Here is a 140,654-nt window from a genome sequence, read left to right on the forward strand (position 1 = left end):
TGAGATCCTGCCTCTGTTATTGTGCTTAATTGTGGGAGGGGGGAGCCCTGTACTGGGGGATGGAAACAGCACCTGCTGATGTGTTTATCATATCCTTAAAGGTAAAGGTATCCCCTGTGCAAGCACCGGGTCATGTCTGACCCTTGGGGTGACGCCCTCCAGCGTTTTCATGACAGACTCAATACGGGGTGGTTTGCCAGTGCCTTCCCCAGTCATTACCATTTACCCCCCAGCAAGCTGGGTACTCATTTTACCGACCTTGGAAGGATGGAAGGCTGAGTCAACCTTGAGCCGGCTGCTGGGGTTGAACTCCCAGCCTCATGGGCAGAGCTTCAGACTGCATGTCTGCTGCCTTACCACTCTGCGCCACAAGAGGCTATTATCACATCCTTACTAGTGCTTTATTGCATGGCAAAAGAACCAAAGCCTTTGAAAACCAAAAGCATACCAACCACAGAATTAGGGAAGTTGGGCTGACAGCACAGTCCTATCCAGAATTGCCCCACTCTAAAGCCCATGACCGGGATAAGTGCATAGGAGTGGCACTGTCAGATGCACCAGAATTTACCTGTTGTTTTGGGATCTCCGTACAGGTGCAAGAGCACCTACCTTTCCTCCGCATATTTCACTAGGGCGAGGTAGTCTCTGCTGGTGCAATTGTTCTTCCCACGTGTTGACAACATCTTCCCCTCACCCCCACCGTCCTGCTTGAATATTCAGTCTCTTTTACCAGGCTGTTTCTTCCTTTTTAATACCCTGCAAGCTCCTTGTTTGAAAAGGAACTTGCTAGCACAGCCAACTGAACCTCAGGTCAGCCTGACTCAATCCGTGACAGATTTGGAAAACCTCCCAGGAAGATCCTGGTGTTCTCCCTGTCCTGCGTTTGAGGTCAGTGAGAAACAGACCAGCACGAGGGCAGCCAAGCAGTTTCTGGGCCACCTGGGGATTAGAACCCAAACTTCCACCATCTTGGTCCAACATTCTAGCTGCTACGCCTCACTGGTTCTCAATAAGCCTCTCGGATCAGGGGCCGCCTCCGCCATGAATTGAGCAAACAGACACCAACAAGATCTCTGCTGTGCAATCTATAAAACGGGAATAAATCTAGTCCTGCTGTCAGGGTGGTGGACAGGGCAAAACAAACGAGACCTTGTGGAGTTGAGAAGAAATGTATAAAACAGAGTTTCCAGCGGGGGTTCTACAGAGCAGCAATCTGACTCTGATGATTCCTGTAACAACCTTTTCTCCCAGTAGGATGGCAGGAGGGGGCCAGAGTCGGATGAGTTCCTTGCCAAAGGCTACCTACTCATTAGGGAGAGACAGAAGCCAGGTGTTTCCTGATCCACATTTGGTTCTCTGATCCATGTGGTGATCCCCTGTCTTGGAAACGCTACCCTAGTGAAAAGGGCAGACCCAGAGAGGGGTGTACCCTTGCAGTAACTTGTCCCCCAGAGTGCTCAGGTGCCAGGACTGTGGGAGACCACAGAGGCAAGGCCTCACAGGTGTGAAAGGGGCACTGGCTCTCCAAGCTGCACCCTGTACTTTAGCCAGGTAGTGCCAGCGGTTACCCAGAGAGTTCCTTTTGCCACCCGCCTGCAGTTGGCAACCAACCAGAATGGGGTGGGCAAGGACAGATCTGGGCCTAAAAGGCAAAAGCGGGTTGGTTCCATCACAGGGGCTTTTCTCCCATAATCAATACATGGCCCTGAATCCACAGAAGTAGGGATAAGTTGAAATTTCCTTTGTTGTGCAGCAGCTCCTCAGAGTCTTTGGTCAAGTTCTTTCGCATCGCCTGCTACTTGACCCTTTATAGTGCAGTTGCTGAGGACTGACCATGGAAGCTCCTGCATGTCCCTTTGTGGCACAAGGTCAGTATTTTCTACTCTGACCAGTAGGTGCTGCAGAGATGATCAAATGAAGATTTTTCACAATATCCGCTACCTGATTCTTGAACTGGAAATTCCAGAATTAAATGTGGGACTTTCTGCATCCAGCCCTTTTATCACTAAGCCACAGATATCAAGCTGTTGTACCTGTTTGCCACCACCTTCCCATGTGCTGTTTATTTTACTGGAAAGTTAAAGGGAGCAACAAATATACATTAAGATTAAAATATAAAATTTGACTATGATGTGCACATAAAGCAGATTAAAAACAACATAAGCCACCGTTCTGTCCAGGGCCAAGGTTCAATCACTTTTTTTTTGGCTCTACACATGAGGATGCACAGTCAGGATTGAACCTTGGCCCTGGACAGAACAGTGGCTCTTTACTTTTATTTTTTGATTGTGACCTTCATGTCTGAAATTATTAGTACATATCAGAAGGAGCTTCATGTTTTATGATTTTCATGCCTCCAACCAGGTCTTCTTATATGTGCGCATATCATTCATTTGACCACTGACAAAGACCCTCTGGGTTGAAATGCGTTTTGTCTATGGTAATGCCACATGCAACCCTTGAGACGTTACAGGCAATATTGCACAGATTTGTATGTCTTGATGTTTTTGATCTGCTTTATGTTCACTTAATAATATTTGTATCTTAATCTTATCTTAATATATATATTTGTTATTTGACACCTTGTCATGCAGCTCAGGCATGAAACTTGCCCTCAAAGTGGCTTTCAAAAAGAAACTATTGGGACCCTTAAAAGCAAGGTGAAGGCCAGCGGATAATGAATACTGTCTATGGTGGTACAAAATGCTCCTGCCCTGCAGAAACATCTCCACAGAGAGACATCTAGTCAGGAGATTTATGGAAAGTGAATAATCTGGAGGCTGCTATGACTTCAATGCTGCTGAACTAACTACTTATGTTTTCATGATGTTTTTATATTGTCACTGTTGTCCTTGTTATGTTGGCTTTTAATCGTTGTTAAATTAACCGTGTGTAAACCGCCTTGAGCCATTATGGGAGGGCGGGACAGAAATGGAATACCCCTCCCCCTTGAGAAAGAGGGGGTCCCACACAAATTCAAATCCACATCCCCCCTTTGGTGACATAGGATCGCCGATGGCCGACACGTACACACACACACCAGGCCCGGCAAGGTTTGGAAAGCTGCCCTCTGCTTATGCTCAAGGGCACTGTCGTCTTCGCCAGCCTTTTCACTTCACCCTGGGAACCAAAACCAGATGGAGGAGAGAAACCAGCCCCCTGTTGGACTCTGCGTCCGAGGGCGGGGCGGAGGGAGAGAGGGAGGGACGAATCTGTAGCCTGCCCGTCCGAGGCCGGATCACCTGTGCGAGGGCGGCCGAGGGCGTGGCAGGCCAGCTGCAGAGCCGCGCGGCGGAGCGCAGAAGGAAGCGGAGGCGAGGCATGGAGGAGTCCGCCTGGAGCAGCCGCCGGCCGAGTTGAGCGCCGCAGCAGGTGGGTGCCTCCCCGGGGGAAGGGAGCGGGTGGGCGGGGTCCTTCCCGGGGGAGGCGAAGAGACCGAGGCCCCTGGGAGGAGACACCCCCCCTCCCCGGCCCCACTTTGCCCTGGGCGCGCCTATCTCCCGCGCTGCCTGTGCGCGCCCAGGGGGGCTTTCTCCGCGGCGGCGTCCCGCCCGGTCGCCCGACTGGCAGCAGGCCCCCGGGTCCGCCGCGAGCAAGTGCAGGGCCGCCCGCTGGGCTCCCCTTGCGAGGCAGCAACGGCGCGTATTCCACAGGTGAGCAAGAGACCCTAGTCCGCTCCATGCGCGCCGCGGAATCCACTTCCCCGACGGGAGCTCCAGGCCGGTTGCGCGCCGGGTTTGCTCCCCGACAGGCGCGCAAACCCAGCTAGGGGCCCCTAGCCCTCGAAGACCTTACTGGAAAGTAAAACCGGGGTCATCCGCAGAGCCCTCCCTCGGGTTCCAGTAGGTCCCGCCTGCCTCCCCGGACCGCGGCTAGGAGTTGGTCATAAGCTTTGCTCACATGCTTTTGGTGCAAACACTCGGAACGACCCGCGGTCGTCTGGAAGGGCCTCATTCCTGCTTCCTTCCTGGGTTTGGGGGTGGCGCAGAGTTTTCTGGGCAACCTCTGCAATGTTGCACCCCTTGTGCTTTTGACGACTAAGCAATAAAGGAACGTTTTTCCTTCGGGTTTAGCTTAAGGTGACCAGATTTTAAGATTGGTAAAGCTGGACACCTGCAAACTTAAATGGACTCCGGGGAATGGTAGAGGACAGGAAGGCCTGGAGGATCATTGTCCGTGGGGTCGCGATGGGTCGGACACGACTTCGCACCTAACAACAACAAAGCGGGACACCATTGATGGGGGGGGGGGGTTGATTAAAAATTTGGTCTATATGGAGCAACACAAAGTTTCATAGAATGCATAGAACGCAAAAATAGTATTGTAATATATATATATATATATATATATATATATATATATATATATATATATATATATATATATATATATATATATTAATTTCAACATAAGTACAATTTGCCAGGTACCCCCAGATGTCCCTCCAAAAGTGGGACAATCTGATCATGTTACTTTATTTCCCTGCCAGGAAGTAAACTCTGCCCAACTGCTGGGGGGGGGGGCAGCGGTCCCAGACTTTGGGCTTTGAGAGGCCTGTTAAGGTATGCTTAGCCGCAGTTGAAGAGCACCCTCTGGCAAGAGGGAGAGCCATTTGCTGTGCAGTGCCTGGAAACCTTTACCATCTTGGCATGTTATTAGAGCAGGACTTGTGGCTCAGTGGTAGAGCAGCCACTTTAGAGGCAGGACGTTCCTGGTTGGAGCCCCAGTCTGTCCCCTTTAAAGGAAAGAGAGGTGATTCTATCTTTGCCTGAAATCCTGGAGAGCTCCTGCCGGGCAGAGTCTATGAAACCAGCCTTGATAGACCACTGGGCTTCCTCTGAGAAAGCAGGTTCCAGTGTCTAGGCAGAGTCTTGGGATATTATTTGTAAAGACCCTTTTCTTGGATGAAGATCGAAGGTGGTTTGGAAAATCTAGATCTCTGTTGGTTTTCGGGGGCCCTGAGATAGTGAGGAGGGGCATGCAGCTCGACTTGCTTCTTGGAGACACCTGAACTGTGTTCTCAGTGGGTGCACCAGCATCTGCTGCCTTCTGGGTTGTGCAACTTGATTTAGGGAGTGAGGCCAAACTGTCATCAGACCTGTCTTGGGTTCGTATGTGGATTCCTTGATACTTTCCAGCTGTTTACTGTTGGGGGGGGCAGCGGGATTGGGTGGCCCTGAAGGATCCTGTCGACATCTCTTTGGATTTCTGGCAAGTGTCATCTGAACTGAGATCTGGCTAATATGTATAATAAGGGAGTGTGACAGCTCTCTCCCCTCCCCCCCCCCGCCGCCATTGCATTAGGTATTTGATTGAGCCTATTTCCTTAGATCCCAATTTGTCAGGTGGCACATTTTTGCTATCGTTACAAGGCGAATGCCATGGCCTGACTTCATTTCTGCTGCTTACCAAAGAACAAACGGCAGCATCATTCAGTCATCTGTATTCTAACACAAAGTGGCACCATTAAGATTTCCTGCTTCTGGTGCCAAAGAGGCTGTGCCAGTGTGAAATTCAGGCTGGGCAAAAGGATATCCTCAATTCACACAAGATGGCATGTCCTTTTAATAGTAGTTTCAAGTTGCAGCTATTAGCAGGTGATCCTAAGTTAGATGCCCGGCCATGAAAAGCTCTGGCTGCTGTTTTCTGCATTTCACACCTGCCTTAAATAAACAGGAGCAAGTCACCCCCCCCCCCAAGTTGGTGAATTTCAGTAATCTAGTCTGGAGGTGACTGTTGAATGGATCACTGTCTGACTAGGTTGCATAGATAGGGCACCAGCTGTTGTGTCTGTTGAAGATGATAAAAGGTCAGGTGTGCCCCATTTTTCCTGCCCTTCGGGAGGGATAAATGGTTCCCCCCTTCTCCATTTTTACCCTCATCACAACCTACTGAGGTAGGTGAGGCTGAAAGTATGTGACTGCCCAGAGCTACCAAATTGGCATCTGCGGCAGAATGGAGGCTGAAACCTACATCTCTCACATCCTATCTGATAGAAGAGTTGGTGTTTAGACCCCGCTTTTCACCACCCAAAGGAGTCTCAAAGTGGCTTACAATCACCTTCCCCTTGCTTCCCTACAACCTACCTGTGAAAGAGCTCTGGCAGAACTGTTCGACTAGGCCAAGGTCACCCAACTGGAGGAACAGAGAGTCAAACCCCTGTACTGGATTAGCTGCTGTGCTTTTTCTAGTTTAAAATTTTGTACTTCCCCTTTAACTAGGGATGCCAACCTCCAGGTGGGACCTGGGGATCCCCTGGAATCATGCCTCATTTCCAGGCTAAAGAGCTCAGTTCCCCTTGAGAAAATGGCTGCTTGGGAGGGTGGTCTCCATAGCATTCTACTCCACTGAGGTCCCTACAAAAATCCTGCCCGTCTCACAGAGGCTCCAGGTATTCCCCAACACAGCTGGTAACCCTACCTTTATCCCAGGGTGGGGCTTTGGGGAAACATGAGCATGGATCCTCCTCTGGTAAGTGTATTAACAGGAGGCATTTCGATCGGTAAGACTGATCTAGGCAGGGTTGGGGAGGTGTTTCCATGTCTCCCCTGCCTACCGCATCCCCAAACTGAAGAGAGCATGTTGAAAGTCTTGTTTGCCATTTCAGATATTCTCCAGCACTTTTAATGTAGGACATACACTATTGGCAGGTTAATGGGTTTGCTTTTAACCCTAAGATCATCAAAGTGGTTTAAGACAATTTTAAAATGCAGCATACAAAGATATGATATTATCTTCTTGCCCTCCGTGCTCTGCTTTGGATATTAGCCTGGGAGATCATTCAGAATGGCTCTATGAAGGCTCAAGCATTCAGTAGCCCCTTCTCCCGAGCCTGGAAGCCCCTGATGCCCCAAGAATGAAAGAGGGTAAAGCCTAGTGCTGCTCTGGCTGAGTTCTTGTTCAGAAAATCAGTTGCTCTTCATGCTCTTTTTGTCTATAAAATCTACAGTGAAACAGCAATTCAATCAAGTTATCTTTCTGCCACCATTGCAGACGGTAAAACATTAAATCTGGTCAGCCTAAAAGCAAAGCAGTACCTTGGAATGGTTACTGTTGATAAATAATGTGCAAGTGATGTGGAACCTGGGGTGCTAAATTGAACGAGAGGAGAACCTGCATGGGATCTGAAATCCGTGGCTTTTAATTACAATTACTGTGTCTTCTACTGAACTTTATAATGCACAGCCTTGAGACCATGTCGTGTGAGGCAAGGAGAGAGTCTGTATTTCGAATAAACTAGGCCATTAATTCTCAGGCTTTTGGACAAGGGCTGCCTCATGGCTCACAAAGTCAGGAGCAGGGAGGAGGAACTATATGAGTTGGGAGCAGAGGGGGTTCTTGGGGGCTGGCGGTTTGCTATGGCCACCACTCTTAGCCACTACACCAAGCCTACTGGTACTTTACTCCTCTTTGCAAATTTCCAGGATGCCTTTAAAAAGACTGTTAAAGGTACCCCACTGGAGGGAAAAAAACTTTTTTTAGAGTTTGCTTCTCTCACCAACAGAACAGAACTCAATGCGGCTTTTAAGATCATCTCTGCCCCCCCCCCCCAGCATGGTGTAGTTGTTAAGAAGAAGAAGAAGAAGAGTTGGTTCTTATATGCCGCTTTTCCCTACCCGAAGGAGGCTCAAAGCGGCTTACAGTCGCCTTCCCATTCCTCTCCCCACAACAGACACCCTGTGAGGTGGGTGAGGCTGAGAGAGCCCTGATATCACTGCTCGGTCAGAACAGTTTTATCAGCGCCGTGGCGAGCCCAAGGTCACCCAGCTGGCTGCACATGGGGGAGCGCAGAATCGAACCAGGCATGCCAGATTAGAAGTCCGCACTCCTAACCACTACACCAAACTGGCTCTCTGGCTTAAGAATATGGGCTTCTAATCTGGAGAGCCGGGTTTGATTCTCCTCCACTTGCAGCCAGCTGGGTGATCTTGGACTAGTCACAGCACTGATAGTGCTGTTCTGATTGAGCAGTAATATCAGGGCTCTCTTAGCCCCATCTATATCACAGGGTGTCTGTTGTGGGGAGAGGAAAGGAAAGTGATTGTAAGTTGCTTTGAGAATCCTTTGGTCAGTGAAAAGCAGGGTATAAAAACCAGCTGTCCATCTCCTTCATTTAACCCACCCAACAAGAATCATCTGAGGTAGGCATGACTGAGAGAGAGTGACTACTCCAAAGTCTCCCAGCAAGCCTCTATGGCAATCGGGATTTGAACTCAGGGTACTCCTGGTCCTTGTCCAGCAGTCCACCTACTCCATTGTGCTAACTCTGTAGACAAGGTACGCTTTGAACATCTGTCTTTTATCCATGCAGAATAGAAGCTGTTGCAATACCAGTACCCGTTGCAATCGCTGTGCGGGCACAATTGACTTAAACAGCTCTGACACCTTAAATTTTGTATGTCAACTCCCCAAGGTCTGTGCCAAATAAGACTTGCCACCAAGTAACACGTGTGGGACCAGGCCGTGCATGTGCACAGGGGTCCCAAATTGTAGCAGGCGCTGGCGGAGGAATGGCACCTTGGCATCCATTGCTTTTCTGTTTTGACACGTTGCCGGCATTATGGCTCAAGAAAAGTCTTGATATAATGCAGTGACATCAGGAAACTCTTCAGCTAGCTGGGGGAACATCTGCAGTCCAATGCTCATGCAATTGGGAGTAAATTTTTAGGTCTTCTAAATAAGCATGAATCATACAATCATAGAGTTGGAAGGGGACATATAGGCTATCTAGTCTAACCTCCTGCTTATTGCAGGATCAGCCTAAAGCATCCAGGATAAGTATCTATCCAGCCGCTGCTTGAAGACTGCCAGTGAGGGGGAGCTCACCACCTCCTTAGGCAGCCTGTTCCACTGCTGAACTAGTCTGACTGAAAAATGTTTTCCTGAAATCCAGCTGGTACCATTCTACATGTAGTTTAAACCCAATACTGTGAATTCTATCCTCTCCTGCCAACAGGAACCACTCTTTTCCTCTTCCAAGAGACAACCTTTCAAATCCTTAAGTTGCACGGAGGGACAACTTGTGAATATTATGAATAAAATTATATTAGCGGCAATTGAGTGGGGAACTGAAGTCACTGGCATGAGGGGATTCATAACAATTATAGCATTTATATCATGCTTTGAGTGACTTTCGAAGTGCTTTGCTTTCATTCTTCCAATAACTCTTAAGCTACCCTTGGAAGGTGAGTTAATATTTATTTAATTTATTATCCAACATTCTTGTTGCGATTCAAAGTGGGTTACAGAGTTATGAACGACATTGCAGTAAAGGCAGCATAATGCATATGATGAATGATGCACTTTAAAGAGCAGTGAAATTGAAACAGTATAATACATCCAGTACACAGTGTGCTACAAAAGGAGGAGAAAGCTTTCTCCAAATATTCCAGGCAAGTAAAACTGCAACTTCGCTACCTTTATAGAAGGTGTCCTTCCTGCAGAATTCCATCTTCCCACATCTGTTTCTCTTATGCAGATATCTTCCCGAGATACTGTTTTACACTTTGTGCAAATTGGCAGATGCATGGGAGCCTTCCTCTCTTGGTATTGCAGGCGTTGAGAATGAAGTTGAAAAACAGTGGCTTGCCCAGAGTGCTGAGGCAAGGTCTGATCTTGTTGTTATGTGACTTTCAGCTTTATTTGGTGGAATCAGGAGAGGGAATTTCAACTTTATTACTGAGAACAGGGCTGAAGCTTGCTCTGTATACCCTAGTGTTGACAGCTCTGGGCTAAGAAGTGCCAGGAGACTTTAGAAGTGAGCAGGGAGTGTGATTTGGGGCGGAGAGGAGCTCCATGGAGGGTAATGTTATAGAGGTCGTCCTCCAAAGCAGCTATTTTCTCCAGAGGTGCTGATCTCCGTTGCTTGAATCTAAGCTGTAAAACCGGGGGATCCCCTGGTCCTACCTGGGGACTGGCATCCCTACCTACAAAGCTTAGCCTTCTCTTTTGTGGCAGCTCAGAACCTTCTATTGAGCAAAGTGCTCAAGAGTTTGCAGTGTTGCTGCTGTGAGGAACGAGAAAATTGTCATTTGTCTGGCATTAAAACCTCACATCAGGACTGTGTGGACCTGAAGGGAGAATCTGAGACACAGATCAAAGAAGCAAAAGGTTTAGGAGAAAGGACGGAGACCAAAAAAGCAGAGAAAAGGAACCAGGATTTCAAACAATAATTTAAGTCAGTAATTCTTTGCCTGCCAATTTGTATTTACTTAACTACTTAGCATGTGTGGTTTGACTGCCGCATCTCCTCACACACTTAAAATCAACAAGCAGGGCTTCCTGTCCCAGCAGGTAGAAGGGCTCCTGCGGAAATCTGATTCTTCAAAACTTTCATTTCATTTTTTTTCCAGCCAGCTAGGTTACACGTGAGTTTAAAAAAATCACTGCTTCTAATAAGCAACAAGAATGAATGCCACGTTCTGAACTGATCGCCAGCATGTACTTATCAGCCCCTTTCTTTTCCTTATCTTGCACAGATTGTTAAAACCACAACAGGTTCCTTCCAAACCTTGTTCCTGAAAGGGTTTTTAATCCTAATGATTTAACAAATGCAGTGGAGAGATAAACACGGTGTTTGCTATATTGCCCCCCCTCTTCTCCTCTTGATTTTAAATGCTGTGATGTTTCTTTAACCCCTTCCATTACTGCGACTTCCTTAATTTCCTTTCCCTCTCCATCTTTCCTGACACTTCATCCTCCACCTAACGCTCCTTCAAGCCCCTCTTTCCCAGTTCATTTGGTGTATTTTGGGGTGGCCAAACTGTGGTTCTCTAGCTGTCCATGGGCTACATTTCCCATGAGTCCCCACCGGAACATTCTGGCAGGGGTTCATGGGAATTGTAGTCCACGGGCATCTGGAGAGCCTCAGTTTGGCCGCCCCTTCCAGAAATGGGACAGTAAAACCTTTTGTTTCCTGAACCAACCACCACACCTGGTCAGCCAGTTGGAAGGTTTGCCTCAAGTTCATGGATGTTACTAATAAAGATTTCTTCTGCTCAAAGGGGTGGTCTCAGATGGGAAGAGGAGGGGCTTAGGAAGGAAGGGTGGTACCATGAGACCTAGTCTAACAATACTGGTGAGAGACTCACTCTAGGTGATGCCAATGGGTGTGCCTAGGTAGTAAGAAATCTTATTTGCTTGGTGTCTTATTTTCTTTTATGTCATCAAGACACAGCTGTCTTACAGTGTCCCTTTGGCGTTTTCAAGGCAATAGATGTTCACAGGCAGTTTGCCATTGCCCGCCTCTGTGTCTTCACCCTGGACTTCCTTGGTGGTCTCTTATCCAAATACTAACCAGCGCGGACCTTGGTGACCATGGGTTGGTCATTCTCTCTAAGACTTGTTGTTGTTAGTTGCGAAGTCGTGTCCGACCCATCGCGACCCCATGGACCAGAGGTAGTCAAACTGCGGCCCTCCAGATGTCCATGGACTACAATTCCCAGGAGCCCCTGCCAGTGAAAGCAGGGGCTCCTGGGAATTGTAGTCCATGGACATCTGGAGGGCCGCAGTTTGACTACCCCTGCCATGGACAATGATCCTCCAGACCTTCCTGTCCTCTAGTCTAGCGGTCCCCAACCTTTTTAGGTTTGAGGATCGCCTCTGGGAGTGGGGAAGAGCCGGTGGCCGGGCGCTGCGCATGCGCATCAGCTCTGCGCATGTGCGTTTGTGTCCGCTGGCGTGCCAGTGGCCGCACCTGCCTCTTCCCCACCCTCTTGCAGTAAAAAGCTAGCCGGGCCGCGTGCAAAGAGGCCGCTTTCGCGGTCGCTTGTCTCACGGCCTGGTGAGCTTCTCGTCACGGGGGGGGGGGGGGGAGAGGCAGGCGTGGCGGCCGTTACTGAGGCCTTCGCAGCCCGGTAGCAGGCCGCGGACCGGGGGTTGGCAACCCCCGCTCTAGTCTACCATTCCCCGGAGTTGGTTTAAGCTCTCACCAACTGCTTCAGTGACTCCATCCAGCCACCTCATTCTCTGTCGCCCCCTTCTTCTTTTGCCCTCAATCTCTCCCAGCATTAGGCTCTTCTCCAGGGAGTCCTTCCTTCTCATGTGGTGGCCAAAGCATTTGAAACTAGCCTTCTCTCAGACTAGCCTACCTCAAAGGGTTGTTGTGAGTAAAATGTAGGAGAAGGAGAGCCATGGACACTGTCCTGAGCTACTTAAGAGGATGGGCAGTGGTAAAGGTGCCCCCAAACAAGCAAATGTATACTGGTGGGTGTAAGAGGGGTATGTGAACAATAGGTGCAACTATCATATTTAAAAGTTCAGAGTGGTGCTTCAAATATGCCTTTAAGTCTAGCTTGATAATGGTCTGCAGTGCCCACTTGCAAAACAGGAATTGCATTTCATTGGCAGAGGCACGGAACCCACATTCGCGTTGTTGTGTGCTCGTGTTGGCAGCAATCCACCCTTTGGGGCAGGAAAGAAATGTGATACGGGTGTGAAACAGTCTGCTGTTTGGCAGCCGAACCAGGAGGTTATTGTATTCATCCCGCAGCATTTCTTTTAAATGAGGAAGTACTATTAGAAAGTGATTTTTAGGAAGTGACTCTGTCTTTGGAGGATGCCACTTGTCTTTGTCAATTAATAAATTATTCCAAGGAGGTTTCCTAACAAATTCCGTCATCTCTGAGGCAGCGTGGAGTCCATGGTTCTGATTTCCTCAATTTCAGCAGGGTAAAAAAAAAGCTTATGCTCTGATTCTGAGGCTGGAACATCATCACACATCGAAATGTGAGGCTACTGCAGGAAACCAGCAGCCCCCACCTCTTAGCATCTGTGCCTGATGTAATTTTCCTGCCCAGCATTCTTGTCGGCAGCCAGTCAAGGCAGGTGAGGAAATATCTACGGTGACATCACAGTAGCGTCCTGATCTCCTCAGATCTCAGAAGCTAAGCAGGGCCGATCCTGGCTAGTATTTGGGTGGGAAACCTCCAAGGAACACTAGGGTCATGATACAAAGGTTGGCAGTGGCAAACCACCTCTGAATGTCACTTGCCTGGCTGCCAGCCAGTCCTAGGATCTCCTGGCGATGCTACACTCATACGATAAGTAAATAAAATAGTATCTTCCAATGCAGAATGATGATCCCCGTTTTGTTGATAGAATATTGAGGCCAAGAGAGGGACTAGCTGGTGAGTCTGTGGCGTTGATGACATTTTAACCCCAAACAGCTGATGCTCCTACCTCTTGTGCTGAACCACCTCACACCAGAACACAGCTGGCTCCAAATCCCCATTTGGTCATGAAGCGTATTGGGTGGCCTTGAGCTGCTAGCCTCATGTGACAGAGTTGTGACCAAATGGAGGAAGGAAGAACCAGGGTTGCCCTGGAGATAGGCTGCAGTGGGCTAACATGACTGTCTGGAAGCAGACCTTTATTGCTCCCCCAGTGTGTGCTGTGCGTACTGCCAAGGAACAGAGTGTGTGTGTGTTTTTTTTCAGGGGTGGAGGGGGGGAGTATCCATGAGTGATTTCTTCTCAATGATTTCTTCTCGATAAGAAACCATAGGAGTTGCTCTGAGCTCCAGTGAGGAAAGGATTAGTACTAAAATCTAGGTTGGGTTGCGAAGTGAATATCCAATTGGTTCTTTCTTGCAAACATGGGGGGTACATGTACATGCAGCCTGTGGGTGCACTCACTGTAATGTGGGAAGAGAGCTCCAAATTCTACGAGTGCAGCGTTTTCATCACAGTGCCTCTCTAAGGCATGAATGAAACCAGGTTGGATGCTGTAGGACAGACCCCTGCCCAGAGCGTTCTAGTTTCTTCCAGAATGTTCTTGCCTTGAAAGCTGTACCATTCTCCCCCTCTTTCCAACTATATATACATTTTCGGTGTGTGCTGAACTTGTACCTCATGACAGGCCTTTCTTGACCAGGCTGAATGTTTGGCACCACACAGTTATTTGGCTTGGATCTCTGAAGCAGAAGCCTGAATTTTGCTAGTGTTTCTTTTCTTTTTTTCCCCCCCCCTCCATAGAAAGAACTGCATTTTGGGAATTCTAAAGAAAAACCCATTTCAATTGGGCAGCGAGTGACGGTTTATTTTGGAGGTGGCCATTTTCTGACATTTTGGGAATTCTAAAGAAAAACCCATTTCAATTGGGCAGCGAGTGACGGTTTATTTTGAAGGTGGCCATTTTCTGACAGGTTGTTGCTGGCTCCCATTTTAAATTCCTTTTCATTTTATCATTGATACACAAATTGGGGACCTTGGAGTGCTCCACAGCTTCCTTTTACTGGAGTGTCTTTCGAATATACGTTGGACTTGCCTTGTGTATTTTGTCAAAGCGCTTTCTGTCCACTCCCAGGGCACTTCAGCAATAGTCCACAAGTGGATTTTGCCATGGAATGAAATGTGGGTTTGCAGGCCTTGACGATGAGGCACCAGAGCGGTATGCCCATACACCACAAGGGTAGTCAGTGCTACAGTCCTGCGTTGCCCATGCTCAGCGGAGGAACCACAGTTGGCCATTTAGTTAGATTCAAGGAGGAACTTTAAAATGCAGTAAAAACAGCAATGTGCCCATGAACCACCCTGAGCCTACTTGCCGGGAGGTAAATAACGCATTAAAAACAGATTACAAAGGGCTGAGAAAGATGCTGTGAAACCAGTGTAATATGTACAGTAAACAAAACTATGAAAATTGCCGAAGTTCTTTGCAGGGGTTGAGACAATCACCCTGTTCCCTTTATAAAAAAAGTTTTCCTGAACTGACTGCATGGTATACTGTCCTCAGAAGGATCATTGTGCGGGGGACTTTCTGATTGCCTCGGGCAGGATGTCCCCCATGAGGGGTACCATAACAGTGCTCCGATGTAGGCAGCTCCTGATCTTCTCCATTGGCAGAATGGGACATTTGGAAGGCCTTTTCTTAGTTGATGCTTCATTTAGATATTGAAATCTCATGGTGGTCTCCAGTGGGGAGCTAATGCAGTTTACGATTTTGTAAATTTGGCCACACACGCTCCTTGTACACACATGAGCACACCACTGACCTTAAAGGAACATGAGGGAATGGGGTTTCACTCCCTCCTCTAGGGCTGTATGCATGTGTCTAGAAGGGTGTATATGTGGCATGCTTAAGGATATCTTGTTTGTTTTTTTTCTTTTGTTGCCATAAAGTTACAGCTAACGTATGTTGACCGAAAGTTACCAACAAGACAGTTTTAGAGAGGAACCTCTTTAGAAGGGAAGATATTATGGCTAAAACTCACTTACTTTGGACACATCATGCGATCAAACTCGCTAGAAAAATCATTAATGTTCGCCATGGTCAGTGGCAAAAGGAAACGTGGTCGCCAAAGGATCTGCTGGCTCGACACGATCAAAGCCGATACAGGGATGACCATGAACCAACTAAAAGAAGCAGTCAGAGACAGGGGTGCACGGCAGAGACTTTCCTATAAACTCGCCGAGGGTCAGACACGACTGAATGAATAACATCATCATCATGGTGACCCAGTTGGGTTATCAAAACAAGAGACTTTCAGTGGTGGTTTGCTGTCGCACATGTCTGCATAGCAACCCTGGACTGCTTTGGTCGCGTCCCATCCAAGGACTAACCAGGGCTGATGCTACCAGGTTCAGAGATCTGACGAGAGCCTGGGCCATCCAGATTGGGGCACATCTTGCCTAGGCCTCAATAAAACCTGGAATTTAATTTAGGCCAACTCATATGTTGTTGCAGGGAATGCTCGTGTTACGGACGAGGGTTCACATGATTTAATGTTCCTCCCTAGTAAAACTAAAAAACAGACCTTTTCCGCACCTCAGTGTTGCTGCTGTTTCCCGGCAAGTTGAACCCCCAGCTGATGCTCCAAATTTGTGTCACCTGCAAAAAGAAAAGCATTTAATTCGGGGAATTTTTTTTTTAATTCAGATCTGACCCTCCCCATGTGTTCTAGACTTTCTTTGAAAAAGAAGTTGTGTGATTGTCTCATCTTGTACTTCATTGGCAACACTTGCAGTGATGTTGTAACATCATAACATTGTAAAAAAATAAGATGGTTGGCTATATTGCTGCCATTCCAAAGGTCCCCTGCTCCTCTTGGCAATTGTGGAACTTGATACATAATTCAGTAATTATGAAGCATGCTGAATGTGTCCTCATATACTAGGTCAGCAATGGAACCTCTTTTCTTTGGCATATGCTGTAATGTTATTATAATATTATAACTGTTAAAACATACACGCCCAAATCCACTGGGAGCGATAGGGGAGAAGTGGGTGGGCAGGTGAAGAAACAATACAAGTGCATGGCAACAAAACCTACCCACCCAAAAAAGCAAAAGCAAAAAGGAAAGGAGCTTCATGGATGGGTAGTTGCACAGAGAAGGCTGCACAAAACCTGATTGTCCCTGTTTTGTCCTCACGTTATGAGCGTTGCTATATTATATTGGGGAAAATTGTGTTGTAATTTAATAAACATTACATTAAAATTACATTAAAAATCATATTGCTCAGGGGACAACCTGCAGGGGGGTGGTAGGTGCAGTGTAGATGTGATACTGACAATGCAAAATGGCAGTGTGGTGGGAACCCAAATTCAAATTGGGGGATTCCCACTGAAGAGCCAGAGGGGAATAACATAGTTCGTAAAGGATAATTCGGAATCTGCAGGGTCAGGGTGTGTGAAATTCAGATCTACTCCTGGGGAGGCGAAATTTTGTATGGAAAGTTTAGCATTGTTCAGTTCCTTAAGAATGCCAATGCAGGGTTGGCTCTTGTATAGAAATGGTACCATACTCAGGGTATAGAATATTACAGAGAATTCTAATCTCATATTTTTGACGCATTTCTTTACTTATGTTTGGGGATCTTTGTTGTTGCTGCTGCTGCTGTGTTGTAGCATGCAGAGCCCAGGTACAGGTTTAATACCTGGGTGAATGCTAGACTTTGCATGGAGAGTTGGATCAGACCAAATGTGTCCTTTCTGGTGTATGCTGAGGAGTCCTAACCTCATCTCTGTCATACTGTAAGGCCACAATTGCACAGAAAAACCATCTGTGGCTGTCTTTTGTCCTTGTTCCCCATGTGAGGGTTGGTACTAGAATGGATAAGTTTTCCGAGTGGGGCGCTTATCTTTGAGCTTGACAAGCCAATAAATTCTAGACCCTGACTATGCTGCATTCCTTGGACAAAGAGCAAAAGAAAAATGTGATGGGGGGGGGGAGAGGGCTGTGACTCAGAGGAGAGTTTTGCTTTGTGTGGAGACAGTCCCAAGTTCAATCCTATGCATTTCCCATTAAAAGGACCAGTCCCACCAGATGGTGATAGGAAAGATCTCTGTCTGAAGAGCCTGTGTAACTAGAAGTACTAACCTTGATGGACCATTGGTCTGTTTCTATATCTGGCAGCTACTTGTGTGTTCTCCATTCCCCAAAATGGTGTTCAGAATCTGCCACAGCAGTGCCCCAAGCACTGAACTCTTGGTCCTAGATAAGTGAAGGTCAGCCATTGACTCCAGCAGGCAAAAGGAGCATGCTGGAGGCAGAGTGGTTTGACCTGCCTGCTGGTGCTCTTTTGGTCTGGTGACTCCATCCCATTTAACTGAATGGGAGCCCCTGAGAACGCAGACTCCTCCTTCTGTGCTGCAAAGTTCCACTTTTCCATTTTACTATCTGCAGCACCCTGCGCTGGATTAAGGGGCTGTTTCACCCAAGAGGGAGCACCCAGTGACCACCTTAAAGCTGTAGGCATTACATTGCCTGTGCAGGACAATGGATTTGTGCTGAGAGCTGCCCTGGATGAGTTCTGTGAGCGTGATCTTGGGTGCCCTTCCAGTCGATTCAGACCAAAGTAGAGCCTGTCTCCCCCACCCACCCATGTGCACACACCTCCCCTCCAGCCCGTGGCTGGCTTCCACACACTCGGATGCTTGTTTTGGCAATCAGCTGTGGTGCTCTGATATGTACATCGTGTGTGTTTGTGTTAAGCCTCCCTCGGCCCTCTTTTCTTTCGCCAGTCAGGAAACTGGGCCGAAAACGGCAAGTCTGTGGAAAGAGGGGAGCCAGGTCAGCATCTCACCAAAGAAACAGCTCTTTCTTACTTCCTTGTGAGCACCTGGTGGACCCGCAGCTCCTGATGTTGGACTCTGAGGAATCAGAAGCAGCTGTGTGCTGTTTCCCTGCCCCCCCCCCACTCCCTCATAAAGATGTAAGAGTCAGGTTCCTGTTGCAGGAAAGACAAGCAGGTGCTGTGTGGATCGAGGCAGGAAAGGGGGGGGGGAGCCTCTTTATGTAAGGCATGAATAAAAAGAAAGGGGAGAGTGTTCGCTCGAGCGGATTCTTTTTTGTAAATGTTGGCCAGTAGCCAGTCTTTCAGATCAGCCCTCTGGATGGCGGAGCTAGTTCCAAGGACTGGCATGTGCTTTATGGACGCTTTATGCCAGGTCGGTGCAGTGGTTAAAAACTGTCAGGGTAGGATCTGGGAAATCCAGGGTCAAATTCCTCCTCTGCCAACAGAGGCTTGCTGGGCTGCCTTGGGCCAGTACCCCAAGAAACCTCGGCCAAATCTACCTCACAGGGTTGTTGTGAGGATGAAATGGGGGAGAGGAGAATGTTATGGGGCCCTTTAGCGGTGAGAAAGGCAGGGTAAATAAAACGGCCTGGAACAGCTTCCCCAAGGCAGCAGCAAAAATAATTCTTATCAGAACTTTGAGCTCTGATATTGGGTTGCCAGCCTGCAGGTGGGACCTGGAGATCTCCTGGCTTTACAACTGGACGATAGAGATAAATTCCCCTGGAGGAAATGGCTGCTTTGGGAGGGGGGGTGGCCTCTATAGTGTTATATCCTGCTGAAGTCCCTCCCCAAGCTCCACCCCCAAATCTCCAGGAATATCCCAATTCAGCATTGGCGACCTTAGCCATGAATGATCAGAGCGCTGTCAAGGATCCAAGGCCAGAATGAAACGTTAATCAGGCCTGGAGAAAGAACTTGGCACTCACTTTGCGCAGGTCCAGTGGCTTCCTTTGATTATGCCAGCATCCTGTTTAAACCAGGCCTCAGGAGTCCTGCCAGAGATTTCGCCAACCTAGAGGTTGCCTCAAGCTTTATGGCTATATATGGGGAGGGGGGGGAGGAGGAATGTGTCTGTCACACACCAGGGAGGCATTTTCTATGGTGAATATAGAATATAGCATAGCAGCACACAGGGTTTCGTGGTGGCCCTGGAGGAGTTTCCCGTATGGGTGGGAGTTAGTGCATTTTTAAAAAATTAGTCAAATATTTATCGGCTGATATAGCCATATGGTCATGTCACCCTGCCCCCCGCCATGGCCAATGATGGGCCTGTAGGGGGTCAGAAGTGGAGGGGCCCTGGGTGGGTGTTTACACAGCTATGCTTCCCAACCATATTCTGCATGATCACTCCACTTCCAGGGTTTCTTGAAGCCTGAAGAATGTGTCAGGGGTTTCTCAGTGGTTAAAAAAGTAGAGAAAGGCTGCTCTAAGACGTCTACAAGCAGGGCCTGAAGGCCACAGCCCTTTGCTGTTCCCCCTCCCGCAGCAGTTGATATCCTGAGGTATACTGCCTTTGAATAGGGAGGCTTACGCTGTCAGGTCCCAAGGTGCACAGGCTTTGAAATCATAGTTGACCACCCTTTTTGTGCTGATGACTCCTACCCATCCTCTGTAAAGGAGAATGTACTCCCCTTGACTGGGTTCCTTGTGTCGATTTTCTCATGAGGTGGGAATGGGGCGTTCAGCGGTGGCCTTGCTAGGATCAGAAAGGGGTGATGGTGCGGTGGTGGCAGAACTTACTTGATGGTGAAATGGGTATTTAAAAACGAGAGGTGTTGCTGACAGATGGAGTCCTGCAAATCACCAACTTGCTACAAAAACAATGAATGGTAGGTGAAGGGGGGGGGGAGCAGGAAGGGGGAGCTCTGGAGATTCGGCTCTTTTCTTTCTTTCAAGGGAGTTGGGGCGAGAAGGATCCCTGACCACAGCAGTTGATCATATTACAAAAGTAACTTAGCTTTGGCGACACAAAGAAGCCATTGACTTGGGGGAGAATAACCTAGTATGGATTCTGAAGCCAAATTATTTTCTTGTCCTTTTTGGCCAAGACCGCTTTGGCACAAAACAGCCTTGTAATTCAGAATATTGAAAACGTGGGGGCAAAAGCCAGGGCGAAGCCAGCATTCTTGCAGGCAGCCAGCCGCTGTCTGAATTTCCCATGTTAGGGTTTTATTTCAAACTCCAATGATAGAACTTCTCTGACGGGGCCAGATTCAAAGTGACTGGTCCCTTAGAACTTAGAGAAGTATTCACTCCCCCCCCCTTCTCACACATGCACCGCAAAAATCCAGGTGCCTGATGTTTTTGCCCTTGGCATCTGATGAACTGCTCATTAGCCAGGAGAAGGGTGTTTGCCTGGACCCCAGGCGGCTGCAGGTCTGCCCAGCAGGGCATTCAGTCAGAGGGCCTGGGACCCAGGGCATCTAACTCCTCTGAACACTCCACATGGTCTGTTTTATTGGTGGAAGGAGTGCCAAGCTCCCCTCTAACATAGCAAAAGGGATCTGGGAGCTTTTTCAAACTGTGGGGACATTTCCTAGAATACCATGGCTGGAGCCAGACTGCAAATGGAGCTTGAAGCTGGAGAATAGTGAAGGATCCTTCTTTTCAAAGTGCTGAAGGAAGGTTTTGCTCTGGTTTGCCATCTTAACTGGAGCATTTGGAGGGGGGGCATCCATGATGTTGTCCCCTGATCATCCTCTGCCCAGGTCTTCTCTCTCCCAAACCTAGAAAATCTGGAAGGAAGGAAGGAAGGAAGGAAGGAAGGAAGGAAGGAAGGAAGGAAGGAAGGAAGGAAGGAAGGAAGGAAGGAAGGAAGGAAGGAAGGAAGGAAGGAAGGAAGGAAGGAAGGAAGGAAGGAAGGAAGGAAGGAAGGAAGGAAGGAAGGAAGGTTGTGCAATTGCAGATTTGGTGGATGATTTTACAACAAAGCTTTATCTCCTCATTCTATCTACCCTTACCATCTATGTTAAATAAACTCTTTTGTTCTGTTGGATTATAACATGGTCTCAGTACCATTTTGAAAAGGGCTTAGTGAAGAGGGCTCTTACACCTTCCCATAAAGTTGATGGGCTGAGCTTAAGCCAACTCTACTGGCAGTGATAGGATAGGGCATCAGATGTAATATTTTATAACAAAGAAACCACACCACCTGGACTGCTCAGTCAGTGAGGTAACAGCATTTTACTTTTGGAGTAAATTTTTCCCTCAGTGTGGGGAAGTGTGTAGGGGGCCTGTCATAGCAAAGCTTTCACATGCCACAACAAAGCTGTTGCAGTAATGCTTTCATCCACCAAATCTGCAATTGCCCAATCATCCTGCAAAGGCTAGAACTTGCTGGAGACACACTTTGAAATGATCTTCATGAATTCAAGAGAGTGCCGTGTAATTGGAAAGCTTGTATAGTCCTCCGTCAACAGGCATTGGCCCAATTTAAGATCTTGTATTTTGTTTCCAGAAAGTTTGGGTCTTGCCAGAAGGGAGAACCAAAAGTAAAAACCAAAGGGATCTTCTTCCTTGGCTCTTACCCTGTATTGTGCTTTGGACAAGCTAGCCCATCCATTCCAGGACCTGACCTAGATACAGCCAGTTTGTTTTGTGATTTGAATTGTATTTCCCCCCTATTGTATTTTGGACTGTTGTATGCTGCCTTGGATCCCTTCAGGGAGAAAAGCAGGGAATAAATGTTCTATGTTCTAGCAAGATCCCCCCTCCCACTGTCCTTTTGGCTTGTTCTAAACTAGTTGTTTTGTTGTTGTTGTTTTTTTGCTGTATCCAGCTGGGATCAAGATGACGACACCAACCCCAGTGGCTGAAAATTGCCAGTCTTTGACAAACGTGACCACAAAATCTCAAGAACATGTTCTTTATCAAAGTAAGAGAAACCCAAGTCTGCCATTTTGGGGAGAGGAGGAGTGCTGACATTCTGTTTGTTTCGGTCAGATGCCCCAGGAACAGACAAAGAGCTCTGTTTTACAGCTGAGGGACTTGGCAGTGGACTTGAAGGAACCACCTTTGTCCACCTGAGCCTGCCTGTACTTTGGGCTGGGCTTTTGATGACCTGTTCTGTGCACCACAGATAACCAAAATAAAATGGGTATGTAGGATATAGGGCCTTCTCAACAGTGGTCCCCAAACTGTGAATTATGAGTCTAATCCAGGCTTTCTCAACCAGGGTTTCTTGACTGCCCTTGAAGGGTTTCCCTAATGGATGGGAGTTAATTAATTTTTATATAATTTTAAAATTGTTAAACATTTATTGGGTGATATGACCATATATGGTCATGTTGACCTGCCCTCCCCCACAATGGCCAGTGACGGGCTTGGAGGGGGTGGGAAGAGGAGGGCCCCCGGGTAGGCATGTACTCAGCTCTGCTTCCCAACCATATTCTGCAGAATCGCTTGCTTTAGAACCTAGTATTTTGTGCCCATTTTGCAATCTGTGTGTAAAGCGCCATGAGACTGAAGCTGACATGAAGACCTCATAGGTTTTTCAAGGGAAAAGACGTCCAGTGGTGGTTTGCCATTGCCTGCCTCCATGTAGCAAACCTGGATTGCCTAAGAGGTCTGTCATCTAAGTACTAACCAGAGCCAACTGCGCTTAGCTTCCGAGATCTGATGACATCAGGCAAGCTGGGGCCATCGAAGTCAAGCCAAGGGTGCTCTCTATCTGTCTTCAACATTCTTAAAGTTTGTATAGGTTTAAAACAAGATTGGAGACCCCTGCTGCAAACTTTCTCTGTGGAACTGTTGTGCTTTTTGTTACTATAGACTACCTTGGATATCCTTTATGAATGGAATGGCATGGAGGTTATAAAGTGTATGAGATATGTTAAAACCCCATGTTCTTTTTTCCAAAGCAATGGGGATTCTTTCACTGCTCTGCTTGTGAGCTAGCCCTTGGGACCAGCTGCCCCCAGCTCCATTTGGCAACAGTGGAGCTGTGTCTTCAGGAAATAACATACAGAGAATCAAAGGGGCTAGTGGTATTTCATGGCTTTTCTAAAGGTGGGAAAGGATGGACCAAAGATGTAAATCTCTGAGGAAAGTCAGGGTGTGGCAGCATGAGATGCAGTGGCAGGTTTGACTTTGGGCTGTCATTGTGTTTTTTAGCAACAGTGTCCAAAAGGGAAGATTTAGAAGGAAGGGATCTTGTTGATCCCCAGAACATAAGAGTCCTTGGCAGGGATCGAGAGACCTGCATCTCTAGCTCTATGAGACAAAGAAGGATTTGTGTTTTTCCAACTGCAGCTCCTAGTACGATAGGGCAAGCTTTTTGGGGGACTGGTGGTGGGCATATTTCAAAAGTTGTTTGTGTTGCAGAGGTAGGGGGAGGGGTTATTGTTTAGTAAATAAACAAATCCCGAAAACCTGACTTCGGATGCCCAAGGTCTTAGGTGGTAACTCATTGAATCGTGGTAGCTTGGACATCACCATTCTCATGTTTGTCTGGTGCATTTTCTCACCTTGTGTTAGGCTCTGGAGCAATTGTGGCAGCCATTGTTGTTGGTGTGATTGTGATATTCACGGTGGTTCTGCTCCTGCTGAAAATGTACAATAGGTAAGTCCAGTGAGTGGCTTTGCCTTCAGACTGCAGTTCTGCTGAACAAACAGCAGATTGTGTACGGTGCGGGTGGGCGTTCCCACGTGATTTGCTGTAAAATAATTTTAGCATGGGATGGCTTGCTTGTGCCGACACCGCTCTGCATTTTTTGTTTTTGCAAGGTCCTCCCACAGAGTTCTGTTTTCTGGGACAAAAATATGCACAAAGGGAGTCAATGAATAGGTCCCGGCACACGGTCAGCTGCTCTGGGATGTATTGCAAGCCCATTGTTATGTTCTCTCAGTGGGAGCATGGCTGCTTCCCACACCAGTTTGGTAACTCAGTATGGGCAAGCTAATACAATGACTTCCACATCCCCTGGCAGAATGAGAGGTCATAATTTCATTTCATTCATTCCTCCTCTCATACTATTCTGATATTACTGGAGTGGTGTGGAAACAAAGCCCTCTTGCTGGACTGTACCACATCAAGTGGGGTTAATCTGAAAATGGGAGGCCTCCTGCCAGCAGCCCTAGTTGCCCACCACCGAAAATGTCTATGTCAGATACATCACTACATCATTTCTTGGGAAAACTGAGGGCAGCTCATGGAATTTCTCTATGGTTTTACCATAGTTTTTGACAATTTCTAGAGACACCCCGTGTCACTTTGGGTTTTCCCTGGAAGTGATGCCAAAATGCACCAGATGTTGCATCTCCTACACTCCTACTGTTTCCCAGGGTTGGCCTGGCAATCTTGGTGGGTTATTGAGTATCTTGAAATTGTACCATTCAGTAAGGCTGGTGCTGTTGGAGACCAGGGGATCCAGCAAATCTATGCCTCATCCAGGGTCACAGCACGGGGCAAGGGGAATCAATGCAAATGTCTCACTCGCCATTCAAGGCTGATGTCTTGCCATAAAGTAATATTTGTTGTGCTCTTTTGTAGACGCATGAGGACACAGCGAGAGCTGGAACCTAAGAATACAAAAGCCTCAATCCCTTCCACGTCAGGACAGAACAGTAATAGCACAGGACGCCCTACAACAGTGACATTTGTCCCTGTGGACATCCACATGCAGAACAGGAGACCATGAGGCATTGTGGGGTCTGCTGAGAATGACGAACAAGAGGGAAGTTTGGGCCTATAGGCTCTAGAAGGACCTGGAACCATCAACGTACGCAAAGTGTCACCAGTGGCCTGTTTTCTGTGGCTGGCTTGCTATGCTTCTTTCTTTTGTTTTCTTTTAAAGAGGAGAGACTGAGCAACAGAACTGATGAGAGAACTCCAAAGTGTAGCACCCAGTCACAAAAATGACACTTTCCTGACTACAGTTGCTGTTACGAAGGGGCAGCTAAGAAAATTACCCTGGTGTTGGATTCAGAGATACTGTTCCATAGGGTTTTTCCCCCCTACTTCTGCTTTGGTTCAGTTCATACAGTCCCTCAAAATGGTGAATGTTGCCTGCTGGTTTGGAACAGAGGAGATAAAAGGAGTATGGGGCCTTACCTGACAATATTTGCAGCAGCTCATTGGTGGTGATTTTTATGGTTAAGAACTCAAAGGAGAGAGAGACCAAGGAAAACTGAGCATGTATTGCAACTGGTGGTACAAAAATACACATCCCAATAGATTATGAATATGAACACAGAACATTAAAGCATTGTAAAGAGACTTCAATAATTTTGTTACCTTGATAGGCTCAAGAAGTGGTCTAAACTGAATAAAATGAAATTCAATACGGACAAATGTAAAGTTCTGCATTTAGGCAGGAAAAACTATCTACACCAGTATAGGGTGGGGGAGACTTGACTTGGCAGTAGTACGTGTGAAAAGGATCTAGGAGTCTTAGTAGACCATACATTGAACATGAGTCAACAGTGTGACCTGGTGGCTAAAAAGGCAAATGGGATTTTGGGCTGTATCAAACGGAGTATCGTGTCCAGATCACTGGAAGTGATGTTACCACTTTACTCTGCTTTGATTTGGTCTCACTTGGAGTACTATGTTCAGTTTTGGGCACCCCAGTTGAAGAGGGATGTAGACAAACTGGAGCGTGTCCAGAGGAAGGCAACAAAGATGGTGAGTTTGGAGACCAAGACGTATGAGGAAAGGTTGGGGGAGCTTGGTCTGTTTAGCCTAGAGAGGAGACAACTGAGAGGGGATCTGATAACCATCTTCAAGTATTTAAAAGGTTGTCATATCGAGGATGGAGCAGAGTTGTTCTCTCTTGCCCCGGAGGGATGGACCAGAACCAGTGGGATGATATTAATTCAAAATAAATTCCGTCTAAACATCTGGAAGAAGTTCCTGACAGAGTGGTTTCTCAGTGGAACAGGCTTCCTTGGGAGGTGGTGGTTTCTCCATCTTTGGACATTTTTAAAGAGAGGCTAGATAGTTATATGACGGAGAGGCTGATTCTGTGAAGTCTCAAAGGGGTGGCAGGTTACAGTGGATGAATGAAAGGGTTGTGAGTGTCCTGCATAGTACAGGGGGTTGGACTAGATGACCCATGAGGTCCCTTCCAACTCTATGATTCCTTAGATGTAGGTATAATTCTTTGATGTGGGAGGTATTTTTGTATTGCCAGTTGAAACATGGCATATGAACTCCAAGTATCTTCTTTGAGAGGGAGGTTAATTGGTGTTTTATGTTATTTTGTATGCTTTAAAAATAGTATCAATTATTTTGAACAACAAGGAAAAGTATAAATATGAAAATAAATACATGTTCCTACTGCCCTTGGTCATTATCTTCTGGGGTTTCTTACTGGTGTACTGAGGACCTGTTCCCCTTATTTTTCCTAGCCGGTTTGTTATCTCATGTCCTCAGAACAGTATTGCCAAGCTGCAGCCAGCCATCCTTGGGAGGAATTGGGGTTGGGCCTAGTGCACTTATGTCCAGGGAGATGGACATTCTAACATTTCATAAAACCTCTATGTTTTTCTAATATCCCCTATGTCACTTCTGGTTTAAAAAGAAGTGACATAGGTGCAGTGAAATGATACCTGCCTACCTTCTCCCCTCTCACCCCATTTCCTCCTACAGGCACCTGAAGTACTGGTGAGCAATGAAAGCAGATGCAATCATCCCTCCCCTCCCCCATGCTTCAGCAGCTGCAGCAATCTTGGGAAAGCAGATGGGCTCCCAAGGCATGTGAACATGGCCACCATGTTAAGTAGGGTTGAAGAGTGCCTATCTGCCATCTTGAGCTCTCTCATGGAAGAGAGGCGGGATAATAAACTCATCTCCACAAGCAGTGACTGCTTTTGCCAGCCCAGGGGAGATCAGCAGCTGCAAGAACAAATGAGGAGCTCTTGCTTTCCGTGGATTGCTCATGGCTGCTTGAAAGAGTTGTGCATGAATATGACTGCTCCCATGCCTCCCTTTAACAAGAGGTGAGGATCCTAACATTGCCCTCAGTACCTCTCTCCCCCCTTGAGGGCCAATTAAGACTTTAAGTTAAATCCATTTCTCCCTCGCTTCACATGGCAAGGTAGTAGGCTAAATCCTTGACCCTGGACATGCTTGTTGTGTGTATACAGGAAGTATATATAAAATGGAGGTAGTGACAGATTTTATTTTCCTAGGTTCCAAGATCACTGCAGATGGGGACTGCAGCAAAGAAATTAAAAGACTCTTGCTCCTAGGGAGGAAAGCTATGACAACTCTAGACAGCATCCTAAAAAACAGAGACATCACCCTGCCGACAAAAGCGCGTCTAGTCAAGGCTATGGTCTTCCCAGTTGCAATGTATGGCTGTGAAAGTTGAACCATAAGGAAGGCCGAGCGTCAAAGAATTGAGGCTTTTGAACTCTGGTGCTGGAGAAGACTCTTGCGAGTCCCTTGGACTGCAAGGCAAACATACCGGTCAGTCCTAGAGGAGATCAGCCCAGACTGCTCCTTAGAAGGCCAGATCCTGAAGATGAAATGCAAATACTTTGGCCACCTCATGAGAAGGAAGGACTCCCTGGAGAAGAGCCTAATGCTGGGAGCAATTGAGGACAAAAGAAGGGGACGACGGAGAATGAGGTGGCTGGATGGAGTCACTGAAGCAGTAGGTGCAAACTTAAATGGACTCCGGGGAATGGTAGAAGACAGGAAGGCCTGGAGGATCATTGTCCATGGGGTCGCGATGGGTTGGACACAACTTCGCACCTAACAACAACAAATGGAGAGTCATAGAGTTGTATGGCTATCTAATCTGGTGGGAAAATCCACAGCAGTAGTGTTCCTGACGGATCCTTGCCCATCTATGGATGCTGCCTGAAGATCTCCAGCAAGGCAGAGCCCATCCCTGTTCTAGGTCACTGTTTCCACTGTTAAATTTCTCCTGATGGTCCACCCAAACTAGCCCTCTTGTATCTTGAGGCCATATTCACATTATTTGCTTGCCTTGGTGTCTGATGTTGTCAAATAGCATTCCCCCCCACACACACCCACCACTTCCCGACAATATTATGCATTCATGCACCTTCCAGGTTTCCCCCTCGTGTTTCCAGAACATTCTTTGCTCTGAAGCTTTGAGAAAAATCGCAGGAACATCTGAGTTGGGTCCGGTATTTACAGAAAAGTTTGGTTTTCCTGGTACCGCCCACACAGCAGCCATTTTTTGCACTGCCACTGTTTCCTGCCATCAAGTTTTCTTGCTTGCAGAAGATTAATAATGCTGCCACAAGGAACAAAGAGATGCTAATTTCTTTAATTCCAAGCCCAGAATCATAAAAATTATAAGCATGAAATAGTCTGTGGTGAGGAGGGATAGAATTGTCAACTTTTTGGGAGGCCCCCAGCCCGGCTTCTCCCACCCATCCAGCAGGACTAGTGCATTCACAGGGTGGAGTTCAGGTGGTAAAAGACTGGAATTAAAAGGCATCACCAACAGGAAATGCTAATCCATCTAAGGTGCAAAGCCTCCTTCTCCAGCGAGGGAAACAGCAAAGACAGCTGAAGTGTTTTCAGAAAGTACTTTCTTTAAAAACTTCACCTGAAAATGAAAGGTAAAATTGACTGTAAGCCTCATGCTGCAAAGACCTCAAAAGGGCAGCACAGCAAATTCCTTTGCCTTGAAAAGGCACTAGTTAACTCACCCTATTCTTTTCATTATATGTCAAAGACCTCATTTGGTAACTGACCCAAAGGGAGACAGATTATTCTAGTGAAAAACTGGCCAGCTGGCAACCCTAATGAGAACAGATCAGAGGTGTGGCCCAATATAGGGTTAAATATATATCATGTTCCTTTCATGTGGCTCAAGTCTGCATGTGGCTGAATTTTAGTGTGTTCTCTTCAGTTGGTAGATGGCATATGGTATCTCAGCACAGAAGCAACTGTATTTATTCATTTGGGCTTGGTTGGTTCTTTCATTTCTGTTTTAATAAAGAGGGGTCAGGGAAATAATATTATAGGTGCAAGGTAGCAAAGAGCAACAGGGACTGCATGGAACCTTCTGGACATTCTGCATGCTGCTGCTTTTCTATAATTTAGAATTAAAAGAAAAACACCAGTCCATAAATCTGAATCATGAGATTTGTGTCTGTCATTAATAGTGCACTACTTCTTAATGCCAGAACTCACATACGCACATTTCAGTAGACTATTTTCTAAAGTTCCTGCATTCTAAGTTTTTCATGCTAAGAACAGGGTTGCTGTTTTTCAGTATATGCAACCATGCAGCTCCCTCTACTGTTGATTTAAAAGTCTGCCTATCACCATTGCTCAGCAAAGCTAAAATAGGGTAGTCGTTTTTTTAAATACTCATACCTTGATTTGTTTGGTGCCCGCCGACCACAAATATTTGCCAAATCTGATTTTTAGTCTCTTTGCATCTTCCTGGCATACAGTGTTGAGGAAAGCTGAATTGCTTGAAATACCCTCTCCTACACAAGCACTCAATTCCTTTAAGTCTGGATGTTCTGTTATTGTTATATAAATACAGTATTACGGTGTAAATATGAAAGAAGAAAATTCTAAATTACTATTTCATAAACAGCTGCCCAATACTTCTATATAAAGCCAGTTTTATATAAAATTACTTGCGGTTTTAACGTTTGTGTTTATCTTGCCCTTCTTGTGCAAAGCTCAAGGTTCTGAGAATATTTGCAGATTTGATCCTATGTCGGTATAAGTCCAACATACACAAGTACAGAAGTCTTAAGTAGTATTCTACTTCCCCTGGTGAGCTAGCCTCCTACACCCCTACTTTTTTCTCATTCAGTTGCCCCTCTTTGTGTGCAGCCTCAAGTGCTATAGTACAGAAAAGCTTAATCCAGCCCAACAGAACCTTCCTATATCTCCTCTGCATGCTTACTCAGAATAAGTCCCAATACACTCCAGATTTTTTTCCAGGTCAATCTACCCAGGACTGAAGCCCTGGAGTTAAATCTATTATTTATCTACTTCATTTTGCCTTTCTCACTCAGAAGATGAAATACCAAATTAAAACCAAGGCAATAACAATAATACTGCAAGAAAGCCAGCTGAATTTTTTCACAGACTTTATAATGATATTTGTACACCTAGCTTTATGTTTACTAATTATGCAGAGGACCTCAGAAGCTAAGCAGGGTCAGCCCTGTTTAGTATTTGGAAGGAAGACCAAGGCAGTCACCTCGTGGAAGGTGATGCATATTGGGACAAGAAAATTCTAACTTCAAGTCTAGGCTAATGGAGATGGAGAGGGAAGATCTTGGGGCTGTAATGGGTAGCTCAATGAAAATGTCAACCCAGTGTGCTGCTGCAGTTAAAAAGGCAAAGTCTATGTTAGCCTGTTAGGGATTATTTCAAGAAAGGGGTTGCACATAAAATGGCTCATACAGGCCTGTAGCCATGGGTCGATTGGCAGGGGCAGTGCTCCTAAAATTTTGCCCTGCCAACTCAGCACCCACCCACTAGCTTGTGGTTGTGGCAGTGGTGAGCAAGCAACAGCGGTAGGAGTTGGTGGTGGGGGTGTGCAGGTAGGGTGTGGTGTTGTGGTAGTCCTAGTGTGCTCATGAGTGTGAGGCAGGCACCAATGGAAGCAAACAGTGTAGCGGGTAGTTAGCGCCTGTCATGGCTGCCACCGCCAAGCTCTGCTTTTGCACTGCTGCTGGATGCTGCAAGGAGTTGCTGCCACCACCTGTTTCGTGGGAGGAGGTGGCAGCAGTGGCTGGTAATGCTGCCCGAACTCCATGGTATTCATCATCTGAGTCCCTGCGCCCTGGCCTGGCTCATGTCTCGCACACCTGCCCCCTTTGAGAGAGCCACTTTGCTGGCTGTGGGTGGGAAATGGCAGCAAGGCTCACATGCCCCTTTGGTGGGAGGGGGAAGAGAGTGGCCCTGTTCTCTGGGGGAGGGGAAGAGAATGTGCTGGCTGAGGCATGCAGCCTCAGGCTACTGCCTCTTAACAAAATCCCACCCCCCAGCAAAAAAATTCTGGCTACAGAGCTGGATGCCTCATGTAGATCTATTTTGAGACCTCATGTGGAATACTGTGTCCAGTTCTGATCACCATATCTTTAAAAGGATATTGTAGGTAAGGGAAAAGTACAGAGGAGGGCAATCAAGATTATGAGGGGATTGGAGCCCTTCTTCTGAGAAAGGCTGACCAGTCTGGGACTTTCTGGTTAGAAAAGAAATGACGGAGCAAGGGGCATGATAGAGGTTTATAAAATTAGGTTCAGGATAAAAGCCAGAAAGGGCATTAAACAAAAATAGTACTGCAAAAAACAGGGGGGTTCATTGTAGACACTAGAGAACAACATTATAGAAATAGAAAACATGGAATTCTTGCACTTTATTAACACTTTCCAGGCCAAAATGTCTCTGGATCACCATAGAACAGGCATTAAAACAAAAAAAAAGTACCATAAAAACCAATGGAATGCATTACAGATACTCAAAAACAATATTTTAGAAATGAAAACACAGAACTCTCGCACCTCGAATAACCCTTTCCAGGCCAAACTGCCTCCAGAGCACTATGGAATAGGGCATGCAATTAATAACAGTATTGCAAAAAATAGTGGGATACGTTCAAGGCACTGCAGAACAATATTCTGGAAATCCAAACACAGAAATATCATGCACTTATTAACTCATTCTGGGCCAAAATACCTTTGGAACACCCTGGAATGGGCCAGATCGGACATTAAATGAACAGTACCACAGTTGCAAGTGATGTCAAACTGAAGGGAAAAGTGACAAGTGAAAATAAAGTGGCAGGCTCTCAGTTTTAAACAAGAACTCCCACGTTTTGAGTACCCCTCAAGTGAAGATATGTAAAAAACCCACACAAGAAGCACATATATACAAAGAATCTACATTAATGCAGAGGAAATGAAGTCTTGCTGGAATAAGAACTGGGTAGTTCATACTGTCATTCAAAACTTCCTACTTACTAGGCCTATCCTGGCAACAGTTACCACCCTGGATGTTAAAATGAGTGGATTCAGCCCACTTATCCTTTGCTTTATGGAACTGCATAGATATACAATAAACCTTGGCATAAATTCTCATGGTATAGTGAATGTTTTTGGGGAATGCTGAGGTTCTGCCGTAAACAATTGGCTGTCTGGCTCCTGCATTTCACTTCTGCACCCACTTCTCTGAAGGAGCTTGTCACCACTTATGGAGACTCTCAAAGCCTGAAATATATTTTCTCCAGGGTCAAAAGATTGAAAAAGGCTGGCCTAGAGGCATTGACTGGCTAATTTGGGAGACAGGACGGTAGACTAGATGAACTATCTGATCCAGCAAGGCTATTCTTCTGTGCGGCCCAGGAGAGGCCATCCACCTCTGTTCGTCCCTTCCCCTGAAAATCCAAAGTGCTCGCCCTCAGGCCCCTGCGACGTGGCAGCACTTTCCACCCATGCCCCCTAACGAGGCTGCTCCCTTCCTAAGCGTTCCCAGTGAAACTTACTCCCTCAACGGCCTCCCACCGGCCCTCTCGTGCAAACATTCCCCCTGTTTGAGAGCCGTCTCCCGCTTTTGTTTCAGCAGAGCCGTTCTGATTGGCTGGCGGGTCTTTCCTGCTTCCCCCTTGAAGGAGACCAACTGGCACGCCACGTGACCCCGCCGCCCCTTGGCTCTCTCAGCGGCTCCCAACTCCTCCCACTCCTGCGTCACCTCCTCCCTTTCCTCGCGTGCGGCGAGGGCGAAGACCCGAAGCGACGCGAGACGGCGGCGTCTGCGCGTGCGCTCTCGGCCTCTTCCTCTCCCTCCCCGTCGCGCGGTGCCTGCTGGGATACGGAGCAGCGCTCTCTGCGGCCAGGCAGGAGGAGTCAAGATGGACGCGGGATTCTTCCGCGTAAGTGTCGCTTCCCTGAGGGAGAGGAGAGCTGCGGGGGGTGTGAAGGGTGCTTCAGCAGGGGGGATGAGGGACCCTCTTGTGCCACGGCTCGCCTCAGCCTGGCCGGTTCTCTCCCCCTCCCCTCCTTTCTCCTCCCCCGACCCTGTGAGGAGCGGAGAAAATGGCGGCTCTTCTCCAGCGCGCGGCAGAAACTGACGGGGGGAGGGGGAGGGAATTTCCCCCCTTTTCCTCCTCCCCCTGTTTTTCTCACCTTCCTGTTCCTTGTCGGCTCTTTTTCGTTTTTCTGGTAATCCTCGGGCCTCTTTCATTAAATAGCCGCTGGAATGATAAGCGGGAAAATGAAAATTGGCCTCTTCCCCAGTGAAGCTCAGTGGGGCATTTTCCCCGCCCCCTCATAGTCATGTCTGCTAAGGGCCATAAGAAAAAGAGTGATCCCTTAGATCACATACCAGTTTGTTCCCGCATAAATTCTTTTCACTGTTTTGTTTTTAATATAAATACGCTGGCCTGGTGGCTATCTGCCGAAATGCATCAAACGAAGTGAAGTCCTACTCACGAAAACTTATGCTGCGATAAATGTTATTAATATTTAGGTTACTGCTTTTATTTTAATTAGTATGTCGCTACAGACCCACGTGGCATCATATGGACACATTTGCTCCCCCCCATGGGCATACACAGGTGTGCAGGGTGCCTCTTTCCCCCTCATCCCTCCTTAACCAGAAAGAACAAACTTGTGTGGTGAAATCCAAAAATCATGTGGTGTGTTTTGTTCAGATCAACTAAATAATACATCATGCACATTTTTGAGTTCTCCAAATTGCAAAATGTATTGTGTTTTTGGGGTTTTGCTGTGAATCAGAACAGTTGCTTACATTGTTTTATTTGGTTTTGATGATTGGTGGTGGTTCCCGTGGAAGTCCATCAATCAGCGAGGCTTGAAGGTATTTAGAAAGGAAATCACACTGAATTCAAGTAAGCTGATCTGTAGTCAGTGGATATAAAGTTACAGTGTCTGAACCGTTATTGGACTGGGGCCTGCTTCATCAGCTGGTACGTGCATGTGTGCATATACCTGTATAGGGAGGTTCCTTGGTGCATGGGTTCAAGGTTCATGAAAAAGCAGCGGGCTAAAAAGCCTGGTAGCATTTCTATGTTGAGCTCTGATGTAGACAAGAACAGTGGCTGGAAATCTGGTTGGTGAAAATGGAGGCTTCCTTGTTTTGTGGAAGATGTCTGGCACTGGGTCTGCAGGGAAAATAAGTTTTCAAGATCCATGAATATGTAATTAAGGTGTACATACATGTAAAAAGGGGAGTACACAAAAATATCCTAGTAAGCTGATGTAGTTTTTGTGTTGAGAGGGATTTATACTTTGCTCCCCCAGTTGGGAATGCAGAACAGCTTACTTTGTTCTCCTCTCCTTCATTTTATCCTCACAACAACCCTGTGAGGCAGGTAGTTAGGCTGACAGTGTGACTGGCCCAATCTTACCTGGCAAGAAGCTTCCATGCAATGATTTGAAACTGGTTTCTCAGATTTTAGTCAGACTCTCAAACTACAGCATAGGCTTATACCCCCCAAGTCAATTGTGTTTGAACTTTGTACTTTAACTGAGCACTCTTAATAGAAACTTCTCAGCAACACAGACGTAGAACATATATCCCATATGCCCATGTGGCTGAATCCTGCAGAAATGAATAGCATTTTTTCTTCTTAGAAGGACATTTGAGAAACTCATGTACTCTGTGGAACACATTTCCCATAAGTTGTAGGTGGCCAGTCACATGGCATGACTTTGTAACATGACTGACATAAGGATGCTGTAAAATTCCCTTGTCTTTTGTGTTGTGCTGTACATTATAACAGCACTTAGGCGTAGTTCCTACGTTTATCCATTGTGGCCTATAGGTATCATTTCTGGATAGTCAAGATATGTTCATGTGCAATAATAAACTATTTTGTGATATGTTTACAACTTTTAACTGCATGTTGGCACTAGTATTAGTGTTCCAATCAATAGACTGATTAAACATTATTAACTGACTGGTGAACTGTGTATGGTCAGCTATTATTTAAAGTCATAGGTACCCTTCAGTATGAGGCAGCCTACCTTTCGAATACATTATGGAGTCATATGATAGCAGTCTCAAGACTGATGACCTTTAGCTCCCTTGCCAAGCAGGATTTAGAACGCCTACAGTTACACTGTACGTTTAGAGTCATGGATGTGTTACTTTGCCATTGTGTCTAGAGAGAGTTTCTGCTTTCTCAGTTTAAACCACACAGCCTACCTTTTACTGGCCATTTGTTTATCTACTGGCAACACAGACACAGATATCCACAGGAAGCAAGAATCAAATATGCAGGAGTCATTGAAGTTTAGTAGTTCTACAGTCAGTAAACCGTAATTTTGCATGAGCTGTAATAGGATTGTGGAAGGTGATCTTGTTGTTTTTATAAGACACATTATTCTGGACAATACTTATATGTATATCAGTCTCCCAGATAGACCAGAGTCAACTTGAACATCCCCCCCCCCCCATTTGAAAGGCTGTCTAATATTTTACTGTAGTCAATTTGCCATCCTTGGCAAACAAGCAAGCTTTGTGCTTCACGGGAAACACCAAATTCCACTGTCTTTAAATCGATGAGGAAACTCTCTAAAGGGGATTTTGTAGGAGTTCTTGTAATTCAAATAATTATTTTTAAATAGTTTTTCAAATTAATGCTATTTAATACTTGTCAAATGAGCCTCTTGTGGCGCAGAGTGGTAAGGCAGCTGTCTGACAGCTTTGCCCATGAGGCTGGGAGTTCAATCCCAGCAGCCGGCTCAAGGTTGACTCAGCCTTCCATCCTTCCGAGGTCGGTAAAATGAGTACCCAGCTTGCTGGGGGGTAAACGGTAATGACTGGGGAAGGCACTGGCAAACCACCCCGTATTGAGTCTGCCAAGAAAACGCTAGAGGGCGTCACCCCAAGGGTCAGACATGACCCGGTGCTTGCACCGGGGATACCTTTACCTTTAATACTTGTCAGTATTCGCTCCCCCTTTTCTCACAGTTGTTTAAATAGCCATTGTGCTTTTACCCTGCTCAATGATTTTGTTAATAGTACATAGTTTGCATGAAATGTAACAAATGTTTTACAGTATGATTTTGGCAATGAAATTTATAATTTCAGTTGTGATAATCAATGCAGTGTATATTTTGAATTGATAATATACTAAAAGGGCTAGGGACAGGATACTGTATCTGATGGTGCCATGGAATTACAGCCTAATAACGACTCCACAAAAAGGTTTGAACAGTGGCTTTTGAGGTTTTGCATGGCACTCAGATAGACTCTGAGGTTAATAACTCTGCCAGAGCAGCACCCTAGAGGTGTCCTGCTGGTTTTGGATTTAGCAACATGTCTATAAAGGCAAGGTGGCACAATCATAATTTTGAGCTATTTATCTGTAGTGTGTTTTGAAGACAGAGTTGGAGATGAATACATTAAAGCTTATTTTTAAGTTAGCTCCTCCAGTGCATAGATTGGATTAGGTCTTGTTCATGAATTATTTTTATACTAGTACAAAGGTCAGTTTTAAAATGAGCTGAGGAGCCACCCCACCATACCCCAGTGGCTAGGAAAAATGCCACGGAGGTTGCTCAGGCCTCCTTTCCCCAGCCAGGAGGGCAGGAAGAGCTGTGAGGGTGCTGCAGAGTGTGTGAGGTGGGCCTTCCCCCGGCAGCTAGGAGGCTGGGGAAAGGGGGTGGCCACGGAGTTTGGGCAGAGGGGATTCCCTGCATTTACCCTGCACAGCTAGTGTAGAGGGGGCAGAGGAGGGGTTGGACAGCCAGCCAAAGCTGGGCACTGACTTCCTGCTGGCTCCCCCTCCTGGCAAGTGCTGGAAGCAGCACAGAGGGGGTAGAGTTGGGAAGAGCTTCTGATTGGCCCTCAGTGGGGGAGGGCCATCTTACTGAGGGCCAGTCAGAGGACTGGCACATTATCAGGTAGTGCCTGACACTTTTTATTATGTATGATTCTGTTTGCATGCCTGGCAGAATAATATAGAATAATGGCTTTTGAGTAAATGGCCCAGTTGTTTAAAATGTACAAATTCTTTCTGCCTATTTATTTGGAAATATAATAAAGGACATCAGAAGAGTTATGCTAGATCAGAACAAGGGCCTATCATGTCCAGCATTCTGTTCATACAGTGGCCAACATGAAATGTTTAGATTCTTTGATTGCATATTTCTTTTGATTTGGAGCAAGAACACGCCAAAATTACCAACCATAATAATAGTGTATGTATAACCTTGATACCTTTAAGAAAGCCCACATGTGCAATAGGCCTGGTATCAAGGTGCCCTGTGGTAATGATATTTGCCTTAATGGAATGCTTTCAAGTCTGATTACATCTACATATTTCTGACTTTAATCTTTGTTCTTTTATAAGACAACAGCAGTGGTCTCCCTGTCCTTTCTGGTGCCATTTGTTGCTGTTATTTTCTTATATTTGGTAGTTCAGTGTCCTGTGTGGCATGATATCTACCATTTGTAATTAAATGCCAGCATTGCCACACTTTCAAAATGGTATTGGAAGAAACAGAATTTCTTTCAGTGGTTTATCTTAACTGAAAATTAGGAGATCAGGTTTGTGCACAGTATTAAAAGTAATTTGTTTTCACTGTTGAAATGACAACCTGATTTTGTTTATGTCGTACAGTCGTACAGACAATCAGACAATCAGTCGTACAGTACAATAAGTCGTACAGACAATCAGCATCAGTATTGCTAGACATGCTTTTAAGCTTTCATGTGAAAAACTTACAACAGGGGTGGATGGGGCATTCTGAAATTTGTTTCTCATGAACTCTTATTCAGGATTGCACGCTGACGAATAATAAACCTTAAAAGACCATCAAGACCCTTTCAACAAAGTAAAATAACAGTTCAGTTTGTTAGAGGTGTGTGTAGAGACATTTCCTAAATTAAAGCCCAGGTGGCAAGATAGCATTGTGAAGAAAACCTGTGATAACTTTTAAGTATGATCAGAGTCCAGTGGCACCTTTAAGAACAACAAAGATTTATTCAAGGGCGTGAGCTTTTGAGTGCAAGCATTTTTCTTTAGACTATGAACTGACCATCATGATCATCAATTATTCGCACTGTCATGATGGTCAGTTCATAGTCTGAGGAAGAGTGCTTGCACTCGAAAGCTCACACCTTGAATAAATCTTTGTTGGTCTTAAAGGTGCCACTGGACTCTGATTTTGTTGTGCTACTTCAGACCAACACAGCTACCCACTCGAATCTATCTTTTAAGTATGGTTCATGTATTTAAACACTGTTGTTCTTTTAGGGTACAAGCGCAGAACAGGACAACCGTTTCAGCAACAAACAGAAGAAGCTCCTGAAGCAACTCAAGTTTGCAGAATGCCTAGAGAAGAAAGTAAGTTCATTGTGGACTTTGCCACTATATATTCAAGCAACTTCAGTGCTTGCCCCCTTTCATTGTCTAAGTATTCTAGAACATATTGCACACTGTTTATTGGCCCCAATAAAAGAATAATGCACAAGTCTTGTTTTGGGAAATTATCTGGGGCCTAGTGCGGTTGCCCACTGCAACCTTTATCTAAACCCAGTTTGTTACCTTCAGAGATTCATATTGAATTTTTCTAAAAGCTGCAGAATATAATTGAATTCAAATGTGTTTACCTTATTCTAGCTGCCCATGTTTGTAGCAGCCTAACGTATCTCATGGAACTACAATTAGGAAAACCTAATTTGCTGCCAGATTTTATTGTAACTACACAGCATAATTACTTGGATCACAAATTGATATGAGTGGTGATTGCAGTATGGAAATAAAATGTCAGATTGATCTGGGTCGCTCAGCAATGATAAACTTGAACTGAACATAGAAAAGCAAGGACATAAGCCTAACTACCAAGTGTAGATTAGTTAATCTATCATATTTCCAGTTAGCCACTTATGGCTGCGAGAGTTGGATGATGTAAAAATTGGACAAGAGAAGAATAGATTCATTTGAACTCTGGTGTTGGAGAAGACTTCTATGGGTTCCATAGACAGCAAAAGTCACAAAATAGGAAATACTACAGCAATGTTAGGATTGGTTAGTGAAAAAAGGAAACCAGGCTAACAAAGGACATATTGGTTGGACACAATCGAGATCCACTCTGGCCAGAATATTGCATGGCTGAGGGGACAGTGCAGGATTGGGGATCGTGGCAGCAGCTGTGCCATGAGATCGCCAAGAGTCTGACACAACTGAATGACTGACAACAACAACACAATTAAGCAGTACAGTTTCCTATAGCAAATGCCAGAAGGATGACAGAAAAATCTACTGGAGTTAATTGCTCTTTGAAAGAAACCATTTTTAATTTTGGAGTTCAGTCATACATTCTCAGAAAAATTCTAGTTGTCATTCTAGATAGGTTGGGCATTTTAATTCCACTGAGGAAAGAATTTAAACGTTTAGAAAATGCTAAACTTTTGTGATCAATTGTAAACTACTGGCTTCTAGTGACAGGTAAAAAATTGGAAACTATTTTTCATGCTTCATGAATTCAAACTGGCATTGCAGCATTACTTGCAGTAACCTACTGTTTTGACAGCTGATGGGAAATGTTATGCCAATAAGCATAAATATAATAATAATTTTGTATTATGGATTCAGGTGGACATGAGCAAAGTAAACCTGGAAGTAATCAAGCCTTGGATAACAAAAAGAGTAACAGAAATCCTTGGATTTGAAGATGATGTAGTAATTGAATTTATATTCAACCAGTTGGAAGTGAAGGTAATGATTTTGCTGTGTGACTTATCTACATGTTTGTAAATGTATTGCATAATGTTTTGGAAACTGACTTCTCTATGGAAAACTTTTGATGAAATTAGGTGGGGATGTTGTTACAATGTATATTTGTGAATAAATCACTTTGTAAAACGTTTTGCTAAGGTTGACAGTTTTAGTGAAAGGTGCTTTAGTTTGCAAAACTGCTCAGGTGGAAAGAAATCAGACTGTGTTGATTTTGCTGTTTCATGTTAAGTTACTTTGACAGCAATTTTCTAATGATGATGTGATTTATGATTTAAAAGGCCTGAACCAAAATGGAAGTTATTCCTTGCGTCTGAAGTATAGCACCATCACCTTATTAGGTCACAGCAGAGTGAGTGTCCAATGTCGCTCTGACCAACTCCCTTGATGATGCAGTGTGTGTTTGGAGGTGAGTTGTGTAAAGTGGCCGAAACAAAGACAGACAAAGCATCCAGCAGAGAGCAATTGGGCAAAGCTTTACACTGCTCTTGAAGTTGTGAAGTAGATCAGGTTTAAATGCAAAATCATTGAGGTGCAGTTCTAAATTGGTAAGAGACTTCTCAGGGGAGACGTTGTGGCATTAAAATCAACTTGGTAGGAAAATGGCTATCTTCAGTGGGGAGGGGGCTGATATATATACTTCAGAAGATGTAGAACTATTCTTCAGATTGATGTAGAAGGAAAACTTAATTAAAGGAGTGAAATTTCTCCCACTGAAATCAATGACCAAAAGAAAAGAAATTGGTAGTGGTAGAGCTGGATTGCACCATTGTAATCAAATTAATCATTCACCAATCTTACAGCATGAACTGCATAAATAAAGCTGAGTTCATGATAGTAGACTCATTCATTTATTTTACAAAGTCTGCCACTGCATCCCAAGACACAGTGAAATCTTTTCTTTGAACTATTGGCAAAAAATGCTTTTGTGCTAATATACTTTATGCTCAATCTTCCTTCCAAAGAGTTCATCTTTATGATTTTGACTGAACAGTTGACCTTTCAACTGAGAAAGGTGTTGCTGTTTAAATGGGAAAAAAAGCCTATGCTGTATTTGAACGTAAGATTTTATAATTTTTTAAGAGCCTTATTTGGAAACGTATATGTTTGTATAGAAATCAAGCTGGGGAAATGAGTTTTTAAGGGAACAACTGAATAAAGTTTGTACTAGGAAATACCTTGCTAACATGTAGTAGTATAATAAAACTGAAATAAGCATTTTTTTAGTTCCCCTTCATAGAAAGCATGATTTTAAAAGTAAGAACTTTTTAAAACAATCTTTTTTCCTTTTTGTGGTTGTGTACTCATTATTGCTTGTTCGTCTTTTGCAATTTAGATAAATGATATAACATTAAACTCAAGGTGGTTGAGTTGCAGTAGGGAGTCGGAAGCAAGCCAAGGGAACATCTTTCTCTACAGGGGACTTGGCGATTCCAAAACCCCCCCAAAGTTCCAAGAAGAAACTGAAGACACCTGGAATCTGTACTTGCTTTGTGCTGTTGAGCTGTGCTTGTTATATGGACCTTGTTGCTTTGAACAACAATTTTAGAACTGAAGCGTCCACATGTACTGTGAGCCACTCGACCTCTTAATCCTTTGTGGGCATTACATAACTGTAAAAAAAAAAATCCCCAATATGGCAGCTTTTGTTCCATAAGCTAGATAGTGGAGGCTTAGTCTAGTTTGCTGATGAAAGTAAGCAAATGCATGCATAAATTCTTGTTCAGTTTTCACAGCAGGACTTTCAGGTACATTGTAGTTTAATAAATTCTGTAATGTTAAGTAAATGTGCATCTTCTGTCCATTGTATGGATCACAGTAGGAGCGGAGCCAAAAAATGTTGGGGGAAGAGTAGTTAGATAACTACAAAACATTATAGAAGCATCGTAACAGTCGGTATGCTAAATTTTTTGCCCTCCATTGTAGCAGCTGCACAAACCAAAATACTTATGAAATCCACAAAGGATTAACAGGCCACTCTGAATGTAAAGGCAAGGTGAGAGAATTGGTAATCTGCCAAGCCTTTTATTACTGAACAGCCTTTTAGACAGAGTTGTTAAAAACTAGCAGTGAGCATAACATACTGTAGTCTCATGGTAGGTGATAAAGTCAAAATTAAAATGAATTTGTCTGGGTTTGTTTTTTCAAGTAACCTGTTTTTCTTCCTGTCATGTATCTCTTTGCAGAATCCAGATTCCAAAATGATGCAAATCAACCTGACTGGATTCTTGAATGGGAAAAATGCTAGAGAGTTCATGGGGGAACTGTGGCCATTACTGCTGAGTGCTCAAGAAAACATTGCTGGTATTCCATCTGCTTTCCTGGAGCTGAAGAAAGAAGAAATAAAACAGAGACAGGTTAGGCTTTTATAGGGCTGGCTGGTGGCAGATGGAAAAGTGATGTTTTTTTATAGCTTTGTGCTGTTTGCTGGAGTCCTGTTTTCATGAGAGGAGGAAATCTGTTAAGTAGCTGTGATGCATTAGACGTAGACCTGGTTTCAAATCCCAGTTCAGCTGTGAGCTTGCTGGGCCACTGATTCAGATAACTGACTTGAGAACTAATTGGGCAAATTCCAGGTTAACTCTGAAAATCTACTATTTCATTAGAACATATACTAATTAATAAATATGTATACATCACCGGTTCTGGTTATACAGTGGGATGCTGTTTCCTTACTACAAGGGTGAATAACTTTTTGTGTGTGGTTATTGGTTTAGCTCATGTTTGTAATACAGTGTCCAAAATTGATGTACCTTGTGAAATCAACGTGTGGGAGAAGCTAATCAGCTGTTCACTGATTTTATTTGTTTATTTATTACTTTTGTGTGCGTCCCTCCCCTAGAGCTCAGGGCAGTTCACATAAAACTAAACAAAACAATACACCAGACTCAGTGATTATAATGAATGAAAGGTAACAGTAATAACAACAATAAACAGAGAAATAATATTCTAACGTACAGTTTCTTGGGCATACCCTTATTAACGTAAAGTTTCTGGCTGATTAACATCTCAGTATTTGAGCTAGTACATTGCCATATAAATCAGGCTGCTAAATCTTGTTTCTTCCAGGTGTTCATTGCAGTTGGTCTTTAAAGGCAGATGCTGCCCCATCTTGTAACATCTGGATTAGAATAATGAAATGGCATATCCAAGTTGAAACTTTTTGAACTGTGCTGAAGCACTAAATGATTATGGTGGTGATGAAGGGAGAAATTCCTTGCATGGGTTCAACATTTATGGCAGTCTTGTGTTTTTGATTTAAGAATGATCTTGTTTCAGATTGAACAGGAAAAATTGGCTTCCATGAAGAAACAAGATGAAGACAAAGATAAGAGAGACAAGGAAGATAAAGAAAACAGAGAAAAAAGGGATCGGTCTAGAAGCCCTAGACGGTAGATACCTACTTGTTTGCAGTTGGAATTGTAATGCGTGAGCCCTGCCTATAATTGAAGTCATTGAAACTAAGATAATGAAGGGGTTGGAGATGCTTTTCTATGAGGGAAGGCTGAAGAGTGTGAGGCTTTTTAGTTTTGGAAAAGAAACAAAATTAACAGGTGACCCAAGAAAGGTTAGTAAAATTGTGCATGGAGTGCAGAAAGCAGACAGGGAGAAATCTTTTAAGAATTTTCTCCCTCTGCCATAGTATTAGGACAAGTAGTTAATGGGCAGTAGGTAGATTCAGGAAGGTAAAAAAGGAAGTATCATGAAAGCTTTGTTAACCAGCATTCATGGGGAAGGTAAACAAAGGTTTACCTGGCTGGTGGCCAAGTAACTTGGCCTCTATTTAACTGAACTTATCATTTAACTTTTACTATACCACTTAACAATTTAATTATTTATAGAGTAATCAGTGGATGTAGTAATCTCTGGAAGCATTGATGGCTTTAAAGGGATATGCATGTGGAAGGGATAGTCAGATTGATGGGAAAACCCCATCAATGGTTATTAGCTGTGAAGACTAAAAGAAATCTCCAGAGGCAGTCAACCTCTGATTACCAGTTCTCTAGGGCAGTGGTCCGCAACCTTTTTTAGGCTGTGGACCGTTGGGGGGGATGGTGATCTGGCCGCTGTGCATGTGCGACAGCCCATGTGCAAACGTGCATGCGCAGCAGGTCCGTGCATACGTGTTTGCACCATGCGCAGACGCAAACGCTAATGCGTGGTAATTTTGTGCAGGTGTGGTAGGTCCATGCATGTGCTTTTTGCGCCATGCGTGGCCGCAAATGTGCATGTGCGGACCTGCCGCGCATGCACGTTTGCGCCCACGGCCGCACTTCCCTCCCCCCCCCTGCAAAAAGAAGCTTGCCAGGCTGCAAGCTAATCGGCTGCTTTGGCGGCCGATTTGCTTGGGGTCTGGGAAGTTTCTCACTGCAGGGGAGTGGGAGAGGGAGCCGTGGCCCGGTGGTTGGGGACCACTGCTCTAGAGGATGTCATTAGGGTAAGGTCCAGGCATTTTTGCCCTATTTATTGGCTGAATGGAGTTTGAGTCCAGTGACACCTTTAAAACCAACAACGTTTTATTTAAGGTGTAAGCGTTTGTGTGCATGTACACTTAGACACAATTGAAATGGGAATTTACCAGTCCATACACATAGGCAAAGGGTGAGCAGTAAATTAATACTCAGCATAATGAAGATGTTTAACAGATTTAAGAATAACAAGCTAAGTTTATAAGGTTATAATTTGTTTTGGTTCAGCTCTGTGGGGAAAACATAATTAAGGAAATAAATGCCTCAAGATTGGAGACTAATGGACAGATGTAATGACTGAGACCGTCACTGTGCTGCATCTGTCTCTCCTCAAGCATAGAGACTTCTGCACAGCATCCTCTTCCCTGGAGTGGGGTAATTGGCTGTGCAGAATTGTATTCTCTGTCCTCAGACAAAAGGAAATACATTCCAATCTCCCATCCCAAATTACCTTACCTTCTACTATGCATTACATTACATTGCAGTCTACTATTCAGATCTATTCATTCCAAATGAATAAAATTAAATGAAGAAAACTATGTAATGACCCTGGGTCAAATAGATGCTCCCCTGGGCTGATCCAGCAGGACTGCTGTTAAATTTCTGTAGATATTTGTACCTGTTCGGTAATGTGATTTATTGTAGACTTGAACAGCTTTTGGCAAATGTGTCCTGCAGTACTTGGCAAAGGTCTAATATTGTAATCATTAAAATTTATCTTCACTTAGTTTTATCTTGAAAATGAGTTGTAGACATCAATTTTACCTTTCTGAGGCAACAGAAACGTTGGGAAAGAATAAAGGAAATGCATGTCTGTTTGGAGTCTTACAAAAATTGCTACTAAATACATGAAATCAAAATTGATTCTGCATAGGCGTAAATCCAGATCTCCTTCTCCTCGAAGGCGCTCCTCCCCTGTGAGGAAAGAGAGGAAACGCAGCCATTCCCGTTCCCCCCACCATAAAACGAAGAGTCGTAGTGTTACTCCTGCACCAGAAAAGAAAGAAGAGACTCCTGAACCAGAACCTTCAATCAAAGTAAAAGAAACATTGATCCAGGAAGCAACATCTACTAGGTATTCTTATTTACTCTTGCTTTTTCATCTCTGGCTTCCATACTATGTTTTTCTGGAACTCATTTTCTTTAGTAATTTTATCGTGGTATGATTTACCTCTTATTTTTGGAGCTTTACTAAAGTTATTGGAAGTGGTAGGCTTAATGCATGGAGCTATACTACTGGGAAGGGCTGTTGCTTGCTGGTAGAGGAGCTTCTTGGCATGCAGAAGTTCCCATTTCAATCCCTGGCACCTTCTGTTTAAGAGATTGGGCTGTAGGCGAGGTGAAAGACTTCTGTTTGGGATCCTAGACAGTAATGACTTAAATGGACCAGTGGCCTGACTTGGTGTAAGGCTATTTCATTGAATGGATCCAGCCAGCCATGTCACACAGTTTTCCCCGGTTTCCACTTTATAGCACTCTCTGTCCTATGATTCCCATTTGAGCCTTCGTGGTGGTTCTATATACAGCAGTGGAAAAGCTTGTTGGATCCAATGCCCTGTGTTCTTGTTTGTGTATTTGCACTGTTTTTGTTGTGTTTGAGTCTTCTGTTAATAGTTTTGGCTCCCAAACAAAATAGACTGGTGTGAAGATGGAGCTATTCTTTGAGAAATCTTAGGTTGTATTTTTTCTAATATCTTGGCCTAGATATCCTATCTCAATCTCAATAGATGTTGGAAGCTAAGGAGGGTTGACCATGTCTAGTATTTGGATGGGAGACCTCTTAAGAAATCCCAGGGTCATGATGCAGGGGTTGGAAATGGCAAACCATCTCTGAGTATCTCTTGCCTTGTAAAGCATAAGGGGTCACGATAAGTCAGCTGTGATTTTCCAACAAAATACACCCCCCTTCTTGTTATAGCATCCGTCCAACTTGCTTAATTTAATATTACTATTAATAATACACATTGAAGATCGTCAGGCATGTTTTCTTGTGACATGGGAAAACTTTGAAAATATTGGGTTGAAAATGGAAGCCGAGTAGTGTCAGAGGATTTCTTCAGCTGTAATCATCCAGTAGGCGGCTGATCTGAAGGGCACATGCATGCAGAGATTGCTAGTTCTTGGCTCAGATTCAGGATGGAATTGAAGAACCCTTGAAAGTTTATCCGTCATTGTGCTTATCTCAACCTTATGGGTAGGAATTATTTTGGTGGTTAACCCAGTTGTAACCCGTAGCTTTAAACTTTAAAATTTCCATTTCCACAGTGATATCTTGAAAGTACCTAAAATTGAGCCTGTGCCGGATACTAAGGAAATATCTCCAGAAAGAGTTTCAAAGAAGGAGAAAGAGAAAGAAAAGGAGAAGAATCGGCAAAGGTCTCCATCCCGATCTAAGTCAAGGTCAAAATCTCGCTCACGCTCTCAGTCTCATTCAAGACCAAGAAGGCGTCACAGATCACGATCCAGGTTAGAGAATCTCAAATATTTTTCTTTCATTTGAACGTATGCCATCTTTTCTGGTCATTTAGTTCTGATACAAAAACTTTAATTGCATGGAAAATGATATTCCTTTAGATATATTTTTCTCTTGTTTTTTTCTCTATTGTTGTTAGGATCTATTAGTAAAATCTTTTTTCCTCCAGAGATCCCATTGTAATGACTGAGAATGGTAAGAAGCTGTATCTTGGTTTCTGTCCATGGGGTTTTGGGTTGAGAAGCATCACACCAAGCTCAAACTCTGCTGCACACACTTGTGCATTGGATCTTAGTTACTTCTATGGCAGTGATTTTTTTTGCAGCAGTAATACATTGTTTTTTATATTTATTTATTATACTTAGGGGCCACTGCTTCCCAGCCTGCCATCTCGCAGCAGCTAACAACAAATAAGATACAATACAGATAAAATACACAAAAACCACACAATTCCCCAACCTCAACAAGCTATCTGTAACCCAAACCACTACCCTACCTCCCCCAATATGCCAAGTTTACAGGAATGATGTTACGAGTAAGGAGCACTTGTGGGAGAGTCAGCATCTTCTGTCAGCCCTGCCTCAGTCAAATGCCTGGTGGAAGAGCTCTATCATACATAAAACTGAGTCCGGCTAGTCTGGGACCTCTTTCCACCCGGCAAGGCTTCACAGGGTTGCCTATGATTATGGGATCCTTTCTTTTGAAGACTTCCGAGTCTCAGCCTGAGTAACTTTTAAGTCAGGAAATTACCTTAGTATTCACTGATTGTATTGGCAGGTCTTACTCACCAAGGAGACGGCCCAGCCCAAGACGGCGCCCCTCTCCTCGGAGAAGATCCCCGCCAAGGCGTATTCCACCCCCACCCAGGCACAGAAGGAGCAGATCTCCTGTGAGGCGGTAAGAATTGCTCATTTGGGAACAAGAGTCACTAATATTTAAGGGGTGCTGGAGTATTTGAAGGTGCTAATATCGTGATTGTTTGCACTCATAAGATGACTGGGAGGAAAGGAGAGGGAAGAGAAAAATGGGGAGCCCATTGCTGGGGATAGATGGCTCATTAGAAGTGGTTCCAGGCAGGAAGGTCCCACCACATCAACTGGATGGAACTTCGGGCAGTGTAGTGAACTCTCCAATACTTTCAGCTGATACTTTGCTACACACACGTTCTGGTACACACCAACAATATGACTTTAAAGGTGTACGTCAAAAGACAGGGTGGGACGAAGTCCTGTACCCTCTTCCTCGAGGCGTGCCTACTTCTGCGATGAGCAGAGAAGTACCTGGCTAGCCTTGGGGCCGAACATCTGAAGTGTCTCACAAACCAACAGGCAGGCAAGCAGGCAAGACCTGCTGGAGCAGGCAAGACCTGGAGCCCATAGAATGGAGCTTAAATCGGGAAATCTTCAAACAGATAACAACCAGGTTCAGATCCCCAATAATGGACCTCCTAGCAACGCCGCGCAATGCTCAGACATCGAGGTACCTGACACACTTCTACCATGATACATTAGAAGGAGAGGATGCTCTCACCTGGCTTTGGTCCTGAGGTCTCCTATACGCCTTCCCACCTCTCCCTCTAGTGGTTAAGGTGCTGCACAGGATCCGGAAAGAAAGCATTCATTATTGTCCTGGCTCCTCATTGGCCCCATCAATCATGGTTCTCGGATTTTGTACAAATGTTGCCCATGGCCCCTGCCAGCCTGGAAAGGGCTTCTACTTCAAGGACCAGTTCAGCACGCAGACCTGGAATGGCTGCAACTGACAGCTTGGACGTTCAGCTTAGGTTTCCCCGCAGAGATCATTGACATGATTCAGGCCAGGAGGCCATCAACCAGTCAGATCTACAATCATACTTGATAGGCCTTTACCAGCTGGGCCGCTAAGAATAACCTTTTGCTATGAAGGCAGGAAGTAAGGACTTTGGGTGAACATGCTGAGAAGGCACATCGTGGCCTTAAACACAGTGTTGGGACTAGACAGTGCCAACTCTCACAGCAAACGCGTATGTTCAACATTTTCTCAAAGGAGTTAAACAGCTGGACCCGCCTGTTCAACATAAGTTCCCCACCTGGAGGCTGCCCATCATTCTTAGGGCCTTAACCAGGCTCCCTTTGAAGCCATCCGGCAGGCAGAGCTCAAGTTTCTCACTTGGAAGGTGGTGTTCGTGATAGCCATCACTTCAGCCAGACGGGTTCTCCAAATTAGCCACCCTCCCTTCCAGAAAAGGACGTGCCCTCAGGAAGAATACTGCCATCCTTCAAATGGATCCCAGCTTTATCCTCAAGGTTTCTCCATGGTTCTACTTGGAACAACCCGTGACTCTCCATGTATGTGGAACACTGCATGTCTACTTGAACAAAATGGCAGGCTTCTGACATTAGGACACACTCTTCATTTCTTATGGTACCATCAACAGGGGTAGGAAGGCATCCACCGCTACCATTGCATGCTGGGTCAAAGAGTGCTTCATCAAGGCCTACGAACCGTGAGGCAAGATCCCTCTGGGGAAGATCATCTTCCGCTGCTTTTTCTACCAGAGCATCAGTGGCGAAAATACGCAGAGCAGCAACATGGTCATCCTTCTCCACCTTTGTCAGATATTACCATATTTACTAGGCAAACTTTCTGGAGGCCGATTTCAGGTGCCGCTTGCTCCAACACAAGACTAAACCAGATCCATGTTCCCATCCCATTGACAGCTTTGGCATAGCTAACCACTCTAGATTACTTTGGCCCCAATGAAGGGGAACAAAACAGTGGAGTCACCTGGAGATTTCTTCTCTTCAGTGGAGATCCAAATCCCGCCTAAGGGATACAGCCCGCTATGTGAGATGCAAAAAACAACAAAAAAAATATTCCAAAACCTGACACAAGTACTAGACGCAGCAGGGCTTGGGAAGAACTGGAGGGTCAGGCTCCTGGTCACCAGATGGGCAGTGGCAATAAATTTGCATTACAATTGCCCTACCTGAGCGAGCAGAGGCATGACCTAGTCAGCTTGGATGACTTCGCTCCACTGAAGAGAAGAAACCTTCAGGTGGGTCTAGTGTTTCGTTCTAGGCCATTCTGCTCCTCTAACTCCTGAAAACCTCTTCTATCACAGACAGTAGCTGAAGAAATACAAAATTGCTTGTATTCTGTAGGTTGAAAAGGAAGGTGGACAAAAATAATCTAGTCAACTTTTTGGGAGGATGATCTTAAAATAGTCCGTAAAGAAATGTGGTTAGAAGTCAGTTGTGTTTGTGATGATACAGGGCTATGTAAGCTATCTAACTGTGCCTACTTAATAACAACTTGAATTTTGCAGGAGGAGACGGTCATCAGCATCCTTGTCTGGAAGCAGTTCCTCCTCTTCTTCCTCACGTTCCCGATCTCCACCAAAAAAGCCACCGAAGAGGGTTGTCTCCAGCCCTCCTCGTAAAACGCGTAGACTATCTCCTTCTGCAAGTCCTCCTAGGCGAAGGCACCGGCCATCCCCGCCTCCAAGCCCACCCCCAAAGCCACGCAGATCTCCAACACCTCAGCAGTCGAATCGTGTGAGGAAGGCCCGAGGCTCAGTTTCTCCCAGCAGACCCTCAGGTGAAGTCTAATAAACTTTGTTTCTTTGGCAGCTGAATGCTTATTCTGTGTAGCTAACTGTGTAGCTCTTTCTGTCTTGCGGTTGGAGAACTCTGAAGTCTTGCCTGTCCAGAGTGGAGAGGCCAAATACATCTTTGCAGTACATACTAAGTTTCAAAGTGATCATTCTACAATTACAAGCTTTTTCATGTTGCAGATGATCAGAGCACGAAGAGCATCCATTAGAAATAACTCAAGGCCTTTCTGTTTATTTAAAGTATTTTTTGCCTTGCTTTATGCTAACATTCAGAGCTGCTGGCGGCATAGTGAAACAATCACTAAAAATGTTTAAAGTATAATCAAGCATCAAGTGTTTAAATTCATGGATCTCAAACAGTTGAAATTCTACAGGCCAAGAATAACAACAGGAAGGATTTATTAATGTGCTAACCCAAAGAAGTATTTTCCAAGTATTAGCAGCAGGCTATACTTGGCCTGACAGAGTCCATATAACTGAAGCATAATAAACAGCTCAGCCAAAAGCAGATAACCAGGGGTCGGATCCTATGGATCTGTTCTGCTAGCGTAAATACTTCTGCTAGCACAAGGAGCCTTCCACCAAAAAGAAGTGTTCTCCTTAGCAGAATGGATCCATGGGATGTTAAGGACAGATAGAGATGGTGATGTGTGTATGTGTGAATCTTAACAAGGAGAGAAGGTCCTAAGCTGTCATCTACTGCAGCGGTCCCCAACCTTCATCTGGTCGGGGACCTCCTCCGGGGGTGGGGGAGAGCCAGCGGCCCGGCTGCCACAGTTGCTTAAAATCGCGCACGCGTGGAACTGCCGTGCATGCGCGTTTTGGCCACCAGGTGGCGCTAACATGCATGCACAGAGCTGCTGCGCACGCGCGTTTTGGCCACCAGGGGGTGCAACCGCGCATGCGCGGCAGTTCCGCGCATGCGCGTTAGCGTCGCTGGTGCTCCGGCTGCCGTGCCGGCCTCTTCCCCCCCCTCGCTGCAGGGGGGGAGGCAGGCGTGGCCGCTGGCGGCCCGATACTGGGCCGCGGACCGGGGGTTTGGGGACCCCTGATCTACTGCACTTCAGAGCACTGAGGGGTTCCACTTTAGGGCAAGGTCTCTCAAGAACAGGCTTCTGCAGGATATGCTTTTCTTCCTAATGCTCTGGGCATACTTGCTGTACACCTCAAAGACTACCTAAGTGATGAGATACGCAGTCATTTTCCTTGGCTCTTTCTTACAGTTCTGTTGTCACATTTTTCCTCCCAGCACCCAAACATAAAAGTATTGAAAAAAGGGAATCTCCCTCACCAGCACCGAAGACCAGAAAAGTAGAATTGTCGGAATCCGGTAAGAATGTCATTGAACTTATTAAAAGAAAAGAAACTTGCCTGCTTCTATGAATGCAATTGGGTTAGCATAGTTTCAGTGTGTAGATTAGGGACCTTGTTCACATCCTTTTTAGGGACTTGTAACATAAGAAGTAAACAGTGGTTATGTAAGGATGCATTGTTGACTTGCTCCATTAACGTGGGTTGCTTTCTGAATTACTGATGTAAAGAATTGGGTCTGAATATCGTCTTCCAATGTTCTTTCAATTGTGTGCGTTTCAGAAGATGACAAGGGTGGCAAAATGGCAGCTGCAGATTCTGTGCAACAAAGGCGACAGTACAGAAGACAGAACCAGCAGTCTTCATCAGGTACAGTATTTTGTGCCTTTGCAGCCAGATCCTATAAGTGCAGGCCTCATTGGGGAAGTTCAGTTTCATTCAGTGGGGCTTAGTTCCAAGTAAGCATGCTGAAAACAGTGGTCTTGAGGATATTTTAAAGAAAAATAGATCTCCGTTTTGCTAATATGAGTTGGTTTCAAATAACGACAGTTGGGATCAGAAGTTGTCAGGTTTCTGCCTGGTGTTAGATACCAAAACATGGTTTTGGGGAATTGTAGACTCAGTAGAACTTAAACAGCTTGACTTTTAGGTTTTCTGCTCTGGAAGAAGGGATGAATACCACAGCTGTTAGAGGTGGAGAATGCTGTTGTTGAAAGAAAAACTAAAGACCGCTTGCCTAAGAAAGATTGGTCCATTCTGCAAATGCAAACTAAGAGACTACATGTGAGAGGAGCTCTGTGTGTGCGCATGCAGATACTCAGGCTGGATAAAACCCCCTGAGAATTGAGTTGCTGGTAGCAGCGGAAGAAGTAAAGAAAGAGCCTGGTTAGAGTCCTGTGGCTGGTGACCTGGGTTGACTGAGTAACTTCCTCACTTTTCCATAATGCACAAACATGTGCTGGGAGGCCCACCTAACTACATTTGGGCACAACTCACTTTTCCACATAGCTTTAGGATGAACTACCTTACAATGATATACACTATCATTACTACTTATGATTTGCAGACATACGTCAGGTCTTACATGACTGACTCTTTAATTATAAGGTGTATTGCTCTAGAGACCACCGGATGGTTTGTTGAAGGTGGGGCACTCTTTGTTGTACAGTGGTATTGGCATTTTGGAAGTGGTGCAGCCTATTCCATCTGTGATTTGATAATGTTGGGTCTTAGGGTGATGTTTTTTTTTTTTGCAAGAATTTTATTGCTGTGTAGATCCTTTTTTGGGCCCAGATAGCTCTTATCCATTCCTCGTTCTTCCCAATTTGCTTATTCATGACCAGAAGCCGAAACTGAGTGCTCCTGTTTGCCATATGATCTTGCTAAGTGTTGTTCAGTGCTGCACCATGGAACCACCTTATCATAGTTTCAGAACCCAATTACCTGATCTAATACAGTCCAAACCTGGTTTGGTTTCTTGGTGAAGATGATAGTTTTATTGTTATTGTTATGTGCGAAGTCGTGTCCAACCCATCGCGACCCCATGGACAATGATCCTCCAGGCCTTCCTGTCCTCTACCATGATAGTTTAGGATGCTGCTAAAAGAGCAACAGTTGACAGGATGGCTTTTTCTTGATCTCAGGAAATAATGGGTTCTGGTTAATGGAAGGAAGTTCCTGTGTGAATTGAATTTAGATGGTTACTTGAAAGCCATTTAATGTTGTGTGGTGCAGTATCTCCCAGATGATGCAGTACCATAAAAACTCTCCCCTACATGCATGTTAAAACGTTAGGGGGATGAAAGGAAGCATGCCTGAAAATAGTCCATGCAAGGAACTAAGTCAATCAAGCTGACTTAACTTCTGCTTCAGGTCTTCTTTGCTTGAAAATGACCCACAGCTATCTGTTTATCAGCCTCAGGAAGATAGTTATGTGCACTTCCCTTCAATTATTCCTTAAAGCAAGTTGATATGTTTCTGGAAGCTCATGGCAGAGTTTGAGAAACTCCCTATTCCCCTCCCACCCCTCACCCAGTGGCTTGCAGAACGATAAGCCCAACTTAACATAAAAATTGCTGCTTCATAAAGATCTCTTAAAGAGAGATTACTAATACGACTGTATTGTCAAGCATCGCGTTCTTGTTGCATTTTAACAGCTGCCTTTCATTTTGTTTCAGATTCTGGCTCATCATCTTCCTCTGAAGAGGAACGGCCAAAAAAGTCAAATGTAAAGAATGGCGAAGTGGGGAGGCGCAGGCGGCACTCTCACTCCCGCAGCCCTTCTCCCTCTCCACGAAAATGGCAGAAAGATTCTTCCCCTCGGTAACTTCCTTTCTGTTTTGTATTCATAGGTTGTCACTTACTGCTGTAACTGTGCCATTCTTGCTGAAGTCCATTACTGTGCCATTACTGAACTGTTTGGAAGTACTGCATTTGCTGGCGTATAAGACTACTTTTCCCCCCTGAAAAACATGCCTCCAAGTGGGGGGGTCATCCTATACGCCGGGTGCACTTCAGTTGGGATAGACATAGCTGCCCATAGTGGCTTCCTGGTGGCCACTCGGTGCCCATAGTGACCTCCCGATGCCCGCCCACCTCATTCTATATACCATGCAGTATCACGCGGTATCCAGCATGGCCGCAGTGGGTCATCAGCATGTCTGCGGCGAGCATCAGCAGCGAGACAGGGGTGCCAGCCTTTTCGGTGTGACTGGCCCGTTCTACTCGGCGGGAAGCAGCAGCACTCCGACCTGCCCCGCCCCTTGTCTATGCAGAGCTTGCACATGTGCACTTGCACACTAGTGCCGGTCATAGGGAGATGCAGGGGCGGGCCGGGTATATAACAAACTCTATATTTTGAGTGGAAATGTTGGGGGGTCATCTTATACACCCAGTCTTATACGCTGGCAAATACAGTAAATGTATTAATCTTTATTGGCATTTCAGGCTACTACAAAATATAAAGAAATTAAGAGTAGGAGAAAATAGACAGCAGCAAAACAGTTAAAACAAAAATACACTAAAAGAGCTTACTTCTGACTCTGAAGTACTTCAACTAAAAAGTTAGTGACTGTGGCTGTAATCTCATGTGAATGATAATTTAATAGATACTGAAATGCACTTTCTTTATTTGCAAGTCCTTTGGAGTGTAATAGGGAGATAAGAAGTTCTTTACAAGAGGTCTCATGAAGCTGGCAATCTAGAATGATACATTGGGTTGAATTGTGAGTTTACAAAACATAAATAGAACCTTTCCTGAAGTGGAACCCACTGATATCTCCCAGCTAACACTTTTGAGGGAGAGCATCCTAGCCATCTAGATTATCAAAATAGTGAGCCAGCCTTCCAAAGTTAATTTGTAAACCAGATTTAGCAGGCGAACATACTTGACGCTGAGAGGAAAACAGTTTTGGATATTCAAGGTCCAGTAGTCTCTGTTTTATTAGACAGATTATGGATGATTCATTAGACAAGAATCTACTGATAGTCCAATTTGAGAATTTTTTTATTCAAAAAAGGATAGCCAAGAAGCACAATGAGAGTTATTTTTAAATGAAAAATTAAACAGCTCAGCTCTAAAGTGTATTTTAAAACGGTATTTTAAAGATTATAATCCAGGCTTTAGTTTCCAAAAAATATTGGCCCAGTTCTGTGCAAGTTGCAGAATAAGGCACACACCTATGGGCACCTAAGAGATAGCCAAAGTAATTTGCCTGGATACCTTCAGTGTTGCTTTTATCCATGTAGGTATGCCTTACATACCTTATTTGCCATGAAATGTTATCATTAATATTTCTTACGGCAGCAGGAACAGATTGGTTACCTTTAAGAAAATAAAAGTATATGCTGTTTACTGTTACTGTCAACTCTCTTCATTGTTACCTGCTGATTTCAGTCATTAAGTCTTGTAGGGGGAATTTTTTCTTGAGCCAGCATGAAGGGAATGAGTTAACGAGTTTGCTGAGAATTCTAACTTGGTGACTTTCAGCCTGCTTCGTTCATCCTGCCAAGTAACCGTTTGGGATGTTTTGACTTCTTGTTTTCTTTTTCTTCAACTGCTATCAGGATGCAGATGGGAAAGAGGTGGCAGTCGCCAATTGTAAAAAGGTTAGTTAGCAGATTAATCTGCTAATTAGGACAAGTTTCTGAGAAGTTATAGAAAGTGTGCACTGATCACTGATTTAACCACAACCATCCCTTTGTTTGGAAAAAGAGAGCTGTACTAGGAGGCTGATGAAAAGGGTGTGTTTGTCTTAACCCCTTTCCCAAATCAGTGTCTGTCCAAGGTGCATCTGCCGAGAGAGAGAAATTGGATAACTGAATTAACAGATACAACCCATTATAGTACATCTGTTTTCCAAATATACATGGAACTAAAGTTGGAAAGGGATTCTGGTTCCAGAAGCTAAGCTAGTTACCTTGAGATCTTAAAAGGGACTGCCAATTTTAGGCACTACGTGTTCAGCCCTTAAGGCTTATCTAGGCAATCTGTAAAACAAGGGAAACTCTTTGTTAAAAGGCAAATGCTACATTTTTGCAAAATTAGTTGTGGATCTTTTTTACAAAGTTATGACACTGTGGTGTAATGTTATCACTAATACATGCTGTTTCCGTCATCTTACCTTTTTTTTCCTCTCTGAATCACCTAAGTTCTTTACAACACTGCAAAATCTGTTTAGGGTGTTGGGCTCTTTTCCCAGCATGCACAGTTTAGGTAAATGCTGATCAAAAGATCTCGGCTGGGTAGCTATACAAAGTTCATCATGGGCTAAAATGCATGCTAAAATCACACAAGAAGCTATAAAAGGGTCAGCTCTTAACTAGATGATAGCAGTAGCAATCCATATTGAGGTGGTCATGGAACAAGTAGATTCACTTAGGGTAAGGTTGTCTTAAAAGGTATCCAGGGCCCAGCCTGATTAGGCCTTCAAAGATCAGAACCAACATTTCAGATGGGTCCTGGAAATCTGATTGGGAGGTGTTGAGCATGAGATTCCAAATGGTCACTTTTCTAGTTTTCACGTTCAAGACCAGATGTAATTTTCCAAGCACTTTTTAGAGGGTGGGCACTCTTCAAAGGCACCTCTTGTAGAGTTTGTTGTAGTAGTCCAGTCTTGATCTCACTAAATTGGTGTGATTTACTCTTCCATGTAAAATACTTGACTCCAATTACTTGAAAATGAAGAGGATGACTATGTGGGTGACCACAAACTTGATCCGAGCAATTAAGGCTCAACTGAGGTGGGCCAGGAGCCTAGTTACTGTTGTTGCTCCCCCAAACTCCCTCTACTGGTGTGTCCTTAGGAGCCCATGGCTTCAGGTTGTTGGGCCTTATTGTTTTTCCCTTGAGGAATTGTTCTGGAAACATGATTACTCTCTGGTCTGAGCTAGGTTAGTCAGTGTTGTTGCCTTTGCTATATTTTTGAATAGGCAATGTGAGATGTATTTGACACAAAAACTGAAGTTGTGTGTCATTAAAAAATGCCAGGAAACAGGGGTATGGTGGTTGGATGGGTGATTCTTGCAGCAGGAGACTAGCAGAGAGTACAGACACTCATGCACTGTTACTAGCCTCTTTGTCTGCACACACCTGTGCTTTTGCCACATGATGTTAGCTAACAGAAGCTGATTGCTTTGTTTTAAATCCTCCTTTCCTGAGAGCATTCTTCCTTGACTAAGCAGCCAGGCAAATAGCAATTTACCAGCCTGTTCTAGAGGCTTGTTGGGAGTCATGCAGAACCATAAAAATGGCAGAACCACACTAACCTCATGGTTAGACCCTGGAATAATGGGGTTGGAGCTTGTGGGTGCTATGAGATTGCCTTGCTTAGCAGCACACCATTCTGGGCAGTCATACTTGGAGAGCCTGAAATATGTGCAAATCTGCTGAACTTGTTTTCATCTGTTTAGTAGAAGGAGGAGAAGCCCCTCACCACCTCCAGCCAGAAGGCGGCGGTCTCCTTCTCCAGCCCCACCTCCACGACGTCGCAGGTCACCTTCTTTACCACGCCGAAGGTAAGACTGCTGCTGCATTGCAGCCATGAGAATTCACTTTATTTAAACATATTTTAACAAAAGCACAGCTAACAGTTGAAAGTTCTCTGGTACTTAGAACAATAGAGATGGATCCATATGTACAAAATTAACAAATTCGACTGTTTTGATGTATTAACATACACACTCCTCTATTCTTCAGAATCTCCTTTTTCCATGGAGCAATAATCACTGGAACAGGTGGGGTAGGAAGGTTTCATTTAGCTGATGGAAAATTTAGTCTGGATCCAACCCATTGTGACCAAAAGCACTGCATAGCCTTCCTAATCCATTTACATCTGGTGGTTGAAGTGAAATAAAATTAACTTTCCTTTCTCTCTCCACCCCCAAATAATTGTTTTGTGTGTTGCAGTGTTTGGGAATGTCACAGTTTCAAAATTTCCTCCCTGCATTGCTTAGGTCTCCATCACCACCTCCTCGCCGGCATTCTCCCACACCTAGAAGATATTCTCCTCCAATACAAAGAAGATACTCCCCTTCACCACCACCAAAGCGCAGAACAGCTTCTCCCCCACCCAAACGAAGGGCATCTCCTTCTCCACAGCCGAAGCTCAGAGTCTCTCGCTCTCCGCCACCAAAACAAAGAAGCTCACCGCCTCCCAAGAGACGGTCACCATCCATATCTTCCAAGCATAGGAAAGGATCCCCACCCAGCAGGTCTAACCGCGAAGCCCGCTCCCCACTGCAGAACAAACGGCATTCACCATCTCCACGACCCAGGCCTTCCCGTACCTCTGCAAGCCCCCCAGCGCTACGCAGGGGACCTTCCTCTTCGCCTCCACGGCGGTTGTCTCCATCTCCAAGCACCAGGCCTATCAGGAGAGTGTCAAGGACCCCAGAGCCCAAGAAGTCAAAAAAGTGAGATTCCCTGACTAGTAGAACTCGCTTTGGTGTTGAGGAGCTAAGTGGGGTTGGTCCACTGAGGGAAATTTGAGATGAGTGCATATCTCGAGACGGACTGCAATCATTTTTGCATGAAAATAGCACCTGATATTTGTGATGAGATTTAATTTATAGTCTTACTTATTTGTTTAGAAAATGTATGTGCTGCCTCTGCAGAGATCTGCTCAAAGAGCCTTACAACTAATGAAAGAAAAACTCTTAATACCACAAGGATTAATAGAAATAGAAATGAAAGCCGGCACAATTAAAACAAGCCCAGATACAACAGCAGGGTAAAATATGCCCAGAGCAGCCTAAAATGATAGTGCCAAGCTTATTGCCAACAAATCTTTAGCAGTAGTAGTGCGTATATTATTTTGTAACTTAAAATCCTCCTTTGGGCAGACATCATGCAAACCATTTCCTCATGTTTCATACTTGAGGCCCCTGAAAGCATCTAAAGCAGGGGTAGCCAAACTGCAGTTCTCCAGATGCCCATGGACTACAATTCCCATGAGCCCCTGCCAGCAAATGGCAAATGCTGACAAGGGTCTCATGGGAATTGTAGTCCATGAACATCTGGAGGGCCACAGGTTGACTTACCCCTGTCTCAAATTACAGGGGCTCTTGGGAATTGTAGTCCATGGATATCTGGAGAGCTACAGTTTGGCTACCAGTCTAAAGCAACTGCATTGAAAATGAGAAACTGTTGCCTTAATTGTCCCAGAGGCCACAATAATATAATGAATTTCAATTTGCAGTGGGCAGTCCAAGTAGCATGGTAGTGTAAGAAGAACAGAAAGCAACCTAGTTTTTGAGGCTTTGATTTTAGCATAAAACTTCCAAGAACTTTACTCACATCCTGTTAAGTAGAAGGAGAAACTAATGCAAGGCTATAATGTCTTGACTATGAACATGAGGCCTGGGTGGGAATCCCCCCACCCAGGCACAAAGGTTTCCCCGGAGAGGCAATTTCATTTATTTTAGCCTAACCCATGTCACATGTTTTTGAGAATAAAAGGGAGAGGTGAGCAAACATAATCTCCCTTGTGCCTTTTGGAGGAAGGGAGAGATAAAAGTTTGGTAGACAAAGATATATATTTGCGTACTTAATTTGTACAATTCAGAGATTGAATGGAGGGTTTCTTGGGCAGTTCTCAACTTGAGTGGGGACAGGTGTGATAGAGGAATGCAGAGGAAGCAGCTTAGAGTTGCACATCAGTGAGTGGCATTGCTTCTTTATGTAAGGGCGAAAAGTGTTTGATCTTATACCAGCCTTTTATACCTAGAACCAGTAAACCATGTGGAGTATTATAGCCAGTTAATTATTGTTCAGAGGTTGTACCTTCTGCAAAGCTGTCTATGTTTCCACAAAATGTCTCGCTGTCTTTCTAAGGCCTTCTACACCAAGTCCGCATTCTGCAAGGAGGGGATCTTCATCCAGGTCTGCATCAGGATCACCCGAGCCACCCCCCAAGAAGCATCAAGCCCCTCCATCTCCTGCTCGGTCTCGATCACCCTCTGCTCACTGGACTCCCCCAGCCCCTGCAAAGAAGGCCAAGAGTCCTACACCAAGTCCATCCCCAGGCAGGGTGTGTATCCTCTAATGCAGGCGTAGAGTCTACCTCTCCAATGTGTTCAGTCAAAAGCACACAAACACTGACTAACAGTGTGTCTGCTTGAGGCTGAGTTTGGCAGTCAGCCACCTTCTGTTTTAAACCGAAAGCTACTTTATCATAACTGGCTTTCTATTTTAACGTGGGCCAGCCATCTCAATTGGGAGCACTTTTTGTTTGACTTCTTCGGGGAGGTCAGGGGGGCAAGAGCACTTTGAGCAGGGAGCTTGCTGCTCAGCTTGCTAAGTGCAGAACCTTCTTCTGAAGGAGGGCCCTCTTGGGGAACCTGCTTGTTTCTCTTGACTTGTGGGTGTTCCCTTGGCTCGCTGTTGTTAGTTATTGTATGTGAACCAAGAGCTAAATGAACTGCTTGACTTTGCAGAATTCCGATCAAGAAGGGAGTGGCAAGAAGAAGAAGAAAAAGAAGGATAAGAAGCATAAAAAAGATAAAAAGCACAAGAAACACAAAAAGCATAAGAAGGAGAAAGCTGCGGCTGCAGCTGCAATGGCTGTGTTTACCACATCGGCACCAGAAGACCAAGAGAAAAATACAGAGCCCAAAAAGGTGAGAAGTTGGGAGACAGGTGGGGCTGTTGATGTGACAAGCCACTAAGGTGGCAAACATCAGAATACGAAAGCTGCAGGGTGAAGCTTGCAGTGTTCCAGTAGAGCTTAGGAACACCTTGTTTGAATATCTCGATGGCTTTGAACTCTTAAACATATGTAGGTTATTTGAAGTCGTTTCCATTTTATCCACAAACCCTTGTGATCATGGTTAGTGAGTGACTGGCCCAAGATCACACAGACAGAGTAGAGGATTTGAACCTGGTTCTCCCACATCCATGTCTGGCACTCTTAATTACTACACTGCACTGGATACCAAGCTCCTTCTGATTGCTTATTTTTGAATTCCTGGCTAGTGCTGTTTGTCTAAACTGTAGGAGTTTTGCTGTTTGTATTAGGCAAACACTGATGGATGACTGTCGGGTTCACATTCTGTGATGACGGAAGTAATTGCTGGCTTTCTGTTGTCTTCAGGAGACTGAGAGTGAACCAGAAGATAACCTTGATGATTTGGAAAAACATCTGCGTGAGAAAGCACTGAGGTCAATGAGAAAGGCGCAAGCATCTCCGCCCTCTTAGGCTGAAGCAGGAGTTTGATTTAATGTACATTTTATTTGGTTTGTACTGAGACTTCAATTTCAAAATTGCTAAAAATGTGTTTGAGCTTTAGACTTTAACATTGATTGTAAGAATTGCTTAGGTTGAAGTTCACCATGTTTAAAACAAAAAAGGGCATGGATCGTCATTACAGAAGGCTTTCACAGTGTACTAATGACATCTTCGACAGTTGGCATTTGTTTCACTGTAATTTTTTTATGCAGTGTTTCTCCCTCCTCCCCGAGATAGACATCTCAGTTTCTTGGTTTTGCCACCTTGGAAACGTCCTAAGCATTTGCAATTTGACTTCCTGCCACAAGTCCGTTTTGGTCTTGTATACAGAGGCAAGCCACTATTCATGCATATATATTTTTTAAGCCCTAGCAAGAACACTTGTAAATCCCCAGGTTTTTCTGCGGTTGCTTGCATTGTCTCTGCTGAAGACCAAGGTTAGAGCTTGGAGAATGGTACCTACTTAAGCCTGAACACAGCGTGTTCACACTAGTGCAACAGGTTTATTTAGAACACTGGAATTTCATTTGTACCTAACTTCCCCTCTCCCCTGCCCCTTCTTAAAGGCAGTTCCCATGATCAGTAGTCTCAGCAAAGTTTTGCATACAGTTTTGTTCTGTGAAATGTTGTTGTTGCCCCAATCATAGTTTTCTTTCCCCCTCTCCTTGTCTTGTTGTGGTCCTTCAGAATAGTATGTAACTTTCAGAGCTGTGGTCTCTCAAAGTCAGAAGGACCTGGACTTTGGATATTGTCATGTTCTCACTGGGGTTTTTTTGTTTTTTTTTAAACTTAAAGCTATTATAAAGCTTGTGGATTAAACAAAATAAATTTCTAAATTTAACGGATGTCAGTGACTTATTAACGTAACAGTGGTTTTCTGCCGTCCCCTTAATCTTTAACAAGCTTGCAGAAATTTGTGTCATTTCAGTCTTATACAGGATGCAAGTTTGGTTTAGATTGCACACGTTACATCCTCAGCTCTTGCAGAGGCAGGACTCCACTGCAGAGTACGTGCTCCTGTTGTTGTTCTGGCTCACTGAAAGAGTTCTTGCATGCTCAGAGGAACCTGCTGGCACCTTACAGCAATGGACCCCCTCCTTGGTGAAGAACAGCGTCTCACAAATGGAAGCAAAGCAGCAGGACCCATGGGCTGTAGCCAAAGGTTCTGTTTTGCAAATGGTAGTTACTTTCTCTTTTGGAGCATGCCTCTTCTGCCACAGGAAGGCTCCATGGTTAGAAGAACAGGCCCCTTTGCAATCAGTCCTGTGTCTGAAAGTCATAGCAGGTAGCCATGGAGAGTACAGGTGTGTTATGCCTTGCCACTTGGGAGTCTTAAAAGGGCCACTTTCAAGAGTGCCGGATAGCTGTTAATGCTCAAATATAGCTTGCTGAACAGTCTAAATGCTTGTAGCTAAGCCCTAGCCTCAAGGGAAGATTGGCTCAGTTCTTAACTCAAATCCACACCAGCCCTGCCATGAAGGATGTTTAATAATCTTCTCAAGAAATATAAAAGAAAATGGTCAATATTCTCATTAATTGAAATAATCCTAAGGGCTACTCCAGAGAATAATTGGGAGAACTGTTAAGTTAAAAACTTGAATAGCACCTGGAACAAGTTTCCCACCATCATTTTGGGGAAAAAATTAATATGCTGCTGACTAGAGGTGTACATCTGTGTCTATTTGAATGGCAGATATACCAGAAAATCACCTTATTGGTATTTTAAAAGTATATTTTGGGAATTCCAGAACTCTCCACACAGGGTAGACTCCTGGCTGAGCTCTGTCGAGCAGTCTGGTTTAAACTGGTCTGCCTAGCAGAGCCCCCCAGCCAAAGCCTGCAGGGAGATTCCCCCCCCCCTACAGGACCAGCTCCTGGGCAGGCTGCCCAGTGGAGCCTGTGAGAAGAGTTCTCCCTGCAGGATCAACTGCTTGGCAAGCTCTTTTAAGCAGTTCGGTTTAAAGGGGCCGCCCAAAAGAGCCCCATGCGAGCCACCAGTCAGCTGCGTTTTGTTTTGTTTTGGTTTTTTTGCAGCTTTGCCACTGCCCTTTTTGCCTCGGGGGGGGGGGGGGGGGTTTCAGTTGACGTCTGTTGGACCCGATAAAAATTGGGCTTTCGGAAAAATCCTAAAATATTTCACTGTTATTGGGGGGTTTGGGGAACCCTGAAACATTTTTTGACCAATAGACCTGAACTGAAAAATGCCGAGAGATTTAAAAAAATGCACACTCCTATAACCAACACAGGTTTTATTTTTTTCCTTTATCAGTAACTGATATGAACTTCCTTTTAGATTAGATGGGGGGGGGACGGACCCTATATATGAAAACTCCTTCACTTGCTAGTTTTCTTCAGAGTTTACCTGAACATTGTAGGATTTCATTTGTGGGGGAGAATGCAAACCACTTTAGTTATCTAGCAGTTTCTTTTCAAGCCAAAGTTGAGTCTGCCATTGGTTTGGGGGGCTTCCTATGTATACAGTGCTCCAATCTCTTATTGAACAATCACCCACTCGGGGCATCCACACCACTAGTGAAATTGCTGTATAAACTATTATTATCCGACTTTTCAAATCTTAACAGCTATTTGAGGCCAGTGCTTTCTTTGCTCAGGGGTTTTGAGCCTGGGGAATGACTTTGGCTATGCTGCACTGGTGATGAATCACATTGACTGATTTCCGTTGTGGTCTTTGCAAGCTTTCTGTTATAGTACTGGAGAGTTTTAAGTTTGGAGTATGTCTCCTTTTGGCATCAGGCACTTGGAACTGTGGCCACGCCTCTGGATGTTGAACAGATTTTCAGCAAATTTATCTTGCAACAGTAGCAGCTAGTCACTAGAGGGCATGATGAGATCAAATTGGGAGCCCTGGGAAGATGGCCTTTACATAACTCTTTCACAGTCTCCAAAATATAGATATTCCAACTTTGTGAGCAAAGCCAACAAACTCAACACACACAGTTGCAAGGAGGAAACAACTCATTGGAACATTGTGAAAAGTATATTGTTAAAGGTAAAGGTATCCCCTGTGCAAGCACTGGGTCATGTCTGACCCTTGGGGTGACGCCCTCCGTTCCCTTCCCCAGTCATTACTGTTTTACCCCTCAGGAAGCTGGGTGCTCATTTTACCGACCTTGGAAGGATGGAAGGCTGACTCAAAGGTAGTTTATGATAATTCAGAAACTTTTATAACCCTGTAAGTTGGAATCTATTGTTGCATATCAGGGACTAAGAATGTGCAGCAAACCTAAAGTCACCTGTTGAATGAATGGTGATAGGGGAATTACATACTTTGTCCCAGCTGTTACTCTGCATTGGTCCTTCAGAGCCTGTCTAAATCAGAATTGTTACTGCACTTCCTAAACAGAGAGTTTTATAGAGAGAGAAGCAAGTTTCACAAAGCCAACTGCCTTGGCTAGCAGCAACATCAGGAGGGCCCTCTCCTTGTCCTCCACCCCCAGGCCTGTTCTTGCAGATGTTTGGAACTGAAGCAGGGAATATAGAGGTAAAACCCCATGCTCTTCTCTTCCCACTTTCTTTGTGATGGTGGGGGAGGGGAGGCTTTCTTAGGGAAGAAATTACATAATAGAGGGAGCTGTTAACAGTAAATCTCACTTCATGAGATAACTCAACTATGCAAATCTTGCCATGACCTAGAGATGGTTTGCTTCCTTAGTTCAAGTTCTGGAGGGCATGAGAGCTTGGAACCTCAGACCTCCCTAATTAACCCTCACGTGCCAGAACAAAGTCTGTTCCAGTCCCTCTACACGGAATCACACCAGAGAAAGATTTATGCCAAAATACCAAGCATTCCCACTCCCAATTTCTTTCTCCACTCTCCTTAGATTTATTTATAGACAACTCCCTTATATGCATCCAGAGAAGCATATGCTTCACAAAAGCACATGTTGGAGCCAATGTTAGTCTTTAAGATACCACTGGTACCTACAGCAGACAAACATGGTTTCCCCTCTGGGTTCATAGATAAGGGCCTCCCTTGAATGGTGTAGCAGGACTCAGCCTTTTCTGCTTTGAGGAGCCACCAGCTGTTGCATGTTTTAGCTTTTGCTGAATTTAAAAAGCTGGGGCTGTGTGATTACATCTAAAGGCAGATAGTACAGAGCCTTGGAATTAATGCAGGGTGGTGGGGAGGAGCTGAAGAAAATGTAATTACCAGGAGGACCTAGTGAGCTCCCCGTCACTGGCGATCTTTAAGCAGTGGCTGGATAAGTTCATATGGACGCTTTAAGGTGATCCTGCATTGAGCAGGGGGTTGGACTAGATGGCCTGTATGCCCCCTTCCATGATTCTATGATTGGTGCATTGCTGATTATTTCAAAAACAGCTTAATTTTTAGCCAGGTGAAGGAATGAATTCACAGCCGCTTCCTGATTCATTCTGGTTGGTTTCCAGGAAGTCCCACTTCACCTAGCTTTCCAGGTATCTCAGAAACAAACTGGCACCCTAAACATCTATCAGAAAGTTCCCTGCTTAACCTGAGTTGTATGTCTAGCACTCTGTACCTGTGTTGCTGTTCAAATGGTCTGCCTAGTTACAGCACTTCCTACTAGGTTCCTACAATCAAGTGCAAGGGCAATCTACTGCAACACTGTTCAAACTACTGCACTCCAAGAATGGCAAATTGAACTGCAAAGAGATGTCCATTGATTCAGTATCGCTGTGTCATGTCTCAGGTATGCCTTAAAGTCAGCTGGAGATACTTGACAATAAACTCGATAGGTTCTTCCCCACGGCCCCTGTTCGTTTTCTACCTTTACAACTATTTTTCTCTCTTAATGCCTTTACAATGTTGACTTGGCATTAGGCACTTATCTAATGATGAGAGGGGCAGAGTTTCATGCTCCGGGTTCCTGAACGCACACAATTGCCCAAATGCTTAGCCTCTTACTCTTTCTCACATGCTTTCTTGTTGTGATGGTCATCCACTGGACGCCCCCCCCCCCCTTGGTTGTGGAGCTAGCTGGAAGGATACCATTGTAAAGTTCACAACATTGGCACCTGCCTCCCTGACAGTCATTCACTGCTAGGAAATGGGATTCAGACTCCCATTAAAGATTCATGGGGCTGCCTGATGAATTTTTCATTCATTGAGCTGTTTGCCTACTCATGTGAATGGAATCACCTTTTCTCAATAGGATAAAAGCGCTCTCACTCTCATTTTGAAACAAGGCAAGTGAATTTTTAAGTAGTCATCCTCACCCGTTTTTTGCATACCGACACAGGAAAATGCAATTATACTTTCACGTAAAAACAGAAAATACACCAGGATAGATTTTTTAAATTCTCTATGGAGCTAGCCTTCGAATGAGTCCTATATTGAATGTCTTAGGGCAATTGATCATGGCACAGGTAAAAATACTATTTTGCAGCTTCAGACAGCTGCACAGTCGACTAAAGAAGTGAAGTCAAGTGCGGGAGCATTTAATCTGCTTCCCCTTGACTCAAACTGGTTCCCTAATGCAGCAATTAGCTTGGGGGCACAGAAGAGAACGAGAGACATACGTAAAATTAAATCACCCTTCCTCCCCATCCAGTTTTAGTCAACTATTATTATCATTTGGGGTGCTCAAGGCAAATAAGGCCATCCCCTCAAGGATTAGGTCTGACACCCAATTTCTGTTCTGGATCGTCCCCAAACCTCAACTTGTAAGAGGAGTGGAGTTTACAACAGCTACAGTTCCTTGTCCTTCCAAGGCCAGTTGAGTGTCCTCTTCCACTATGCTCTCAACCCTTCTGAAGAATGTCCAGTGTTTTGCTTAGAAATCAAGATAGCAAAGTAGAAATAAACACAGGAGGGAATGCGCTGATGAGACAAAACTGTGTTGCTCAATAAATCCTGTATATTGAAGACAAGATACTTCCCTTCTTGTTCAGCTTAATATAGACCCTGAGTTAAAACTTGAGGCTACATTACTGAAGTAGAAATTATTTATCTATTGGTTTAGATTTTTATATTTATGATTTTTATTATTTCAATTTATTACCTGCCACTCCCAATTGGCTCGTGGCGGGTTACAGTAATCTGAATAAAATCCCAATAAAACCCCCTCAAAACCCCCAGGCACAAAACAAACATACAGCCAGTTTGGTGTAGTGGTTAGGAGTGCAGATTTCTAATCTGGCATGCCGGGTTCGATTCTGCGCTCCCCCACATGCAACCAGCTGGGTGACCTTGGGCTCGCCACAGCCCTGATAGAACTGTTCTGACTGAGCAGTAATATCAGGGCTCTCTCAGCCTCACCCACCTCACAGGGTGTCTGTTGTGGGGAGAGGAAAGGGAAGGCGACTGTAAGCCGCTTTGAGCCTGCTTCAGGTAGAGAAAAGCAGCATATAAGAACCTTCTTCTAATCACAGGAGATACGGCGGGGGGGATACCACCCTTTCCATACGGCCCAAGGCAGTTTACATGGAATGTTTTAGGAAATATATAAATAAATTCTTCGGAAACATGTAGGATTTATTGCACCATATGATTTTGCCTTGTTTGCACGTGTTTTGCTCAGGGGGCATAGGTCCATTGCAAGAGTTCCTTCCCTCAGAAGAGGAAGGACTCTCCTGGATGTGGCTGCCACCAGTGGACAAGTCAAATCTCTATCGCCTCACCGGGTGTCCTCCAACTGCCTGAAGCAGCTGCCCAACAGGACTGGGAAAGACCCATTTGTCCTGACCTGGATGGCTAGCATGATGTGGTCATATCTCAGATGCCGCTCAGGGTCAGCCCTGGCTACTACTTGAATGGGAGACTATAAAGGAAATTCAGGGTTGCTACAAAGAGGCAGGCAATGAGAAACCATCGCCATTCATCAGTTGATGATAAAAAAGGAGAGACCAAAACAAAAAGGAGAAAATATCCTGATCCAAACCAAAGTCAAGAACCTAGAAGGGTCAAAATAAGGGAAATGAACTTAAGCCTCTGTAGGGTAGAACACAATTTTAAAACTTAGTACCAATATTTATGTTATAAACCCAAAGCTTATAGCATAGCCTCAATAAAATCAATGCATACCAAGGCCTTCACTGACCAGACACATTTTGGCATTGCTGCCTTCATCAATGATCAGACATCAAATAAAACCAGCATACATATAATACAATAAATACAAGAATTGTTATATACAGTTGGCTCCTTTACACAAAACAATATTGTATACTTAGGCCACTATGGACCTTAGTCAGTTCTGTGGACCAGAATCATAAAGTTGGAAGGGACCTTCAGAGTCATCTTGTCCAACCCCCTGCACAATGCAGGAACTCAGAACTACCAGAAGGACAGGTAAAACTACTTGAGGCCTCTAATGTTTCAAAAGCAGGACCCGGTCAAGGTAAGCACTTTCAGTGTCCAGTAAGTGACATGTAGGAGCCAACCATCATCCAAAGTATGCTCTAGACCCCATCCCTGGGTGACACAAAGAACCTAATTTAATGATAAAAACAAATATAAAAGTGCGAAGTTCAAAGGATTGTTAAAAGCCAAAAGAGTATTGCATGGAAAACAGCCCTCCTTGCTCTCCACCCAATATGAGGAATGAGGTGAGACGACTTGAGTAGCAAATAAAATTTTATTTTGCCGACAAAGATAAGCACTCTCATTTACACATTTCATTCTCTGTTCTCTCTGTGCCTCTTTGTGATTGGTTACAAAACTGTATGGCAAAAGAGCTCACTACACATGTATGAGCAAGCTTGGTGCAGTGGTTAAGAGTGGCAGCTTCTAATCTGGTGAGAAAACAGAGCTCTATCCTGACCCAGCAGCCCTGAGAGCCGGTGTATTGGTTAACAGCTGTGGCTTCTAATATGGAGAGCTGGGTTTGATTTCCCACTCCTCCACAGCAACAAGCTTGGTGAGCTTGGGCCAGTCACAGTTCTGTTTCACAGGCTATTTGTGGGGAGAGGAAGAGAAAGGTATTTGTAAGCTGCTTTCAGACTCCTCCAGGTAGTGAAAAGTGTGGTATAAAAAAAAAAAAAAAACAGCGCTTCTTCAGCCTCTGGTGGTGGCCAAGAAGGACCTGACAAACCTACATCTCTGTGTTCGTGGCTGTGGTAAGGTTTGAGCTGCAGACTTCCTGGCTGGCTGTTCGTTCTCTGAAGCACTGGGTTAACCCAAAAGGAACTATTGAGGAAGCAAAATAAATAAAAGACCCTCACCCAGATCACCTGTTTGTTCAGCAGCCCTTAAATTACAAATATGAGTCTTGATGTTTTCAGTTAAATTGTGCTATGTTGTAAGCCCAAGTTGCCAGGAGATGCCATGAATAATTGAGCTGGCCATAGGGCACAAGTATCCTTATGCAGGTGGCAGAGGAGGGGGGGAACGAATTTCAATCATTCTCCTTGTTTTAAAAGTCAAGAACTGTTTTGCATAGGCCTTATTTGGAAACATGGCACAGCATTTTAACAAAAGAACAAGAACAATAAAATTGGTCCAAATCTGTAATAGTACTCATTGACCAAAATAAATGGGTCCCATTACAAATTGCAATATTTATAAAGTTATAAATGTCTGATGTCAGTGTGATTGATGAATCTTGCTCACATTGAGTCTCCTGTAATAGGATCAGTAGGCAATTGTTAAATTTTGCACTTTGTTACCAAGATTCATGTTTGTTAAGTATTTATAATATTTTAAGGTTTTTAATGGCTATTTTATTGGTTTTAATGTCTATTGTAACTGTTTTTTCTGTGTTGCATTGTTCTTCTTAATGTTGTTCGTTCCTGCCATTTTAAATCATAAAATAGTTGATTTAAAAATGTCCCACTTTCTCTGCAAATTTGCTACAGCAACAACCAAGTCTGAACTGGCCGTGTTATGTGAGCCTTGATCTACTGCCGGCCTTTGATGCAGGGGCCTGACCTCAACAACGGAGTCTCTGAACAATGCTTTCTTTGTTTCTGCATCTTTCTGGGATCCTTGGCCACAATTGGTTGCCTAGCCTTAAAAGCACAAGTTTTGTCCTGATCGGTTTCCAAAGAAAACTGCTGCATCAAAGTCTACATCAAAGTCTCTAAGGAAACTGGAAAGCCATGTGGCTTCAGGCAAATAGCACAGATTGTTAGATGACTCTTCACCTTCCATTTATTCTTGCTTCTTCCTTGGCATATTGTCCCTGGAGTGCAGGAAATTAAATGAAATTTGTTTCATGATTGCTTTCAGATCAATAGTACAGCGATACTCTGAAGCAGGGTTGCCGATTCCCTCCCCCATCTCTGCTCCTGTGTCTGTATTAACACCGTGAGCTGCACATATTAACAGGAAAGCAGGTATATCACTATTTCATGAAATTATTCACCTGCTTTCTGCAGACCAAAGCAGATGTTAAAAGCACAGCATCTTTTGTTCAAGGTCAGTTGGCAACCCTCGTAGCAAGCAAGTGAATTTATCGATTGATGTAGATCTTGGACCACGTGTCCTGGAGAGATTTCTTGATTTATCATATGTCATGTGTGTCATATGGCCCACAGATCCTAAGAGAGTCTGGCTGCCAGGCAAGAGGTGTTTGGAGGTGGTTTGCATTGCCTGCCTCTGCTCCCAACCCTGGTATTCCTCGGAGTTTCCCTTCCAAGAGCTAGTCAGGGCCAACCCTTCTTACCTTCCAACATCTGACTGGATCAGGCTTGCCTGGGCTATCCAAGCAAGAGAGATCCTTGCATACCACACAGTGGGAAATGGGGTTGTAGTGGATACACTAGTTCTGGGGTTGTCATCTTTATTTGTGATCGGAACATAGTAGGGAGTCCAGATTCTATGAAAAGGAATAGTGTCTAGGGGTTAAGCCCCCTTCTCACTTCAGTACATGACCCCAAGGCAAACTGAGGCCACCAGAGCCACAACTATGCTTTCTCCTGGATGGGAGACCTTCCACATTATTTTCATCGGGTCCAGTGGTCTCCAATCTTATTGAGCCACTGGGTACTTTTAAACTGTTGAGAGCATTGAGTGGGTGCTGGTCTGTGAATGAATGAGTGGATGCCACTTGTTCCAGTGAGATGGAGGAAAGCCAGGATTTGCTTTGAGAAAGAGCCGGCTTGGTGTAGCGATTAACCGGGTTTTGGGAGACTCACTTTCAAGTTCCCGCTCTGCCATGGAAACTCACAGGGTTACCTTCAACCGGTCTCACACACACACACACAACCTAAATAAATAGGTGGCAAGAAAACATGCCTGTGGGTGCTGTGCTATCCTTGGGGGCCATGGATGAGGATGTCCAGTCTTTGTCTAGTGCAGGGGTAGTCAAACTGCGGCCCTCCAGATGTCCATGGACTACAATTCCCATGAGCCCCTGCCAGCCAACACTGGGAGGGGCTCCTGGGAATTGTAGTCCATGGACATCTGGAGGGCCGCAGTTTGACTACCCCTGGTCTAGTGGTCCTGAAGAAATGCATCTGCTGTGTGAAGCTATCCTTCACCCACCCTGCTCTTGAGAAACTTCCTGGGTTCCAGATCTTGCAAGTTTCATGCAGGCAGGGTTTTTTTTTTTTTTTTTTTAATCTGCCCTCTTCCTCTGCTGCCATTGAGCCACAAGAACTGGAGAAAGAATCTATTGAAACCAAAGAAAAGGTCAGCCCAGCAACAAGTAAAAGAGCTTAACAAATGTCGGAGGAAAGCAGAGGAGGCTTATGCAGCTGCCCAGAAAGAACCTGGCAGGTAGCCATTCGGCATGCCAACACAGCACAGAGCTGTTTTTTTAACCGAGGACAGAAAGCTCACAAGTTATAGGGCTCAAGAAGAGGACCCAGGAAGACTTGCAGAGGAGGGGAAATTGCACCCATAGAATCGTAGAATTGGAAGGGATCTCCAGGATCATCTAATCCAGCGGCCCCCAACCTTTTGAAGGCAGGGGACCGGCCTGCGGCGGTGGGGGGAGAGCGAGGCCCAGGTGCTGCGCATGCACGGCAGCTCCTCACAAACGTACATGCACAGCAGCTCCGCGCATGCGTGTTTGTGCCCCACCAGCGTGCTGGCAGCCGCACCTCCCTCTTCACCCCCCACAGCATGGCATTCACCAGGCCGCAAGCAAATCAGCCACTGAAGCCATGGGGGGGAGCTTCTCGCTGTGTGGGGGGGAGAGTGAGGCGCGGCCGCGACAGCCCGGTGCCAAGGCTTTCACGGCCCGGATGATGACCCCCGATCTAATCCAACCCACTGCACAATGCGGAACTCACAACTACCTGTCCACGCACAGTGACCCCAATTTCATGCCCAAGTGATCTCCCCCCCACAATCTCCAGAATCCAGCCTGGCCTAGAGGAAATTCACCTACCAGATGTTAAAAGCACAGCGTCTTTTGTTCAAGGTCAGTTGGCAACCCTCGTAGCAAGCAAGTGAATTTATCGATTGATGTAGATCTTGGACCACGTGTCCTGGAGAGATTTCTTGATTTATCATATGTCATGTGTGTCATATGGCCCACAGATCCTAAGAGAGTCTGGCTGCCAGGCAAGAGGTGTTTGGAGGTGGTTTGCATTGCCTGCCTCTGCGCCCAACCCTGGTATTCCTCGGAGTTTCCCTTCCAAGAACTAGTCAGGGCCAACCCTTCTTACCTTCCAACATCTGACTGGATCAGGCTTGCCTGGGCTATCCAAGCAAGAGAGATCCTTGCATACCACACAGTGGGAAATGGGTTTGTAGTGGATACACTATTTCTGGGGTTGCCATCTTTATTTGTGATCAGAACATAGTAGGGAGTCCAGGTGATCAGCAATTCCCTGGGAATGCAAGGAAGGGCCACCCCTCCCACTGTTACTCACCTGCCTCTGCTTGTTGACCCCCTTCAAGCTGTTCTGATTTTTCTCCCCCCCCCTTCCAACCTTTCTGGGTAGTTGGTTACACTGAGAGAGTGAATAACTGCCCAAGACCACCCAGTAAGCTGCCATGGCAGAGTAGGAATTTGAATCCAGGTCTCCCAGAGACTAATCCCGAACTCCAACAAGAAAAGACAACAGGCACAGATAAAAACAGCATTTTCCTTTAACTAGGATGTAATTTACGGAAATAGGCAGCTGAAGTTTTGCTGGAGGTTAATCACAATCATCCAGCAAATAAAAACTCATTCAGCCTCTGTTAGACATTACAGTTTTCTCTAGGCCTGCTGGCAACATTTTTTTTGCAGCTCTCATTTGGAGTCTCTTCCCTTCCTTTTCTGTCTTCTATCTCCTTGAGGCAGGGACCTGTCTCCTTCGTACACATTGTACTGAACACTGATGGTGTTATGTGCATCAACCTAATTTTTGAAATGTACTACAGCCAATCGCTGGAGTTGCTTTTCAAGGCAAGCATTCACCAATGAAACTCTTTGGTAAAACCTTGAAAGCACTATTCTGAAGACATGCCCACAATTCAACGCAATAAAATCAGCAAAAGCGGATAATCTGCCTAGTTGGTGAAAGCCACACCAGCCTGAGTAAACTGTAAACTGGTTTACAGACGGTTAAGTTCAGTTAAAAGGCAGATGACTGATTTTGTTAAATTTTATTAGCTAAGTTTTAGGTGCTTCTTGAAATTGCTAAACAGAAAACAATCTGGGTCGCAAGCTTATGCATTTTGACTTGGTAGGAATATCTGTTGTCTTCAGTATTATTGCTGTATGTAGTAGTAGCATGAATGTAGGATAGCCAGGAGATCTTAGGATTGTCTGGCAGCCAGGCAGGAGACATTCAGAGGTGGTTTGCCACTGTCTGCCTTTGCATCATGACCCTAGTGTTCCTTGGAGGTCTCCCATCCAAATACTAGCCAGGATCCACCCTGCTTAGCTTCTGAGATCTGAGGAGACAGTGAGACTTAGTAAAGCTACAGTGGTTCAGATATGGCAGATAATTTTCTATGAATACGTCCCACTGAATAGAATGGATCATACTTCTGAGTATACCTATTTAGGGTGCCTCCCTATACCCTTGACTTGTTCACATTTACTCAGAAGAACTAGATTCAAATAGGTAGCTGTGTTGGTATGAAGTAGCACAATAAAATCAGAGTCCAGTAGTACCTTTAAGACCAACAAAGATTTATTCAGGGTGTGAGCTTTCGAGTGCAAGCACTCTTCGAGCTAGTCATTAAAGTGTCAGGCTAGGATCTGGAAAACGCTGGTTTGAAACCCCACTCTGCCCTGGAAGTCTGCTGGGTGGCTGTGAGTCAATTGCTCTCAGTCTAACCTCCCTCACAAAGTTGTTCTGAAGATAAAGTGGAGCAAAGGAGAATGACCTAAACGGCACTGGAATTCCCACTGGGGTATAAATGAAGCAAGTAAATAACCACTGCATTTAGTAGAGCTTCCTTCTAAATAATGGCCTACAAGATTGCAGACCAACAACAGTCCTAAAATGAGTACCCAGCTTGCTGGGGGGTAAATGGTAATGACTGGGGAAGGCACTGGCAAACCACCCTGTATTGAGTCTGCCATGAAAATGCTAGAGGGCGTCACCTCAAGGGTCAGACATGACTCTGTGCTTGCACAGGGGATACCTTTACCTTTACCTTAATAGAATAATACATCAGAATCCCAGAAAAATCACCTGGAACTTGAGTGTAAACTTGTTAACTGATGGAAGGAGACTATTCTGTCCCATTAAAGGCAGCTTCTTAGGAACTTTGCGGTCTGACAGTATAGCTTTTTCTTTTTTTCATTTTCATGCTTTTTATTGTAGGACTGCAAGCCATCTGGAATGTTCTTATACGGAAAGTATAATGAGCCACGTACAAAAGCAAATGGAATGGGTCCTTTTGCCATGGAAAGTAAATTAGCTTGTGTTGGGAAAAGTTAATCTGGCTTGTAGGTTTCAGGAGCATATCAGAGAAATGTTTGTGGCGTCAGGTGCCGCGGCAGAAGCAGGAGGAAATTGCGAGGTTTGGCCCTACGTGCAGACTGATCCCAGACATTAAGTCACTGGGCCTCTGTTGACCCTTCTGCATCCCTCCCCTCACAGGGGAAATTTGGAAGCTTTCTACAGAGAAAACCTGGACTCTGCACAATCCCAACTTAGTACAGGGTGTGGTCTAAGTTTAACGTTACTTTCTTGGAAGTTTAGTACCAAATTAATAGCTGATGCAATGACGGAAGCAGAGGACTGAACACCAAAAACAGCAAAAGGACTTCACCGCCGGAGGCCGATTGTTTTGTCTCACTGGAATGTGATCCGATCCTTCTGGCGTTGCCTAAAATTGGCATTTCTGAGAAATCAGGAGTTACAGCAGGGCCCATGGATTCATTCAGAATCCCACCCTGCATTGAAAAAGCTATTTCAGAATGAAGGCTGCAATAGTTATTAACGAGTCATCTTAAGTTACCCTTGCAGAAGTCTAGCTCATGGTACCCCGAAAAAAGTGACTGCAACAGCAACAACTTCTCCCTAGTGAAAGTTGGAATTCAGGAAGGGAAATGTCGAGATTTAAGAGGGAATTTGTCCTTGGGCAGTTGAGGTCAAGGGTGGGCAAGCAGAATCCCACAGGAATTCAATATGGCTGTGGAAGTAATTTTATTCAAAATTTAGTCACACTTTTCTTAAGATATTTAGCCACTGTTCGGGAGGGGAGATCCCTCCCCCCATGGTATGCGTGTGAGAACTTCTTTCAGAATGCTTCTGCACAAGGTATTTGACTTGGCTCAGCACTTGTCTGGTAGTGGGGCTAATTCTCGCTGCCTGACAATGTTGGCACTGGTCCAGGGTAGTCACAGGCTTGGCTCCACTCAGGCCCTCAGTTCCCCTGCAGCAATCCGTGTTACCTTTTTTGCCACGGGACTCAAAATCTGGGCCGTCCCCAGTCGGGGCATTGCTCCTACCCCCCCCCCCCCCCATGCCATTTCCGTCTTCTATCCTCACAACCTTAAAAAAGAAAAAAAAGCCAATTGCCTTGCAATACAATTCCAACATAATGAAATAGTACCCTCTCCCCATTTGGTTTTCTTGGTTATAGTGAGATTGGGCTTGGACTGTGCATGTGTGTGTGGGAATGCTGCAATTAAACAGCCCATTTTTAAATTTCCCGTGTGTGTTGTGATGGCTTTGCATTACAACACAATCCTGGCAATCTTTAAAAAAAATTATTTTGGACTTGGGAGGGGGGCGCTCAAATGGTGCTGGAGAGTGATTGGGGAGTTCAGCTCAGGCTGGAAAGTTCCCAGCACAAATCCGAGGAAGACTGGGTGAAGTGGGCCAAAGGATCAATGTGCGGGAGCGGGAAGGACTGGGGCGACTAGCCCTGAGCCTAAAACCAGGCAGCAGTGTGGCTTTGCGTCATCCATGCGGTAAACATCTTAGTGTTAACAGATCTGTCTTGGGGCTTTGTACCTATGTTTTGTAGAAATGCTGTCAATCAGCCAGATCCTGTCTGTTACTACAGGCCTGAGGTTGGAAAAGGGCAGCTGAAGAGTTTCGTGGCATGGATGTAGTTAACATTCCATTAGGTAAATATTCCATTAAGTCTGTACTAAAGGGAAAGGACAGTTTCCCCCAGGGCCTGCTGCAAACTTTGCTTGTAGAGATAGTTACTGTCATGATCTAAGTTTGTGAACAGGATAACAGGCAGAGGTATTTAGGGTTTAGGTAACCCAGATCAAACTGCAATGATATGGACCATCTATGAAATTTTATAAATAATCTAATTATTCTTCCATTCCCTGCTCTGCCACCAAACTAGCCTCACGGCCATGTGCCAGTCACAATCACTCACTCTCTCTGCCTGACCTACCTTGCAGGGCTGTTGTACAGATAAAGCAGGAAAAGCATTCCTTGCTGCCCTGAGTTGCTCAGCAAGGGTTGTAAACGTATCAAGTACAGGAGACTGTACGTATTTGATCTGGACCATGTATTTGAAAGGGGCCATTATTACAAGCAAGATCTGGGCTCAGAGCAATGAGGGTTGGGTTCTGCTTCTTTAATCACCAGCAGTGAATCAAAATTGCAACCGGGAGAGCCAGCAATCTGGTACGTATGGCCTAGGCACAGAGGTGGCCAAACTGTGGTTCTCCAGATGTTAATGGATGACAATTGCCATGAGCCCCTTCCACGGTACTAGCAGGGGCTCAAGGGAATTGTAGTCCACGGACATTGGAGAACCACAGTTTGGCCACCCTGGGACTAGGGTTTCTTGTTCAGATCAGTAAAATCTCTTCTGGGCCAGGAATCAGGGCAGCCTTACTCCAGGCCTCCTCCCCTCTTTCCAGCTCCACTTGCCCAGAGAGAGCCTTTCTTGCATCAGACTCTCCCGCCAGCCCACCAAGGCGTGCCAGGCGCTGCAGCTGCCCAGACAAAAATCCCTCTAACCACAGCTGCCCGCCCATCAGGAGCCCAGCCACGCCCCCTTCTCCCTCTGTAGGGACTTCGCTCGGCCCTCAGCCCCGCCTTCTTTCCCTTACCACGCCCTGGTTTTATTCAAGCGACGCCCCTGGCAATACAAAAGGCCGTCCGCTTGCCCGGGAGAGGCGGCGCTTTCTCGGCGTTAGCTCCGCCCCTTCGGATAAGCAGCCCTTTTCGGAGAGGAGGCGCGCCGCGCGCCCTAAGCCCCGCCTCTCTTCGCGACTAGCCCCGCCCCCTTATATTAATAGCCCGTGCCGCTTCCTTTTCGCGGCCTCTTTCTTGGAGGGGCGGCTGGTCAATGACTTAGGCCCGGCCTCCTTCTCGCGACTCGCCCCGCCTCCTGGTATAAAGAGCGGGCGTCTCCCGCTTTCGCGTCTCAGTTGCGGTCCCGCCTCTTTCGGCGGCGGTGAGGGTGCGCGCGTGCACGAGGGGGCCGGGAGGGCGACTCGGTTGTAGGGGCGGCGGCTTTTCCCTCCACAGAGACGCGCACCGCCGAGGGAAGAAGGCAGAGCCCAGCATGGCACTCTCGATGCCGGTGAATGGGGTGAAGGAGGAGGGCGACAAGGAGCCGCTCATCGAGCTCTTCGTCAAGGTAAAAGTGAACCAGCCTAATAAGGACCCCTCGGAATTCGGCTGGCTAAATCGCCTTTTATCTGTAGTCCAATCCGCAGAGTCCATCTCGGGTTTTGCTCTGTGCGCCTCAATGAGGGAATCGACTTTAGACGTCCTCTTTAGCTAATGCGGCAGGGAGGGCTGTGCTCCCTGCCGGCGACTCTCCCACTCATCCTGAACAGATGTTGCTCCTTTCCTTTTGCTTTCGCTGCTTTTCCTTCTTAGAGGTTTCCTTCTCCAGAGGGAATCGGCTTGACTTGATTGCCTCTGCCAGTCCCGAGACGGGTTAGGAATTGTGTGAATGTTTTAAAAACACTCTTTTTCTTCCCCCTGTTCCTTTCACCCCTTCCGACACAGCTGCAATAAAGTTTAAAAAAATTGCAAGCCCTCCCCTTTCAAATGCTCCAAGCAAATTGCATCTCAGTCTTTGTGATAGCCCCCCCTCCTGTAATTTATCTAGTTAACCCAGCCTACAGGGAAATGCTTTTCAGCCTTTTGAGATTGTCTCCTTCCCGGTAGCAATAAAGCTGCTGGGTCCCCGTTTCTTTTTTGCAGATTCTGTTCTTGTTTTGTATTAGCGGTCCAGTCAGGTGCCGTCCCCCCTAAATAGTTGGCTTTGGGGGCAAGCTGCAGCATTGTATCCCACTTTTTGAAAAGCTCTTAACAATTTGTTACTCATAAAAGCAATGCATGTATTGCAACAGTACTGTCATAAAAGAAACGCATCGAGGGTGTCATCATCATGTGTATTAAAATACCTGATTGCTTAGAAGAAAGGTTTACCAAGGAGCTTTTCTAGTGAAAAGAGATTGCAAAGGCAGCACGTTTCACAACTAATATATTGAGATGGGAGATTGTTACTTGCCCTGAGTCATATGGAAGGGTGGGATAGTCATTTTTAAGAAGTATATATTATTATAAAACTTTGACTTTATGACAGACACAACAATCATTTTTATATACTCGAAGCAGGATTTGTTTGGAAGTAATAGTCTCAGTGTATACTTTTACTCTGACCTGTGGAGCAACATAAGTTGAATTGTGGTGTAATAGGAATTTGCAAACTTAAATGGACTCCGGGGAATGGTAGAGGACAGGAAGGCCTGGAGGATCATTGTCCATGGGGTCGCGATGGGTCGGACACGACTTCGCACATAACAACAACAACAAAAGGAAGTTCAGGTCCTGTAGGTGAAAACCTGGATGGTAATATTTTAAAATAAAACCATGTGGCTCTTTTTCTTGCTTATACAGTCTTCTGCTTTTCTGTATGTCATCCCTTATCATTTCCTGGTCTTTGATATGACAACTTGATAGTTTTATTGTAGAAGTAGGAATTCAGAAATGTTATTAAACCTGATCAAGTTCTATTTCTGCAGCATAGTTTCTAGTATTTGCTTGTGTAAAGGAAAACAAGCAGTTTTGTCCATCCTCTATAGCAGGGGTAGTCAAACTGCAGGCCTCCAGATGTCCATGGACTACAATTCCCATGAGCCCCTGCCAGCCAACACTGGGAGGGGCTCATGGGAATTGTAGTCCATGGACATCTGGAGGCCCGCAGTTTGACTACCCCTGCTCTAGAGGCCTACTGGATTCCCCTCCATGTTTTGGGTATATGCAGCTCTAAACTGTCTCTTCTCTCCTCCACAGTGCCAGTCAATATATTGCTCCACAGATGAAGGCTAATAGTCTTCACCCCTGGCTATTGTGTGGGTTGTGAATATTCCCCTTTAAGGATTTCCCTACAACTCCTTTCCACAGGGACCCCTAGTGTCCTCTTACACCTAGTAAGGCGCTGTTAGTTTGACAGCCACCTCAAACTGTTATCACTAATCTGTCCCACAACTAGCTTGTAAACTATATTTGGTTCTTAATTGGTCACAACGTTTGGTAGTGTGGCCGTCTTAGAGAGCATTGCCCATCCCTAAGTGTATAGTTGCCTTGACTTGGATTTCCATAGTCAGTTGCAAATCTCCTGGAGGTGTCTTCTTGTGGAACAGTGGAAAAACATTTGAACAAGGCGTCTTGGATTCTTTTGCCTGGCCTTCCTTGCCTCCCGTCCCTCCTTTGGATTCTGGGAGAGAGCATAGAGGGAACATTCAAGCAGATGCTGCTGCTGAGTTGGTGATAGGTCAGGATGGGATTAAAGATTTACACTATTTGTTGGAATGTTGACGGTGCCGCTTCAGCCCACTCGGTTTGAACATGCAGGATGGCTGGAGTTGCCCTGTTGCTTTCATTTGAACCCCAAGATGGGCTTTCTTCCAGTTGCTGGAATAATGCAGACTTCCCTTGGGTGCTGCCTCTCAGGCCAGCTGTGATTTCCTTCTTCCATCTCTAAAGTTTTGATCCTTCGCTGTCTCTCCGTGCCCAGCAGAGATTAACTTTTATTTCAGTGATGTTTGGGGGAGAAGCCTTCCTCCTTACCATTCTTTTTGTTGTCTTTCTAGCTCTTGCAGTTACCTACATGGAATTTGTTCGTGTCGGACGTGGTTTTCAGAAGGGTTAAAGAGGGCTTTGCGAAAGCTTTTTCTGAAAACAGCTCCATGCCTCACTTCTTGCTGATTGAAAAAGGACATCATATGCTTCAGAAAAATGCCCTTTTTAGGAGTCATTTCTCTCTGTGTTGACTCTAGCCCAGGCTTGGGTGATGTTTGAAGTCCTACCAGATGCTCTAGTTTTAACACTCATTCAGGACAATCTTTCTTTGGAAAAAAAAGACTTCCCAAAATAAGCTCTGATCTCTAGTTTGCTAATGTTAATCTTTCCATTCCATTCTTCCGTGCTTCTGTGACAGTATACCACCCCCACCCCTCTGGCATTCAAGGAGCACAGTTAAGAACAGAAACTTTGGGCTTGAATCAAGGGGTGGGGCCTTGAGGACTCTCGATGAAGTAATGTTCTCCCACTGCCATTACTTCATGCAGGCTATGAATAATCCATTACTCACATACTCTTGGAGATAGTGTGAATAAGGCTGAAGGGTGTTCTTCTTTGCCCTTCTATGACGTTTGGTTTTAAGGACTATAAAGGGCCACTTGGATATTCAGAAATCTAGCATATCTTTGAGGTGTTCACATGTGACCTATCCCACCTCCTGCATCCTTGCCTAATATGCTGGCATCTTTGCACTATACCTGCAGGACATGTCAAAGTAGCACAGGCTTTCTCAACCAGGGTTTTGTGATAATCTTTGGTTTTCTGGACAGCCCTGGATGAGTTTTCCAAATGGGTGGGAGTTAATTAATTTTTATATATATTTTAAATTTGTTAAACATTTATCAGGTAAAAAAAAGGCAAAAGATTTATGCGATCTGAAGAGAAGCCAGAGTATTTCTCCGCTCCCAAAATGGCCAATGATTGATTATTTATTTATTTATTTTTCAATTTTTATACCGAAGGTCTTGTGGTGGTTCACAAGATAATAAGATACAATAAATTCCATAAAACCCATAACCCCCTTATCACAATTAAACAGACAGTGATCACTTCCTGACGAGAATTCTAATCTCCCAAACCCCTCCCCATTCAGCCCGAGGGTCAAGTTCTGGAGGGGTGGGAAGGGGAGGGGCCCTGCATGGGCGTCTACACACCTGTGTTTCCTGACCATATTCTGCATGATCATGCCACTTCTGGGATTTGTTGACGCCTGAAAAATATTTCAAGGATTTCTCAATGGTAAAAAAATTGTGAAAGGCTGGAATAACATATAGTCTCTGTTGCTGTGAAGAAATGACGTCTTAGAAATAGGCTTTTTGTTTTGTATATCTATGTTTGTCTCAGGACTTTAGCGTGACTGAACAGATTTATTTTAGAACAGTTGAGAAAGATGATTCAGGGACTGCTTTGAACATGGGTTACTTTCAATAGAAGATGCATCTTGAAGCATCATTGTGTTCTTCCAACATGCTAGAGCACGCTTTCTCAACCTGGGGTTTCTGGACAACCCTGGAAGAGTTTCCTGAATGGGTGGGAGTTAATTAATTTTTTATATATTTTTAAAATTTGTTAAACATTTATTGGGTGATATCAAGGCTATGGTATTTCCAGTTGTAATGTATGGCTGTGAAAGTTGGACTATAAGTAAGGCCGAGCGTCAAAGAATTGAGGCTTTGAACTCTGGTGCTGGAGAAGACTCTTGCGAGTCCCTTGGACTGCAAGGCAAACAAACCAGTCAGTCCTAGAGGAGATCAGCCCTGACTGCTCCTTAGAAGGCCAGATCCTGAAGATGAAACTCAAATACTTTGGCCACCTCATGAGAAGGAAGGACTCCCTGGAGAAGAGCCTAATGCTGGGAGTGATTGAGGGCAAAAGAAAAAGGGGATGACAGAGAATGAAGTGGCTGGATGGAGTCACTGAAGCAGTCGGTGGGAGCTTAAATGGACTCTGGGGAATGGTAGAAGACAGGAAGGCCTGGAGGATCATTGTCCACGGAGTCGCAATAGGTCGGACTTGACTTCGCAACTAACAACAACAACAATGACCCTATATGGTCATGTCAACTTGCCTCCCCCCACCAAGGTGGCCACTGATGGGCCTGGAGGGGGTGGGAAGGGGAGGGGACCTGGGTGGGTGTTTACACAGCTATACTTCCCAACCATATTGTGCATGATCACACCACTTCTGCAGCCTCTTGAAGCCTTAAGAACATTTCAGGGGTTTTTCACCGGTAAAAGACAAGGTCTGTGCTAGAGATTGCTTGAATCTTGTGTCACACATGTTGTGGAGTACTAATAGTTTATGGAAAGTTTTGGTGTTGATTAGTTGAAGGGAAATGCCTACAAGTACCTTACAGTGGGAGCCAGTTGACACGGAGGCTGAGAAATTTTGTATTTGTACCACCTGGGCAGTTGTGCTTTAGCACATGGAAAGAAAGAGGATCTAGGCTAGGATTACAGGTCATGTGAACTGTTTGTGCAAATGAAATCTATTCTAAACAATCAGATTCATTCAGTGTATGCCAACACCTGTGGCTAACACCTGTAGCTATGTGGCTTGCAAACACTAGAGCAGTGGTTCTCAACCTGGGGGTTGGGACCCCTTTGGGGGTCAAGCAACCCTTTCACGGGGGTCACGGCAGGGCAAGCAGCTTGGCCGGTGGGGGGGGGAGGTGTGGCACTGCCACTGTTGCCACTCCTTCTGCAGGCGCCACAGAGCAGGCTTGTGGGGTAGATCGAGATGGATCGTTGGTCTGTCTGGAGCAGTGGAAAAGAGCAAGATCAGCATGGTGGAACAAGAGGCAGAGCTGAACTGAGAAACCCTGGAAAAAAACCCAATTGATATACAATCATGAACAATGGATCACGCCATTGGTCAGTTTCACTTTGATTTCTGTGAAAGAACACTTGCATAATTTTATGGTTGGGGGGTCACCACAACATGAGGAACTGTATTAAAGGGTTGCGGCATTTGGAAGGCTGAGAACCACTGCACTAGAGACATTGGGAGCTAAAATGAGTGGGCATTGGGAACTAGGACTGGGAATTACTGCGAAGCCCTTAAAAAGCTGGCCTAAAAATATATTGTTTGCACCGGGGAAGAAAAAACAGTTGGATGTTGCTAGTTCCCACTGTGGAAGGATGAAGCATACTCATGGCGGGGGGTTGTTGAGGAAATTTCTACACTCAGATCTGCTATAATTCATGTCCAAACAAAGAAAACATATTTGCCAAGCAAGCCCAAGATATATAAATGAAATACAGCATTGCTTTGTAGCACTTGTGCTGGTGGTCTGTGGTAATGAGTCTTTGTGCCTTGCCTCTGGTACTCTGCCTGTGGCCCATGTTAATTTCAGTGCAAATATTTGCTGGATGCTGATAAAGCAGAACTGGCCTAATAGATCTCATTCCCTGAGAGCTTCCTAGCAGTTTTACATGTATAATTGATAAAGGAGGATTCATTCCAGCCGTTATATGCAGTACTTAAAACACCCAGTGGAATGTAATGAATGTGTGGTATTTGTAGCCTGGCTAGGTTATATGCTGGAGCAAGGAAAGCCAAATTTTGAGATGGTATTACGTGTTATCCTTAATACGTACAGCTATTGTCCTGACCCACAGCCCTGTTAGGTAGGTCACTGTTGCTGTCTGGTTTGAAAGCTTTTATTAACTGGATAGAAGAGTTTCCTACTGCTCTAAGATTATAAAGTGGGTAACTTTTGTACACTAACTTTAAAGTTTGCATTAACTGAAGGGGTAAGGGTGGTACCTCCTGTACTCCTGACTGCACAACTGTTAGCAGCCATCTCCTATCTACTCTTGTGTAGGTACAAAGGGAGGAGTAGCAATCCCTTCTGGCACTGACAAATATGAGGCATTCTCTCACTGGGTGGTGGAAATATCCCCAAATCAAATAGAAACTCCAGGCCAGAAGGAGCGCAATGAAACTGTAAGTCTGGTATGCAAAAACCGAAGTCTGCTTCCAGCTGCCCACAATCTGGAAACTGGCTGGTACCAAGCCAATGTTTCTGGCATTTTAAAAACACCCTGGTAGCCAAGTTTGACTCATCTCTACAAACAGAACAATGTATGTATGTGTTTCGAGGTACTTTGAGAAAAGCTGGCCTTTAACAAAGGCAGTTATAAATTCTCTTTGGCTCTAGGAGCCAACCCCAGAATTGAAATGCTAGATCTGTTTTTTCTGGTATCTGTCTTTTAAATACCACATTGCCGCCTTTTGAGTGCTGTAAGATGAATATATAGACAAGCAATGGTAAGAAAGTGCCTATACATGTCATATAACAAAATATATCCTAATGTGAAATGATAAATCTTTTACATCTGAGCATCCCTGAGACGCACTATATTAAAATAATTGCTTGAAAATGTTGGGCGTCACAACCCCAAGCAGGGCCTCTTAAAATGATTGTAGTGGTTGGCTAGGTTCATATGACAGTAGGTGCTCCTTAAGGTATGCTGGCCACAAGCTGTGTTGTGGTTTAAAGATCCGTACCAACGCCTTGAATTGAACCTGAAAGGAAATTGGGAAGCCAGCACAGGTGGAACAAGACTGCAGTGATACAGTTGTCACCTGCCCCACATCCATCCACTTAAAATTCTGGCCACAGCATTCTGTACCAACTATAACCTCTGGACACTCTTCAAGGGTGGCTCCACCTTAATCTAATCAAAATGTTCCCAGGGGATGCATCACAGTGGCAAGAGGGGTTTTTTGCTCAGGAGAAGCGGCATCTGACTCAGCACAGAAGCTGGTAAAAAGTGCTCTTGGCTACTCTTCCTATCTGCTTTTTCCAGCAGGACGTTCTGTAAATTTCTATGTGCCCTGGTGCCTGGGACTTGTCTAGCCCTGCTTTAGCAGAGTCACATGATGGCAAGAAATCCACAGGCAGAAGAACCTTCTAGCTGTGCCTGATAGCATCCTCCATGCCAGGGGCTCCTGGGAATTGTAGTCCATGGACATCTGGAGGGCCGCAGTTTGACTACCCCTGCTCCATGCACTCAACTGTGTGTGCTGACTTTTCACCAATTTCAGACTTCTATGCTGTACAGTGGATGCAGCAAGAAAACAGTGGCTGTATGCAGGGGTAGTCAACCTGTGGTCCTCCAGATGTCCAAGGACTACAATTCCCATGAGCCCCTGCCAGCATTTGCTGGCAGGGGCTCATGGGAATTGTAGTCCATGGACATCTGGAGGACCACAGGTTGACTACCCCTGTGCTAGAGGCAGTGTTGTAAGATTCCTAGTCATATGTCTCCTGCAAGTGGGTCACTCTGGATCAGTGGGTAGTCTTAATCAGCAGGGGGCTGCTCAGTTCCAGTAGCCTTAAGCAACTTCTGTTGATTTTTCACTTTTCATACCTCACATTGAATGTTTTAACAGAAGGCTAAATCAGGGTTTTAGTTTTGTGAATTCAGAATATGTGGGGACTGGTTCAGTGTAAGAGAACCTATCTTGAATGGGTCTTCTCTTGAACTGCAGTGTAATAGTAACACATTCACCAAGGAATGTTGACGGGGCGTACAGAGTACCTCCGAGACATGAAATAAGCAATGTTCGTTCAACTCTAGTGCTGCTGTCACGAGGTAATCTTATTGGAGGTTTGGCTTGCCTTCAAAATAATCCCATTAGGGATACTCCGCATGCTAGGTGCAGCTTTTCTTGCTGAAGGGATAATCCAGTAAAAACACCTTCACCTGAATCTGAAACGCAACTGGGCTGCTGCGTTTTCAGAAGGCAGTGATTTCAGACCCAGGGGCATGAGAGATGGTGTCCAGACCTGGAGGACAAGTTCTTCAGCCTATACCCACAATGTCTCTTATGGAAACGGAAGCCCAAGGTGCAGCTTTCAGAAATCGTTCTGTTGACACTAAGTGTTTAGAATTTATTCCAGGTTTGGGCAATCCCAACACTTTGTATTTTCTCATTATATTCTGCCTTTATACAGGGATTCCATATGGCTAACAAAATGACAACAGGCAAAATAAAAATAATATAAAGTGTTTAAAAGCCTTACATATTGCTCCGAAAAATGACCCTGTCCTGGCTTCCTGCACAGCTCCAACAAGTCACATTGCCATCAGTTGCAAGTAAAGGTCTGTTCAAAGGCAGCTTGTGTGTGCAGGGCCCTCACCAAAAAAGAAGTGAGAATGCCTTTTGAACCTCCTCTGGCGAGCTATAAAATTAGTCCAGTGCCCCAAAATGCCCTGGAATGGGCAGAGGAGGAGCGTGCCATTCTGCAAGACAGGTGTAGTGTAAAGAGTTGGGTTTTTTTACCCTGCTTTTCACTACCTGAAGGAGCCACAAAGCAGCTTACAAATGCCTACCCTTCCCCTCCCCACAACAGACACTCTGTAAGGTAGGTGAGGCTGAGAGAGCTCTGAGAAAACTGTGACTGGCTCCTGCATGTGGAGGATTCAAACCTTTCTTCAAATTAGAAACCTCCTTTCTTAACCACTACATCAAGCTGGTTCCCCATAAATGACCAGGGGAGTATAAAGAGCAAGTAGTTAGGCTTATTACTGAATGGTGCTCTTCATCCATCCAAGTAGGCACTACGTTGGGCGGTGTGATTCATTCGCAGAAGAAGTGGTACTCAACGGAGGAAATAAGTATTGTCATCAAATAAGCTGCCTGAGTTCATGGCAGGAGAGGTGGCCCTTCAGATACGTGGGTCCTGAATTGTGAAAGGCTTTTGACGTAAGAGTCAACAGCTTAAATTGAACTTGGGAGCAAATGGGTGTTCATATGTTCAATGTAGCTAGCTTCAGATGAAAGAAAGACGGGCTGTTGTAGTTTGCTCTGGTTGACACTTTCCAGGTTGCTTATGGGCAGTCCTCATTTGGAACAAGTAACAGTTGTCTAGCCTAGAAACTACATTAGCATGGATCAGTGTAGTCTGGCTGGATGACTTGCAACAGGATGAATGTTTAAGAACCAAGTGTAGTAAAAGAAAGGCATTTTTTGGGAATGCCACCACCCTTCTTTAGTGTTAGCAAGGAAAACTTCCAAAGCTATTTACGTGACTATCTCCCCCCCGCCCCCGTTATAGTGGGCGCAATAGTTTGGTGAAGTCAGAGGAGGTGGGGGGCCTCTGGAAAAGGAGCTGATTGCCCTTCCATGTCTGAGATACTTGAGAAAGGGGCTGGAAAGCAAACGGCTCTTCACAATGGCTGGCAGGCTTCCCAAGTATTGGGGACCTAGATTGCGACATGCACATTTCCTTACTGCCTTGAAAATGCTTGCTTGTACATTTCAATGCAGCTGTATGTGTTAGTGTATAGTAAACCACCCCTCACTGTGATATCTCGAGGTGGTATACATGGGGAAAGGTACATAGAGCATATGGAACAATATAAACAAAAAAAAGATATAAACAGTCATAACAGCACAACATATAAGCAGTTGAAAGGGAAAACAGCAACAGTCAGGGACATACAGGATATCAAGGTTGCCTGGCAAGGGGACAGGGTTGTAGGGAGGCCCTCATCACTGGCCTCATCTGAAAGCCTGGCGGAAGAGCTCTGTTTTGCAAGCCCTATGTTGTCTGATACACAACCTTCAGTTGCAGGATCTTTAGCAATCCCATGGTTTAAAAAAAAATTTAAATCAAGACTGCTCAGCATTTTGGTTTAGGTGGCTCAGGAACAGGTAAACTTTCTCAGTGATATAAGAGGTGGCATAAAAACTGATTGGAATTGTGCTTAGCAGTCATTTTTATGTGGCTGGTGAAAATGGAGCACTTATGTAAACTCACTAGATCACTTCAAAAATTTGGCTTCCCAAGTCATTTTTCAGTAGGCTGGTCCAGGAGACACTATTAGTATGTTAACATCAGAGCTGAGAAGTGGCTCAAGTTAAGGGGACTTTGAATGTGATTTCTGGAGGAGGTGAGTCAGGCTTTTAAGGCATCCCTTGAAATTTCTTCACCTTTGACAATCATCCCTGAGGTGGTTAGTGCGGATAAGCTCATTAAATGACCCTGACTCCCAAGATCTTTGTTGGTCACAGTCAGGCCTAATCATTGTCTGAAACTTTTTGCTCCAGAAATGATGTTGAGATTTACAAGTCTAGTTTTTTAAAATGTAAATTCACTATTAAGCCACTGCTTCATGGCTTACCTGTCCTTTACTTCTGGCTAGTCTTCATGTCCCCCATTGCTCTGTTTCTGACATGATACCATTGCTTAGAGAAATTTTTGATGAGAAAAATTCAAATACTGGCTTTGGTGAAAACTGTGCCAATTCGAGTTTTAGAACAACAGTTCGTAGGGCTGTTCAACACGTCGACTCTTAACAAAAAAAAAAAAAAATGGGGGGTGTCCCCCAAGATGTCCATACTTAAATACTGGATAATAGTAACCCTTAAGTAGGGAAAATATGTGAGCCAGATCTATATATTTTGACGTCATTGTAGTTGTAATCTTTTTTCAGCTTCTGCATACATGGTCTAAGGACAGAGCAAGAGAACTGAGGGTATAATTTTCACTAAGTTCCCTGTTCTACTGCAGGCCTCTGACCTGCCCATCATGTTGTCCTTGAGGGTCAACCCTCCCACCCTCCAGTTGGTGGAAGGTAATGAGGTAGGAAAGCTTTCCATTGGGAGAAAACGTAGTCTGGATCTATCCCTGGCACTCTGTCACTGATGAAATTGCTCGGACTGTTTCCTTGAAAACCAACTGGCACACAAATGCACCAATATGTGTGGCCTTGGTGAGCTTTTACTGCAACAGACTGGGCCACAATTGCATTTCTATAGAAGACACTGGGGATGCACAACATCACAACTTGTGGTGCTCTGTCATTGCCAGGTTGCTTTTGATCAGTTGTTGGATATGGCTTCTGTCGTAGCCTAGAGCCCTGCTTTCATGCTTTGTATGTTATCAAGCTTAAAATTCTTTTTGTTAACTTTATGCAATTAATGACTACGGGTTCCCTTTAGAAGTCATTGTTCTGCGGGTCTGGATCTGTTCAATTTGAGCTTGCAGTAGCACTTTGGAGTGTTTCAAAAGAGCTTGGGAGGCTGAGAGGGCGGCGCTTTGCTCTCTGTAGATCCTGCTTTAGTGTTCCTATTTATAGAGGCATGGCTTTGTTAGTGCACCTGATGACTCTGCCGCATTCTATTTCTTTTCAAAATGCCTTGAAGAGGGAAAGAACATCATAGGGTTTGTGTTTACTTCTGTGTGCAATTGTCCTGGGCACATAAACCGACATAACTGTGTATGAAGGTGACTTAACATGATGGGGATGTGTACTTAAAAGGGCCCTGTGTTTGTGCGTTGCGTGCAGAATGTCCCAAGTTCTACCTCGCACATTTCCAGATAAAGACCTTCTCTGACTGAGAGCTTAGAGAGCTGCTGCCAGTTAGAATAGATAATGCTGAGCTTGATAGACCGGAGCTCTGATTTGATAATAAGACCAGTGCAGCAGCAACTTGTTCAGTGCTGAGGGCATGTATTTGAAATTTGTAATGAGCCATAGGACAGCCGTGAACTTTGCGTAATAGAGTTGTATTATACAGCGGTGGGATGTCTCTGCTTGTGTTCTGTTTCCCTGCCAAAACATGTGGCCGCCTGAATCAGATTGCAATTAAAAAAACATAAGCAAAAAGGATAGAAAAACCAGAGGGAGTCAAGTTAAACTGAATTAAGCAGCAACTTACAGCTAATGCTCCAGGAGCTGGTTAGGGTGGTGTCTGTTTAATTTACTAAGTTACTAAGGGGAAGAAGCCGTTCTAAAGGGCACACCTCTGAATGTGCAGGTGTCAAGGCCTTACAGAGGAAGGTTGAAGCTCCCTTCCTGTATGTGGGGCAGGAGATGTTCAGGTGGTGCTCCCTAAGCGAGGTTTTCCACGGGGAGGCTGCCGTTGCTGAGAAGGCCATTGATTTGGCAGCCCTATACAGATGATGCCACAGCCTTTTCACCCAACTGTACTTGCAGTATGTTCTTCAAAGACCAGTCCCGTAGAATGACTTGTATCCAATGATACAGTTGAGGAATGTATGTACCTTTAAGTTTTTTTAAGTGGCCATGCTGACTCTGATCCTGGGGATAGAGTGGGGTCAGTTGCCCCTTAGGACCAGCATAGGGGGGTGTGCAGTAGAAACTGGAAATGACCACTAGAGAAGGGCTGTTTTTTTTTTTACCCCGCTTTTTACTACACGGAATCTTAAAGCAGCGTACAGTCGCCCTCCCTTCCCCTTCCCACAAGAGACACCCTGTGAGAGCTCTGTGCATGGGCCAAGTTCACCCAGCTGGCTACGTGTGGAGGAGTGGGGAGTCAAACCTGGTTCCCCAGATTAGTGGTTGCTGCTGTTAACTGCTACACCAAACTGGGTCTCACACCAAATTGGCTCTTGCCAATAGGACAATATATATGACAATATGAATACCATGAAACCTTCAAAATATGGCTTCTGCGGTAGAGGGGACTAATGAGATGTATTACAATGGCCAGATATTTTGTTCAAGAGAGCTTGCACCTGGCATGTTGAGCGGGGCAGGGAAAAGGTGATCCTGTTAAATACTGTGCACGTTGATCATGATCAAGTCCAAGGGTACACTTGGTTTCAGATTTAAGCACTTGAATGGAGTCTAAAAGTATTTCTCTTTGGATCACTCTTTTACCGTATTAGTTAGCGTATTAATTTCCTGAGAAACAGCATCAGTTTTTATGTAAATGGAATCTATGGCTCCTCTTGACCTGTTTCTCAGTCTTGGGTGTGGTTGCCTTCATGTTCTCACACTTTTTAATGAATGGCACTCTGAGGATGCCAGCTTTGGTGATATGCCAGTGCTATGTGGTCTGGAATGCAGCTACTGCTATATTTGTCCACTGTCATTTGAAGATCTCTCCTCCTTGGTGGGCTGCTTCAAGTAGAAATGGATTGGCCTTTGTTAGCCTCAAAGGTAGCATTGGACTCAAAATTTGTTTAACCCTAAAGATAGTAATAGCTATGATAAAAATAGTATTTTAAAATACTGGCGTGTATCCAATAAGACCCTCTACTTCTCCCTGCTGTTGCTCAATCTTTGGAGTGGGGGGAGGGTCAGAACATCCTCAGGATCAGCATAAGGGACCAAGTGATATCTGAATGTGGGGGGGCATCCATGGAAATTGCTTCCCTTCCTTCCTTGTGAAGTTGTTGTTATTATTATTTATTAAGCTTATATACTGTCCTTTCTGACACAAGCTCAGGGTGGTTTAAAGATCATCGATTAAAACATAGTTGTTTTTTTTAAGACAGGACAAAAAATAAATCACACATGCCACGTTACAAACAACAAAAGCCGAAATTCAACACTAGGGAGGAGAGGAAGGAGGAGGAACCCCCCCCCCCCACAAACATACAAACCCATCATAGAGCTGCATATTTGCATCACCATTTCCCATATATTGCTATCAGAGAATTTTTTCTAGTTGAATACAGGTTTCCAAGTAAAATAAAAGTCTTGTTTCCTCTAATAGTTTTGATATTACTAGTTATTTTCTCTAATATTATAAATTGTTTCAGTTTGTTCTACCAATTTCCTATAGTCAAATTTTTGCTATTTTCCCGATTACATGCAATTATCATTCTAGCTGCTACCAACATAAAATTTGTCAAAGTTTTGTAATTATAGCATGTATTCTGTTTTTCATACAGAAATATACATAATAATACTATTTATAATTTAAAACACCCACAGTTCAGCAATAGTTAAAATGAATAAAACAACTAAAATCTTAATTCTATCATTCTTCCTCAGATGGCCTCAAATCCATAGAGCAGCCTTTTTCAACTCTTTTATCATTGAGAAACTCCTGAAACATTCTTCAGGCTTCGAGAAAATCCAGAAGTGGCATGATTCTGCATAATATGGTTGGGAAGCATAGCTGTGTACATGCCCACCCGGGGGCCTTCCCTTTCCCACCCCCTCCAGACCCATCACTGGCCATTTTGGGAGTGGGATGGTCAACATGGCCATATATGGTCACATCACCTGATAAATATTTAACAATTTTTCAATATATATATAAAAATTAACTCTCACCCATTCAAGAAACCTTTCCAGGGCCATCAAGAAACCCCGGGATTTCCCAAAACCATGGTGAAGAAAGCCTGCCATAGAGCTACTGACTCAATTAAAGGAAAGGAAGGGAGTTGGGTCAGTAACAGAATTTCTATCCCCATCATCAACCAAAAGCCTGGTGGAAGTTTGAAGTGCCCTTAAGTCTTTGGAACTGGATACCAACAGTGAATTTAGTAGATTAATGGTTATTTCTGCAAGCTAAAAATAATATATCACCTAATATACAGCAGTAGCAATCTAAAACAGTAAAAAATCACTGCAGTTCAGATGTTAAAAGGAGGGAGGTGTCCCAACAAAGCCCTTAATAGTTGCTCTTTGATCCTTCTACTTTGCTGAATTTCATTGGTGTTTTCAACTTGCTTTGTTTTCACGTTTTGTGGGTTATTTTTACAATATTTGTGTTTGATTATTTGCTTTAAGGCCGGGGTAGTCAACCCAAGGTCCTCCAGATGTCTATGGACTACAATTCCCATGAGCCCCTGCCAGCATTTACTGACAGGGGCTCATGGGAATTGTAGTACATGGACATCTGGAGGACCGCAGGTTGACTACCTCTGCTTTAAGGTATCTGAGGTTCCTGAGGGACATTCTAAAATCCAAAAGGTAGGATGCATATATATATTTTAAATAAAACAGTGTACACTTTTATGTTATTAGTCTAATCTTATGGTTGTCTGCCTGATGAATGATAACAAATGACTAGTGTTTGTTTTGTTTTCAAATGATGGTTTTTCTTGGCTCCCACAAACGTAATGACAGCTGACTTCCTAAGTCAATGACTTTTAAATTTAATAAGGTAACCTGTCAGTTCTGTTTTCATTGAGGATCTCCATCTGCTTCCAAACTCTGACGAGGAAACTAATCTTCCTTAACCACTTTCAGATAACCTGTAATGCTTCTGAGTCCTGACCACTACTTCAGAAGAGTGGAATTAATCTACCATTCTTAACATATCTGGAACAGCTTCCAGTTTCATCGCTTTCAAAGTTACTTGTTTATACTAAGAATAAAACTCCCTGTTAATGACACATTTCTGCAGTGCTCTTCCCTAAAAGTATCATTTAACCCAAGGGCCAAGAGGTTTTGTTACATGGAGAAGGGAAATAACTGCCTGATCTGGGCTTGACAGCCATATTAGGCATAAACTAAATATAGGACCGTAAGTGACTAGGACTGAATTAACATCTGTGGATTTTCATGAAAGCAATGAGGTCAGTCATTGCTTCTGGATGGCCTTCAAGTTCTTTTCTCTGCTCCTGTATTTTTTTTTTTCTTGCCGACTTTTGTTCTGTACTTTGTGGTGTATTTTTAAAAAGTGAAGTAGCTTTTACAGGGAATGGATTTTGCTAAAAGGTTTGAGGGAAAGCAACTGATCTATTCTAGACTTAGCAAATGTCTGCAATTTTTACCTTGTAGGTTTTTGTTGTGAAGTAAAAGATGTGAAATTTAAGCTGGCTTCCTGAAGGCTATCTGATGAACTTTATGCCAGTACACAGGGCTAATTCTGGGCTGAGTACTTTTAAAAAGACATATTAATAATTTATGCTGCACATTTCAACAGGGAACCCAATTGTCTTACATCATTCTTCTCTTCAATTTATCTTCACAACAACCCTGTTGGTAGGTGAGACTATGAACGTGTGACTGGCCCAAGATCACCCAGCAAGCTTCCATGGCAGAGTTGGGGAATTGAATGTGGAGTCCACCAGAAACAAGTTCTGACCACCATACCACGCTGGTACAACAGGAACAAATAGCTTCACCATTTAGCCAGTGTGAAAGTGCTTACTATTCATCCAGCTTTGTTAACTTGGTAACTTTACAAATATGATAGGTTTGGGATGGGATGGTGGACTGAGCCTTGCTGGAAGGAGAAGAACCTGCTCACTCGTTTTCCTGGCTGTAGCTGCTTATAAGTTCCTTGTAAGCTGAGAGTAGTGAAATGGATTCGACCAGATAGCAATCACTGGCTGGATCAACTCTGCTCCTAAGCAAAACATTTCTTTTGATTTGACCTGTGACTGGTGCAAGACACACAAAATGAACATTCTGCTGGTAGTCTTAAGACATTTTGGAAAAGCAGTTCTCTGTATAGAACCTGGATCCCCAAATGCTGTCCATTGAGAGCCAGTTTGGTGTAGTGGTTAGGAGTGTGGACTTCTAATCTGGCTCACCGGGTTTGATTCCCCACTCCTCCCCCACATGCAGCCGGCTGGATGACCTTGGGCTCACCACGGAACTGATAAAGCTGTTCTGACTGAGCAGCGATATCAGGGCTCTCTCAGCCTCGCCCACCTCATAGGGTGTCTGTTGTGGGGAGAGGAAGGGAAGGCAAATGTAAACCGCTTTGATACTCCTTTGGGTAGAGAAAAGCGACATATAAGAACCAACTCTTCTTCTCTTCATACTGTGGGTGTATAAAGTAATTTTACTTCTGAGTTGGTTTCTGAGCAGCTATAGTCTTGCAATTGTGATCAAGGTTAGCAAATATATACAATGCCTATAATGTTTGAGAGTCTGTATTGCAGTTCAGTTTTGTGCCTATATTTTGTAAGTTGCTTTTAAGTAGCTTTTTCATTTTTTTTCTTTGTCTGCTTCTTTAATTCAGAGCTTCGAATAACATGACTAAGTCAGCCCATGTGTAATAGCTTTTCCTAAGAGCTGTAAATCAACTTGATGCTTTTCATGTGAAATCTGGAATGTGTGTTTCTTTGCTTAAACGAAATTGTTAGATGTTTACAATAGAAAAGTCTCTTTGGAAGTACTCTGTGGTGCCATATGGATAAAGCCAAGTGCCAGGAGTATAATTTGCTTTGTATTTCAAAGTTTGAAGACGTAGAAAGCAATATTCTCCATTGTTTTAATATGGATTTGAAAGCTGGTGTTGTCTTTTTGCAATGAGGCCAGGTGAAAGGGGGGGGGCGCTTCTTGTGCGGCAGCCAAAGCACATACTGTACTGCGGTCACTAACAAAGACAAGCAAAGCATTTGGGCAATAGCCCTTCAGTGCTGCTCTCTCCCCACATGTAGCACTGAATCCCAAGTGTGCTTTTAAAATATAAAACAAACAGGTCCACTGGCAGCCGTTTGTGTAACCTTCTCACTTCAAATACCGCAACACTTTATCTTGAGCTTGGCGACACAGAGGGGTTGTCAACAACAATTGTACCGGAAGACAAGAACCTAGATTTTGATAGCAAAATGAATACCACCTCCTAAACACTAAAGGCTCAGATTGACTCCAGAGGGACTGTGGCATTTCTGGTATGGTGGTAAATTCTTTCGCTGCTTATTTAGGTTGTGATATGTTGATTCTTGCTGCAACCTTGAGAGACAGTGGCTAAACCAAAGCGACGTGGTGAGCTTCAAGTCTTTGTGGATTTTCATTGGGGTCACCCAGATCAGAAACTGTGAATGGTGTCCTATCAGAACATACAGTCTGGGTGTACCCTAAATACAGTCTGGGTACCTGGTCTACCCTTCGTGGATGAGCCAGCCCACGTGATGTGCAGGAGGATAACTGGTGGTTCCATGTGTCTGTTCTACGACCAAATAAATTGCTTTGTGCTTACTTCTAGTGTTTCAATTGTTTACTGAATCAGAGTTGGCAGGCATGACCTATGGAGTTTAGATAGTAAGAATGCCCACAGGGCCAATTTTATATTTTTTTCTTTATTGTACAGTGCTTTGTTTTGAACGCACTTTAGAAATATTGCAGTAATCCAGCCTTTCCCCCTGAGACATGACGCTGTATCCTCAAGAGATTCTCAACAATGATTTTAATTGTGCATCTATTGTCAATCATGTGAGTTCTTCCCTTGGGCTAGTGCTGCCTTTGCAGGTAAATGACTCCTTTCTGCTTTGTAACGAATAGGGAGGATATTTAGACTCCCCACCCCATGGACTGCATCCTAATCTGTGTGTTTTCCTTCCTCACTTATTTCTTTTTTGTATCTTAGAAAGGAAGCTCTTTCACACTTGTGGCAGACCATAGTTTGTGGTGTCACCTGAGTAGAGATGGACAAAACCCGGAAAAATGTGGTTTGTGTTGGTTCATGGCCAAACCACAAACTGAATTGAAATGGGAGGTTCATTCGCAAATCACACTAGTTCTCGATTCATGGCCCTGCAGTCCTTTTCAATGGGGTTTTCAGGAAGCTGAGCTCAGCTGTTTTGGGCCTTTTTTAAAGTTTAAAGAAAACCCGAAAAACTGCCGAGTAACCAGGAGCCAGCTGCTCCCCACCACTCAGCTGTTCTTGTAGCTTTGTTAGTTGGAATCCCTTTAAACCCCTGCTTTCTGTTCTTTCCACAAACCAGCATAGTCTTGGGAGTTCATGATAGTAGACCCACCATAAACCTTGGTCCACAAACAGGGCAAATTATGCTTTATGATTTGGTTCATGTCCATCCCTACACCTGCATCTCAGACTGTGGTTTGCTTCCATGCCTCCAAAGCATGGCTTAATCCTGATTTAGGGGGCAGGGAAGGAAGTGTGCTACCCCAAAGACTTCCAGGGCTCACTTTCCTATGTGAATGCAGCTGCTGAATCCATATTTTGTCACAAAAATGTAATCTCTACCCCATCCACCCAAGCTATTCTATTGCTATCAAGGATTGCTATGTAGGACCATGTTACACAGATGAACATGGGCTGGCACTATGACATCACAGTGTCCCCCTTCCCCCAGGTTGTGTTGTACTGTTGTTTTTATTTCAAGTAATTTTAAAATTATTTCCTGGAAACTGTTAGATTTTCACTACTGTGTTGCTGAACTATAGGAGCCCCTTGAACAAAACAGCCAACAAAAAAAACTCTCAGTGTGTGTGTACATCAGGGATTCCCAACCAGAGTTCTGGGGATCCCTGGGCTTATGCAGCCTTGCCGAGAAGTTCAGATGACGGCTGACGTAACCAAATGTCATTGGAGCTCACTTCCCCTGTTGCTCTACAGCAGTGGTCCGCAACCTTTGCCAGGCTGTGGACCGCTGCGCCGGGGTGCGGGGAGAGGGCGACCCGGGCCCCCCCGCGTGCGCAGCAGCCCCGGCGCAAACGCGCATGTGCGGACTTGCCATGCGTGCGTGTTTGCGCCCCCGCCGGATGCAAACGCGCATGTGCGGCAAGTCTGTGCGTGCGCGTTTGCGCCGCCGGCATGCTGGCGGCCGCGGCTCCCTCTCCCCGCCCCTCCAGGCCGCAAGGAAATTGGCGGCAGAAGTGGCCGATTAGCTTGCAGCCCGGCAAGCTTCTCTTCCCGCCCCCTCCCAAAGCAAGAAGCTTGCCGGGCCGCAAGCTGATCGGCTGCTTCGGCGGCTGATTTGCTCACAGCATGGCGAGCTTCTCGCTGTGGGGGGGGCGGGAAGAGGGATCCGCGGCCCAGTGCCGAGGCCGGGCCGCGGCCCCGGGGGTTGGGGACCACTGCTCTACAGGCCTAGTCACTTTCTTCACAATGGTAAATGATCAACCGAATGATTGACTGGCTCCCACATCTTACTTCTGTGCCCACTTTAAGGGCATGTCACCACTTCTGGGCATCACTGAAGTTTGAAAAATGTTTCAAGGGTTCCTCCATAGTCAAAAGATTGGGAAAAGGCTGGTGTACACATTTGGTTGTTCTTTTGGTTGCTTACCTCTCCAAGCTTTTAAGATTTGCAGTGAAAAAAATTGAAACAGCTCTCAAGGTGTGCAATAAATCAGTGGGGTATTCCTGGTCATGGACATGCTATACATTCTGGAATAGAAGCAGCTATTCATAGGACGCATCTGTGATAAAAGATAAACAGCAGTGAATTCTGTATGTGCTTGCATAGATTTAGACTCTTTTTGTTTTGTGTTGCACAAAGTCCCTTTGTTCATGGTAACTGTATGCACTGGCATTTTCTGCTGCCTGGCCCAGCAAAATGCTGTCATTCCTGTATTGCTGTGGCTCATCTTGAGGTTATATTTTTGTATTAAATCTTCCCTTAGTTTGCAGGTGGTCAAAATATTTAGACTAGTTTGCCAGATAACAATGAAACTGGGGAAGGAGAAGATCAGAAGAGTTGAATTGTATCAGTGGAACTGGTTCTATATTTCTAATTAGCTAGCAATGCCCTTTTCTTTGTTTTGAACTTCTCACTAGGATGATTGTGTTCTACAAAACACTGATTTACTGGTTGCAATGTTTATTTAAATATAAAGATGCATGTTGGTTCCTGCAGAAATGCACATTACCTTCTGCTCTCAATTAGACAAGTGTCTAGATCAGCCTTTCTCTACTTTTCTACCACTGAGAAACCCCAGAAACATTCTTCAGGCTTCGAGAAACCCTAGAAGTGGCACGATCATGCATTATATGGTTGGGAAGCATAGTTGTGTACTTGCCTATCTGGGGCTCCTCCCCTCCTCACCCCCTCCAGGCCCATCATTGGCCATTTTGGGAGGCGGGGCACAGGTCAACATGACCATATATGATCTTCTCATTTGACCCATTTTTAAAATATATAAAAGATTAACTGCCACCCAATTGGGTAACCTTTCCCAAGCTGTCAAGAACCCCCAAGGTTTTACGAAATTTGAGTTGTATTGTTGTTTTTATTTCAAGTAGTTTTAAAATTATCTCCTGGAAATGGTTAGATTTTCACTACTGTGTTGCTGAACTATAGGAGCCCCTTAAACAAAACAGCCAACAACAACAGCAGCCTGGTCTAGATCAAGGGATCCCAGCCTTTTCAAGCATCTTTGGAATTCTGACACAAAGTAGGTGGAAGCACAAAATAGCCACCCCAGGAGATGGAGCCAGTTGCAAAATGACTGTCATAGTAGGTGGGGCCAACCACAGCATGTTGGTGAATAAACTTATTCATAGCTCTTTTAGTAATGCTACAACATTTCTGGCAGATAGGATACCTTTAAAAATGTACACAGGAATACAGTGGACCCTGTGAACATCCTTGTTCTGTGGTAGTGACTGTCACTGAAGCAACTTTTAAAAATCATCACAGACAATCAAAAGCCCTGCAAGAGGAAAGCCCCACCTGGTCCTGCCCACTTCAGAAATATGCTTGGTGTGTGGCTTGGTGCCTGTTGGTACAATAGGATGGTCATTAATTCTCCTAGGTTTGCCACAAATGCCGTAACTTGTTGGCATTTACACTTGCATGTGTATGCATCACACAACGACAAAATGTTGGTGAAATAATAGGTCTGCGTTTGAGGTCGTGTGGGTCTAAGGCCAAACTGGGCTTAAATAAAACATGATATATCACTCTAGGCTGTTTAGACAGGAAAAGGCATTTCTTGGGGGGACATTTAGGATGCGAGAAGCAGAAAGGGATCCGAGGTCTTTTTCTTGACCTGCTGTTTAATTGGTCCATACTAGCAAAGATCCAAAAAGTCACAGGGAGGGGCAGATGATTTTTCTGGGGCAAGGAAGTAGGTGAGGAAAGGGTCTCCTTCCCTTTGGCATCTCTTGGATCTTATTCATCCCTGCAGAGAAAAAAATGGCAATGGTGCACAAATCTGCATGTGAAAAGTCTAATTTTATCCTGATAATGCTCATTGTTTTTGCCAAGCAATACGTTTGACCTAAGCTTCAGAATATGACTGAATTAGCTGCTGCTTTTGGTACTGGGAGTTCTCATTTTAGATTTGGAACCCAGGGAAGACAAGGGAATAACTCAGGAATAAGATGGATCTGTAGAAGCTAAAACTTGGCATGCGATTTCTCCAGCATTCAAGTTGACTCTGCTGTTCTTCTGCAAAGGCTGGGCCTTGTGACCTTCAGCCTTGTGTATTTCTGCAGAGAAGGGTTTTTAAAGAGCATTTTAGCAATAGTGACCTCATCCGTCATGAACTCTTCACTCTTGCCCTTTTAAATGTTTTGTGGATGGATTCCTTAACTACTTGCGCACAGGGAAGAAGTGAGATGGAAACAGTTTCTCTTGGATGCTTGGTGTAACGTGCTGGCCTAAGGTCCTGGTGATCCCTCTTTAACTAACAGCCTTACCAGTCAGGCTTGTTGGGGTCAATTGAGTCCAAAGAGTATGCAGGGTATGAGTGAACTGGAAGCAGTGATCAGTTCTGAGCAGAAAAGCTTTAGGGTAAAATTTAGTAGCAGTTTCTGGTCAAGTTGGATCCCTTCTGTATAAGAACACTTAGGGACAAAGCCCGTTGCATTCAGGAATACAACGGGGGCCAGATTGGGTGGTGGTGGAAGAGCTCCGTGGATGGCCTCTCCCTCCCCCCAGAACCTGGAAAGGCTGCAGGATGGAGGCCCCCAGGCAGGGAACTCACTGGCAGGGGCAGTTCTCATGCAGCAGGGATCTGCAGCCTCTGAGCCTCAGAGGGAAGTGAAAGGAGGAGGGGGTGGTCATGGGTGGGGGATGGAAAGCGATTGGCTGGCCACTGGACAGACAGGCAAGCCAGTTGTAGGAGGAGGCACTCAGGGGCGGGACAGCCGCCCTGAGTGGGTGTTAAGGGCACTTAAGCAGATAAGAGCATCCCTGCTAGATTGCAGTCCAGTATCTTGTTTTACACAGTTGCTGACCAGTTACTCTGGAAGGCCAATAGGACATAGAGGCCAAGGCTTTTCCCTGATGTTGCCTCTTGTTGCTGGAATTCAGAGGCTGACTGATTTATGTTGGACTAGAGGATGCAGTGGCAATTAGATTGATAGGTTGTTTCCTTTGCAGCAAGGCTCTTCCACCATTGCAGCAGCATCCTGCAGAAATAATTGTTTGTAATCAGAGGTAAGTGACTTCTGTTAACAGGAGTCAAACAATGCTTGCAGTTTTGTTTCAGGCCTAAATGAAGCTGCCTTATACTGAATCATATCATTGTTTTATCAGGGTCAGTCAGAGTGGCATCAGCTCTAAAGAGTCTCAGGTCAAGGTCTTTCACATTGCTCTAGTAAACTAGAGCTGCTGAGGATTGAACCTGGAACTTTCTGTATGCCAATCGGGTGCCCTGCCACTGAGCCATGACCCTTCCCCCTTAGGCACTAGATGTGTAGTGTGTCTGCCATATTGTTGCATTTCTAATTAAACAGTTTTAAAACTGGGCTGCAATCTGTAGCCAGAAACTCCCACAGGAGAAGAGTTTTCCTACTCTTTTGAGGAAACCATAGAGAAGAAATAAAATTAAGGCCTTTTCATTGAATTATAAGGATAAAAACAAGCCAAAAAAGCAATTTGTGGTGTTGACTGTTTTATGCAGAGTCTTTCAAAAATATACCTGTGGCTCTGGGCAGGATCAGCAGAAGGGTCACAGGGGTAGTCAAACTGCGGCCCTCCAGATGTCCATGGACTACAATTCCCATGAGCCCCTGCCATCAAATGACTAATGCTGGCAGGGGCTCATGGGAATTGTAGTCCATGGACATCTGGAGGGCTGTAGTTTGACTACCCCTACTTTAGCAGATACAATGGAAAACTTTCAAGAATTGCTTGAAGAATGCTGTCCTAATGAAAAGATGGTGAGGTTTTGATTTGATGGACTGAATTAGCATAGATGCCCTAAACATGGAAGTTATGCCTCTTTATGCAGGAATTTATTATCTGTGACTAGCTTGACTGGTCTGTGTTTTGATCAGCCAGCTGTTTAATGTTAATTCTTTATCTGTGCAAGTCTGCTATCTGCTTTAACATGCGAGTGAGACTATCAGCACTTCAGAAATATTTTCCTACACCCTTTTGTCAGATGTCTTGGCACTCCCTCCCTGGCTTATTGAAAATGCTAAATATTTTGACCCTATAAACTCTGATCATTAAGGAGAACCTAATAAGGAAAATGTGTTCAACTTCCTGAATTTCCTAAAGACTTTTGTTTTGTTTCTTCTCACTGAAGAAGCCAGGAATTCAAGAGACTTCGTAGATTCTTGTGCCTTGCAGCTTCACACAGGATTACAACTTCCCATAGCTTATCTTACATTTCTGTTTTATGTTGAACTGTGGTTGGTCTGTAAGTGAACCCCATATTTCTGTTGTTGGGCTATCCTATACCTCCCTTTGGCTATATTGCTTAATATCCTAATCATACTGGCTGGGATCCTGCTTTCTCCAGCTTTCCATTCTTAAGCGTTATATTTTCCAGCAATTATATTGCTTTCTTGTACCAACTGGGAGCAGTCTAAATAGCCCAAGCTATCCTGATATTATCAGAACTCTGAAATGAAGTAGGATTGTGGTACCTGGATCAAGAAAGACCCGGGAAACTACAGACCAGTGAGTCTGACCTCTGTTGTGGGGAAGATAATGGAGCAGATATTAAAGGGAGTGATCTGCAAACATCTGGAGGACAATTTGGTGATCCAAGGAAGTCAGCATGGATTTGTCTCCAACAGGTCCTGTCAGACCATCCTGGTTTCCTTTTTGACCAAGTAACAGGTTTGCTGGATCGTGGAAATTCGGTTGATGTCGTTTACTTGGATTTTAGTAAAGCTTTTGACAAGGCTCCCCATGATGTTCTGATGGATAAATTGAAGGACTGCAATCTGGATTTTCAGATAGTTAGGTGGATAGGGAATTGGTTAGAGAACCGCACTCAAAGTGTTGTTGTCAATGGTGTTTCATCAGACTTAAAGGTAAAGGTAAAGGTATCCCCTGTGCAAACACCGAGTCATGTCTGACCCTTGGGGTGACGCACTCCAGCGTTTTCTTGGCAGACTCAATACGGGATGGTTTGCCAGTGCCTTCCCCAGTCATTACCGTTCACCCCCCAGCAAGCTGGGTACTCATTTTACCGACCTCGGAAGGATGGAAGGCTGAGTCAACCTTGAGCCGGCTGCTGGGATTGAACTCCCAGCCTCATGGGCAAAGCTTTCAGACGGCTGCCTTACCACTCTGCGCCACAAGAGGCTCTTTTCATCAGACTGGAGGGAGGTAATTAGTGGGGTACCTCAGGGCTCAGGGCTCGGTCCTGTACTTTTTAACATATTTGTTAATGATCTAGATGAGGGGGTGGAGGGACTACTCATCAAGTTTGCGGATGACACCAAATTGGGAGGACTGGCAAATACTCCAAAAGATAGAAACAGAGTTCAACGAGATCTGAACACCATGGAAAAATGGGCAAAGGAGAACAAGATGCAATTTAATAAAGATAAGTGTAAAGTTCTGCATCTGGGTCAGAAAAATGAAAAGCATGCCTACTGGATGGGGGATACGCTTCTAGATAACACTGTGTGTGAACGAGACCTTGGGGTACTTGTGGATTGTAAATTAAACATGAGCAGGCAGTGTGATGCAACGGTAAAAAAGGCAAATGCTATTTTGGGCTGTATCAACAGGGGCATCACATCAAAATCACAAGATTTCATAGTCCCATTGTATATGGCACTGGTCAGACCATACCTGGAGTACTGTGTACAATTCTGGAGGCCTCACTTCAAGAAGAATGTAGATAAAATTGAAAGGGTACAGAGGAGAGCAACGAGGATGATCTGGGGCCAAGGGACCAAGCCCTATGAAGATAAGTTGAGGGACTTGGAAATGTTCAGCTTGGAGAAAATGAGGTTGAGAGGGGACATGATAGCCCTCTTTAAGTATTTGAAAGGTTGTCACTTGGAGGAGGGCAGGATGCTGTTTCCGTTGGCTGCAAAGGACATGGAGTAATGGGTTTAAACTACAAGTACAACGATATAGGCTAGATATCAGGGGGGAAAAATTCACAGTCAGAGTAGTTCAGCAGTGGAATAGGCTGCCTAAGGAGGTGGTGAGCTCCCCCTCACTGGCAGTCTTCAAGCAAAGTTTGGATACACACTTTTCTTGGATGCTTTAGGATGCTTTGGGATGATCCTGCGTTGAGCAGGGGGTTGGACTAGATGGCCTATATGGCCCCTTCCAACTCTATGATTCTGTGATTCTGTGAAACCACGAAGAAGACTTGGGGGCCTGTTATGCCGAGGAAGGCAACGGCAAATCAGCTCTGCTCATCTTGCTTCTTGAAAATTCTATGAGGTTGAATTACATGGGGTCATCATAAGTTGGTTTTGACTTGATGGCACACTTTTATAATACCGAGTCAAACCATTGGCCCACCTAACTCATATTGTCTGCTTTGACTCAGAGCAGTTCTCTGAGTCCTTAGGAACAGAAAGATCTTTCCAATAATCAATCAATCAGTTCAGTGGTTAAAATTAAATATTAATGAATACAGCCCTAATATTATGAACAGTCCCAAAGCTTATCAGCGTAGTTGTACTTTATCAGTCTGGATTCCCATTGTTTGAATACCATCACCAAAAAAATTGCCACCTTTTCTGTGACCTTGAAGTCTTGATCAACTAGTAGTTTGTAAATTAGTTTCTGGTTATTTAAACAGAATGTTGAGACTATCGTTTTTATAAGGTTTTCTTGGAAATTATTATAAAGATGGTGATCCAAAAGTATATGCAACAGGGAGTCAGTGCAGCCCACGCCTCATCTGCATAATCTTTCTGAGTAAGTACTTCCTGGAATCTGCCGCATAAAATTGCTGAGGGCAAAGAATTAGTTCTTGCTTGCATGCAAGCTTTCCTAAGTTTAGGATTGTCTAAATGACTCCATCAAAAGTTTGGTGGAATTCCAAAATATTGAGGTAAGCAAGAAGGTGAAATTAGTGGGAGTTTACATTGGAAGAGCCTCTTGTGGCGCAGAGTGGTAAGGCAGCCGCCTGAAAGCTTTGCTCATGAGGTTGGGAGTTCGATCCCAGCAGCCGGCTCAAGGTTGACTCAGCCTTCCATCCTTCCGAGGTCGGTAAAATGAGTACCCAGCTTGCTGCTGGGGGGTAAACGGTCATGACTGGGGAAGGCACTGGCAAACCACCCCGTATTGAGTCTGCCATGAAAACGCTAGAGGGCGTCACCCCAAGGGTCAGACATGACTCGGTGCTTGCACAGGGGATACCTTTACCTTTACCTTTTACATTGGAACGCATGATAGTTTAGCCCTTAATTGTTTTTAGAATGTAGATCTCACTCGAGGGAAGCAGTGAGTCTTAATTAATACCTATCTGGGCAGTTTTCTCCCTGATGTTAATTGTCCATTCAGATTGAAGTGCCCAGTAAGGATCTTCATGTAGATCTTTTAAAAGGGCTGGTTTCTCTACTTAACAAGTGAATCTGTAGCCAGAATTTGATGTTGATAGATCAAGCTCTGGCTTCCAGTAACTTTTTATTTCTGAGCATATGGTAAAATATAGGAAACATAATTCGGTAATCCTACAAGTCAGCGAAGGAACCAGCCTTGAATACATTCTGTATCAGGAGAATAAACATGTATTCATATAAGTACTGCATATAGAGGTTGTAATATCACCTTTGCATTAAAGATTTGTATTGCTGCAGGGATTTGTTGGTTTTCCTGGGGGGGAATTTTATGATGACCTGAGCAGAGCATCTGGCTAGATTTAGGACTCATAATTTGTGCTGGGTGAAAGAACCTTTCTTATCAACTGCTACTATGAACCCCTGGTGGCTTCTCTATTAAGGAGATTGTTCCTGGGACCTTATGCACAGAAAGCAAGTATTCTGCCACCCCCATCTTGGACTTCATGAGTAGGCAAGAACAGGAACTTTAGTTCCATATCCAAACCCAGGATGCTTTAGGATGCTTTGGGCTGATCCTGCGTTGAGCAGGGGGTTGGACTAGATGGCCTGTAAGGCCCCTTCCAATTCTATGATTTTGTGATTCTGTGATTCAGTCTGCTATCCACCATATGTTAATTCCTCTAAAAAATACCTACAGCTCTTGGTTTTCCCTGTTAGTAGTTCAGTTTTAAATGTCATTAAGGTGCTTCTTACATGGTAATAATTTTACGTAGCTTCTGGGTTGCTAGAAGAACATCCACATAGCTCAGTCTGGTGGATGAAGTCAAGCAATGTATGGGAATGGCAGGAATCCCACATTTGAGATGTTCACTTCAGGAAGTCTGTCTTGGTCTTTTGTTTTGTATTTCTGCCTGGTCTTATTGCCATATTGAGATACAAAATAAGGAAATCACTGTTAAAATGCACTGCTAGCAGCACAAATGTTACTTTTTAGACATAGAGCACTTTAGAAAATTGGGTTATTAGTCTGTAAAACAAAAAGTTCTCTTGGGCGTTTGACTTAATTTTTTCCCCATAGAATTGCTCATGAAAGTCTTTGTAAACCCGTGAAGATCCTGTTTTTATTGTAACCAAATTTACGTGACATGCAGTTCAACTATTTAGAGGACTTTGAAGTCTGGCAGAACTTACTCAACGGGTTGTCCCCTGAGTTGCCAAATCCCCACACTTTATATTAACACTTTATTCCTACTCTAAAGTCTGTCTTCCCTCCCTCTCTTATTCCTAGCACTGCTGCCATCCTGACAGTGTAGTTTGTGGTATTTGCCCAGATTTTGGTATTCCAGCATCAAATTTTAAAAATGGCTCTTGAATGCATTCAGTTGCTTAACAAAACCCTTTTGAGGAATGAATCTTCTTGACATTCCTATGATGTTCTTTTTGCTGCATGTGATCAGAATATTTTGGGACACTGAGGAATAATAATGGAAAAGACAGCATAGACATGCAATGATTTTTCTTTTTGAAGGGAAGCCTTCTATCTAGAACTGGGTCTGGATTATGTTTTTATCCAAGATACAGTTTTGATGAGAGATTGAATTTTTATATCAGCCTTTATCAACTTTTTTTTACCATTGAGAAACCCCCGAAACATTCTTCAGGCTTTGAGAAACCCCAGAAGTGGCATGATGGTGCAGAATATAGTTAGGAAGCCTAGCTGTGTGCATGCTCACTCAAGGCCCCTCCTCTTCCCATGCCCTCCAGGGCCATCATAAAAAATCCTAGTTGAGAAAGCCTATTCTACATATTTAGACAGTGCCTTGTCTGTTAAACTGACAACTGATTATCTGGGTTTGTATTCTGTAAAGCTGCCATTTGTTTAGGACAAAACTGCCTTGGAAGTTTGCTACTCAAAACTAGCCTGCTTAACTAATGTTGAATTCCAGAAATGTTCTTGAATGGTTTACATCTGCAAACAATTAGGGGTAAAATAGTTTTTTTCACCATTCTTTCCTAGAACAGTCAAACTCTCTCTCTTTGAATCTGGGTCTGCAGTAAATGTTTATTTAGGGATCTCAACCAGCTATACCTCGTGTTTGAGATTCATGGAGCTATTAGGGAGCAGGATCAGAATCACAAAGTTTTAATGGAGCCTTATCTGTAAACTACTCCGGGAGCGGTATAAATAAAAGCAGTAAGGGGGGTTGGGGTGGGCCCAGTCCAGGATGAGGAAAAGAGCCCATTGGATCTTGGCCCAGGACTAACAATCAGGGGGGGCAATAGGGAGGCACGAAGCCCTCTGAGCCCCAGACTGCCCGCCCAGGCCACTAACTCATCTGCCTGCTGCCGCCTGCCAACATTACAAGAATCTACTTCCAAGGTAGGGGCGGCAGGGTGCCGCCGAGCGAGCCTTCCCAGTGGGGAAAGGAGCAGGGAAGCTGCATCAGATGCGGTGGCCCTGCTCGTTTCCCAGCCGGGAAGCCGGGGCCTGGGGTGGGAGGGGGCGGAAAACGGGGTTTGCCAGCTGGGAAGGGAGTAGGGATGATGTGGCAGCCCTGCTCCTTTCCCAGCCGGGAAGCCGGGGCCTGGACTGGGAGGAGGGCAGCAAATGAGGATTCCCGGGTGGGAAAGGAGCAGGGATCCTGCTCCTTTCCCCGTGCCACACCTGGGGTCCCAGAGGGGAGGGGGCTGGGGCGTCGCCATACCGGGGGGGGGCGCCCAGTAACGATGCTTGTGCCCACTGTATTTAGCATTCAGCAGGCTTGATTTCTAGTTGTTACATAATTGTGATAAGAGATTTTCATACCCAAGCATCCATAGTGAGTAGACCTTCAATTTGCCAGACAGATGAGTGGTCATTGATTACCAGTTCATCGGTGACTGGAGGAAGTAGTTTAGTAAATAACATCAAAGGTGATCTTTTTGACATGAAACACATCTTCTGGTGCACCCCCTGAAATGGAAATGGCTATGGATGCGATGTCCATAGCCCCGTCACAGGGGTTGTGCCAGAAGAGGCAGGGAGGCAGGCAGTGGAGGAGGCCAAGGCATCAGCTGCACCAACCCAAGAGGCCCAGGCAGTGGCTGTGCCACTACCACCCATCTTCCAAGGCTAGTCCCATCTCAGGAGAGCAGGACTGGCATCAGAATATGGCCAGTGGAGGCGGCGGCAGAGCATTGAGGTCCAGTGCAGGGCCCCGCTTGGTGCTTTGTCGCTGCTGCTCATCTTCCGAGGCCGGTGCCACCGTCAGGAAAGTGGGGACGGCCTCGGAAGACGGATGGTGGTGACAGTGCAGAGGGTGGGGCTCAGTGCTGGCCCTAACCGGTCGCCACCTCAGCTATTATGTGGAATGTGCTTTTTCCCCAACAAGCATCTTCCAAATAATGGCCGAGAAGCTGCTTGTCGGGAAAAAAATTATGTAAGTTTCACATCTCCTTAGGATGCCATATATAGCTTGTATTCTACATGTTAAATTTCAACATTTAGGCTTCTTGGTTTTAATAATTTTACTTATGGCTTCAGCTCTTAACATCATCTAGATAAAGATGTTCTTCGTTTGCACAAATTTGCTCCTGATAATTAAACATTTGTCAACATGTTGCAAATTCAGGCTATTTACTGTGGCTCAAGTTGTATTTTCCCTTTGGGAGTGGGTGTAGCCTCTTTTTTCTGTCCTGAATCAGGAAGGGCAAGGTACTTCCTGAGAAACTTAGTGTCTTTGGATAACCACATGGCTTTCTAGACCTTCTAAACAGATAAGCATAAAATGCAGTGACAAGTGACTCAAATGATATAGAACATCATCTTGCTTGTGTTGGAAGAGCTGCATATTGACTTCTGGCCAATTTCAGAATCCTAGTCCTTACTTCTGGAGCTCTAGATGGCCAAGGGATCCTGAGCATTTAAGACTTCCTGCTCTCATATGAATCATTGTGCCAGTTGATTACTTTTAGGAACCTGGTCCTGTCAGTGTCTCTTCATCTTTTCTTATGTCCAGATTCTGGAAAACCCTTTCTAGATCTGGTTGGATGAGCCTGCAGAATTTAGCATCAGGCTAAAACTTCTTTTTTTCAGATTTAAAAACACATTAAAACAATTTATGTACCTTGCTCTTACCCTCTGTGTCTGAATGTGAGATAGATTGCGGTTGGACAGGCAAAATGGAGGAGTGAGATGGGGGGGGTCTGTCTAGGGGCCCAACATTGATGATGATGGTGGTCCTTGGCCATAACCAAATGCTTGGTGGAAGAGTGCCTTCTTGAAAGCCCTTGAGAACTTGGGAAGCTCCATAAAGGCTTGCACTTCAACCAGTAGCCAGGCTGGGGCCAGGGCCAAAAAGGCCCTGGCCAAAGCCAAGCATATCTCTTTGTGGCCGTGGACTGTCAGCAAGTTGGTATTCACTGAACAAAGCTCTCTGGGGAATATATTCAGAGATGCTCTCCCTCTGGTACATAGGTCCCAGACTGTGTAAGGCCTTGAAGATCCAAACCAGTGCTTTAAACCTGAGCCAGAATTCAATTGGCAGCCAGTGCAGCTGTTGGAGAACTGGTGGTATGTGCGCTCTCCAAGGGCTCCTTGATAGGACCTATGCAACTGCATTCTGGACCAAGTATAGCTTTCGGGTCAGGAATAAGGGAAGGCCTGCGTAGAGTGAGTTACAGTAGTCTAGCCTGGAGGTAACTGTTGCATGGTCACTGTGGCTAGGTGTTCCGGGGCCTGGTAGGATGATAGTAGCTTCACCTGGCATAATATTTTGGCATAATAAGAAAGCCTGGCATAATATTTTGGTGACCTACAGTAATACTGATATTTTGGCATGAACATAATTATTTCAAAGGGAAAATGTTAAAATGGCAATTGCAGGAAGGATGCTCTTGAGAAAGGTGTTCGCAGTGTGGCACAGGTGTGTTTGATGTGGTTGGTCATTTTACTAAAGTGTTTCTGCTTGAGTTGGGATTCAGTCTCAGTGGCCAATGTTGCCTAGAAGTTACTAATGTGTGTCTGTCCAAAAATACCAAAAAGAGGGCTTTATAGAAAGTTTTAAAACTTTTTGCCCTGTTAGGCTTGACTCAGTTCTTCAGGAAAGTCAGGTCAGCATTATTGATGTGTTCTATTGAATTGTTGTGTTTTTTGCACAAATGTGCCAGGTGTGAAACAGCTGGTTTATGCTTGCTTTGTGATTTGAAAGCTGCAATGATGTGTTTTCAGTTTTACCTCACCTCCCATCCAAGAAAAGGACAGATTTTAAGGTGCTTCCCCACCCAAGCAGAAGTATCATTGGAAAAGCTTCTCAGGTTGGTTAGTCTGAGAACATAGCTAGCCAAAGATCAGGTAATCAGTGCTTTGTGAAATAGGAATTTGAATTGGTCCAAAACTACTCGCTACACAATGCTGAGTAGTCTTGACGGGGGGCTGTTTTACAGTTGGTAGTTTATTGAGGAGTGTTCATCTGTCTGAAATGCATGAAGGGTTTGGATTAAATTTTTCCATTTCTTCTAACCGTATGCTCTTGTAACTTGGGTATTGTTGGGAATTCCTGGCTATAGCCATAGGAAAATTTTCCAGTCCCTAACCATTTCTGCTGAATTTGTTACTAGAACAGCTTTTATGTTTCTTTTGAATTTCTCAACTGGTAGCAACTGGCTGGTTTAAACAATATAGCTCCTTGTATGCAGTTCAGCAGAATGCATACAAAATGTCATCATTTGTCCATGGGTCAAGTAAATGCATGGTTGAAGCTCCCCTGCCCCACTATGTCACTGTATTGCATGATGAAGCTGTACCTTGCTTCCAGGATTAGAACTAGCCATATGAGGGAGTACAGTGACTACTACACAGTTTAAACCAGTGGTCCCCAACCTTTTTGTATCACCAGGGACCACTCAACGCTTGACAATTTTACTGAGGCCCGGTGGGGGGGGGTAGTTTACTCCTCTACTCTCAACCACTGCCCTAACGCTCTCTGATCGCTATGGTAATGTTTAAACATCCCTTCAAAATAAGATACAGACACGCTACAACAATGAACATAAGGAACATTTTATTTTCATGGAAATTTTAACTCATGACAATGACAAATCAATGGGAACCCTGAGCTTGTTTCTCTGCAACAAGATAGTCCCATCTGGGAGTGATGGGAGACAGTGACACCCGAAATGTGTTGTAAAGGGCCGGGGGGGGGGAGAAGGTGTCCTTTGCGGCCCACCTCCAATTAGTCGACGGACCACATGTGATCCGCAGCCCACAGGTTGGGGATCGCTAGTCTAAACAACTTTCATTTGAAAGGTGAATGGCTTCCCATGGCCAAAATGTAGGTATGTATGTCTCTTGGTTTCATGTTGAATGCAGTTCAATAGTTATTTGCAGAATTTTTATTACTAAGAGCTGGAAGGAGATTGATTCGCATCACATGCTGTACAAGCTTGGCTCAAATTTGTGTGGATAACTTCTTTTGGTATTGTTAAACGGTCATCTTGGGCTGTCTTCACTGAACCAGTAGTGGTTCATTTATTCTGGATATTAACTTGCATATTTTGGAAAATTGGGGAGTTTTACCATCTTGCTTACAGAGGTGGCAGTACTCAGAATAATTTTAGTGGAGTGTTAGTTTTTAGGTTCTTCTCTTGTAGAACTTAGAGTCATGATTCTTCACGATCCTTTGTTTATACTTATGGCAGAATGGTTTAAGAGAATTCATTTGGGAAGATGGCTTAAAAGACAGATCTACACATATGGTCCACTCTTACTAATGGCGCCCCCTTTTTTTTTCTACAGGCTGGCAGTGATGGAGAAAGCATAGGAAACTGCCCCTTTTCTCAGCGGCTCTTCATGATCCTTTGGCTCAAAGGTGTGGTGTTCAGTGTTACAACAGTGGACTTGAAAAGGTAGGAAAAGCACAATTTTGTCACTCTTCCTCTGAATCTGGCTGTGCAAGGGGCTGATTTCTTTTCCCATAGAAAAGAGTTTTGATGTTTGATTCCAGTAGTTCTCAGTGTTACTGGCAGGAGATCCATCTCACTTTATGAATGAGACTTGGTTCATTTAATCACACATAATATTAATGCATCATGAGTGGGTTGCTTCTGAAATCCTGTTTTGTCTAGCTGTAATTTTTGTGAGGATGATCCCATATTTGACCATCAAAATAGGATGTATTATTAGGACCACACTACAACAGCATACAGTAGTGAGTGCACACATTCTCTTTCCCAGATCTCTATTGGACTGTAAGTTTACCCAAAAAAAGGGCAAGAAAAAAGAGGAAAGGATGCTTTAAGGCATGATGGAAGGCCCAGATTGTGCTGCTATTATTTTGTCATTGTCACAGCAGATTTATGGGGGATCCCATAAGGTTTCCAAGGCAAGGGATGTTCAAAGTTGCTTTGCTATTTCCTATTTCACAGTACTAGCCATGGACTTCCTTGGTGGTCTCCCATCTAAGTACTAACCAGGATTCACCCTGCTTAGCTTCTGAAATCTGATGAGATCAAGCTAGCCTGGGCTGTGCAGGTCAGGGCATGCAATTAGTAGCTCCTTTAAAATGGAGAGTGGAGTATTGTAGACTTAAATTATGCAGTGCTATAAAACAGATGTCAAGATGTGCAACAATTCTGGGATGGAGAAGCAAAAAGTAGCAGTTCTCTCCTGGAAAATATAATTAATCAACCCCCTCCCTAATGCTCGGGGATAAAGGATATCTGATGTGTTCCTTTTTCAGTTGTTCCCCATTAATTAAAATCTTTACTTGTTGGTTCAAGTATATTCCATGCATCCAGTTCTAGAATGTAGAGCCACAGCCCCATTTTTTGTAAAAGATTCAGTGAGAAAGACCATGTTAAATTGTCAAATGCTTTCTTTGCATTTAGAAATAGAAACACTGCTTTCTTTCCTTATTCACAAATTTGATGGCATCTGTTATGAATCATATAATATCTTTCATGTACCTTTTCTGGTACAAAACCTGTTTGATCAGGGTGTATTAAATTAGGTGTGCATTTCCTTAATCCTTCTGCCATTATCGTGGCAAAAAAAAATTGTAGTCTACATTGAGCAGAGAAATAAGTCTGTAACACTGGGGTAGCAATGCATCACAGCCTTCTTTATGTATTAGCATAATACATCTTGCCATATCAGCGATATTATCTTTTTTCTCTTAATCTTGTTCATAACTTTTTGTAATGGTATTTTTAATACTGCTTCAAGATATTTGTAATACTGTGCTTGTCAACATATCCAATCCTGGTGCTTTATCGTTCTTCATGTTTTCATCTGAGCCTTCGGGGAGGGTGGTATATAAATCTAAATAAATAAATACATTTTTTATTGCTTGAGAGATTTTTTTAAATGATTCATACTAGCCATATTTACCGATAAAGATTAGTCAAATGACAGAATTAAGGGAATAAAGGTGGATGATGTAGAGTTCAAATGCAAAGTTCTGTAGATGATGTTTGGAAGTGGTTCGCTATTGCCTGCCTATGCATCATAACCTCTAGTTTTCCTTGGAGGAACGCCATCCAGGTCCTTGGAGGTCTCCCATCCAAATACTAGCCAGTGTCAACCTAGCTTAGCTGCCTGAGATCTGATGAAATCAGGCTTGCCTGAGCTATCAGAGCATTTTATTCTTAAACTATTTTGTTGTTCCTAATAAAGGTATTAATCAGTTGATGTGTCTGGGCCATCTTCAGTCAGACGTTAATCACAATGTACAGTGGAATTGTCCCAGCTTGATACATTCAAGAAGAAGAGTAGGTTCTTATATGCTGCTCTTCTCTACCAGAAGGAGTCTCAAAGCAGCTTCCAATCTCCTTCCCTTTCCTCTCCCCACAACAGACACCCTGTGAGGTAGGCGATGCTGAGAGAGCACTGATATTACTGCTTGGTCAGAACAGCTTTATCAGTTGTTGTGGCAAGCCCAAGGTCACCCAGCTGGCTGCATGTGAGGGAGCGGGGAATTAAACCTGGCTTGCCAGATTAGAAGTCCGCACTCTTAACCACTACACCAAGCTGGCTCTCAAGGCAGAAAGGACTCAGCACTCTCTGCAGCATGATTGGGAGAAATGGTAGCATTGTACCAGAAAGATACTTCTGCACAAAATTGTAATATAAAGTGTGTTAAACATTTATTATATGACCAAATATGGTCATGTCAACCCATCCATCATCTTCTCAAAATGCCCAGTGGTGGCCTAGAGGGGGTGGGAAGGGGATCGGCCCCGGGTAGGTGTGTACACAGCTATGCTTCTCAACCATATTCTGCACGATCACACTACTTCTGGGGGATTCTTGAAGCCTAAAGAATATTTTCAGGGATTTCTCAATGGTAAAAAAGTTGAGAAAGGGTGATATAAAGACAAATATCCAATTATATAAACACAGGTTTAAAAAGTAGAAATTATATCCAAGAACCATACCAAACACATTTTGGCTAAAACCTTTCCTCAGAGGGTATAATTTAAAGTGAGCACCCCACAAATTTATCAGAAATATGCTTAAAACTCACCACACACAGAATGGACCTAAAATGAAAGCAACAAAATCTGCCAGGCTCCTACCAGAACCATAAGCAAGTGTTTGTGGAGCACAGCGGAAAGTTAATCTTATAGGCCTTCCGTTCTGTGACGGGAGCTTTCCTTTGCAAAGTCTTATTAAATATACTGCTTTGTGAACAAGAGGGCATTTCCAGTCCAGTTTCTGCCAATGGCCAGGGACACAAACAAAAATATGCATGGCTTTAATGGGGGCATGCCAGGCTCCCCCCACCATGCTGAGTGCTCGTATGTGTTGTGCTTCTCTGCAGTCACTAAAGACAGAGGCTTCATTCTTTCCCCTCTTCAGGAATGCAACTTGTGTGCAGGAATTAAACTTCTTTTGTTGACAGGAGCCAGGGCTGCAGAGTTGAGTTTGAGAATTGAGGACAAGTTTGTTTTGATTTTTTTTTAAATCCTCTTTAGGAAAAGACTAATCCAAGTGATCTTGGGTATCTCAGGAACTTATTGGGGGGGGGGGGGTCCTCCGGGAGTGATGTCTGAGGAGGTTCCTTGAAAGACAGCTTGTTGACTGCTGCCAGCCTTCCCTTGCAATGTGCAGCTGCTGTGTGCTTGGTGCATTGAAAGGCATCCTCGGTTCACACAGGGTAACAGCAAAGCCCAGTGTGCCCATGTGCCAAGAGCACACTTGGTTTCCCACATCCTTTTTAATGTACAATGTCAAATCAATGCAGAAGGAATCCCCTAAGGGTAGAAGAAGAAAGAAGAGTTGGTATTTATATCCTGCTTTTCATTACTTGGAGTCTCAGTGGCTTACAATTGCCTTCCCTTCCTCTCCCAGTAATAGACACCCTGTGAGGTAGGTGAGGCTGAGAGAGCCCTGAGAACTGTGACTAGCAAGGTCACCCAGCTGGCTGCATGGGGAATCAGACCCGGTTCTCCAGATTAGAGGCCACCCTGTTAACCACTATACCACACTGGCTCTGAAAGCCTCGGGTCGAACCTGCTGCCTTAGTAATGCTGCCAAAATGCAGAATTGGAGGGGTTTGAAAATTGAATTCTCCAGTCCCAGGACCCCTGAGTTGAAACCTCTTGGAAAGATGAGCATGGCTTGGCCTTTTGCAATGCCTTTCTTTTACTGCTGTGCCTTTCCCATGCAAGCGTATGTGACTGCAGTCTCTGTTAAGCCAGTTAGGCACCATGGGGTGTCTGTTTTCCATTTCCCAGGGGTACTGGATGCTGCATGCCTGCCTAATAGAAGCCATCTTGGATTAGGACATTAGGGGACCACAGGTGAAGCTGAAGGCAAACAAGCTCTCCAGGGCTTAAAGTGGGTCCAGCTTCAGTTAACTCATGCCCATTTAAATTGAGCCTGTTGGAGTTTCATTGTATGTCCCACAGACAGCTTAAAAAAGAAAAAAGGAAATGCCTATGGTTAGTTCTCTGGGCATATGTCCAGGAAGCCTTACAAAATCCAAGTGACACACTCCATAATGACACACAGTTAGTGCTGCTGCCCCCTTGCCAGCCTCAGAAAGATGGGTGTTCTTTTTGCTGGCGTATTTATAGCAATGTTCCATGATTCACTGCTATAGCTGGTCTCCTTCAGGCAAAATGGCCTCCGCCCCAGACACATAGTCTTTGCTGCTCTCCTCTTTTGGCCATGCCTCCGTCAGGCAGACTTGACTCAGAGTTGGGGGGGGGGAGGAATCCCAGGGGCTTGATTGCCCCTGCAGCTATTTCTTATATGTGCCTGAAAACTCCCTGCCAGAGTTATCAACTTTCCGCAGGGCCTGCAAGACGGAGCTCTTCCGCCAGGCATATGATTGAGGCCAGGGCGGGGTCCCGATATTCTATTCAAGCTGAGATTCCCCCCATGTCCAACAATTCTGTTATTGTTTATTGATTGATCTGGCTCCACGCTGCCACTAGTAAGACAACAAGGAAATTGGTCCCCTGGCTGGATGAGGAGTTGAGCAGCTAGCGTTTTTTCGGCTGCCACCTTTTACCAGTAATAGTATGCAATTGAGTGAATTTATTATGTTTTTACCTTTTATTGTAAACTGCTGTGAGCCCAACTGGGAATGGTGGTACAGAAATCTAAGTATAAATAAATAAAAATAAAAGTCCTACCCTGGAAATTGGAAATAATTCTCCTAGTTTGAATTACTCACCTTGAATTTCACCAGTGGGTACAAGATAGGCACTAGACACAGCAATCCAGGTTCAGATCACTGTGGCGTATTGGGTGGGTGTCTTTGAATAAATCTGTACGTCTCAGCTGGATCTGCCTTGCAGGGCTATTGTCAGTATACCGCAGGATAACATTTTGTATGGTTTCCTGAGCTGTTTGGAGGAAGAGAAGGCCAGAAACGTAAAGAACCATTGTTCGCTTTTTTTATACAAGGAGAGGGGGATGTAAATTTCCTCCCATTCTTGGCAGGGAAACTCTGGGAGTTCCCTGGTTGCAGTGTGGAAGGGTGGCTTTAGCCCTGCTCCTGTTTCTGAGATGCAGCTGGGCTACTTGCTATGTGGGTGGAAGTCCTGATGAAATGGGGTGTGTGTGTTTGTGTAGGGGGATTTACAACTATGTGGTGCAACACAAGCTTCTGAGTAATTATAGTTTGCCGTGCGTAAGGCTGTTCTCTAGACAAGGAAATCTTTTATTTTAAAGAAATGGTGTTTTAAAGAACACCATGTGTCTCAAAGAAGCCATTCCTCAGTAATCGTGCTCCTGCTTTCCAGGCCGAAGTCCCCATAGTCAGGGCCTGGCGGTTGTGTGTGGTAAGAATTGTTTTTTACAGAATTGCTTTAAACAACACATAATTAACTTGAAGAATTCTCTGCTACTGCCTTAAAAACGGGGCTTGACTTATGGAAAGTCAGAGCTATCAACCGTTGTTGGAAGTGACAAATGAATGATGCCTCCAGGTTTATGAGCAGTATAGTGCCTGGATGCTCATTGCTGGAGTAAGCGGCAAGGAGACCCTTCGGCTTGTGTGCTCCTGCTATGGACCTTCTGGGGCAACTGGTCAGCCCCTTTGGGAGACGGATACTTGGCTAAGTGAACCACTGGCTTTGATCCAGGAGAGCTGCTCTATGTGCTTCAGGCAGGCTAGTATAGGTTTTTCCCCCTGCTCCTTCACGCTAGTTTACACTGCTTCCTTCGTTTGGCTGCAGCCACTTGTATTCCTCAATGACTGTCCCATGCTGACATGATGGAAGATCTAGTCACCTTCTGAGTTCTGCTGTTGTTCTTCCTTGATTTTCCAGGTGCATGTTCTCTCCAACAGCACGGAAGTTACCTTAGAAGGGTGGCTGGGTGTGGCTTTGCTTTGGTGATGTGTAGTGGCAAACGAAGCCTGAGCTTAAGCAGTAAATCTGAAGTCATGGTTGTGGCATGATTCTCTACGGAAGCAGAAAGGTGCTGTTTATTGCTCTGCATCTCTGCGATGAATGTCATATATGCTTGATTTTGGAAAACTTTGTTGGAAGGGTATCCTACCTGGGACTGCATCTTCCTTCTCTCAAATTGCACAATCCTTCAATAATCAAGTCTGATCTAAAATGAGTATCGTTTGCATCTGTTACGTTTTGTAGGAGCTTATCTTTTGCGGTTGCTTGTATGGTTGCACCAGAGTTTCTATCCAGTCCAAAATAGACACACCCCACAAGGTATGAATGGGGAACAGGGAAGCAGGGAAGAAGAAGCAAAATTTAAGTGACCTTGAGTGTGAGTGCCGTGTCGTGGGGGAGTGTGTTTGCCTTGCCAGCATCTGTCTTTTGGCATGTGAGAGAACAGAATGCAACCTGGTAAACATAGTTTGCTACATTTGTCTTAAGCTATTTTCTTCTTTCAAAAGGAACCTTTTCCCTTCAGTGGGAGAAATTGGAACAAAGCCATGCTAGTAATTTCCTGTAATTATGGTGGGTGTACACAGCGGTATGTAATTGAAGCTTAAGCTACTTAAGATATGCAACTGGCTCTAAACTCAGCAGTTTTTGTAGGAGAACAAATTAGGGATGCCTAATGTTTGTGTACACCGTTGGGTTCACAACCGTCTCATATTCTGTCTGCATCTTCTGCTTTTCGACAAAGCCACAAGAGATGTTCAAGTATTGTGCAGTAAGCTTAGTGTAATATTTTGCATATCTCATCTGCCAAGAGGATGTATTGGCGCAGTGTGACATGCAAGCGAAACGTAATGCAGTGTCACCTCCAAATGGATATTACTCTGTCTGGTTTAGGAACTCTTTGATTATACTTTCTCCAGTTGGAAGTGTTTCTTTGGCTTAATGCTTTTTCACATGCTTCCTGCCAGAAGACAGGATGTGAAGTCAGGCAGTTGCCTGAACTATTTATTTATTTTAGCATGTTTGTTTTCTGGTTTTCTTCCCAATAGGGATCCAAAGCAGCTAACAATACACACTGGGAGAGAACAAACCAGATAAGAAAACAAAGGGAGACTTCTAATTGGAGGAGGAGATCTCTCTTGGTGGGCTGGTTTTCTGCTCCGTTCCAAGCCCAAACTTCAGGCTTAAAGGGCAAAGGAGAAGATTGTTCTGGCTCCTGCCCATCAAGTCCTGCTTCTAGGCATGCCCAGGCCGTGTAGCTTACAGGCAGAGAGGAGATCAAACCATGAGATGGTATTCAGATGCTGCTAACCAACACAATCTTCCCCCAATTCGTCCCCTGACAGATTAATGGTAATAATGGATTTCCGGGTGCCGTTAAAGGAAGTGAAACAGGAGAGCTAACTTTTCAGGAACAATACCTTGTGATTTCAGTGGGTCTTCCAGAAGACAAGTCTATGAACTGTTCGAGAGTACTCTTGTAAAAAGTACTGAGGGGAGGAGGGGGTGCCTGTTTACCTGCAAAAATCCTCCTCTCATTCTGTTGGCATCATTTTATTAAACCTACGCAGCATTTGCTCAATATTGCAAGTACCCACTGAGACCGCAGCTAAATGTCTTTCCCCCTTCTTACTTACAGGGCTTGGTGTCATCACCTGGATAGCCCAGGTTAGCCTGATTTTGTCAGGTCTTGGATGCTAAGCAGGATTGGCCCTCACAAGTGTTTGGGTGGGAAACTTCCAAAGAAACCCAGGGTCGTGATGTGGTGGCAGGTAATAGCAAACCACCTCAATCTCCCTTGCCTTGAACATACTATGGGATCTCCATAAGTCACCTGTGACTCAGTGGAACTTTCTAACACCACAGGGTGTAGTGTGGTTTTCTGCATTGGAAACCATGCTAAGAGAAGCTTCCTCCCCTTTCACTAAGGTTCCGGTTGAAATTTTGGGAGTCTGTGTGTAGCTGCTGTTTTTCAATGAAATTAAAGATGTAGAGAGTTCTGATCAGCTCCCCTGAGTTCCTTGCTGCTCCTCACTAAAAGAGTGGCAGCTTTCTGTGATGCCTTTAAGCTGCTAAAGTGAACTAAGGTGAACGCTTGTGTGAAGGCAGGGGATGGAGGTACAGCTTACTCCAGAGGAAATGATGCTGGACAGAAGGTAAGTCTCTCCTCTGCGACCAGCACGAGATGATGCAAAACATCCGTTAAAGCCAGGAATTAAAACATCTTAAAACATAGTAATACAAAATAGAATACATAATAAGAAGGTACATAACCACAGCTGTTCAGTTCACTTGAAACAGACTATTCTATTACGAATTTTCATCGCTGGTGCACAGAACTTGGCAACACAATAGGTTGTTTCATTATCTATATCTGTAAGCAGCAGAGAAATGTAAAATTCTCCTGAACACCCTGGGAATTCTCCTAACAGTGGAAGAATTAGACTAATTCGAGTGGCATTATAATATCGACATTGAAGGAGAATATGTTCCATGTTTTCTATATGTCCAGCGCCACAGGTACATTTTCCTTCGATATAGGGCATTTTTCTATATCTTCCCTCTAATACAGCCAAAGAGAAGGCATCACAGCGTGCCAAAGTGAAGGCCCTCCTATAACTAGGTACTTCAAGTCTGGCCAAATATGTCATAGGGAAAGATGAGTATCTATTGGGTTCACTGATCATGAAAGATGGGTTATTAGCTAGATCCTGTTGGTGTTCAGTGTCAGAACACAATAATGGAATTTCCCCCCAGGAGGCCGTTGGAGGGGGAAATTATATTTTAATATCTGGCTTTGTTACGTAACTTTGATGCTGTGACAGTTTAACAGTGTAGTTCTCCATATTTGGGTTTCTAGATGTCAGCCTATTTACATTCTGTTTATTTCCTGAGAGACAGGGACAAGATCACTGAGTCTTGTGCATGCAGGGAGTGCCGGTGTGATCTGGACACTCTAAAGCCGTTTTGACACACCACACTCAAATGAGGACAGACTGTCTCAGAGGCTAGTCAGCCAAAGAACAGGTGAGATGCATAATGTTGTGTATCTCACAAGGATTATATGTTTGCCTCTGAAGATACAGTCTGTAGATGCACATCTGTGAAGTGGTGTACAAAGTAGCTGCTTTGGAATGAGCTCACAGGTAATCATGCAGTTTTCCTTAGAAGTGCAAGATAATCTGCATCTTCCACCTTAATTGCAAGATTATTTGCAGTCCTTTGAAGAAATAATACGGTGAAGCATCTTACTGATTAGCAGCGTCATTATCTCTCAGATCATTTAGCAGCATGCTTGCAGTTCTGGGTTCTTCATAAGCTGTCCTCCATCTTGGGCATTTTGCTTTGGGAATCCTCAAGTTGGGGAGTAGGTCTGCTCATCTCATAACGATAGCATTAAGTGTAGTTTGCTAAAAAATAAAGATGTGGAATGTTTAAATGTGGGCAATTTTGTTTGTGTTTACACCCCTAGGAAGCCTGCGGATCTCCAGAACCTGGCCCCAGGGACTCACCCACCCTTTATCACATTTAACAGTGAAGTCAAAACAGATGTGAACAAGATTGAAGAGTTTCTTGAAGAAGTCCTCTGCCCACCCAAGTGAGTGGCAGTGAAGGGGGTGTTGGTGGAAGGGAAGTGTGATGAAGGAAGTTGTCATTGGTCATTCTTGGGGGGGCGGGGGGGCGTGTGTTTCTTCTTCCTGTTGGCACCCAGAAGAATTGAGAGCTGGGTGAATAGAAGCAGAAGCTATACTTAACTGCAGCCTAAAACAAATGGGGAGCGGCTGTACATTATCCAGGATATATTTGCTAAGGCTTTATGTTGACATATGCCTTTTGTCAATTAAAGTTCAATGTAGTAGGTCCTCATTGGGCAGGTATTTCCATATGAAGTATGAAAAATAGCAACTTTTGATTGTTTTCTCATTCAGTGTTAATTATCTTAGCAAATCCTGTTATGTAGAATAGCAAAACTGGAAAAATGCCCAGTTACTGCAGTTCTGAATTATTTCCTTATTACATTTTGAATATTAAACGATTAAGTTTCACCCTGTACCTCTGCAAATTTTATGAGCCCTTGGTCTTACTGTTTATTTTTTCTATACGTAAGTGTCTGTCTATTGAGGACCTACTACATTATCTGACAAAGGCGGCTCTAATCAATGAAAGAAGAATTAAAAAATATTTTAAAGTACTACCAGACACCTGTTTAGTTCAAGTAAAATGTTGGGGTGTGCAACGCTTCCTGTGAAATTTACCTTTCCCTAAACAGTGAGGAGTCTTACTGCAATTTAAGTGGCTCTTTCTTCAAAAGAAGGCTCCTTAGATTGGAAGGTTTCAGATTTGAGCCAGAAGGAAAGGTTGAGTATAAATAGTTCATTAAATAAACTCTGCTCAGTGGAGTGGAAGGATAGGTGTAGATCTATCTACCGCAGTCTTTCTGGAAAAGGCACTTTTGGCCATTTCTTTAGAGAGCCACCTTGGTATAGTATTTAAGAGCAGCAGCCTCTGATCCGGAGAACTGGGTTTGATTCCCCACTCCACCACATGCTGGTTGATCTTGGGCCACTCACAGTTCTCAGAGCTCTCTCAGCCTTACTTACGTCATGGTACCTATTGTGAGGAAAAGGTTGGCAACTGTAAGCCACTTTAAGACTACTTCGCGTAGTAAGAAGTGGGGTACCAAACCTCAGCTCTTCTCCTTTACATGAGAGAACAGCATGTTACTGTCACACAGGACCTGACATTTCGAAACCAAAGTAACACAAACATTCCTGCCATCTCAGCTGGTGGCCCATCCCTGATTATCCACATCCATTTTTTTTCCTGTCATATTTTATGCTCTGTCCTGGGCCTTTGACACTCTTGGCCTGCCTTTCTCTCACTGTTGTGAGTGGGGTGGAGATCAGAAGATTAGCATTGGGAGAAGCTTTTCGGTGAACTGCAAATGGCTTCATTAAACGCATCCCCATCATGGCAAGTGAACACAAGCAGCTTTCTCTGCAGAAAGGAGCCTTTGTTGTCTCCTCATTTTACCTGTAACAGGAGAGCACAAAAGGGATTGATGATGGATCCAGGGACTTGCTGCTTAAAACTCTGCATGAGGTCAGGTCTAGCGAATGATGAAGCCAAGTGTATTTCTTGGGGATGAAGCCAAGTGTATTTCTGAGATCTGAAATTTCATTTTCCAGAACAAAGTTTTCTAAGCTACTTGAGACTTGTTTTTTTTTTGTAAATGGGGTAGGAGGTAAAAGACAGGAAAAAGTCCTTTCTCTTTAAAACCAGCTTGCTCCCTCAATGAACTGTTTGATATAAGCCCCTCAGTTTTCAAAATTCTGACACCATGCTAGCCAGTGATGCGCTAACGTGAAAGAGCATCTTTAAAGAGATGGGTTTTCAGGGGGAAGCTAGGAGACCTGAATAGCCATGTTTGGCCTGAGTTTGTCAAGGCATGGGACCTAAGCAGGGTCAGCAGCAGTCAGTGCGTGAAGAGGGGAGACCACCAAGGAAGACTGAGGTCCCGTGGAGAAAGGCAGTGGCAAGCTACCTTTTCTTCTCTCTTGCCTGAAAACACCCCATGCTGCTTCTGTTGGCCTACCTTCTGTTGATTAGAGCCCCCTTGGTCAGATAATGCAGTGGTTCCTCACCGTGACTCAGTAGCACATTCCCCTTCATTAGGAGTCCTGATTGATTCCTCAAATCTCCATTTCATAATTTGAAATAGCGTTAGTTAGTGCTCCTATCTCAGCTAAGGCAGCGGAGGGGTTGTTACATTTTTGTTGTGGAAGAAGCATTGTAGGTACAGGAATCGAAGGTCTCACTGGAAGATGACATGAGTGGGAAGAATCAAGTGAGTAGCCATGCTGGTCAGAAGTAGCACAATAAAATCAGAGTCCAGTAGCACCTTTAAGACCAACAAAGATTGAATAAATCTTTGTTGGTCTTAAAGGTGCTACTGGACTCTGATCTTATGGGTGGGAAGGTTAATGTTACTATTCAACCGTGATAGGGCCTGTGGCTTTAACCTGTTTTCCAAATAGAAATCCCCATCACCCATGGTACTACTGTTAGACCTGGCAGGGGGGAAAGACAGATACAGTACTAGTGTGTGTGTCCCCCAAACCTGGGTAGTAACAGTATTTTCCTTCATGCTGCATCCCCTATCAAAATTACTCCCCTCCCAGGCAGTTGTTTTTTGGCATTAAGGAAATACTTTGGGCTATCTGATCATGGGTCTCTCATGGATGTAGTCATGATCTAGAGCAATTGTTAATTGCGGCGACCTGAAATGTAATTCCAATAGTATACATAGCTTAGTGGATTTATGGAACAGAGAGTTCTCTGCTCCAAAATCTTCAAAGCCTTGTTGGCCAAGTTGCATTGTGTTTAAATGGCATCCTGTTAACTGTTGCCTGAGGAGAGCTGACTGTGTAAATGTTGAATGCACAAGAGACCTGCCAGCGCATAAGGAAAGCTGTAACACTCGTCCTTCTAATGTGATCCCTCACGGCTTGCTTTGGCAAAGATTTCAGGCGAGTGTTGCTGACACAGTTAATGAATGATCTTCCTCAATGCAGGCAGAGAGAACCTCCTCTTCCCATGAGGTTTTGCTCTTTGCATTTTAACAGAACAACGTTGAAAGCTAATTGAACATGCTGTAGTCTAGATCTGGAGAAGTCTGTACTTGGAGAAGCAAACGGCACTCAGGATTGCTGTAGTGAGCCACAGGAGCATGAGAGAATAAACTGAACACAAGTGTGGTTCAGAAGCACTGGGGGGCAGGAGTGGGAAGAAGTACAGCAAACTCCCAAGACAAATCACACTGTACACTTTGGGGGGCGGGGGGGGGGTCAGGAGTGGCTTCTCTTAAACTTGACATCGTTTAAGGCAGCGGTTCTCAACTTGGGGGTCGGGATCCCTTTGGGGGACGAACAACCCTTTCATTGGGGTTGTGGCAGGGCAAGCAGCTTGGCCGGGGGAGGGGAGGCGCCATCCTCATAACAGCCTTGCAGGGTAGATTAAGATCGAGCTTTTGTCTGTCCGGAGCAGCGGAAAAGAGCGAGATCGGCATGGTGGGACAAGAGGCAGAACTGAACTGAGAAACCCTGGAAAAAAACAATTTATGAACAATGGATCTTAATGCCATTGGTCAGTTTCCATTTAATTTCTGTGAACGAACACTTGAATAATTTTATGGCTGGGGGTCACCACAGCATGAGGAACTGAATTAAAAGGTCGCAACATTAGGAAGGTTGAGACCCACTAGTTTAAGGCCTCAGAATGTCTCAGTCCAGACCCTAATTCCAGAAGGTTTCTATCAGTAACAAAACATTGCACGCTCTGTATTATGAAATTGGTTTTCTCCTGTATTGGAATTAAACTTGTACAGTTTGAAAGAATCACTGCTAAGCTGTAGTATCAATTACATTGTGAATTAAGAAATATATCTTCCTCTTCAGGTATTCAAAGCTTTCCCCAAAACACCCAGAATCGAATACTGCTGGAATGGACATATTTGCCAAATTTTCAGCATTTATCAAGAATTCCAGGCCAGAAGCTAATGAAGGTAGGGAATCTGTTCTTGACTTTTATGCCTTACATGGAGTGGATAAGCGTACTTGCTCTCTGGTTCTCTCCAGTTGTATTAATGCTGCTGTGCAGGTTTGCTTCTTTCGTTGAAGAAGTAGCAGTTACCTCCAAGCAAGCAGTGTCCTTTAAGGCTTTTTATTGTGCTCACCTGACAGATGTAACAGGATCCAGTCCACTCCACCTTTTTCTGCCAGAGGGAGACAGATGCTGTTTCAGGAGGAGATGACCTAGAATGGGAAAGTGAGGGAGTGGTATCCTTGCCTGCTCTGTTGCAGTTTTCCCCATCACATGTTGGCAGTGTTCCAGGAGGGAAAGTGGTGGGGTAGGGATAGGGAGCAGAAAAGCAGTTGGCACAGAAAGCATTAAGTGTCTGCCAAGGATGCATGGGGCTCTTAGCATCAGAGCCAGCTTGAGGATTCTCAGGGCCTTAGCAGAGCACAACTGGTGCTGTTACTTCTGCTGCATAAGTAACTGTGAGGCTCCCTCCCAGGAATAATTGGAACTTTGGAAGCAACTGACACCTTCACTTTGCTGAAAACATTTCTCGAACCCTGCTGGGACTCACAAGTGCAATGCCACAATATCTAAAGGGACCATCACACTTGTGGCCTGCACAGACAGCTTGTGGCCTGCACAGACATAAAGTCAGTGGGAGCACCAGTTGCAGACAGGGGTCATGTGGGCTGGACTACATGCAGTTCAGGAGTGGGGAGTCATGGCTGTGAGGGGTCACAACTTACAGCTTTGGTTACAGCACCTGGCCGCACTCATCCATGGAGGAAAGGCGCTGTACAGAGCCCCTGGAACAGTGGGGCCCGTGTTACATGGATGAACCCTACCGGGACTTACACAGTCACTTTTTCAAAATCATAAATTCCCCCCTCCCTTTTTTCTCCCCCAGTCCCCATTATGATTTTGTTGTGCATTAATTCTTCTTGACTTTGACCATTGCTGTGACGGGCAATTCTGTTCTGGCCATGTGATCACAGAGTAGCCAAACACCTCTTTTTGCCAAGACCATGCCCAGCAGTGTTGTCTATGGCTTCCTCTGTGAAACTCAGATGAGTTCCAGAAGAGAAAGCCCCAAATCTTTCTGCCTGGTAGCTGGATTCTTGCTGGGGTGAGGACACAGGATGTAGCTGCTGCAGCATATCTTGGCTGCCTCCAGCAGAATGGTAAATGCATCTGACACTGGGTGTGTGCCTTCTTGCCAAAGATGCCTTCCTGAAGCCCCTTTTGTCCAAATGGAAACTGGCCCAAGAATGGTCTCTTCTTGTGCTTCCGTGTGTTCTGCATACTTTTGGGGTGGCATCCTTTCCCTGGCTGTAGATAGGGCTTGTTCTGTTTTTAAAAGCTTACATGACACCCTTCTGTACAAATAGCAAGCAGAGGCTTCCTTCATCTTTGCTCTTTAAGAATAGTCCCTTCCTGAAGTGAGACTTGGCTTCCATCCGTCACCCGAAAAATATATTGTGGTACGCAAGAACAGAAGACCACCTTCTGGTGCAGCTGTTTCCTCTGCATCCTTTGCATTGTGCCTCCGGGCGTTTAACATACATGAAAGATGCAGGCTTGTGGGGCTCGATCGCAGGCATGTGTGCATTGGTAGGGGAGCTTGGAGACAATGGACAGAACAATGGCCCATTGTTCAAATGCCAAAGCTACTGAAAAGGACAAAGCCCTTACATTGGCTCAAATGCCCTGCCTGTCCTTAACAGCCCTTATGCAGATACATTCTCGGAGCGCTTGCATGCAGAGACAGCCATATGTTCATCACTGTGCTTTTATATTTCCATAAAATGGGAGCTGCCATAAGGACCCTATCCGGATCTGACGCAAACAATTGTGACAGTTACAAACTAGACCCCTGCTGGCTCTTTGTATTGAGATCACTATCCCAGAATGACCATTTGGTTTCAGCGGGAAACTGCAGAATAGATGCAGTTTGGCATGGAAAAGGTTCAAAGTGAGTATTAGAGAAGTAGTTTTGCAGAATCACATGCAACATAAGCAAGGCTGGTATATAGAACCCCTAGATCATGCTTTGTGTGGCATGAGAGAGTCTAAAGGGGTAGAGCAGACCCATCCCTATGAGTATAAAAAGAGTGGTTAGTGTAATTGATGTTAATGTCGCTTGAGTCCTAAAAATCAAACTGAATCCTTTTCTCATAAAGGCGTTACGTTTGGATTAAATATATTTATATTTTTTCACTACCAAAATAAGACCCTGAGACTTAAATTCCCAAGAAAAGGGGTTATAGGGATTGAAAGTTGGGTGATCCCACCCGATACTGGTGAAGGTACTTTTCCACATTCTCCTCCATTTGAGATTCCCAGGCTGTGAAGCTCTGTCTCACACACACACACATATACACACACAGAGAACTGGTGCCCTTATGCTGGGTTTGACCAGCTGCATGTGATCACCATAACCCTGGTGTGGCATCTCCTTATCTCCTTTCAACAGCATTCAGTGATGGCGTTTGGACACTCCCTAACACTCGTCATGTGAACTGCTTTATATCCAAAGCCAATCTGTGCTAAACCTTTCTCCAAAAGTTGACTTTTGTCAAGGGAAACAATTCAGCTATTTCTTCTCCATTCTTCTTGCCAACTTAAACTTGATTGCCTTATCGTCAAGGACTTTGAGCATGTGTACTGATGTGTAGCTTTAGCACCCCTCTACCCCATCCCCTGGACAAAACTCCGCTGCACAAAGTCCGCCTGATCCTTTCAGATTGTTGCTAAGGTCACTCACAGATTTCATAGTTTGCCTTGTCAAACTGGAGCAATTCACCTATAATTAGGTGGCTCAGTAAAAACAGGTTTCGTCCTAAGCTATAACAGTTTGGTCTACCTGCTGTTTGTCAGTTCTGTTACAAGCCCTGCGTCACTGACCTCCTGAACTGAGAGACCCCTTGCAATCTCAAAATGACTCTTAACATCTCAACTGGATGCACAGACTTACAGATCTTGGGCTCTGTTTCATCTAGGTAAATAAAGGCATACCTGGTTGCCAAGCAACCTTCTGCACAGGACCTGATACAGCAGCTCTGTGTACAGCTACAATATCCTTTCCAGGGTGCATTTCCCTGGCTGTCTTTGTTGCTCTGGATCACAGCTAGGGTTACCCTCAGGCCTAGAGAAAAATGTCCTGCCTCTTTAACAGAGGCTTAATGGGATGTTATTTACTAGATGTCCCTCACCTTCCTGCCTTGAGAAGCTTCACCTGCCCATTTACACACATTAAAACTCTGTTAAAGGAACAGGATATTTTCACCTGGTCCTGTTGGCAACCGTGTTCACAGAGCAAAGGAAGAAAATCATTTTCTGGCGATGGGCTGGTGATGGATTGGTACTGCTGTATGTATTATTTAAACATTTTTTACTTTATAGTGTATTTTTCTTACTGAGACTTAAGGCAGATGATACAGTATAAGCCTCAGGGGAGGGTGGTATATAAATGTAATAAAAATAAATAAAATAAAGTCATCAAAAGGACAAGACAGCTAATAAGCAATGTAATCGGGCTAGCATTATTCTTAACTCTGCAAAGAAGTCTGAGCTGCTGAGGGCTTCGTTTAGCCTTCCCTAAATCCCTGCCCGACTTCACATATATTTAAGAAAGTAAAGCATCAAGTTTCAACATCTTTGTGAATATGTACATCTGTCTAACCTTATTCACCAGGTGTTACCAAAATATGTCATTTCTGTCTTTGCAGCTTTATGGACTAGAATCTTGCCTTTTTCCTTCAAACAAAACCTAGATTTTATATTGAAAAGGAAGCTCAATCCTGCACACTGGTGTCAGGTTTTCAGTACGTCCTCAGAATCCAGGTTAGAGAGCAGGTTAAATAGAAGTGAATGCACAATTCTGGATTCAGAACTGATGGATTCTTGGAGTATGCACAGTTTTGTGATGTCACTTGTGTAATAGTTGACTTCATTCAGGCTTCTGCAGCACAGTGCGCACTTTCCCACTGTCCTGCAGCAGAGCCTGCAAGCGTTCTGCGCAAAGTATGCAAGTGTGAAGGGCCCCCTGTTCTCTTGTGAGCTGGAGGAAGCTTTACTCAGAGAGATACTGCATTGCATATGATAGGCATTCCTGAAAGATGTGAGAATACCTGCACATGTGGCTGCAGCCACAGGCTTGAAGCCTAGCTCCAGTCTGTTATGACAAAAGCTGGGGATTGCATCGCTGTAACTAATTCAGAATGCAGACCAGAGATGAGAGCCTGTTTGTTCACATGTTCCCACAGAATCATTCATTGTTCCCAGCCCAGGTTACAGGGAGCTGGTGCTCTCCCACTTGGCGTGCAGCATCAGATATAATAGTATGTGGAAAGCTTTAGTCAGAGTCCAGGTTTACTCAGCTGCATGTGATTTGCCTCCTGATCTCTGTACAACACAGCCCTTTGCCTGCTTTTGTACATTGGGCCAATGGGAACGAAGGCTGGTTGTGCGTATCAGTTGCTGATGTGGACAGGAAGCAGAGTTCCGTTTGTAGAGTGCTTAGAAGTTTGCAGGTACCAAGAAGCTGGAGTTGTGACTGTAAGACATTGAGCTAGCTTTGCAGACAAACACTTCTCCAGGTGGGGCCTTGAGCCCTCCCAGAATTCAGCTGGTCTCCAGACTACAGAAATTTCTTTTTCTGAGGAAAATGGCTGACATATATGGTGGACTATATGACGTTATACTCGCTGAGGACCTTCTTCCCGGTCTCCACTCCAGATCTCCAGGAGCTTTCTAACCCAGAGCTGGCAGTTCTGTTTGTTTAGCCTACCAAAGCCATAATCCCTAGTGCTGTTCTTTTGAAAAATTAAATTCCCTCTGAACATGTTGCCTCTGGGCTCCTTATCCCACTTCAGAGTCTTAGAAGTGGCTTGTTGAAATATCACAGGAGCATTGCTGGTATTTTCTTATTTACACAAGTCTGCAAACGTTAAATTCTTCAGCATTCGGGATTGCAAGAGCAAAGGTCTCCCTCCCTCCCTGCTGCTCTGGAAGGAAACCTATACAATACTGCCCTCTGTTGTTACAAGGTGGCCACCTTCAAGTGTCGATAGACAATAATATAGTTTTAAGGCAGAATTTTGTGCTTTGGCTCTTGATCTCTAAGACAGAAGAGGCAGCTGTCTAGATTTCATGCAGAAGGATATATTCTTGTCATCTTTTCTGATTGTTGTCTTCTATAATGCAAGGGCTTTAGGATGCTTTGGGCTGATCCTGCATTGAGCAGGGGGTTGGACTAGATGGCCTGTATGGCCCCTTCCAACTCTATGATTCTGTGATTCTGTGGCTCATGGCAAATCTAGTGCAATACAAAGGAATTGGGTGTGGGTAACTGCGCCACAAGAGCCTCTCGTGGCGCACAGTGGTAAGGCAGCCGCCTGAAAGCTTTGCCCATGAGATTGGGAGTTTGATCCCAGCAGCCGGCTCAAGGTTGACTCAGCCTTCCATCCTTCCGAGGTCGGTAAAATGAGTACCCAGCTTGCTGCTGGGGGGTAAACGGTCATGACTGGGGAAGGGAATGGCAAACCACCCCGTATTGAGTCTGCCATGAAAATGCTAGAGGGCGTCACCCCAAGGGTCAGACATGACTTGGTGCCTGCACAGGGGATACCTTTACCTTTACTTAACTGAGAGAATCCTTCGTAGCTTGACTCAGGCAGAAGGACCAGACTGTTGTTTGTGTGAATCAGCATCTGGGTGGAAGGGAACCCAGTTTGTGCGCTTCTTTCTGTTTCCTCTCACATGTGACAAGTTTCTGCTTTTGTCGCAAACTATAATTTGCTAATTAACACGAACCCAAATCCTGCAAATCAGGTTTCAAAATCATGATTAAAGTAAGAGTTGGGAATCCTGACTTGTAGGGAAGAGAGTAAACCTTGGATGCAGATGACGATGGCTTGTTGAGAAAGTACACTCTTATAAATAGAAAGATACGTATTGATGTGTGTCACTAAGGCACTTCTCACTTATGGTGAATCTGTGAATGGCCTCCAAAACATCATATCAGTAACAGCCTTGCTAACTAAAGCCGGTGCCTTCCTCTGTTGAGTCCCCAGAAATATGGGCAGCTAGAACCCCGTCTTTCTGCTCAAAGGTCACCTAAGGCAGCTTACCATAACATAAATATTCAGTGCAGTAAAATAGGACAAATCACTGACTAAATGAAGAACAAGCTCTCACCAACACTGCTAAAAAGAAAGGTCTTTAAGATCTTTCTAAAAGGTTATTCTGGCAGACCTCCTTTGGGAGTCTACCCTGTAATTCCCAGGCCACTTCTACCTCCCACCCCCAGCTCTGTTGCTCTCTTCTTCTGCAAAGCTGTCTTCATGCGCTGCCTTTAAAAAAGGGAGGGGAGAAGACCTGATAGAGGTGATCCTTCAGCAACGTGAGGCTATGACAAAAAGGCTTTTTGCAGCTTTGCAGAATTTCGTCCGCTTTCCGTTTCTTATACGACTGTGTTTCCTTTGCCCAAGCCTTGGAGCGAGGCCTCCTGAAAACTTTGCAGAAGCTGGATGAGTACCTGAACACTCCGCTCCCCGATGAGATTGACGAGAACAGCATGGAGGATGTCTTGGCTTCCAACCGCAAGTTTCTTGACGGCGATGAGATGACACTGGCGGATTGCAACTTGTTACCCAAGCTGCATATTGTCAAAGTAAGTACAACCTGGAGCACGAGAATTGGCTCCTGAAAACCTGTTTGGAATTTGATTGGCAGCTACATGCGTGAACCCTCCGGTGAAATGTATTGTGAGCAGGGTGTTAGGGAACTTGGATCAGGCTGTGGAAACACACCATTGGATCTTGACTCATTTAGGTTATGTGGCAGTTTTTCTCCAGTCAATAAGAAACAAATCTGGCAGGTATATTGACTGCAAGCCATTGGAATTTGAGTCTCCATGGGTAAGGGACCAATTACATATTTACTTATTACACTTTTATACCGCCTTCCCTTATGGCTCAGGGCAGTTTACAATGAAGAGTCATAGTAATGATACAGAGAAAGTATCATGATTATAAACTTATAACACAAAAGGCCCTGGCCCTAGTCAAGGCCAGATGAGCCTCTCTGGGATTTAGAGACTATGGGAAGGAATTGTTGCTAAGGAGGGGGTTTTTTTTACATCATGCTCTTATTGCCAGCCCCCCCCCCCCAGCAAACTATGGACAAGTCTTTGCCCCTCAGCAAATCCCCTGTATGCTGGCATGAGCAGGTTTTAACACCACGAAGTGAAAAATCTGCTGTAGATCTGCTCCCTTCTCCCTGTTTTTTTTACATCTGACCTGATGAAGGGTTCTGGGAACCCCAAAGCTTGCAGACTATTTTGTGTAATTGGGTTGGTCCTAATAAAAGGTCCTACATGGCTTCCTTGGCTTTTTGGACTTCATTTTCGGATTAGCGAGGCTGCAAACAACTTGTCCACTTGAGAAGTAGCTTATGGTTGCCTTCAGGAAAGGAAGTTCTAGGCTAGTTCAGAGAAGAACTGGTGTTTTTTTTAATGGCTTACAAAAACACCTTTCCCTTCCTCTCCCCACAACAGATGCCCTGTGAGGTAGGTGAGGCTGAGAGAACTCTCTAGCCCAAGGTCACCTAGCTGGTTGCGTGTGGAGGAGTAGGGAATCAAACCCAGTTCTCCAGATTAGAGTCTTAACCACTACACCATGCTGTCTCTGAAGCAAGAACATGGAGCCAGAGGGTCACACCACTTCCTGTATTGCATATGTTTTGTGTTTGTATAAATGAGTAAAAGAGAAGTTGGGGTCTGTGCTGATTCTTGGCTTCTGTGCTGCCCAGGCCATCTCCCCAAGTGCCTCTGCCCTTTCTCTTGAAAGAAGCCAGTCTTCTGCTTGAACAAGACAAGGATGTGTGTCTTCTAGAAGTGGCGTGGCCATTAGGCGGCCATTCTTTGATGTCAGAATTTGAGCTTTATTAAAGATGGGAGGAAATTTGCCTCTGGAATAAGTGGGAAAAGTCAGATCCCCCCCCCTTTGAGCAAGAATTTGAGCAAAAAAACTAATCATTGATTTTTCTTACCTTTTCCAAAGTAATGGGTTGGTGTGGTGGCACAGTAACCCTTTCACTTGAATGCCATTTGTGCCGGGTGGCTTCCTCATGAATTATGTCTTATGTTTGAATGTTAGAGTGTCTGGGGTGCTCTTTGGACTTTCCATTCCAGGTGCCCAAACTCGTTGGGCCAGCCCTGAACAACTCAAAGAGATTCTTCCCTTTTTGTGCTTCCAGGTTGTGGCCAAAAAGTATCGCAACTTCGATATTCCCAAATCCATGACGGGGATCTGGAGGTACCTGACCAACGCCTACAGCCGTGATGAATTCACCAACACTTGTCCTGGAGACAAAGAGATTGAAATTGCTTACAGTGATGTGGCTAAGAGACTTACTAAATAAGCAGCGCTTCACCTACGTTCATATCGAAATGCTTCTTTTAACAGACTGCTTTTTGGTTTTTTTGTCTTTTTAAGATAGCAATCTACTTTGCATGAATTTGCAGTTATTCAGTGTTACGTTTCATAGGACCGGGGTGGGGTTGGGGTTGGTGGGAGTACAGTGATCTGTTGAAAACTTGCAAATGAAAGTTTTGACATTCTGTCTCCTGTAGCAGTTTGATTCTGTGGCATACCAGTCCTGGAATCTTGCCCAGGAGTGCTAAATGGCTCATGGCTTTTGCTAGCATGAGCTAATATAAACTTGCAGATACTGGGCCCGTATTAGATGAAGGCCAGTTTGTTTAAACAGCAGATTTGAGAAGTAAAGCTTTTCTGGTCTGAACTACTTCAGTCTGTGAGGGTGTGAGCTTCGGGTTAGAATATCTCCTTGGTATGTGTACAGAGACTAGTGTATTGGGAACTATGGTTCAGCCAACCTTTTCTGACTGTTTAAAAGATGATCAAGAAAGCCCCCCCCCTTTGGAGAGCATATTAAATACAAAGCATCTCCCCCCACCCCCAGCCTTAGATGGTTCACTTCATGAAAAGCTTTGATCCTATAAATTGTATATTACTAGCCCTTTGATCTCAAACCTCAGTCTCAAATCAGTCTAAGAGGTATGTCTTGATGTGGCTCAAGGATTATTTATGTGTTGTTGGGATGTCTTTAGATGGCTTTCTGTACTGGAGCTTTTTGAAACACTGTACCTGTTGGTCTGTCTGCACTGTGTCCCTAAGCTGCCTGCTCTGAAAAAGTCACTTGCAGAATTACTGGAGAGAAATTGGGAGGCTGCCTTTTCTCCCAAGTAGAAGTCAGTGAGCAAGTTTAGAACCAGGAGGCTGTACTCTTGGGAAGGGGGAGTTAGTTGTAATCTGCACATGTTTGCATGGATCTCTCTCTCTTTCTCTCTCTCTTTCTCTCTCATATATGTATGGTTGGGTTGAGATACTCAGAAATCTTCGTTGGATGATGACTTTAAGCAGACTCCAAGTTTACGAAGAATAGGAATAGTCTTCTTTTTAAGGCACTAAGAGCTTTGTCAAAAGGCAGGAGTTTCTTCTGAACAAATCTCCAAAACCCATGCTGTTAAACACCTTAGATAAGTGCTAAGTTTCTACTTGACGTAGAATTGCTAGAAGTGTAGCAATTGTTGTTGATGTTTCCTGTTTATTGTTGCTAACATCAGAATTTTGCTGAGAACAGTTTTTTAAACAGTTTTTTTAATATATGCAAGTGACCTTCAAAGCCAACGTGGTTGCCTTAAATGGACCATAATTCCCAAAAGATTATTTTCTCTTCTGAAGCCACGGAACACGATGTTATTATGTTAATTTTTCCTACCCTTCATTATAGCATCAGTTGACTTTTGCATAAATATCCCTGACCTCTAGTTTTTCATGCCACAGTTGTTATAGGTCAGGGTTGTTGTTTTTTCCCCCCTAGAATAATATCAAGGAATAGCACTGTAACTTTAAAAACAAAATGTTTTGTATTCTTTAATAAAAACAGTCAAGTGTTGGAGGCATGGAGTAACCTTTCCATTTTTAAAAAGCCATCAAAGGCTACTCCAAGGAATGCCTCACCAGCATCCTTTTTTGAAACTTTTACAACAAGATGTAATTTTAAAAAGATGATATCCAATTTTTAGTTGCCTAGGAGTGCTATTTCTTTACAGCCTGGAGTTATTCAGTGCAAATCAATAGCACAGAAGAGGAATGTGAAATCTTTTACGACAGTAACTTTGTTGGTGAGTGGGGTTAAAAGCCTTGCTTTTTATTGTAAGCTTCATACTTTTACTGTGTGATCTATTATGAAAATTAGTAGCAGCAGGTGTTTTGGAAACAGGCTTGCATTTTGTTACCCATGGCTTTTGTGGTGCTTTCTTGCTGTTCCCTAGATTTAAAATAGTCCAGGGTTACTGCAAAATCAGTTCTATGGCTGCCATCTTCTTAAGGGAAGCATGTGCCTAAAGCTTCCTATGGTTTTGACATGCCCTGAAAAGGAGAGGGTGGAAAATGCTTTTGCAGCATTTTTTGCTGGTATATCTTCATTTTTATTTTCCCGTGCCTGAAATCTGCCCCCAGTTCTTGCTGATCTTGTCCATGCTGCCTCTCAATTGCTATCTTCCCTGGTTAGATGCACACATTCAATCACAATGGTGGCAAAATGCATCATGGTGAACTCTGGATGGCTGCTGATTATAATTCCAAACTTAGGCATAACTTTTTTTTTTTTTTGCCATTCTGGTTGTCTTTCTCCTCAAACCAACTGAAAGTATGTTGGCAGAAAACTAGCCCTTTTGGTAATTTGGTAGGAAGATAGGTGGGTAAACCTGGGAAGACAAAGATCCAGTGTGGACTGTCTTTTCCAGTTGGAGCTGAGCTATTGCTCCCATCTTTTTACTTGGCTGACATGTTTTGGGCTACTAAAGCTGCTTAGGTATAGTTTGTTTTGTGGGCTTTGGACTAAGTAGCCCTATCTGGAAAATCCTTTGGCATTTCCCAGCTACACGAGTCAAAAGAGAAGGAAATTGCTTGCCAGCTTGTTTTAAACGATGCTGTAAAATAAGGTAATCCTTCATCCATCCCTTGGTGCTGCTATTATGCCTTAGCACAGCTGAAGGAATGTTTTAATACAGGATGTGGTTAAATCTTATGTTCTGTCTTATTGAGCTGGAACCAGGAAATCCTTCATGAATATAATTTAAGAAGGAAAAAACCTCCTTAGTATTGATGTATATAATTATGATCCCACTTATCCCTTTTATATTGATGCAGTCATTCCCTCAAATTATATATATGCCTTCATGGCCTGCGTGGATGAAATAATTCTGTTCTCTTCTCTATTAGGTGAAGCATTGGTGATGTCTGGCTTCACCCAGGGAACAAAATCTCTTATCGGCTTCTTTTTTCAATGGCTGTTTTGAAAGCAGTGACCTTCAGACTGCTGTCTAGCCTCTGACCAATTTGTCACCTTCCTTGCTTTTCTAGTCCTTGCAATTTGACTGACTTCCTAGAATTCTTCAGTGGTCACCAACTCTGATGAAATCTTGATTGTGCCTCTGTTGTACAGCCTGGGAAGGAAGGAATATGTCTATTCCAAGTAAGGTCCAATTGAGAGGTTTTGAGTTGCAAGTATTTTGCTTTCAGCCCTGCATATTCTAAAAAGGCACTCTTGGCTAGTGGGTCTGTTCACACTTTACTTCCACAAGATCACCACCAGGTTTCAGAGCAGGAGGTGGTGGTCCCACATAAACTAGAAGAACGAGCAAGGGTGATAACTTTGGGACAGAGCAATTTCTTTATTGGGATGAGACGGGGATTGCCACAGTCCTGTGGGATCTTTGCATGTGTACTTCTGAACGGAGCAAGGTGAGAGACAATGCCATATTCGGAACCTAACCATCTTGCCACATATGTGAAGTGGCCAGTAGTATACAGTCAGTTCCCCAGTGCCATATTGGGCTTGCTAATCTCCGTGTGGTGGGGTTCCTTCTCCATCTGCCAGAGATGCTTTCAGTTCCTTCAGGCTGAGAACGTAGGATACGGTCATTGTTCAGAACTGAGCACTCTTGGAATCTCTGCTTTGTTTAAGCATAAACGGGAACACATTTTTCTGAGTGATAATCATGGGACTGGCTACATGGGCCTGCAGGCAGGAGTCTGAAGTCTGTGTCATAGTCAAAGGTGACCTTCTTGTAAGGCAAAATTTGGCTCATCAATTGTCTCTCGCTCAATGCCCAGCCTGTTCCATGGGGGACAGTCACCTGAGAAGTTCTCCTGCATAATTGCCATTGAAGTCAACAGGTAGCTCTGTTGGTTAGTTCCTGTTCTTTTCTGCGGAGCTTCCTAGAAGAGCTTCCCAGAATTTGATCTGTGTGTGTGTCCTGAGGCATTAGTTGGATTGTCTGCCTGAAGTATCAGAAAGCCTTGCAAATACTCTGTTCTGATGCTTTGAAAACAGGATTCCGAAAGGAAGGCTTGGCAGCCTTTCCTATCACCCACCTCAATTGTGGTTGTCTTTTTGACCTCCAAGTGTGTATTCTTGTCAAGTGATGTGGTTTTAAGATAACCTGCTAACCACTTGTATCAAAGTGTGGAGGGTCTTAAAGGTGCTGGAATAATGGATGATTCCCCCGCGATCCTTCATGTATGTTCTGTAGGGCAGGGGTAGTCAACCTGTGGTCCTCCAGATGTCAATAGACTACAATTCCCATGAGCCCCTGCCAGCAAATGCTGGCAGGGGCTCATGGGAATTGTAGTCCACGAACATCTGGAGGACCACAGGTTGACTACCCCTGCTGTAGGGGATGGAAGCGAACCTCCAACTTGTTCTCTTCCTATTCTCGTAGAAGAGCTGTGTGAACCAGTGCCTACATGTATCGGAACACCAACCAATGGGTCCGCTGCCTCATCCTAAAGTGATTTTATGAGCGGAGCTTGACTGGTTTTAGCCGGCCCTAAGCTGACTCCTGTATCTTTAAATCAGCTTGATCTGCAAATGATAAAGGCCTCGGGACGTAATAGCAGCTTGAAAACTTGGCTGCTGAAAGACCTGCTCATGTGCTAAACTGTATGATGTGCGTAAGTGTCCGTGTGACCCTGGAAAGCCATACATAGGAGCCCAGAACTACCTCCCATGCTTTGATGTATGTGGACTGGGGACACATGGATCAATTAACATGACAGCTTTTGGAGGCTGATGCAAGGCCATGCTTGGCCGTTCTTTTCCCATGAAAATTTATCTTGGAAATGAGATAAGAACTGAGTTTATCCTTAAGTATTGACAATTTTCTTTTGCCTGTGACGAATGGGAGATGTCATGCACAAAACCACAGTTGGGTAAAATTCAAATTCTTCTTTCTTCTTCAGCACATGTGACAATGTTCCAAGTTTTATTTTAAAACAGCATTTTTTAAGCCTATCTTGGTCAACTGCTGCATGTGAGGAAAGGGTGTGTGTGAGAGAGTGGGTAGGAACTGGGGCTTAGTCCCAGTATGGGCAGGAATTAATATGGTTTCAGGACAGAGGGATACTTGGAGTCTCCATACAACCTGTTGTAATATTGCTTATCTTTCACTTTTCTGGAATATCTTTTACAGATATACCGGCAAACTGCTGGCAGCTATTGTTTAAAAAATAAAATTATATTTTCACTTATCAATGTGGCTGTGTTGGATTTGTGACATATGTCAGGTTTGTGTGCTTAACCCCCTCCCCTTAACTAGCCATCTGTGCAGGAGGCTGTATTGGGTGGGGGCAAATACAAAGTGATCTTTAAAACAGTCAGGTGATTTCCCAACTGGATCTTTTATTTGGGTTGTGATTATATACGCTCACCTTTTTCTTTGTTATCTAAGCAGTGGAGCCATTTTCCCTTTTAAATTGGTTCCCATCCCAATTATGCATGTGCTAGGTTCGTTTTTTTGCGCTTACTGAAGAAAACGTTTCTGCACCAAAATATGCAAAAGCAAAGTGCAGAAATTAGATAAACCAGTGGGAGGGGGGCGTGCATGCTTCCTCGTGGATACTCAACACTCATTGGTGGTTTTGTTTCCATGGGTGGCGCAGAATAAAGGGTGTGCGGCCCTCCCGTTGGTGGATGAAGGGCGGGGGGGAGAAAAACCCATGGGCATCTCTGCATTTAAATCTATTTTAAAAATTGCCCAGGATCTGAAGAAATGGAAAAAAGGCACTGCAGAACAGCTTTCCAGTAATGTGAGGAAAACACCAAGGGAATGTGTCCTCACCCCTGAAGGGGGTTAGTGTAATGTAGAATGAAAAAACCAAAAAACCCAGGGGACATCTGCTCCGAAACAAACAAAAAGGGCAAGGGGCTTCAGAGTGGAAATGGAGGAAATCTCTTGTGCATAATCAATCCTGGTATACAGGAGTAAGTGGGATCCTGACCTTTGGATTGATACTTTCTAAACTGTCTATACAGACAATCTGAAGTCTTTGGCTTAAGGGGCCAGGAAAATATAATATTTAACCCCCACAGCTGCAGAAGGCTTCCAGGTGTATTTATGGTCATTATTTTTATAGCCTGCCCTTCCCGGTTGGTTTTG

At 44.5% G+C, this 140,654-nt stretch overlaps 3 protein-coding genes and 2 long non-coding RNA genes across 16 annotated transcripts; 3 read left to right on the top strand and 2 right to left on the bottom strand.

Annotated features, from left to right (window-relative positions):
* Nucleotides 1–3,210: 3,210 nt before the first annotated feature.
* Nucleotides 3,211–28,260, top strand: NCMAP (non-compact myelin associated protein). 5 transcript variants are annotated; one of them, XR_013231023.1, is made up of 6 exons: nucleotides 3,211–3,372; nucleotides 21,796–21,891; nucleotides 23,493–23,577; nucleotides 24,508–24,736; nucleotides 26,608–26,957; nucleotides 27,150–28,260. XR_013231023.1 is itself a non-coding variant. In XM_077337639.1 (4 exons), exons 2-4 carry the CDS (start codon nucleotides 21,807–21,809, stop codon nucleotides 24,653–24,655), a joined length of 318 nt encoding a protein of 105 aa, XP_077193754.1. In that variant the 5' UTR covers nucleotides 3,211–3,372; nucleotides 21,796–21,806; the 3' UTR covers nucleotides 24,656–26,296. The 5 variants fall into 5 exon arrangements, 2 of the variants coding, with proteins under 2 accessions (XP_077193754.1, XP_077193755.1); XR_013231024.1 differs by lacking the exon at nucleotides 26,608–26,957; XR_013231022.1 differs by lacking the exon at nucleotides 27,150–28,260 and having other exon boundaries at nucleotides 26,608–27,137.
* Nucleotides 28,261–28,287: 27 nt separating this feature from the next.
* Nucleotides 28,288–32,637, bottom strand: LOC143837607 (uncharacterized). Its single transcript, XR_013231025.1, has 3 exons — nucleotides 32,459–32,637; nucleotides 29,323–29,474; nucleotides 28,288–28,546 (listed from the first exon to the last, which is right to left on the bottom strand). It is a non-coding gene; the product is annotated as an uncharacterized LOC143837607 (long non-coding RNA).
* A 37-nt stretch (nucleotides 32,638–32,674) lies between these two features.
* Nucleotides 32,675–62,096, top strand: SRRM1 (serine and arginine repetitive matrix 1). 7 transcript variants are annotated; one of them, XM_077337637.1, is made up of 18 exons: nucleotides 32,675–32,845; nucleotides 38,201–38,290; nucleotides 39,542–39,664; nucleotides 41,869–42,039; nucleotides 42,962–43,074; nucleotides 45,026–45,226; nucleotides 46,417–46,617; nucleotides 47,402–47,521; nucleotides 49,932–50,203; nucleotides 51,469–51,549; nucleotides 51,813–51,899; nucleotides 53,708–53,852; nucleotides 55,596–55,637; nucleotides 57,441–57,545; nucleotides 57,984–58,442; nucleotides 59,863–60,058; nucleotides 60,465–60,647; nucleotides 61,045–61,211. In XM_077337637.1, the coding sequence occupies exons 1-18, from the start codon at nucleotides 32,825–32,827 to the stop codon at nucleotides 61,060–61,062; spliced, it is 2,628 nt and encodes an 875-aa protein (XP_077193752.1). In that variant the 5' UTR covers nucleotides 32,675–32,824; the 3' UTR covers nucleotides 61,063–61,211. The 7 variants fall into 7 exon arrangements, with proteins under 7 accessions (XP_077193752.1, XP_077193746.1, XP_077193747.1 ...); XM_077337631.1 differs by having other exon boundaries at nucleotides 32,676–32,845; nucleotides 61,121–62,096; XM_077337632.1 differs by having other exon boundaries at nucleotides 32,676–32,845; nucleotides 57,444–57,545; nucleotides 61,121–62,096.
* Nucleotides 62,097–77,829: 15,733 nt separating this feature from the next.
* Nucleotides 77,830–139,746, top strand: CLIC4 (chloride intracellular channel 4). The gene is made up of 6 exons (XM_077337641.1): nucleotides 77,830–78,152; nucleotides 112,476–112,585; nucleotides 122,016–122,141; nucleotides 126,001–126,107; nucleotides 132,616–132,797; nucleotides 134,384–139,746. Exons 1-6 carry the CDS (start codon nucleotides 78,078–78,080, stop codon nucleotides 134,546–134,548), a joined length of 765 nt encoding a protein of 254 aa, XP_077193756.1. The 5' UTR covers nucleotides 77,830–78,077; the 3' UTR covers nucleotides 134,549–139,746.
* On the bottom strand, nucleotides 113,798–129,972 carry LOC143837609 (uncharacterized). Of its 2 annotated transcripts, XR_013231026.1 has the most exons (5): nucleotides 129,807–129,972; nucleotides 126,279–126,357; nucleotides 121,796–121,953; nucleotides 117,364–117,535; nucleotides 113,798–113,999 (listed from the first exon to the last, which is right to left on the bottom strand). It is a non-coding gene; the product is annotated as an uncharacterized LOC143837609 (long non-coding RNA). The 2 variants fall into 2 exon arrangements; XR_013231027.1 differs by lacking the exon at nucleotides 117,364–117,535.
* Nucleotides 139,747–140,654: the final 908 nt, after the last annotated feature.

The sequence above is a fragment of the Paroedura picta genome, chromosome 5, assembly GCF_049243985.1.
Source record: "Paroedura picta isolate Pp20150507F chromosome 5, Ppicta_v3.0, whole genome shotgun sequence".
Classification (NCBI taxonomy): Eukaryota; Metazoa; Chordata; class Lepidosauria; order Squamata; family Gekkonidae; genus Paroedura; species Paroedura picta.

What these genes read in the sequence shown, in the direction of transcription:
- CLIC4 (XM_077337641.1), top strand. Translation starts at nt 78,078, where the DNA reads ATGGCACTCTCGATGCCGGTGAATGGGGTGAAGGAGGAGGGCGACAAG. An exon ending in ACAACAGTGGACTTGAAAAG is followed by an intron (nt 112,586 to 122,015) that starts GTAGGAAAAGCA and finishes TTACACCCCTAG; the next exon opens with GAAGCCTGCGGATCTCCAGA. An exon ending in CAGGCCAGAAGCTAATGAAG is followed by an intron (nt 126,108 to 132,615) that starts GTAGGGAATCTG and finishes CCTTTGCCCAAG; the next exon opens with CCTTGGAGCGAGGCCTCCTG.
- NCMAP (XM_077337639.1), top strand. Translation starts at nt 21,807, where the DNA reads ATGACGACACCAACCCCAGTGGCTGAAAATTGCCAGTCTTTGACAAAC. An exon ending in AGAACATGTTCTTTATCAAA is followed by an intron (nt 21,892 to 23,492) that starts GTAAGAGAAACC and finishes ACCTTGTGTTAG; the next exon opens with GCTCTGGAGCAATTGTGGCA. An exon ending in CTGCTGAAAATGTACAATAG is followed by an intron (nt 23,578 to 24,507) that starts GTAAGTCCAGTG and finishes GCTCTTTTGTAG; the next exon opens with ACGCATGAGGACACAGCGAG.
- SRRM1 (XM_077337631.1), top strand. Translation starts at nt 32,825, where the DNA reads ATGGACGCGGGATTCTTCCGC. An exon ending in AAGAAATAAAACAGAGACAG is followed by an intron (nt 42,040 to 42,961) that starts GTTAGGCTTTTA and finishes ATCTTGTTTCAG; the next exon opens with ATTGAACAGGAAAAATTGGC. An exon ending in CAGTCGCCAATTGTAAAAAG is followed by an intron (nt 55,638 to 57,440) that starts GTTAGTTAGCAG and finishes TCATCTGTTTAG; the next exon opens with TAGAAGGAGGAGAAGCCCCT.